The 144,179-nt window shown below is 43.0% G+C and overlaps 3 protein-coding genes across 4 annotated transcripts; 1 reads left to right on the forward strand and 2 right to left on the reverse strand.

Annotated features, from left to right (window-relative positions):
- Positions 1 to 6,721: 6,721 nt before the first annotated feature.
- zanl (zonadhesin, like) lies at positions 6,722 to 41,913 on the forward strand. Its single transcript, XM_024138962.1, has 52 exons — positions 6,722 to 6,823; positions 8,860 to 8,885; positions 9,831 to 9,977; positions 10,557 to 10,822; positions 11,162 to 11,246; positions 11,371 to 11,526; positions 11,785 to 11,949; positions 14,348 to 14,445; positions 14,781 to 14,859; positions 15,003 to 15,863; positions 16,159 to 16,349; positions 16,656 to 16,785; positions 17,355 to 17,599; positions 18,057 to 18,205; positions 18,453 to 18,581; positions 18,747 to 18,885; positions 19,052 to 19,193; positions 19,589 to 19,788; positions 19,985 to 20,123; positions 20,316 to 20,432; positions 20,810 to 20,934; positions 21,539 to 21,684; positions 22,283 to 22,426; positions 22,653 to 22,760; positions 23,385 to 23,554; positions 25,212 to 25,414; positions 25,780 to 25,921; positions 26,207 to 26,454; positions 26,729 to 26,906; positions 27,225 to 27,333; positions 27,600 to 27,694; positions 28,146 to 28,322; positions 28,800 to 29,002; positions 29,302 to 29,446; positions 29,783 to 29,880; positions 30,024 to 30,167; positions 30,727 to 30,891; positions 34,695 to 34,822; positions 35,232 to 35,503; positions 36,012 to 36,220; positions 36,535 to 36,679; positions 36,882 to 37,129; positions 37,322 to 37,451; positions 37,691 to 37,892; positions 38,190 to 38,351; positions 38,551 to 38,681; positions 39,232 to 39,434; positions 39,565 to 39,700; positions 39,838 to 39,984; positions 40,302 to 40,395; positions 40,610 to 40,650; positions 41,469 to 41,913. Exons 1-52 carry the CDS (start codon positions 6,741 to 6,743, stop codon positions 41,564 to 41,566), a joined length of 8,493 nt encoding a protein of 2,830 aa, XP_023994730.1. The 5' UTR covers positions 6,722 to 6,740; the 3' UTR covers positions 41,567 to 41,913.
- A 348-nt stretch (positions 41,914 to 42,261) lies between these two features.
- LOC112071516 (trafficking protein particle complex subunit 14-like) lies at positions 42,262 to 66,080 on the reverse strand. The gene is made up of 11 exons (XM_070439420.1): positions 65,385 to 66,080; positions 63,962 to 64,057; positions 63,356 to 63,485; positions 62,997 to 63,083; positions 60,243 to 60,363; positions 59,671 to 59,818; positions 59,190 to 59,251; positions 51,323 to 51,481; positions 47,139 to 47,289; positions 46,854 to 47,053; positions 42,262 to 45,399 (listed from the first exon to the last, which is right to left on the reverse strand). Exons 1-11 carry the CDS (start codon positions 65,874 to 65,876, stop codon positions 45,243 to 45,245), a joined length of 1,803 nt encoding a protein of 600 aa, XP_070295521.1. The 5' UTR covers positions 65,877 to 66,080; the 3' UTR covers positions 42,262 to 45,242.
- Positions 66,081 to 73,637: 7,557 nt separating this feature from the next.
- Positions 73,638 to 131,482, reverse strand: LOC112071510 (galactose-3-O-sulfotransferase 2-like). 2 transcript variants are annotated; one of them, XM_024138957.2, is made up of 7 exons: positions 131,145 to 131,482; positions 98,575 to 98,694; positions 88,188 to 88,338; positions 87,918 to 88,064; positions 84,765 to 84,885; positions 80,728 to 80,930; positions 73,638 to 78,996 (listed from the first exon to the last, which is right to left on the reverse strand). In XM_024138957.2, exons 2-7 carry the CDS (start codon positions 98,688 to 98,690, stop codon positions 78,265 to 78,267), a joined length of 1,470 nt encoding a protein of 489 aa, XP_023994725.1. In that variant the 5' UTR covers positions 98,691 to 98,694; positions 131,145 to 131,482; the 3' UTR covers positions 73,638 to 78,264. The 2 variants fall into 2 exon arrangements, with proteins under 2 accessions (XP_023994725.1, XP_023994724.1); XM_024138956.2 differs by lacking the exon at positions 131,145 to 131,482 and adding an exon at positions 100,197 to 100,524.
- Between the last annotated feature and the right edge of the window lie 12,697 nt (positions 131,483 to 144,179).

Consider the following 144,179-nt stretch of genomic DNA (forward strand, 5'->3'; position numbering starts at 1 on the left):
ACAACACCTTTTCCTCCTCAGGAGACTGAAAAGAATTTGACACGGGTCCCCAGATCRTCAAAAAGTTATACAGCTGCACCATCGAGCATCCTGACCGGTTGCATCACCGCCTGGTATTTCAACTGATCGGCATCTGACCGTAAGGCGCTACAGAGGAACTACTGTATATACTAGGCGTTGTCAGAGGAAGGCCCAAAAAATGGTTGAAGCCTCCAGTCACCCAAGTTATAGACTATTCTCTCTGCTACCGCACGGCAAGTGGTACCGGAGCTCCAWGTGTAGGATGAAAAGGCTCCTTAACAGCTTCTACCCCCAAGCCATAAGACTTCTGAACAATTAATCGGACAAATTACATTAAKCCCCCCCTTTGTTTACACTATTGTTACTTGCTGTTTATTATCTATGCATAGGCCCTTTACCCCTACCTACATGTACAAACTACCTCAACTAACCTGTACCCCTGCACATTGACTCGGTACCAGTWKRCCCTGTATATAGCCTCGTTATTGTTATTTATTGTTTTACTTTTTATTTTAATTTTGACTTAATTTTATTCAGTAAGTATTTTCTTAACTCTATTTATTGAACTGCGTTGTTGGTTAAGGGCTTGTAATTAAGCATTTCACGGTAAGGTCTACACCTGTTGTGACAAATACAATTTTATTTTAATTTAATGATATAGAATAGGAGGGAATGGAACAGAGATGTGATTTCACGATTGCCCGAAACAAACAGCAATAATTGTTTTCCTTCACTAGACTACTGTGTCTATTTCATAGACCAACTACTTCACTTACACCTCAGCATGTATAGGCCTAGTAGACACAATCCCCATCGTACTGTGGCTGTAAAGCTATAAAGCCCACTGTAAAGCCCACTGTGGCTGTAAAGCTATAGATTTCCCAATCATTCACATCTACCTTAACATGCATTTTGCCAATATCAACACTTTAAGGTAGGAGATTTACATGACTGACTTGACTGCGGCCTTGCCCTGGCCTTCCTAACAATACAACACGATTCTGATTTGTGGTAATGCCCCTGTACATCTTACGAATCATGTCTGTTTTACTTCCTCACATCCACAAAACCAACTCGAACCACTGCATATGTTCACCCCTTTACCCATTCAGACCCATTCAGACAGGTGAGAGTGAGAAACTGTGTCAATATTGTATTAACACTAGAGGGGCCTTCGTCATAACTTCAGGTATTCTTCCAGAGGGTCCTYGTGCTTTTGCAATCGCACCACAGGTTTGTGACTTAAAGATCTTTTTGTTGTCACATGGATATTCAGCATAGGTGTCACAGGGGCGTACGCAGTACTTATCACATTTCAGGTCATCAAGTTATTAATAAATCAACCTTTTGTCCTATCTGCCATCACCTTTACTGTCCCACATGTTTTAAACAACCGAACCACACCCAGTCTGTTTCCAATTATATAGGACTGGAGTTGGAGTATCTACGTGTACAAAGATCACTGCAAAGATCACTGCACCACACCAACAATGACCTTGTGTTGCTAAGATAGTTCCGGTACATAACTGTACCATTCAGGGCCAGACCTGGGTTCAAATACTATTTAAAATAAATTTAAATACACAATCTGTGTTTGCCTGTCTTAATGGAACCGATTGAATGGTTCCAAAACAGCAAACCCAGCCCATTTGGCACTCCAGGCAGACTAAAGCAAATTGTAAAAGTATTTGAWAGTATTTGAACCCAGATTTGGTCAGGACAGGGTACCAATGTAAACATGCAGATATACCAGGTGTTTAAAACTGGCCATAAAGAGTGACATTTGACCTTTTCAGTCCTGACTGACACACAAAAGAAAAAAGGATGAAAAAGGTTATCCTTATTCCCACGGCAGAGGCTTCATGCCCATAGGGGGCACAGGAGCATGTGCCCCCTCAATATTTGTCCTGTTTAAAAAAWATATATAATAATAAAATTAAAATGGGTTAGGGTTAGTAAAGTAAGTACATGTTTTGTTTTTTCTCTGTAATACTACTAGCTACCTAGCAATTTGATGAAGTTGATTTTAGCTAGCCCAGATAGGTTCCCCATCTCCCAACCTCATAACTGGCTACCAAGAAACCATTTCAGGCTATCAATCAAGTTAGAGTAGCTAGATTGTCTAACTATCTTAGCTGGCATGCCTGTAGCAAGATTGGTAGATTTTAGAAAAGCAAGCCGTTACTAAATGTACCGAATAAGACTTACATTCTTTCATTTTTTTTTACCCAGATTTTAGCAGAAATGCAGAGAAGCATATTTATTTAATTTAAAATCATAACCACTAGGATACAGGCAGCTCAAGAGTTATGCAGAAAAGGTAGATAAGCAGAAAAATATACAGATATTTTCTACATAGAATTAAACATAATGATTATGGATCTACATGTAGATTGCAGGAAAAAAGCTGTTTCAGGTGTTTGAAAAATTCTAAATTCTCTAACATCCAAATGGGGGCTTAGCGCCCCTCTGGACAACCCCCCCAGCCATCCTGACGTACTTTGTGCGCCTTCAGATTTTGCGGGTGCATGACACCCCTGTCCCACGGCAATGTAACTGAGGCAATGTAACTGAGCAACAACAACAACATAATATAATGCTACTTTAAAAAATATATATATATATATATATTACATACAGTATTTTATAGTTGTAAGTTTGGCCAAAAGTTTAAAAAGATTATGAAAACAAAACAAAATATATATTCTCTCTCTCTCTCTATATATATATATATATATATATATATATATATATATATATATATATATATATATATAAAGTGCTACTTTTTTTTATTACATAATTTAACTACCGCTTGTGTGAGTGCGGTGTTATAGCCATTCTTGCTTTACAGAGTTCTGTTTATGCGTGTATAACTGCTCAAAGGGTGTGGATGCTCATTGGATTATAGATTAACAGTATTGGCTGGAGATTCCCCATGCTACCATTTGAATAGCTTACATATGAGTTTAGATACTCTCTGTTGTTATCATCTATACATAGTCACTTTAATAACTCTCCCAAACTCAGCGGAAAAAAGAACTGAAAACACACTAACGGGGAAGTACTGCGAGGTAAGAGTGAGTGTGTCACAGTTGCCAGTTGCCATTGTCTGAGTTGGAGGTTTTTCAAACATAAACTCAGCAAAAAAAGAAAACGTCCTCTCACTGTCATCTGCGTTTTATTTCAGCAAACTTAACATGTATAAATATTTGTATGAACATAACAAGATTCAACAACTGAGACATAAACTGAACAAGTTCCACAGACATGTGACTAACAGAAATGGAATAACGTTCCCTGAACAAAGGGGGGTCAAAATCAAAAGTAACAGTCAGTATCTGGTGTGGCCACCAGCTGCATTAAGTACTGAAGTGCATCTCCTCCTCGTGGACTGCACCAGATTTGCAGTTCTTGCTGTGAGATGTTACCCCACTCTTCCACAAGGCACCTGCAATTTCCCAGACATTTCAGGGGGGAATGGCCCTGCCCTCACCCTCCATCCAACAGGTCCCAGACGTGCTCAATGGATTGAGATCCGGGCTCTTCGCTGGCCATGGCAGAACACTGACATTCCTGTCTTGCAGGAAATCACACACAGAACGAGCAGTATGGCTAGTGGCATTGTCATGCTGGAGTGTCATGTCAGGATGAGCCTGCAGGAAGGGAGGAGGATGTCTTCCCTGTAACGCACAGCGTTGAGATTGCCTGCAATGACAACCAGCTCAGTCCAATAATGCTGTGACACACCGCCCCAGACCATGACGGACACTCCACCACTCAAATCGATCCCGCTCCAGAGTACAGGCCTCGGTGTAACGCTCATTCTTTCGACGATGAACGCGAATCGACCATCCACCCCTGTGTGAGACAAAACCACAACTCGTCAGTGAAGAGCACTTTTTGCCAGTCCTGTCTGGTCCAGCGACGGTGGGTTTGTGCCCATAGGCGACGTTGTTGCCGGTGATGTCTGGTGAGGACCTGCCTTACAACAGGCCTACAAGCCCCAGTCCAGCCTCTCTCAGCCTATTGTGGACAGTCTGGAGCACTGATGAAGGGATTGTGCTATTCCTGGTGTAACTCGGGCAGTTGTGTTGTTGCCATCCTTTACCTGTCCCGCAGGTATGATGTTCGGATGTACCGATCCTGTGCAGGTGTTGTTACACGTGGTCTGCCACTGCAAGCGACAATCAGTTGTCCATCCTGTCTTCCCTGTAGCGCTGTCTTAGGCGTTCCACAGTATGGACATTGCAATTTATTGCCCTGGCCACATCTGCAGTCCTCATGCCTCCTTGCAGCATGACTAAGGCACGTTCACGCAGATGAGCAGGGACCCTGGGCATCTTTCTTTTTGGTGTTTTCAGACTCAGTAGAAAGACCTCTTTAGTGTCCTAAGTTTTCATAACTGTGACCTTAAGTGCCGGCCCTTACCGTGTTCTGTTAAGTTGTTAGGGTCTTAACGACCGTTCCACAGGTGCATATTTATTAATTGTTTATGGTTCATTGAGCAAGCATGGGAAACTGTGTTTAAACCCTTAACAATGAAGATCTGTGAAGTTATTTGGATTTTTACAAATTCCCTTGTAAGGACAGGGTCCTGAAAAAGGGACGTTTCATTTTTTGCTGAGTTTACATGAAAATATTACTTCAACTAACCGGTGCCCCCGCACATTGACTCTGTACCGGTACCCCCCTGTATATAGTCTCGCTATTGTTATTTTACTGCTGCTCTTTAATTACTTGTTACTTATATTTCTTATTCTTATCTGTATTTTTTAAACTGCAATTTTGGTTAGGGGCTCGTAAGTAAGCACTTCACTGTAAGGTCTACACCTGTTGTATTCGGCGCATGTGACTAATTTGATTTGATTTGAGTTGTCAGTGTTTTTACGAGTACAGTTATGAATGACTCTGTTTGAGTCTTATGGGATAGTCGGGTCAAGGGCTATTTAAAGGAGCATTCAGCAGTTGCTACGTCCATTTTTTGAATGATATGTACCCACTGATTCTTAAGTAATATAACTTGTGAGCTCAGTTCGACTGTCGTAACCCATCAGAATCCAAACTATAAGCTTGTTTTATTCCAATATTTGTACACAAAGTAATTGTAAACAAACACTTTATAGCCTCAAAACAGGGTTAAAACTATAATGTTGATATCATGGTATCATCAGTCCTTGCATCCATAGCTCTGTATATGAGTTTGAGAGAGGTTTCATATATCCAGCCCCATCCCTCATATTTGTACAGAAACAGGGGCGGGAAGGGTGCTTTGGTCTTATTTCGACTGCTGATTGCCACTTTAAAGGTTTTGATTTCAGTCACAGAGAGTCACAAACGCAAAAAAATGTACTATAACTTCTTTGGCAGAAATTCAGTTAGGGTGACAACAATGTCAATGTTGTTGAATTATTTTAAGATTTATTGGTTCGTATTGTATACTATATAGTATAGGACTGGAGATGTTTGACGTTTGTACGCAATTGTTTTCTAATAACTGTTCATACTCTAGTGTGAGTTTGTTAATCTCACTCCCGTTCCTTACCATTCCTGACTAACCATCATAGTCGAGGGATGAAGAGGGCGACGGTGAAAGGCCAGATGGTGAAATATGGTCAGAGAGAAAAAAGAGAGCAATGGAGGGGGAAATACGAAGGGGGTCAGACAGATGAAAATTAGGGTGTGAGAAAGATAGACTGATACAGGTAGTTTACACGGAGAGCTTGAGCGTTTTGAGGGGATAGCTGTTCAGACAGGATGGACAGCAGATCGATAGCCTGACAGCATTGAGAGAAAGAGGGGAGAAAAGAGAATGAAATATGGAGAAATTAAAGAGAGAATGAATAGGTGACTGACACAGCATGGCGGGGTCCCACAGAGAGAGAGAGAGAGAGAGAGAAAGATGGAGAGAGAGTGAATGTGAGACTCATAGGCGACGGACAATACCATGGGCTTGCACCTCTTTACGACCTCCTATAAAACCTCTTATCCGCGCTCAGGGTGGGACTGCTCTGCAGTGACGGAACAGTGATTCCCAGTCCAAACTCCGAACAGCGTTTCCAAGACTAATGGTTGGGAATGTGTCCAAGTGTGGATGGACTTTTCTAGCTTCTCTGGCAGTCCTCATGAAAACATATTACTGCCAATGGATAAGKTGTTCACAAGATTTATTTGTTTGTAATTGAGCTCCTAGAGTGTGCAGCTCTCCTTTTCTTTTTCAAGCCTGGACTCGAACCAGGGTCTGTAGTGACGCCTCTAGCACTGAGATGCAGTGCCTTAGACCACTGCGCCACTCAGGAGCATCCCCACCCATTCTAACTGTATACTGTCTTCAGACAACACACACGCGTCGAACACACCCATGCCATATCACTCATTGTAACTAATTCACTCATTGGGTTGGTGGTTTTGTAACGTGCAAAGCAAGATAATACACAGCATGAGACATAGGCTTGTGATTTCTAAATCACCCCACTCCCTTACCCTCCGACCTCTCTTTACCTCCCTCTCTCTTTACTTTCCTCCCACCTGTATGCAGGTTATAGAGTCATAGAATTTCCAATACACTCCCTTCTTCACCTCCTGCTTCTCTCTCTCTTCACCTCCCTCCTCCCCTCTTTTTTTAACTACTCCATTCCACCTGTAAATGTATAAAAGTCCCCTGATCCATCAGATTGGCCTCACTCCCTGCTAACTGAATGGTTAGCCTGCTAACTCTAATGTTAGCCATGGGTAAATTAAGAAGAATTTGCGTACTGCTGTTGATATGTGGGTACAGAACAGTGGCTAGCACAGAAGAAGGGTGAGTAACAGATAGACTGAGATTTTAATATTGATCCATAAACAAGTGCTATGGTTGTGGATGTCTAATTATATCATTTGAACGAAGTGGTTCAATATTAAATTGATTTTGGCATTATTATACATTATCCATTTTTTTAGGCATCACTGTTACAGTGTTTGGAACATTTTACCAGCAAAGTTTTTGAAGGATTTTAATTTTGTTGGATGATTTGTACAACTCGATGCTTATTCTGAAGACATCATTGAGGGACGTAATAGTGTATACCCAGAGCCAAGTATTTAGAGAGTTTGGCTATTGAGGTTTTATGATGCATGTACATGACACTACAGCATTCTATGACAGCCATGTTAGGGTCCCATTAACATTACATAGGAAATACACTGAGTGTACTAAACAGTAACTCGATATTAGGAAGGTCGTCTTAATGTTTTGTACACTCAGTGTATTTCAATAACGCTATGTAACCGAATGTCTAGATTTAGAACCATATTCAGAAGTTGTCCCAACTCTCTAAATACATGGCTATGACTGTACTCTACGATGTATTGTAGTCTGTTCTGGTGGAGCCGGTTTAAACAGCGGTGACTTTGGATGGTTGAATAATTGATCGCTAGTGTCTCACAAGTTTCTGTGAATGGCTTGTTTCCTCTCAAGTTTATTCTGAATGATTTTTAAACAGTATGGAACCACTTGTTTTTGATGCGTTAATGCATTGATGCTTTTAAATAATTGTACTCTACTTGTACAGTATAGAAGATCATCTCTGCTGGTATATTTAATACTACGATTTCTTATTCTTTACATAAAATAAGGATAAATCATATTCAGTAACTTTTCTATTCATGATTAATCTAACTGCAGATCAGATTGCACTAATGCACTACTAATGCACTAACTGTAAGTCGCTCTGGATAAAAGTGTCTGCTGAATGACTAAAATGTAAATGTAAAAAATGTCATTTGAAACTCACTATTCACCAGTGTTGGGGAGTAGTGAACTACATTTAGTTCAATAGTAATATAATTGCATTTTGTGGTAGCTTGGTGGTAATCGAACTAAATTAACATTTTGGTAGTGTTTTCAGCAGTGAATTACTTTTTTTTGCCATCTAGTGGTGCAGCTAACTACTGGAACTACACACTACTTTTTTATCCCTCTAAGCCTCTAAGAACGTCACGTGATGGTCCCAAGTGAACGTTCACGGGGGGGCCTTTGTCTAGTTCCCTGTACGTTCCCATCACGTCACCGAGGACCATGTTATAACCGGTTTAGGACGTTCTCAGGACTTTCATTTTACTAGTCCTCAGGATGTTGCATGATGGTCCCAATGGAATGTTCTTTGGGGGACCTTTTTATGAATCTATTTACCACAATACAAACATCCCTATCAAAATCAGTCAGTTTAAGCTAGAAATATGTTTTTTCCATTGATGCATCCGCCGATGTCGCACTCTCGCATTTGCAGTGAAAGGTGGCAGAGCTAGAGCGAAAATCGGTCTTCTRACTAACTCGTCTGTAGCGTCCGAACAGTTTGGCCCACAGACTATTCTGACCCGTCTATGGAAAGATGAGACTCTCATTTACAAGTTGGCGTTTCCTCTCCAACCTCTACAAGCGTCTGAAGTCGGTACAGCTGATCAGCCAACTTCTGTCTGTAGTGTGCCCAGTCATGTGAAATCCATAGATTAGGACCAAGTCAATTTATTTCAATTGACTGATTTCCTTATATGAACTGTAACTCACTTTGCAAAAGAGCGCCATTTGCACTGCTATTTTAGTGACTGTTCTCTCATTGATTTCATTTAGTTATTTCAGCAATTTGAGTTTGTGTTTTCAGGATTGTTGTCTAATGTGGGCACAGCATATTCTTCTGTTTTAACGTTACTCCTGAATCACAATGATAGATGTAATTCCAGTGTGAATTAATTGGTAGCTTGGTAAACTACATTTTCAGAGTACCTTTCCCAACACTGCTATTCACCTATTCATTTTCATTTCCTGTTTTCATTTAGTTTTGTGTTTCTTTTACACAGCTATGAAAGAACAGCGAGAGATGCTGGTAAGTTTGTCATTTAAAAAGTACACATTTGTTTTAATCTTGCTCACATTCTGCCTAACTAATGAGGTGACGGTAGTCGCAGGGACCCACCTGATTCAACCTATCAAGAGCTTGATTATTAAATGATTAGTTGAGTCCAGTGATTTAGTGTCGGGCTAGAACAAAGATGTGCACCCCGCCGCTGTGGGTCTATTCTAGGGCAGATGATAGATTCAAGACAAGAGGCTCAGTCAGTACTATCCAGCCACGTGATCCAGTCTGAGTCCCAAATGGCACCCTATTCCCTATAACGTGGACCATGGGCTCTTGTCAAAAGTAGTGCACTATAATAGGGGAAAGGGTGCCATTTGGTGTCGTTGGGAACGTGATGGACTTTCCTCCTTTTACTCTTATCTTCGTATACCTATACATCCCCTTCCCTATACAATGCAACATGCTTATCACTACACAACCTGCTTACACATCACTAAACATGCGTGCACACACAAGCACACACACACAGATACCCTTCCTATAAGACAGCGCAGGAGGGTGCCATATAGTGATTGGTTTAGGGCCCGAGTGTTCCATAATGTTTTCATAATGCAGATTCCAAATGCATTACTGTTGATACGGTAGTCAGTGTTCTGTTGCCAACTTGTTGSGCAATGTCACCTTGACTTTGTAACCGTGAGGACAACACATGACAGCCAATATGGTATAATGCTATTTAGCTATGACGATTTGCTTTGATCAGCCAACTGATCCATGATATTTTCCTTATTGGTAATATAAACTGACACAAATACTTCACAGTAACTGACATTCCAGTTGAGATCAAGTATTTGCTGTTATTTAATGTTCGGTGATGTCAGAGAGATTTGTGTGCTATAGAGAGTAGAACTTTCAGAGCCTCGCTGACTCTCCCTCTCTCTTCATCTCTCCTCCCATCTCTCTCTGTCACAGCCATCCTGACCTCCTGTGACTTTAACCAGGAAAGTACGCCGTTCTGTCAATTCCAGCAGGGCAGCATGGATAACAGTGATTGGACAAGAAATAAAGGCGCCACCCCTACACCTGGAACAGGACCCCCCGGGGACTACCCTGACGGCAGTGAGTAGTGTTTGACCTTAAAACTCCCATCTGAAACATTAGACCATTCAATGATTGGTTCCCTCTTCTATCCACGTAATGGGGAAAAAAGGAGCTCCTTGGAGATTTACCTACCTGTGGTCATATCTCATATTGCCCACCTAAGATACAAGAGAACGCCACGTTCCACGAGTCATGCTATGAGTCATGGTAGCCTGGATGCCAGTCCGTTTCTGTTGTCACTATCGAGACGTGTGTGTGTCCTGAGAAGACACAGAAGGCTTTGTCCAAAATGGCACCCCTTGGCTCTGGTCCAAAATAGTAGACTATATAGGGAATAGGGTGCCTTTTCAGACGCTGCCAAAGTGTAGTTCAACGCTTCTCCTTCGTCTCCAAACCCATATTCTCCATCACCGTTTCTTTCTATGTTTCTCTGTTGTTCTCTATCTCTCTTTCTACGATTCTCTGTTTTTCTCTCTCTCTCTTTCTCTGTCTATCTCTTTCTCTCTTTTCCCTCTCTCTGGATAATATCGCCATTAGTGAGGGAGCTTGTCCCGGTGCGTACCTCTTTACGATGCATCTCCGTTCTTTCTCTTTTAGATGGTTTCTACATCTACCACGAGTGTGACAACGTGGCCAATGGGCAGAAGGCTCGTCTCCTCAGCCCAGCTCTCACCTCGCCCTCAGCCCAGATCTGTGTCCAGTTCCGCTACTACATGTACGGCTCAGACAACCAGAACCACCTGCGCGTGCTGGCCAAGCGGCCCAGTTCAGAGGACAACGTCTGGGAGAAGACAGGGATCCAGAGCCCCTCCTGGCTTGGAGCTTCCATTACTGTGGCCAAACCAGCAGGACAGAGCCTAAATGTGAGAGAGTGTGTGTGTGTGCGTGCGTGTGTGTCGCTGGCTCAGACCTGTGTTCTACTATTTTAAATAATTTTAAATACTTTATCTGGGCTTGATTGATCTTATGGACCAAGAGCATAGTTCAAAAACTGCAACAGCAATTTTTACATTTTTTATAAGGTTTAGGGAAAGTAGTTGCCTAGACACTAATGTTTATATGTGTCCGCTTTTAACAAGTTTCACCCTAAAGTTGTCGCTTAAACACTGGTATGTGTGTTTTCAGATTAGTCTGGTCACAAGTGTCCATGTTCATATTCTCCATATTAACTCTACATTAACATATTAACTCTCGGTTTACAGATCGTGTTTGAGGCACAGCGAGGGCTCAGCGATTCCTGTGACTCAGCTCTGGATAATATCGTCATTAGCGAGGGAGCATGTCCCGGTACGTACCTCTTTACTATGTATCGCCGTGCTTTCTCTCTTTCCCTCGCTCTCTTCACCTTTATACTTCTCTCTCTCTGTTTGGTCTAGACATCTGTTTTGATCAATCCCATGTATTTCCACAGCCTGTCTTACTGGTTGCGACTTCGACACCTTTGATGAGCTGTGTGGGTGGGATGCCAAATTACCTACAAATCCTGAATTCTTCGGCTGGGAACAATTCACTGGAGGGACTGAGACCCCTGGGACTGGTCCTGATGATGATTTCTCCAAACCAGGCTGTGCGTATCAGTATTATATCATTTTCACACTACTTAGCCTACAGAGAACAGAGACGAGCTGTAGGCTACTGGACTGGCCTGGTTACACATCCACCATAGTCGCTGGAATGGTACTGGAAAAGACCATGCGAAGAGAAAAAATGCGAGCCAGCCCAATACAGTTTGGGTCGATATGACAGTGTGAAAATGCTTGTCAAATCATGCCATCACTATTAGATTTCTGTGTCTAATGTCTGTCCTGGTCTTCTTTCTCCATAGTCGGCAGCTATCTGCTGATGGACTCAGTATATGCTGTCCCTGGAGAGAAAGCAGAGCTGTGGAGTCCCTCTACCGGCTCCTCTGGCTGTCTGGACCTCACCTTCCATTACTACATGTGGGGAACTGCCACCACAATGAAGCTCCATGTGTACGCTGTGACCGCAGGTAAGACCCAACAAGCCTACTGAGGGCAAGATAATAGAAGGCTTGCAGTTGTCACAAATCACCTCGCAACCGCACCAGGCGCCATGTTGGAAGACCAACGTCAGGTGACCTAGCAGTTAAGATTGTTGGGCCAGTAACTGAACCAACGTCAGGTGACCTAGCAGTTAAGATTGTTGGGCCAGTAACTGAAAGGTCACTGGTTTGAATCCCCGAGCTGACTAGGTGAAAAATCTGTCGATGTGCCCTTGAGCAAGGCACTTAACCCTAATTGGTCCTGTAAGTCGCTCTGGAGAAGAGCGTCTGCAAAATGATTCAAATGTAAATGTCAGTCCTTTGGACGTCGTCCACATTGCTTGCTGCGTTTTTGCTTCCACCGGAAACTTCGGGAAAGATGTCCCATTATTTAATTTTTCTAAGGACCCAGAAAACGGAGGCAGTGGGGAAACCCATTCAAGTAAGTAAAGATATTTTGAAAATGATCAATGTATTATTAGCTAGTTAGCTTTCTACAGAAACTCAGCGTGAAGGCTTACTCAAATGAGCATCTAAGATAATGTTTGCTAGCTAGCTAACTTGACATACTGTAACTAGCTAAGTGAATTAAATATCACCAGCTTGCTAACTTCATATTAGATAGTTAGCTAGCCGTCTTGATGCATTTATCATTGTAACTCAAAAGGCATTTGTAGCTAGCTAACAGCCATGGAAGAGGGTGAAAGCATTAGCTAGCAGTTCCAGCTGTCAGAGAAGGGAGAYSAGACTACTCTGGATAGAGCAGGTACCTTTGTGGGAGGGCATTATGAAAACATTCTCCAGTTCCAGTCCCTAGCGTMAAAAACTGAGGACGGAGCAACATCATATTCAGTGCTGTCTAATTTGAGTATAATGCAGCCTGTTTCTTTTGTGATGTTTTCAGTCCTCAGATACAGAGAGCCGTAAAACCATGTCTGCAGATGAAGAAGTCCCAATAAATGTCCCAAGAGACTAAGGGTACATCCTTGTATACCATCGATTATATGTGTACCTATGTTAGCACATTTTGTGAACCAAAGTGCAGTTTAAAAGTCACACACAATGTGTAAACTTATTCCAACTGGAGCAGGCCAACCCTGCTGGGTGTGCAGGTTTCTGTTCCAGCCCAGCACTAACACACCTGATTCAATGTATCAAACTTAATTAGTTACCCGTAGATCAGGGATAAGTGGAGCGAGGTTGGCCACCTCCGGTATTTGCTTTTTTTATTCACCTAAAATTATGCTTTAGTAATAATGGCCTACTTACTAAAATGTCTAACCTTTACAGATGAGTTAGCTTACTTGTACACTTTCATACAAATTGTATTAAATAGTGTTGATTCTTTGATGTTAAGTGTTTAGACTTGTTTTAATTGTTAACTTAACTATTATTCACAATGAACTAGTGTCTATGTTGATTAATCACACATCACAATCCTGCAATAAAGAGGGGAAGGGAATCTCTCTAATTTGTCTATTTGTGTTGTATTCTCAAATGAACAGGACCTTTTTGTTCAGTCATAAGCTCTCCAATTAGCTGTATTTGATTGTTACAATTTTTTCAGGATATCAGCCATGTGAACCCATTTTGCGGCTGATCATGGCATGCAACGTCAATGCAGCCATAGGCCTACAGCAGTGGTTCCCAACTCCAGTACTTGAGTACCCCCAATAGCACACAATTTTGTTGTAGCCTTGGACAAACACACCAGATTCAACTCAGAGGGCCTGGTGATTAGTTGACAAGTTGAATCAGGTGTGTTTGCCTGGGGCTACAATAAACTGTACTGTTGGGGGTACTCGAGGACCGGCGTTGGGAACCACTGGCCTACAGTATGACGGCATTAGCCTTCTGGGCATTTGCAATGCACCCCTTGACATTGTGCATCTGAAGCAGAGAATAGCTTAACTCACACATTGTTTACATATTGTTCAGCTATATGTTCTCAATTTAAAAACGATTCGTTTTAGTTTTAGTCACCGCTATCATGCCGTTTGGGGTAGCCACTCGGCTGTTGTTGTCAGAAGAATTAATGCGGTGGCCTTCCAACATGGCCGCCAGGAGGTGTCGTACATCAACTGCTTGCCCTCTATTGTCTAGACAATGCTAAGATAGAGTATCACCACCACAGGAAGTTGGTGGAACCTTAATTGGGGAGGACGGGCTTGTGGTCATGGCTGGAGCGGATTCAGTGGAACGGTATCAAACACATGGTTTCCACGACGTGCTTGATGCCATTCCATTCACTCCATTCCAACCATTATAATGAGCAGTCCTCCCCTCAGCAGCCTCCACTGATCACCACTACATGTTTCAGTCTCTAGCTCTCTCTACCTATCTCCATAAACTCTGACCACCTCTTCACATAACACCCCCCCCCCAGGAGGAAACCTTGGAGCCCCCATCTTCTCATTGACAGGGAACCAGGGCCAGAGCTGGAAGCCTGCAGACATACGCTATCTTGGCTCAGGTAGCATGCAGGTAAACCTAGTAGGGTTTTATTCTTTATTTGGATCCCCATAAGATGGCATCTTGAAGACCGCTAGTCTTTCTGGGGTCTAAAATAACTTTAGAACTGGGGGTAGAGACCAAAAAGACTTTGCTTTCAAAGGCATGTTGATATCGGTCTTGAATCTGGTTTTCAACCCTTCCTCCTAGACGCACAAATGTGGTTGTATATTGTGAAGAGTAAAGAGCTAATTGAATGAACCAGAACTTTTTTTCCTTTTCTTTGAACGTTCGTTTGTTGAAGAGTGTTTCGGTCACAGCCTATGGTTACGGTTGTGAAAAATGTGTCCCTTGTGTTTGTGTATCAGTTTGTGATTATTGGTGTTTACGGTGAGAACCCTAAGACAGACATCGCTATAGACGCTGTATGCATCACAGCCTGCACAGGTAAGGAATAATCTATGATCTGAGATAATACAGTATATAATCTGTCTCATGTCTTATGATCTTAGAAAACTGCTAGCCTCGAGTTTATTTGGTCTTCTGAAATGATCGTTTTGTGTATCATATGTTTTCCTTGGTTATTTCAGCTCCACCAACTCCCAGCCCAACTACACCAAAACCCTCAACTCCTGGACCAACTACACCTAAACCCTCAACTCCTGGACCAACTACACCCAAACCCTCAACTCCTGGACCAACTACTCCTGGGCCAACTACACCAAAACCTTCAACTCCAGGACCAACTACACCTGGGCCATCAACACCAAAACCCTCAACTCCTGGACCAACTACACCTAAAACCTCAACTCCTGGGCCATCAACACCAAAACCCTCAAATCCTGGACCAACTACACCTAAACCCTCAACTCCTGGACCAACTACACCCAAACCCTCAACTCCTGGACCAACTACTCCTCGGCCAACTACACCAAAACCTTCAACCCAGAACCAACTACACCTGGGCCATCAACACAAAACCTTCAACTCCAGGACCAACTACACCTGGGCCATCAACACCAAAACCTTCAACTCCTGGACCATCAACACCAAAACCTTCAACTCCAGGACCCACTACACCTGGGCCACAACACCAAAACCTTCAACTCCAGGACCAACTACTCATGGGCCATCAACACCAAAACCCTCAACTCCTGGACCAACTACACCTAAACCCTCAACTCCTGTGCCATCAACACCAAAACCTTCAACTCCAGGACCAACTACTCATGGGCCATCAACACCAAAACCCTCAACTCCTGGACCAACTACACCAAAACCCTCAACTCCTGGGCCAACTACACCAAAACCTTCAACTCCAGGACCAACTACTCCTAGGCCATCAACACCAAAACCCTCAACTCCTGGGCCAACTACACCAAAACCTTCAACTCCAGTACCAACTACACCTGGGCCATCAACACCAAAACCTACAACCACCAAACCACCAGGTGAGATTAACAGCCAATCAGATGATTTCATTCTCACAATCAGAATCAAACACCACTTTCTGTATTCACAGTCCTAATGTTAACCACTTGTCTCCCTTCCATCCCACAACACTCTCCCTCTTCTTCCTCTCCCCATCCCTCTCTTCCACCCTTCCCACACTCTCTCACGTATTCCTCCTCTCCATTGACCCTCCTTTTCCTCATCCTCTCCCTATCTCCTTTGCCCCATCCCCCTTTCCTCTCCCTCTCTCTTTTGCCCTCCCCCCAATCGTCCCCTCCCTCTTCTCCCCCATAGTGAAGTGCCCTCCCAATGCTGAGTACATAGAGTGTGGCCCAGCCTGCATCCCCAGCTGTAAGGAACCCTCTACTAACTGCACTGGCTCCTGTATCAGCGCGTGTTTCTGTAAACCAGGCTTCGTGTTCAAAGGCAGTCGCTGCGTCCCCATCAAAACGTGTGGTTGTCTGGAGGGAGGTGACTACTATGAGGTATGAGACCATCTGTAATTGTTAGTATGTGGTCCATGACGTTCAATTTGGGAAACACGGTGTTAAACGACACTATTTACGATACAGTATACGATGCGATGTGCAATGCGATATTTGAAACAATACTTTTATTTGCAGAATGTCCACTGACATGGTGATTGATGTTGCTCAAGTCAGCACATCACAAATATACATTAAAGGGCGCCAACCATGCAAGGAACACACGAAACAATTCACAAGTGAACAATGTTTATTGTCAAACATCATGTTAATAATTCCCCTCTTTCCATGTCTCTGTTGTTGTAGCCAGGAGAGATCATCTTTGGTGACGGCTGCTCCAAGCTGTGTCGTTGTGCCGGGAACTACACTCTGGACTGTGTGGACAACGCCTGCTCTCCCGCGGAGGAGTGTCGCAACGGGGCATGCTATCCTAAAGGTACAGTTAGTTGAGTTGTCACAACTTGTATAAACCTTCAAATGTTCTTAGAATCAATAATAGTGATAAGGAGAAAGAATCCTTGGGAAACCCTTGGGTATTGTGCCTAGTTTGATTCCTAGCTATGCAACAAAAGAGCATATATTATGTGTATTTATGGCTCAGTACAAACCCTATCACCATTATGTCAGGCTTCACCGGCTGACAACTCTAACCCAATGCATCAAGGAAGACATTTGAACACTAGCTATGTTTCCATTAACTTGTCCAGTGATTTTTTTTGGGGGGGTCGACATATAGAAACTTTACATAGAAATGTTGGGCTGCCTGTGTAAACACAACCCGAACTGTCCACCCGCCAATTACTAATTCCACTTACTACTTTATATCACTATTCCCCTTACAAGCACCTCTATCAATCAGTAGTATGATATTACCAATCTTATCCACCTGTTTAATATTCGCCACACAGTCTGGACACATTAGACACACATTTATATTGACTGCTATTGATTCCCAGCTCTCTGATTAATCGATTGATTACGTGATTCATTAATTGTTCCCTCCAGGCACCTCTACCTGTATTGCATCTGGTGACCCTCACTACACCACCTTCGACAAAAAACACTACAACTTCATGGGGAACTGCAGCTACTTGATGTCCGAACCTTGTAACGACACCTCAGTGCCTCACTACGAGGTGCACGCCGACAACGAGAACCGCTATAACCTACCGACCATCTCTTACCTGAAGGCCGTGCACGTGTACGTGCGCGGGGTGAAGATCTCCCTGCTCAAGGGAGGCACCGTGCAGGTGAGAGAGAGATGGATGGAGAGATGAGGGTGGGAAGGGGGCGGTTGGGGCAGAGAAAGAGAGTAGGAGATGAGGGGTATGATGGGACGGAAGGATGACATTTGAAACTTTTTTTTACACATATTATAGCAGTAGAAAAGATGACTTATAAAATGCAAAGCCCTGCATATGCACAGACTAATTAACACCAATATAAAGTGAACACACAGTGTGAAAAGTACATCTTTTTTTTTACCCTTGCCTTTAGCCTTCAATATAAAGTAACAGGCACAGTAAAGAAAAGTTTGTCTTTCAATTCAATAAATCTTAGTCACTGGAGGGCAATTCCTGTGCAGCATTCAATACATAAAAAACATAGACACAGAACAGCACATAAAGAGGAAGCCAAAAATAAGAATAAAAAAAGGAATGTCGATCACTAACCCATGTCTGTGTTTTCCTCCTCTTCTCCATGTAGTTGAATGGTACCAATGTGAACATCCCTCTGACCCCAGCTACAGGAGTGTCTGTGCTGATGTCTGGTAAACACTACACCGTAGCCATGGACTTTGGTGTGACGGTACGATACGACGGAAACCACTACATGGATATCAAAGTCATCAACAAGTGAGTCAAAACTGCTTCACACACCTGCAGAGACCAAACATGGGGTTTATGCATATAGGTTTCCCTCCTACAGATTTGGGGACCCCAATATGATATGCCCTAAAAATAACTATAAAAGTAACATATAATATATATTTTTTAAATAGAAGCCTCTCACATTGTAATATGTTTATGATATAATTCTGCTGTGATTAAAATGCTTGAGAAAATGATTAACTCGTAAACTTGTTTGCTCCTCTGTATTCAGCTATAAGGACAAGCTGTGTGGACTGTGTGGAGACTACAACGGAAACTCCAACGATGACTTCAGGAAACCTGATGGTTCTCTGACCACCAACCCCAATGACTTTGGACACAGCTGGGTCACCGATCCTAAGTGAGTCATGCCACCAGCTACACATGCCGACGCAGGCAGGCACTCACACACAGAAAGACATGCACCTGTGCACATGCACACATGCACACAAGCACACAGGCATACACGCATGCGCACACACACACACACACACACACGACTGAGTCACTCTGTCTCGCCCTCCAGTTGTAACAAGCAGCCCAACACCACCATACCTGGCTGTACTGATGATGAGCAGGACAGGTACGAGAGCCCAGGATACTGCGGCATGCTACTGGACAAGAATGGACCTTTTGCTGTCTGTCACCCCAAGGTCAACCCCAATGTGAGTAATTACCTTACTTGTGTCATTATGAATCTGCCCTCTAGATAAAGATACAGTATGTAATTCAGGGAAACTAAGAAACTGGCTGTGTCGCGAGACTGCAGTACTCTAACTAAAGTCCTCGAACTTTGTCTGCGATGTGTGTGTGTTTTTGTGTGTGTCTCAGAGTTTCTTCAAGGACTGTCTGTTTGACCTGTGTGAGCTGGACGGTGCCAAGCCCATCCTGTGTGAAGCCATTGAGTCGTATGTAAATGAGTGTCAGGACCGAGGAGTCACCATTGGACCTTGGAGGAACAGCACCTTCTGCCGTGAGTAGAGATCAGGGTTGGAGTCAATTCCATTTCAATTCCAGTCAATTTAGAAAGTAAAGCACATTTCAATTCCAGATTGTTCCTCGTTGAAAAGCATTTGAAGGGATTTGGAATTAGATTTTGAGTGTACTTCCGGAATTGACTGAAATTGAAATGGAAGGGACCCCAACCCTACACGATGACAACGAGGAGGAAGAGGAGGATGTTCATGTTTAAGATGATCAATATGATAATAATGATTCGTTCACTCACCGAAGACACTGTTATTAACACGTCAAAGACCAAACAATACTCTCCAACAGCTCTGTCCTTTAAAATCAACAAAGTCGTTACCGAGAGACAGTCATGTTTCAAAGACCGACCTCCTAATGTCCCCTGCCTCCTTCTCTCAGCTCTGAAATGCCCCCCCAACAGTCACTACATACCATGTGCCGCCCCATGCCAGCCCACCTGTGCCGCCAAGCCCCCCACGGGGTGTGACGGACCCTGTTCAGAGGGGTGTGTGTGCGACCCTGGGTACATCCTCAGCGCCGGGAAGTGTGTCAAAGAGAGCTCCTGCGGATGCCAACTCACTAACGGAGAGTACTACGAGGTAAGAGGGTGTGTGTGTCAGTTACCAGTGCCATTGTCTGAGTTGGAGGTTTTTCAAACATATTATACTGAGCGGTGACAGTGCATCGGCCATCGCAGGCCTCGAACCCAGGACTCCCAGAGCATAGTAAACTTGCTCCGATAGGATTAACCCACTTCGGGAAGAACATAACACCCCCACTTCCTCGTCCCTCCAGCCTGGTGATGAGTGGTACATGGAGAACTGTAAGCTGAAGTGTTTCTGTGACGCTACCTCCGTCACCTGCAAGCCCTCTGACTGCCCTGCCATGCACGAGTGTAAGGTGCAGGGAGGAGAGCTGGACTGCTACCCTACAGGTAAGTCCCTTTACATAAACAGTCTGAACACGCACACAAACACACACTCAAAATGGTGTCTTGATGTCTGACGTCTTGGAAGTCAGGGAAGGTGACCAGGCTATGACCATATGAGTTGGCAAGACAACACAAAGAGGTCTGGAAGCAGGCTTTTATATCTCATGATATCTCCCTCTGCTCCATTTACCCCAGGTTCTCAGGACTGTGTGATCTCTGGGGACCCCCACTACAACACATTTGATGATAAGTTCTACAGCTTCATGGGAACCTGCACCTACACCCTGGCTAGGGCCTGCAAGAACAACACTGGTAAACACATGAGGATGATGTTCTGTAGATCTAGCTCTGTCTTATCAGTTCTAGATTATGTAGTTCTAACACTGGGTTCTAGATTCTGTAGTTCTAGCTCTGTCTTATCAGCACTAGATTCTGTAGTTCTAACACTGGGTTCTAGGTTCTGTAGTTCTAGTTCTGTCTTAACAGTTTTAGATTATGTAGATCTAACGCTGGGTTCTATATTCTGTAATTCTAACTCTGGGTTCTAGGTTCTGTAGTTCTAGCTCTGCCATATCAGTTCTAGATTATGTAGTTCTAACCCTGGGTTCTAGATTCTGTAGTTCTAACTCTGGGTTCTAGGTTCCGGGGTTCGAACTCTGGGTTCTACCTATGTTCTGCTGTGTTCTCAGGTCCATGGTTCTCCGTGGAGGGTAAGAACGAGGAGCGTGGTCTGGCTGGAGTGTCGTACCTGAAGAAGCTCTATGTAACTGTCGACGGAATCACCGTCACACTGATGAAGAGCAGGAGGACTCTGGTACTTGTTGATACATCAATCAATCAGTCCAATTTATAAACGCCCGATTTACATCAGAAGTTGTCACAGTGCTTTTGAAGTAACGAGGCCTAGGCCCCAAAGAGCAAGAGCAAAGCAGAAGCACATTGGCTAGGAAAAACTTGTCAGAAGGAAGAAATACATTTGCTATTAAACAGTAATTAACATAGACCTGTGACACTAACACAATTATTAACATGTAATAACACTTTCCCATAAACGTTTTTATCATTCACATTCCACATCACAGATGTGGTGGTATCACTCAATTATCTCTATCTTTCAAACTCCATATCTCCCTTAATCGGAGGATTAGTGAAATTACACAACGGCAATACACCCAAAGCCTGTCTTTCCCTTTTCAATACACATTTTATCTGTCTTTCTCTTTCTCTCTATCTTTGTCTTTTTTTTATATTTGATCTCATTCACCCTCCGTCATCGTCTATTTTACCAGTAATCCTTCAAACCTGTCCACCAATTACGCCTCCTCTTCTCTCTGACTGCTTATTCCTCCTTTTTTGTCTATTTTTCTCCGGATCAGCAGAGACTTTCCTAGAATTAATCTCTCTTTCTGCCTCCACAGGTGAACGGAAAGCGTGTGTCCCTCCCTCACTACCCCTCTCCACTAATCTCTCTATCGCTTGCGGGTCAGTACATCACCCTGCAGACACCTTTCGGCCTCAAGGTGCGCTGGGACGGAAACCACTACGCCCAGATCTCAGTGCCCAGGTGTGTACTACGGACACAGGAAGTAGATCCCTAGCAACTTCCTTTTCCCTCTTAAGGCTCAAATTACACCCTATTCTTAAGTTAGGTGTCTACGTTTGGGCACTGCCTATGTTGTATTTTATCAATATTCATGCAGATAATTGATCAACATTTATACATAATTCAGAACCATTTCTGTTCCAAACATTCCACATCTTTCAACCTTTAGAGGAGTTTGAACTCAGTATCAATCCACTGTAAATAGATCTCTTAAATCAACTAAAGCCTTCAGGATTTTTTCCATGAGTTCTGTAGTAGGATCTCGAGAAATCCATTGCTTGGTATCTTGGTTTCTGTAGTAATCTTTTGGTAATAATCTGGTAATCGTAATAATCTATTGGTTGTTGTCTATATCGGTGTCTAATCTATTGTGTCTTGTAATTTGATATTTTTAGTAGGATCTCTCTATTAATCCACTGGTTGTATATCTTTGTGTCTTGACCTTTGAACTAATCTACTGTGATCAAATCAAATCAAATCACATTTTATTGGTCACCTACACATGGTTAGCAGATTATTGCGAGTGTAGTGAAATGTTGTGTGTCTTGGTGTCCGTCAGCTCCTACTTTGACCAGATGTGTGGTCTGTGCGGCGACTATGATGGTAACCCTAACAACGACTTCACCAAGCCGGATGGATCCCAGGTCACCAGTTCCAAGGACTTTGGAAACAGTTGGAAGACCGAGGACGATGAGGATGCCACGTGAGTGGGAATTTTCTCTTGGGAATAGTGACTAATGAAGTCAGGAATATTTCTGCCCAGTAATGTATGTAGTAGAATGTAGGTACACACTTTAGGAAGTAGCTTAGGAACTGAGTGTGCACTTTATCCTATATGCACTTATTAGGCGTAATAACTGTGTTGTGCACTATATTGGTATTACATTTCCTATTTTAAATTGTTTATTAATAATTGTGTGTTTCCATAGATGCAAACCCGACACCAACCCAGACCCTGTCTGTGATCCGTCACTGGAGGCAGAAGTGTCCAAACCAGAGAACTGTGGGAAATTAACCGATACCAAAGGACCTTTCAGGTGAGCAACGGAGTCACATGGATACTTGACATACAGAACCATCAACATATCCCTACTGTGCGTGATCCATACCATATGTATCATTTAGACATAAACACCCAGTTTAACACACCATACACACACATGAAAACATACACTAATCCATACGTACATGGATACCTCCAAACTCACATGCTATGACCCCTGATGCTTACAAACATGGATCTCTAGTCTATTGTAATAWCTGTTTGTAATAATCCATGACTTTAATCCAGATAGCATGGTTAACACATGTTGGGCTGGCAATCTTACTCCTTTACATTCCACACTGCTAAGAATATCTAAGATTGTCTTATACATACAAGCCTACTATAGTTCACAAGCCCTGACATGATTCAGGTCATAACACTTAACTCCCTCCATGTGTTCAAAACAAACAAAGTGATTTGTGTGTTTGTATTTTACTTTTCTCTCTCTCTCTCTCCCTCTTTTTCCCTTTTACCCTCCCATCTCTTTCTTTCTTAATGTATTTCTTTCTTTCCCTAATTCTTAATCCCCCCTTTTCCTCACACATTTCATTCATCCTCTCTCTCTCTCTCTCTCTCTCTCTCTCTCTCTCTCTCACCCTACTCTCCCCCCCATCAGAGAGTGCATTGCGTTGGTGGACCCCACTCCGTTCCTCCAGAGTTGCGTGTATGACATGTGTCGCTTCGTGGGCCAGCAGCAGATGCTGTGTGACCAGCTCCAGGCCTACACTGATGTCTGCCTGGGTGCAGGGGCCACGGTTCACCCCTGGAGGAAGCCAGACTTCTGCCGTGAGTCTCATATATAAATATATATATATATATATAGACACACTCTGTCAAGCCCTCGAAGATTGGACAAATATTTGGTTTGAAAACATTTGGCAGGTCACAATTATGTGTCAGCTTGAGCAAAAATTGAAAGGAGATGCAAAGGTCAATATCTCAGGCTGCCACTTCAAAGTCATACATTAACACAGTTACAGAGTGTATTGTTGTCCGTCAATAGTAAAGTAATTCCTTAAATGTTGCAGCAAACTTAAAGGGGCAATCTGCAGTTGCTACATTCATTTGTGGACTTATAAATGAGAGATATGTAGCATTGATTCTTGAAGAATATAATTTATCAATGCCTTATGAGATTAATTCAACTGTCGTACTCCATCAGAACCAGAAATATAAGCTTATTTTACTCCAATGTTTGTAAACAAATACATGTAAACAAACACTTTATAGCCCCAAAATATGGTTTAAACTCTACTTTTAATATCATGGATGGTCAGTCCTTTGATCCATAGCTCTTGAGAGTAGTTACATTTCTCCAGCCCCATCCCTCAGCTTTTTATAGAAGCAAGGGCAGGCAATATGAGACAGCCTATAGGGAGGAGGTCAGAGACCTGGCAGTGTGGTGCCAGGACAACAACCCCTCCCTCAATGTGAGCAAGACAAAGGAGATGATCGTGGACTACAGGAAAAGTTGGGCTGAACAGACCCCCATTAACATCGACGGGGCTGTAGTGGAGCGGATCGAGAGTTTCAAGTTCCTTGGTGTCCACATCACCAACAAACTATCATGGTCCAAACATACCAAGACAGCTGTGAAGTGGGCACGATGACACCTTTTCCCCCTCAGGAGACTGAAAAGATTTGGCATGGGTCCCCAGATTCTCAAAAAGTTGCACCATCGAGAGCATCCTGACCGGTTGCATCACCGCCTGGTATGGCAACTGCTCGGCATCTGACCGATAGGCACTACAGAGGGTAGTGCGTACAGCCCAGTACATCACTGGGGCAAAACTTCCTGACATCCAGGAACTATATACTAGGCGGTGTCAGAGGAAGGCCCAAAGAATTGTCAAAGACTCCAGCCACCCAAGTCATAGACTGTTCTCTCAGCTACCGCACAGCAAGCGGTACCGGAGCGCCAAGTCTAGGACCAAAGGCTCCTCAACAGCTTCTACCCCCAAGCACATAAGACTGCTGATCAATTAATCAAATGGCCAACCGGACTATTTACATTATGGTCCTCCCCCATTTGCTTTTACACTGCTGCTACTCGCTGTTTATTATCTATGCATAGTCACTTTACCCCTACCTACATGTACAAATTAGTTCGACTAACCTGTACCCCCGCACATTGACTCGGTAGTGGTACCCCCTGTATATGGCCTGTTATTGTTATTTTATTGTGTTACTTTTTATTATTTTTTACTTTAGTTGATTTGGTCAATATTTTCATAACTCTTTCTTGAACTGCATTTTTGGTTAAGGGCTTTTAAGTATGTGCATGTGACAAATAAAGTTTGATTTGATTTGAAGCATGCTTTGTTATTGTTTCAACTGCTGACTGCCRCTTTAACCCAAAATTTGTTACAATATGTTTGTGATTTATGAAGATTTTCCTGACCCTGTTACTGCCTTCCCCTTTCTTTTTGCTCTCCCTCCGTAGCCCTGCCCTGTCCCCCTAACAGTTCCTACTCCATGTGTGTGAGCTCTTGTCCCGAGACCTGCCTGGGTGTCAGCGGCGCCCCTGGCTGTTCAGAGCTGTGTGTGGAGGGTTGCGAGTGTAACCCCGGCTTCATCCTCGGTGACGACAAGTGTGTTCCTGTTAGAGACTGTGGCTGTGTCGACTCCTCCGGAGACTACCACCCTGTGAGTATGACTCTCTCTTTCACTTTGACAATTGAAAGAGAGTAAAGCATCGAGGTTTGGTAAAGGATACATTAGGATACAGTATAAATACAATACATTGCTAAATCATCCGAACATAAAATAGAATATGCACATCCTAAATGTCAGTACACGTGCACATTCAGAAATACCCAAAACTTGATACTGAACTGTACACAACGTTTATATTTACTCTTTCTTGTATTTTTCATGTTGGACTTTTTTGTAAAAGATACCTGTTGACTTCCCTGTAAAATATAAAGGTTAAATAAAAAATGTAAAAACATTTCCCTGGGCTATTCATGGCAGTCAGGTACTGTAGTCTGAACATGGTGTGTTTTTTTCAGGTGGGTGATGACTGGTACCTGGAGGGCTGTAAGGAGAAGTGTGTGTGTCTGGGCGGGGGGGTGATACAGTGTCAAAACACCACCTGTACCCTGACAGAGAGCTGTGGCCTGCAGGACGGAGAGTTAGGATGTTACCCACTGGGTACGATATACACACACACACACACACACACAAACAGGAGGGAGAGATCGGATGCCAATGTCATTTTTTTTTGTGCGTGTCATTTATTTTACTTGGCCTTCATCTATAGCACTATACAATTGTGGGGTCTCAGTTTCGTGCAGTTGTAGCTTTTGAAATGTGTACGTTTTTATAAGAAATATTGTAAATGGGGCTATCAGTGCTCCCTCAAAACATAAGTTTAAACTTCTATGAAAACAAAACATTATAAACTCAAATCTGAACTCTACCCTCCTCTACTCACAGAAACGGGAATCTGCACGGTCCAGGGTGACCCTCACTACACCTCTTTCGATAAGAGGGTGCACAACTTCATGGGTTCCTGCTCCTACACCCTCACCAAGCCCTGCAATGAAACCTCCGGGATGCCATACTTCACCGTTGACACCCAGAACGAGCACCGAGGCAGCAACAAGAAGGTGTCGTACGTCAAAGCCGTCGTGATTAAGGTGTACGGGATCACCGTCGTCCTGGGGAAAGGACGCAAAATACAGGTGAGGAACATGGGAGGTTAGCCACAGCACGACCTGGTTTATTCAGTTTTGCTGGCAAAGTGTCAAGATAAGGCCTCACGGTGTGGTCAATAAAAATTGACTTTAGACGTTATGGTGGGAACAAGCTGGGAGCAAATGTCTTTAAATGGAATACGAAAACAAGAATGCATACCAATGAAAATACTGTCAACTATCAATAGATAACCACGTACTGTACAATCAGCTAAGTTAACTCCAATTTAAAATGGTCACCCCCTCCTCTCATCTCTTCCAGGTCAACGGAACTCTGGTGACCCCTCCTGTGACTCTGACCAATGGGATGAAGATCTACCTGAGTGGGAAGTTCGTTGTCTTGGAGACGACCTTTGGCCTGAGGGCGAGGTACGATGGTAACCACCACGCTGACGTCACTCTGCCCTCCTCCTACAACGGTCTGCTCTGTGGACTCTGTGGTAAGAGAATCAATCAATGATGATCACCTCTAAACGTGACAGATAATTGATTGTAAATAATGTGATTAAAAGAAACCAGGCACATTTAAAAAATAAAAAAAAAAGCCCTCATAAGTTATTTCACCCACTTTTATCATATCCCCTTTGTAGTGGGTCGTAGATTTATGTAGTCTTGTCTGAACACCTCTTTGAATATCATTTTATGTCTTGAATTGACTTAAAATATAATTTTACCCTAACCCGGCTAACAGTTTGTATGCACGGTCACTGTTGATGTGGGCAGTAGTAACTGGTTCCGTCTATCCTCTATTCTTGTAGGAAACTTCAACGGCCAACCCGGTGATGACAACATCAAGCCAGACGGTAAACCAGCCGGCAACACAAACGAACTGGGAGAGAGCTGGCAGGAGCCCGACGACCGCCCCGAGTGAGTCACACACACCTGAAACACACACGACACACAATCATGTTTCAGTTTCAATGTTTATATTTATCCAGCACTGGAAGAACTGTAGTCTGAACTAAGATACCAGACGGTTACATTTAGCCTAGATTCCATTGTTTTTGTATCAATTATGACCTATAGGTCTGACTCCATCGAGGAGATTTCATTTCCATCCTCGACAGCGACGTCTTTGACGTTCATCCCTTCCTTCCTTTCATCAATCCCTCCATCCCTCTCGCTTCTTTCAGCTGTACCCACGGTGGAGGAGAGGAGGAGTGCGATCCCAAGGTTGAGGCAGAAGCTGAGAAACCCACCAGCTGTGGCATGATCACTGACCCCAACGGTGAGACTCACACACACACACAGAGAAACACACACAGACTCATGGAAACACAAATTACAGCTGTCGGACATTAACACCAGACAGAAAATCATAGGCATGCTCAATCTGCATACACTCGTTCACAAAACGTGTTATTACATACCACTTGTACTGTATCTTTTAGTCTCCATTTACTAAAGCCATTTCTAATTTCTGTAGAACAAGAAATTATGTTTAAACGAAATATCATTGATTCTCGAGATAAGTGAGAGAGTTGTGCCTGAAATGTCAGCTAACTTATTACGACCATTACTCATTGGTCATTTGTCCAATTCTCTCAGTTGTCTTACAGCATTTTCTTTGTCTATTGTGTTACTACATGTCATTTGTACAATGTTAAAACTATTTATTGACAATTCCTCACTGTCTCAGCTATTTAACACCATTCATTTCTCCATCCATTCTCTCTCAGGTATCTTCAAGCCGTGCCATGTGGTGGTTCCCCCCAACATCTACCAGGAGAACTGTGTGTACGACCAGTGTGCTACGGGAGGGGAGACGGTGGCTCTGTGTCAGGCTATAGAGAGCTACGCTGACCTGTGTGCCTTGGCTGGAGTACCCATCGCATGGAGGAATAACACCTTCTGTCGTAAGTCACATACCAACATGCGCGCAGGCACGCACACACATTGAAACACAGGTATGCACGCAAACGCATACACACACACCTTCCCGACTGTGTGCAGTCTAACTAACACGCCTGTGCTCCATGTGCTGTAACAGACCTGTGCTCCATGTGCTATAACACACCTGTGCTCATTCGGTAGCACCACGCTGTGCTCCATGTGCTGTAACACACCTGTGCTCCATGTGCTGTAACACACCTGTGCTCCATGTGCTGTAACACACCTGTGCTCCATGTGCTGTAATACACCTGTGAGTCCTATCTCTATTGGGTAACACCAATATTGTGAAAGTGGTGTGCCACAAGGATTAGTCTTACTACCAATTCAAATCCCATGTTCCCTCTGTTCTCCCCCTTTCTTGGGCAGCAGCAACACAGATTATTTTCATTGCCCATCAGTAACCCATGTTTTCCCCTCTCTCTCATCCCCTCTCCACCCAGCTCTGAAGTGTCTCCCAGGCAGCCACTACGAGCCATGTGGCAACGCCTGTCCTTCCAGCTGTCAGAACCCTACCTTCAACGCCACCTGTACCCAGCCCTGTGTAGAGGGATGTGTGTGTGACCCCGGCCTGCTACTCAGCGGTGACAAGTGTGTTCCACCCAGCCAGTGTGGCTGCACCGACAAAGATAACAACTACAGGCCTGTAAGAATGGAGGAACCAAGTTACGACTTGACTAGTAAAGTTTACATAGTAGTCAATACAATGACCTGAGACTTATAGGAATGATGTAAACAGATTGAAATAATTTTAGTCTGTTTGCAAAAGTTGAAAAGTAGTGTTTGGGAGAATGTTGTTAAAGGCTAGCTCATTTTGCTCATGTGAATGATTGACTCAATTAATGAAGTGGTTTATTGACTAACTAACATGGTTGATTGTTATATGTCTGTGGGACTGTGTCTTATGTCCATATCTCTCCTTGTTTGTGTGTGTGTGTGTCCTAGGTGGGAGACASTTGGTTCACTGAGCTGGACTGTTCGGAGCGTTGTAAGTGTAACCCTGGCAACAACATTGTCTGTGAGCCGTGGCAGTGTAGTCCCGCCCAGGAGTGTAAGGTGTTGGAGGGAGAGCTGGCATGTGTTTCAACAGGTAAATGCCACACTCCCTTTCAGGGTTTTTTCTTAGTCTTTGTTGTGTTGTTTATTTTGCTACTGTTACAGGGACAGAAATGTTTTGGTTTCCCAGATACAGATTCCTAATTATAATGAATTATTAGTCCTGAACTAAAAAGCATTTAGAGAATCTCTATTGAACATGCTTCCAAGGCCTAGGCTTAATCTGTGGCTGGAAAACCAGCTCTAAGTATCTTCACTTGTGATTTGAAATGAATGTGACACTGCCTGTATATGACACACCATGAAGAACTCCCAAGAAGGCATCGCTAACCCAGATATGAATGTCTCTCTTCTCTGTGTCTCTCCCCAGGTTTGGGTGTGTGTCATGTGGCCGGAGATCCTCATTACTACACCTTTGATGGTGTCATGCACACCTTCATGGGCACCTGTACCTACACACTGGTGGAGGTATGTAACCGTCGTCTCTCAACCTCTCTTCCTCTTCCCCTCTGCCTCTCCCGATCCTGTAACACATCTCGCTCCCTCCATCCCTCTCACCTTCCCTCCGACTCCCCCCCCCCCCCCCCCCCTGTTATCCCTCTCTCCCTCAGGTGTGTAACTCCACCAAGGTAACTCCGTTCACCATCGTGGCGAAGAACGAGGAGCGTGGCCAACCGGAGGCGTCGTACGTGCGCTCCGTCACGGTCTATCTTCCCAACGCCAACGTCACGCTTCAAAAGAGCAACAGAGTTCTGGTGAGATGGAGTTCAACTTCCAACCTTTGTCTTCCGTATTTGGTGAAAGTAGAAATGTGCGTATGGCTTACAGGCTTATGCCTCAGTCACATCACAGCAAACACAGACAGAAAACACGAAACAGAGAGAGGGAGAGGGATCCTCTGGGGAGCGTGTCAGAGTAGCGAAAAGTAGAAGTTTGACGCTTTGGTTCAATCCTGAGCCCAGTTTCCTTTGTTTTCTCACCGTTTTAGTCAGATAATAGAGATACAGTTATGGTACGCTCTGATCGTTATTCATCTTCTTAATGCAGCTGGCAGGGTAGCTCGGTCATTGCCTAGGGATCTATGGTGTACTAATAAATTATCTTTGTGGGGGGGGGGGTTAATTGGGGTGTTAGGCCTATTCTTGAGGGGGCTTCAACACCGCCAAGCCACTTTGTGGAACCGCCCATGGAAGCTGTGATAGTGAAGTCTGAGAAACAACAACCCATATGCCTTATTTGTTATTGATTTCCACTAATCACCTCTCCTTTACCCCCCCCCTCTCCCCTCTCTCCATTTCTCTCCCTCCTCTCCAGTTGGATGGGCGCAGGGTACGTACTCCTCTGTCCATCGGTGTGGCCGGGGCCAGGGTCTTGAGTAGTGGTGTCTACAGTCTACTGGACACTGATTTTGGCCTGAAGGTCAAGTTTGATGGAGTCCACCATCTGGAGATCACCATCCCTGGAGAATACTTCAACAAGGTACGACTGAGGCCCAACTATAGTAATGCTGCTGTATAATAATGCGTATTATACAACTTATAATGATGGTAAAATTAAGCCTATCACACAATACATGTCTTGGCCATACTAAAATACTCCGATCTACATTTTAAAGGGACTTCTAATGATTTTCTCTGCCCTTTTCATTCATGGAATTATCCATACTGTTCAAATTGTTTGGGGAGGATTTTAGTTTTTTGAATATGACCTGTTTTCTCCCCAATTTCAATCTTATCTCATTGCTGCAACTTCTCAACGGGCTCGGGAGGCAATGGTCAAAGTCATGCGTCCTCAGAAACATGACCCGCCAAACCACGCTTCTTAACACCCGCCCACTTAACCAGGAAGCCAGTCGCACCAATGTGTCGGAGGAAACACCATTCACCTGACGACCGAGGTCAGCTTGCAGGCGCGCTACAAGCAGTCGATAGAGCGCGATGAGCAAAGTAAAGCACCCCCAGCCAAACACTCCCCAAACCCGGACGACGCTGGGCCAATTGTGCACCACCCTATGGGACTCCCGATCAAATCAAATGTTATTTGTCACAAGCGCCGAATACAATAGGTGTAGACTTTACAGTGAAATGCTTACTTACAAGCCCTTAACCAACAATGCAGTTTCAAGAAAAATAAGTGTTAAGTAAAATCTGTAGTGCCTTGCAGTCGGAGGCCGAGCAGTTGCCATACCAGGCAGTGAAGCAACCAGTCAGGATGCTCTTGATGGTGCAGCTGTAGAACATTTTGAGGATCTGAGGACCCATGCCAAATCTTTTCAGTCTCCTGAGGGGGAATAGGCTTTGGCGTGCCCTCTTCACAACTGTCTTGGTGTGTTTGGACCATGATAGTTTGTTGGTGATGTGGACACCAAGGAACTTGAAGCTCTCAACCTGCTCCACTACAGCCCCGCCGATGAGAATGGGAGTGTGCTTGGTCCTCCTTTTCCTGTAGTCCACAGTCATTTACTTTGTCTTGATCATGTTGAGGAATAGGCTGTTATCCTGGCACCATATGGCCAGGTCTCTGACCTCCTCCCTATAGGCTGTCTCATCGTTGTCAGTGATCAGGCCTACCACTGTTGTGTTGTCGGCAAACTTAATGAGGGTGTTGGAGTCGTTCCTGGCCATGCAGTCATGGGTGAACAGGGAGTACAGGAGGGGAATGAGCACTCACCCCTTAGGGGCCCCCGTGTTGAGGATCAGCGTGGCAGATGTGTTGTTGTTACCCTTACCACCTGGGGGCGGCCCTTTAGGAAGTCTAGGATCCAGTTGCAGAGGAAGTTGTTTAGTCCCAGGGTCCTTATCTTAGTGATTAACTCTGAGGGCACTATGGTGTTGAACGCTGAGCTGTAGTCAATGAATAGCATTCTCACATAGGTTTTCCTTTTGTCCAGGTGGGAAAGGGCAGTGTGGAGTGCACATCTGTGATTGTTGGGGCAGTATTCAAATTGGAGTGGGTCTAGGGTTTCAATCAATCAATCAAGTTTATTTATATAGCCCTTCGTACATCAGCTAATATCTCGAAGTGCTGTACAGAAACCCAGCCTAAAACCCCAAACAGCAAGCAATGCAGGTGTAGAAGCACGGTGGCTAGGAAAAACTCCCTAGAAAGGCCAAAACCTAGGAAGAAACCTAGAGAGGAACCAGGCTATGAGCGGTGGCCAGTCCTCTTCTGGCTGTGCCGGGTGGAGATTATAACAGAACATGTTCAAAATGTTCATAAATGACAAGCATGGTCAAATAATAATCAAGAAAATGTCAGTTGGCTTTTCATAGCCGATAATTAAGAGTTGAAAACAGCAGGTCTGGGACAGGTAGGGGTTCCATAACCGCAGGCAGAACAGTTGAAACTGGGACAGCAGCAAGGCCAGGTGGACTGGGGACAGCAAGGAGTCATCATGCCCGGTAGTCCTGACGTATGGTCCAAGGGCTCAGTTCCTCCGAGAGAGAGAAAGAAAGAGAGAAGGAGAGAATTAGAGAGAGCCAAGATGTTCAAAATGTTCATAAATGACAAGCATGGTCAAATAATAATCAGGAATAAATGTCAGTTGGCTTTTCATAGCCGATCATTAAGAGTTGAAAACAGCAGGTCTGGGACAGGTAGGGGTCCATAACTGCAGGCAGAACAGTTGAAACTGGAACAGCAGCAGGCCAGGTGAACTGGGGACAGCAAGGAGTCATCAGGCCCAAGAGTCCTGACGTATGGTCCTAGGGCTCAGGTCCTCCGAGAGAGAGAAAGAAAGAGAGAAGGAGAGAATTAGAGAGAGCATACTTAAATTCACACAGGACACTGGATAAGACAGGAGAAGTACTCCAGATATAACCAACTGGCCCTAGCCCCCCGACACAAACTACTGCAGCATAAATACTGGAGGCTGAGACAGGAGGGGTCAGGAGACACTGTGGCCCCATCCGATGATACCCCCGGACAGGGCCAAACAGGAAGGATATAACCCCAACTACTTTTCCAAAGCACAGCCCCCGCACCACTAGAGGGATATCTTCAACCACCAACTTACAATCCTGAGACAAGGCCGAGTATAGCCCACAAAGATCTCCACCACAGCACAAACCAAGGGGGGGCGCCAACCCCCCTTGGTTTCTGGGATGATGGTGTTGATGTGAGCCATGACCAGCCTTTCAAAGCACTTCATGGCTACATACATGAGTGCTACAGGTCGGTAGTCATTTCGGCAGGTTTCCTTAGTGTTCTTGGGCACAGGGACTATGGTGGTCTGCTTGAAGCATGTTGGTATTACAGACTCGGTCAGGGACAGGTTGAAAATGTCAGTGAAGACACTTGCCGGTTGGGCAGCACATGCTCGGAGTACATGTCCTGGTAATCCGTCTGGCCCTGAGGCCTTGTGAATGTTGTCCTGTTTAAAGGTCTTACTCACATCAGCTACGGAGAGCATGATCACACAGTCGTCCGGAACAGCTGATGCTCTTATGCATGCATCAATGTTGCTAGCCTCGAAGCGAGCACAGAAGTAATTTAGCTTGTCTGGTAGGCTCGTGTCACTGGGCAGCTCGTGACTGTGCTTCCCTTTGTAGTCTGTAATAGTTTGCAAGCCCTGCCACATCCGAGCCGGTGTAGTACGATTCGATCTTAGTCCTGTATTGACCTTTGCCTGTTTGATGGTTCATCGGACGGGATAGCAGGATTTCTAATAAGCGTCCGGGTTTGAGTCCCGCTCCTTGAAAGCGGCAGCTCTACCCTTTAGCTCAGTGCGGATGTTGCCTGTGATCCATGGCTTCTGGTTGGGGTATGTACGTACGGTCCCTGTGGGGACGARGTCATCAATGWACTTATTGATGAAGCCAGTGTGYTGTMGTGCACTCCTCAATGCCATCGGAAGAATCCCAGAACATATTCCYCTTCTTTACTGACCGAGTCMCTCATGCTTCCTGCTTTAGTTTTTGCTTGTAAGCAGGAATCAGGAGGATAGAATTATGGTCAGATTTMCCGCCTCTGMATGAGAGTTTTCCTGTTTGCTTATGGCCTTACATAGCTCATTGAGTGCCGTCTTAGTGCTATATAATGTCATAGAGCCCGACCGGTTGTGATAGATCCCGGGATCGAACCCGGGTCTGTAGTGACTCCTCTAGAACTGCGATGCAGTGCCTTAGACCGCTGCGCCACTCGGGAGGCCCTACTGTTCAAATTCTATTCACATTTATTTGATTTAGCTCTTTTTAAAGTAATTGACACTGTTTTTTGTACAAACTTCACTCTTATATCATTCCTCAGTTTCAATTCGCACCTCTTTCCTTCCGTTTGTCCAGGTGTGTGGCATGTGTGGTAACTACAACATGAACGCCAAAGACGACAACCTGAAGCCAGATGGAAACCCAGCCAAGGACGTGATAGAACTGGGCAACAGCTGGAAGTCCGAGGGAGACTCCGACCCAGGGTCAGTAACCTCTAACCCCTCACCTTTGACCTTGTACTTTAGGCCAGGAGGCTACCACTAAAGCTTTGTCTTGGTCAGATCATGTGTTACTGTACACCTGAGTGTCCCTGAAACACTGACACCTGTCTATATCATTTATATTTTAGATACCTGGATCTTTAATAATATATAGCCTTAAGGCAAGCCAATGTTCAAATAGACCAGGTACAAATAGGCCAGGAGTAAACCACTCTGTCTGTACAAGGCTTGCAAAAAATATGTATAATGAAACATTCTAGCGACACTTAGTGGTGATTGATCATTAATCCTAATGGTCTGGCAGGAGGTAAAATTTTCGGGTACTCTCTCCCTCTTCTCCCTCCCTCTATCTAACCCATCCCTCCCTCCATCTCTCCCTCCATCCCTCCAGGTGCTCGCCAGATGAGCGTCCCAACATCCACCCTAACTGCACGGCAGAAGAAGAGAAGCAGTACGAGACCCTGTGCTCTTCTATCATCCTCGGCGACAAGTTCAAGCCCTGCCACTCTTTCCTGCCACCGGAGGCCTTCCTGGGGAACTGTGTGTACGACATGTGTGAATACGACGGCATGCAGGCCACGCTGTGTGATAACGTGGAAGCCTACGCACAGGCCTGTCAGTCAGCTGGGGTTACCGTCGACTGGAGAAACAACACATTCTGTCGTAAGTGATGGGGGGAGATGGGGGTAGGGGGAGGGAGATGGAGAGGGTAGGGTGAAATGGAAGGAGAGAGTATTGGAGTTAGGATATAGGATGCTATATAAATGAATGAAAATGGAAGGAAATTAGTTGGCTTTGGAATTGAATTTGTAAAAGTAATACATGTATAGGCCTATACCAAAGGTGTCAAACTCATTCCACGGGGGGCCGAGTGTCTGCGGGTTTTCGCTCCTCCCTTGTACTTGATTGATGAATTAACATCACTAATTAGTTAGGAACTCCCCACACCTGGTTGTCTAGGGCTTTATTGAAAGGAAAAACCAAAAACCTGCAGACACTAGGCCCTCCAAGGAATGAGTTTGACACCCCTGGCCTATACTGTCGACCAATGATGCCGCAATTCAGATGAAACGCATCCAGAGCCAATGTTACTGTAACTGTTACTGTACTGTATAAAAATATAGTATCTTTGATTATCGTCTAACCCCACCATCTCTCTTTCCCCCTCCAGCCCTGCCGTGTCCCCCCAATAGCCACTACTCTGACTGCACGCCCCCCTGCCCTCCCACCTGCTCCGACCTGTTCCCCATGTTCTGCCACCTTCCCCCCACCACCTGTGTCGAGGGGTGCCAGTGTGACGCGGGGTTCGTACTCAGCGACGGGAAGTGTGTCCCTCTGGCCAAGTGTGGATGTGTGGACTCCAATGGAGAGTACCATGATGTGAGTGCTGACTATTTCGTTGACCAATCATTGCCCGCTTACCCGCACTACTTTACCAGTCATACACCCCAACTAAACACCGAAAAGTTCCTTTCAACTTAAGGGGATTGTCAGATGGCAAACATATTTGTACCATAGCCTGCATGATATTCAACTATGAAACAAGTTTGGTTAGACAAGAATCCAAACTCCACCAGCCAGACACAGATTCAACACATTCTCTATAATACCATTCAAACAAGGTTTCTTCAGACATACTGTATAAACAGTCAGCCGTAATCCTAGCGTGTGTTCTGTGTGTGTGTGTGTTGCAGATGGGAGACTCGTGGGTGACTGACCACTGTGCTGACAAGTGTACCTGTAACCTGGGAGGCTCCATCACCTGTTCTGACTTTCAATGTCGGGATGATTCTGTCTGCACTCTGGACAAAAACGGAGACCTCTACTGCAAACCTGAGAGTAAGTCCCAACTCTTCTCTCAAAATAGTCCCTGCAACTCTGCCCCCACTGCTATTTCTACCTAAAATATTAGGAGAAGGTTACTATTTGACAACTATTCTTCCTCAATACAAACTTTTCTGTCTCTCTCTTTCTCTCTCTCCCTACCTTACTTCATCTCCCTTTCTCTGCCACTCCCCCCCCCCCCTCTCCCCCTCTCCAGAATTCGACAGGTGCAATATCCACGGCGACCCCCACTACCGTACGTTTGATGGGTTCACCCACCACTTCCAGGGCCCCTACACCTACACCCTGACCGAGGGCCACTCCCTCCTCAGCTCACTGGCCTCCCTCCAGGTCAGAGGGAAGAACATCCGTCGCGGTGGCAGCAAGAAGATCTCCTACCTGGATGAGGTGTATGTCGATGTCTATGGAGTCAGCATCCGCTTCCTGCAGAAGAAAGTTGTACTGGTGAGTTAAATATAATATAATCCAACAATGCACGTTGCCTTGGCGACAGTAATCTAGCTCTAAAACCATGAGACTCTCCTTCCTCTCTGTTACCTTCCAGGTCAACTATGACAACACTATGAACAGTTATAACCTCTTGTGTCATCTCCCTGTACAGTTATAACTTCTTATGTCCTCTCACTACCCGTGTAGGTGAACGGTGAGCGTGTGGCTCCTCCTCTCAGTCCTAGAGACGGCCTGACCATCACAATGAACTCTAAGAACGTCCAGCTGGTCACCGACTTTGGCATGACGGTCCGCTTCGATGGCAAAATCCACGGAGGTAAGACACACACACAGAGAGAGAGAGAAAGAGAGAGAGAGAGAGAGAGAGAGAGATGACATCACGTCCATAGGGCAGCAACAAAGATTTTTTAGACATCAGATGAGCTAAGAGAAGAACAGAATGGTCTAGAAAGTTAATTTAATTTACTAAATTATTTAATTAATAAAATGATGAAATATCTTATTAAGAAGAGCACTACTTGTACTCATGCAATACTCTTTCTCCCTCCCTAACAGAGGTGATCCTACCCAGTACATACAAGAACAGGGTGAGAGGTCTGTGTGGGAACTACGACGGATCCTCCAAGAACGAGTACATGAAACCAGACGGAACTGTGACGCGGAAACTTGACGAGTTCGGCGAAAGCTGGAGAGTGACTGACAGGCAGGGGGCGGAGCTAGTGACAGCAGACCTCCCCAAGATGGTGCACCTGCACAGGTGGAAAGGAATAACTCGATTATATATAAAAACATTTAATTCATTAATTTATTTGTTGGTTCATTCATGATCTATTTATAAACACAACCGACTGAAAAATAGGTTTGTTGAGATGATCGAGTGTACATAACTAAATATGACTGACTCTCCTTCCTTTGTTATTTTTCTCCTTCGCTCACCCTCTTCTTCAACCTCTTCTTCGCCCTCTTCTTCGCCCTCTTCTTCAACCTCTTCTTCACCCTCTTCTTCGCCCTCTTCTTCGCCCTCTTCTTCAACCTCTTCTCACCCTCTCCCTAGGCGTGATGTGGAGACAGACCCAGAGTCTGGCTTTGAGACAGCAGGTTGTACTGACGCTCAGCTGGCTGAGTTGAATGGTAACAAACAGTGCGGAGCCGTGTCCGACCCTACAGGACCCTTCGCTGGCTGCCACGCCCACCTACTGCCCAACAGCTTCCAGGAGTGAGTAGAGACTGTGTGTGTGTGTGAGAGAGAGAGCGAAAGAGTGTTTCTGTGTGCTACAGGTGGGTACGTTTGATACTTTTCTCTCAACCCATAACTTGAATTTATATTCTACTTTATATGTTCATACAACAGTGTTCGGATCTGTGTGTAGGTCTGCACTATTCCCTCCACTCACTGTCGTGTGTGTGCGTTTTAGGGACTGTGTGTTTGACCTGTGTGCGGATCAGGAAACCGCCTCTCTGCGTTGTGACAGCTTTGAGGTGTACGCCCTGGCATGCCAGGAGGCCGGTGTCAAACTGGGCAAATGGAGACAACAGCTGGGCTGTGGTAAGACGCACACACACACGCACGCGCGCGCGCGCACACACACACACACACACACGCACAGAAACGTGTGCACACACACAAACACTCGCGGACACAAATGAGCACACGCACAAATACACGCACGCACACACACTAGACTACAGAGATCTTATTAAACGCACATAAATGCACACATGCACCTTGTCACACACACATCAATGCACACGCACACTCACAGACACACAAATGCATACGCAAACACACATGCACTAATGCACACACACTCCAGTATTACACACACAAATTATTATATACACACAAGTACACACACAATCTATCCGAAATACAACCAAAATACATTCACTCACTGCTGTGTTCTTAATAAATGACTTTTTTTCCTCACTTGTAATCCCTAGCAAACTGATTCTGCCAAATCATTTTGGCAGTAATACTTATTTTCAACTGCCCTCCTTTCAACACCCCTTATGTGTTTGTTGCTAATCCTGTGTCCTCACTTTCTCCCTCTCTTCCCCCTCCTCTCTCCCTCTCTCCCTCCTCTCCTCCCCCCTAGTCCTGAGCTGTGTAGCCAACAGTACCTACTCTGAGTGTATGTCCCCTTGCCCCGCCTCCTGCGCTGACCTGGCCGCGCCTTCCGATTGTGACTTCACTGCCTGTGTTGAGGGGTGCCAGTGTGCCCCCGGTTTCGCCATGAGCACAGGCAGCTGTGTGCCCTATAGCGAGTGTGGCTGCAACTACCTGGATAGATACTACCCGGTGAGTTAATACAGCTGTTGCAGAACATGGTGTGGTGTGTATAACTCAGTCTCTTTCCTCGTACATGTCTCTCGCTCTACCCCATTTTGATCTCTCTCTCTCCCCATCCCGCCATTCCCTTCCTACCCAGCTCAAGGAGAAGTTTGTGACAGAGGACTGTGCCCTGTCGTGTGAATGTACGGCCTCGGGCGCCGTGTGCCAACCCAAGGGCTGTGCCGACACACAAGTCTGTACCATTTTCGACTACGCACGTGACTGCTACAAAAGTGAGTGTGTGTCTTTGTGTGTGTCTACTGAAACATGCATTTGTGCCCCTAGTAGTTGCAATAAGAACAACTTCAGTGTGCAAAATGGACTGAAATGTCTTTGATAAAAAACGCACCCTCTCGCCCTCTCTTCTCAGTGAGTCCGTGTCTGTCTTACCCCTGTCTAAATGGCGGTACCTGCTCTGAGTCTACCACTACAGTTGACTCAATCACCTGCCAGTGTAAAGAGGGCTTCGAGGGCAGCTTGTGTGAGATCGAGAAGACCGAGACCAGCGGAGGCCTGGGTACGTGATTAACTGGAGCTAATACTATACCGTACTGTATGGGACTGTACTGTACTATACTAGTCTGTATGGGACTCATATGTATTGTACTGTACTGTATGGGACTGTACTGTATTGTACTGTATTATACTATACCGTACTGTATGGGACTGTACTGTACTATACTATTCTGTATGGGACTCATATGTATTGTACTGTACTGTATGGGACTGTACTATACTGTACTGTACCCGGTAATCCTTGTTGGGACATAGCAGTTGTTAGAAATAGCATACAGGCATACCAGTGTTGTAACTGTCTCCTGCTTCGTCCCACAGATAAGAACACGATCATCCTCATCGCAGTCCTCGTGCCTCTGGGAGTCATCATCATAGCGCTGATCTGTGTGTTATGCTACAAATGCTGTCGAACGTAAGTACTGTACAACAACCACTAAAACACAGCCTGTTAATCGCAGAGCAAAATCTACTCTGACAACATGAAATAATCAAAGATCAAGTCGATCATGACAGCTTGCGTTATTATTCAGTGTACAAGACAGAAGAAGCTAACGTCACCTGTCAGTGCAGTATTTGTATTCCTATGTAAACGGATGCTAACTCTCTAAACCATTTTGTGTTCACAGGAACAAAAAAAACAAGTGTGATTCTGACAGCACAGATTCAAGTAAGTGCCTATCTCAATCTCACTTAAAACATATATCAACTTTCACTTACATTATTTTTTACCTACTTAGCTAATATTATACTAATATTATACTACTTAGCTAATATTTTCCCAATAAAACCAGGCCAAGGATTTAGATGGGAAGGATATAGTAAACACCAGTAGAACTTGAATTTGAACCAGTAGAACAAAGTTCCCTGTTCAGGTCAATGATGCCATAATGGGTGGACTCTAGACCATTTTAAATGAGTAAATTATTTTGAAGCAGACTATTGGCAGTCAGCTAAAGAGAAAAGCACAAGAAAAACACCTGTCACCTGTCACCCACCTATTCAGCTGATTTATTACAGAGGCAAGTGGACCTTGCCGTGTCATAATTCTATAACCTCAACCCTTACCTTAACCTCACTGATATAACACTAACCTTAACCTAACCCGTGTTCCTAAACATAAACTTAAACATAACCTTCATTCATTTCGACCCTTATGCCTAAACTTAAGTTTTTTTGTAATTCTATGAAGCCATGATCAGGAGGGAAATTGTGAAATCAATGCTCATACTGTGAAAAAGAAGTGCTTCGGTTCTTCCACTGGATTGCATGACAAGTAGTTCTGCCCTCCATCCTTCCCAACTAAACCCTTGGTGACCTGGCCAGGAGAAACTCCTGGACCTACCTAATAGTACCTGTCATAAAACAACAAATTCATGATAATAATAAACATTACACCTCTCTCTCTCTTTGTCCTTCTTCACTTTCTCTCTCTTTCTCCTTCTTTCCCTCCCTCGCTTATAATTATATGAATTTAATTTCTACTAGGCATCCAATACCGCATGCATCTTAAGGACAGCGACGTCGTGTACGAAAACCTGGACAATCAGCAGAAGAACGCAAGTGACATCATGACTCCCATGTAGATGGAGAGAAAGAAGAGTAGAGAACATAAGAGTTTCATTTACTGGCAGATGAATGTACGGATATCACACTCACTCACTCACTCACTCACTCACTCACTCACTCACAAACAATGCACACCAATTCAGAACAGTCCGTAACGTCAATGTTACATATTTGCCGCATTATTCTTTTTGGAATTTGTTAATATTATTGTCATTATATTATCTACTTTTATTAACTTATTAATGCTTTTGTTGTAATTTGAGAATGTATGAATTATGATCCAGGGAAAAGTGCAATTATAAAATGCCTCAAGTGCCTGAGATGTAATTTATTGAAGTGAATTAAATTGTTGCTGCAAGCTTAACATTACTTGTCATGTCAGTCTTCTCTGCCTTACCTGTCCTACAGTAGCACACCTGTGTCTGTCTTACCTGTCCTACAGTAACACACCTGTGTCTGTCTTACCTGTCCTACAGTAATACACCCGTGTTTGTCTTACCTGTCCTACAGTAACACACCTGTGTCTGTCTTACCTGTCCTACAGTAACACACCTGTGTCTGTCTTACCTGTCCTACAGTAATGCACCTGTGAAAGTGGTGTGCCACAAGGATGTTGTAGTACCCATTCAAATCCCATATTCTCTCCATTTCTCCCCCCTCTTCCGCTTTCCTTTTTCTTGGTCAGCAGACTTACGACGCGTAAAATACAAACTTCCCAATCGCTCCAACTGTATTTATTTCACATTTCAAGAGTGCAACAAACGAGGAGTGACTCAAAACTATTTTTCCCCCAACASTTTTCCCTGACAGACGTTTGTATTCGAGGCATCTAAAATAAGGCCAGTGAGACTGCTAGCAAACAACGTGCCACAGTACATCTGTGACACAATCAACTGCATTTGTTGTTTGTGTGTCCAAAGAACCAAGGACAATACAATTATAATCAATTCAAGTGCTTAACAACAATGACTGTTAAAAATAAGTCACTAATATACATAAACAATCATATTGTGAGCTACTTTGGTCCAAGTAGTAATATAATACATTGTTTTAAAATCACAGAGGAAAGGAATGGAAATGTTTGTGACCAAACTTTTGTTCATCAAGTGTTCGGGAACAATGAAAATTGAGTTGGAATGGTTTTGTTTTTCAGTTCAATTCCAGGCTGAAGGAAATCAAACATCTAAACAAAATGAAACATCAGAAACTAAATCACACACATCCTCTGCACACACAGTCTTGGGTACATCTATTTCTTGACTTCATGTGAAGATATAGAGATAAAAACATCTAAATTAAACAAAGAATACACAAGCAAGTACTTTGTGTCCAGGGAAAACAAGGCATAATAAGCCCCGTTTATACCTGGTGTTAACATGGGTCCTTTGTCCTGATCTTGTCTACATTCTATATGTGCACACATTTCCAGAAATGTGTCTACACATGGTATTAAAATGTGTCTGTTATCCATCCAATGTGTCTGCATTGTGACCACATTTCCTGATCCTATCCTTTCTGCAAATTATTACACTACTCAAAATAAGATGTATTTATTTATTGTAAGACACATATTGATGTAATCAGTCAATGGTGCCACCTGTCAATGATTTTAACGGGTGGAATAATGTACTAAAATGGTTTCTCTGTCCAGATCTGTCTACACTTGTAAGATATAAAGACACAATGCGTGCRTGACTACCTCCGGAGGTGGGCAGGATGATCTGATTACAATCAGATCACAATGTGTCTTTTGATTGTCAACACCTGTCTAAAAATGTGGGCACAATCAAAATGTGGACAGGATCAGGACAAAGGATGCATGTTAGAGCCAGGTATAAACCGGGCTTTTGACACACAGTAAAAAAAAAAAATCTGATCGTTTGAAATGTCCCCAACCTCACATTGTAATTTACATCAGGGATAAAGACCCATTGGTCATTTCCATTGGCAATTGAACCAGGAAATAAAATAATATTTGAGACAAACATACAAAAAAGTTACAACAAATGCTTCAGGGGCACAAACATACACACACACACACTTATGCATGCACACACACCTGCACACACACACACCATTGTTCAATGTTCTCAACACAAATGTAAACAGTTGAAAACGTAGCTACAGTAACGGACGTTACGACTTCTAAATAATCCACTATTCTGGATTGTTACCCAGGACTAAATCCCTAATAATAAGGTAAGGTGGGAATGAATGGCATAACAACAACAATCAACAGGATCAACCAGTGTAATCAAAGTTTTAACAGTGGTGAACAACAGTGTAAGGCCGTATCCCAAATGGCACCCTATTCCCTATTTAGTCCACTACTTTTGACCAGGGTCCATAAGTAGTGCACTTTATAGGGAGTAGGGCGAACAGCAGTATAACAAGGGAAAGGCAAATGATGTGAAAGGATTGTTCCCTATCATGGAATGTGGACTATGAAATGTGTGTTACGGAGTATGTCCTTCTATGTACAATATGTGTACTCTGGAATGTACTAAGGAGTGTGTATACGCAATTTTAAGACTATTAAGCAGTAGCAAATGCTGCTAAAAACATCTCTGGTAGAATACTTATTAACTACTAAATACAGTGTAGAGACTGTGTGGCTCCAAGCCACTAAAATACAACCCATTCTAATAAGAGTGAACCCGATGACACTATCCACGGGTGAAACAGATCTAGCCTGGTCCCAGATCTGTCTGTGCTGTCTTGCCAATTCCTATCGTGACATTGACCATAGGAGTTGTGAAGACAGCGCAAACAGATCTGAGACCAGGCTAGAGTTATTCCACAATGCAACAGACCTCAACCCTTTCCCTGTGGTCTCCTGCTGCTTTTTTTATCACAAGTTTGACATCCATCACATGAGATAAGTTTATCTAACAGTGTGTAAACTAAGAAAATCCAGTTTTTCAGTAACAAAATCCTGTTTTTCAATAATAAAATCCAGTTTTTCACTAACATAATCTAGTTTTTCACTAACATAATCCTGTTTCTCAATAATAAAATCCAGTTTTTCACAACATAATCCAGTTTTTCACTAACATAATCCAGTTTTTCACTAACAAAATGAACATCCAAGTATTACATTACATATACTGTGTTAAATGTATACCAGTGTATAACAATATGTATTAACAAGGTATTGGCTATTACCATAACCCTGTACGGTAAACACAGTAATCTTCAGTGAAAAAGTTCCCAAAATGTTTCTACAAATAGTCTGGTTCTGTCTTCACCCTGTTCAAAACCTTAACAATTATTTACACATTAAATTACAGCATTACACAAGGAATAAAACAAGGAATGAAATGGAATGTTGACATTACAGTGGCATAAAAACTTCAAATGTTGTCGAGATAAAAATGTGAAATGGTGTTGTTGAAAGTAATTTCTCCAGTGTCTTCAAATGACGTGGCTCACGTACAGTCAATCATTCAGTGTCTGACAGATTGTCTATCTGTCTGTCTGGTAAATCATTGTTCATGCCTGCCTTGTAGGATGTAGGAAATGTTCAGCATGAGAGATGTCTCTCTCTCTCTCTCTCCCTTTTTCTATCTATGTCTCCCTTCTTCCTCCCTTCCTTCACTCCCTCCCATCTTCACAGTCTCATTGTTTCTACCTGGCTCAAGCACCAGCACTCCCCTCTCTTCCTCCACCTCTCCCTGTCTCTCGCCTTGTCTCTCAGTCTCTTCCAGGTTCCAGCACCAGTACCTTACACTCTCTCTTGGCGATCTTGTCCAGTGAGAGGACCGGCTGATCGGGGGGGAGGTAGAGGGGTCGACCCACTGGGGATCCCACTGGAGGGGTGATGGCCCTGCGCTCCATCACACTGCCCGTCCTAGGACACACACACATAGAGACGCAAGTACAAAAGAGACATACGCACACACACAAAATGGGGATTAGGAGAGAGGTCAGAGAGTCAGAATGAGGTCAAGGAGTCACTGCCAGAATTTAGGGATTACAGGGAATGACAATTAATCCATTTGAATCCCACTTTATAACACAACAAAATTTGGAAAAGTCAAGGGGTGTGAATACCTTCTGAAGGCACTGTATATACACTACAAAAGTATGTGGACACCTGCTTGTCAAACATCTCATTCTAAAATCATGGGCATTCATATGGAGTTGGTCCCCCCTTTGCTGCTATAACAGCCTCTACTCTTCTGGYAAGGCTTTCCACTAGATGTTGGAACATTGATGTGGGGACTTGCTTCCATTCAGCCACAAGAGCATAAGTGAGGTCGGGTACTGATATTGAGCGACTAGACCTGGCTCGCAGTCTGCGTTCCAATTCATCCCAAAGGTGTTCGATGGGGTTAAGGTCAGGGCTCTGTGCAGGCTAGCCAAGTTCTTCCACACAGATTTCGACAAACCATTTCTGTATGGACCTCAATTGTGCACGTGGGCATTGTCATGCTGAAACAGGAAAGGGCCTTCCCCAAAATGTTGCCACAAAGTTGGAAGCACAGAATCGTCTAGAATGTCATTGTATGCTGTAGTGTTAAGTTTTCCCTTCACTGGAACGAAAGGGCCTAGCCTGAACCATGAAAAACAGCCCCAGACCATTATTCCTCCTCCACCAAACGTCACTGTTGGCACTATGCATTGGGGCAGCTAGTGTTCTCCTAGCATCCACCAAACCCAGATTTGTCCGTCAGACTGCCAGATGGTGAAGCGTGATTCATCACTCCAGAGAACGTGTTTCCACTGCTCCAGAGTCCAATGGCGGCAAGCTTTACACCACTCCAGCTGACGCTTGGCATTGCACATGGTGATCTTAGGCTTGTGCGCGGCTGCTAGGCCATGGAAACCCATTTAATGAAAACTCCTGACGAACAGTTCTTGTGCTGACGTTGTTTCCAGAGGCAGTATGAAACTTGGTAGTCAGTGTTGCAACCGAGGACAGACAACTTTTATGCGCTACACGCTTCAGCACTCCCATTCTGTGAGTTTGTGTGGCCTACCACTTCGCGGCTGAGCCATTGTTGCTCCTAGCACTTACAGTTGACTGGGGCAGCTCTAGCAGGGCAGAAATTTGACGAACTGACTTGTTGGAAAGGTGGCATCCTATGACGGTGCCACGTTGAAAGTCACTGAGCTCTTCAGTACGGACCATTCTACTGCCAATGTTTGTCTATGGAGACTGCATGGCCGTGTGCTCAATTTTATACACCTGTCAGCAACGGGTGTGGCTGAAATAGCCGAATCCACTAATTTGAAGGGGTTTCCACATTCCTTTGGCCATGTTGTGTATGTGTCTGTGCGTTACATGCGTGTATCTCCTACCTCATAAGATGCGACCGTGATGGCTGTTGGTGAGAGAAGGACTGTGATCTTCCCAGACTCTGTCTGTCCAGCAGGTCTCTGACAGCAGGGCTGGAGGGAGAGTTCTTCCTGGACAGGGACAGAGACATGGGCCTGGCCTCAGCAGGTGGGTTGGAACAGGACGCTGTGAACTGAAGCTTCAGCTTCATGTGCTGGCTTAACTGGAGAGGAGGAGAGGGGGGCATGTGGAGTGAGTAATGTTTGGTATGCTAAATCGGAGAAACACGCGCACACTCTCTCTGGTACCTCGAAGAGTCCTGCCTTGAGTATCTGGAAGCCGACAGTAAAGGAGAGGGTGGATCCTTTCCGACACTGGCCCAGGTTGTTAAGGGGGGAATGACATACCACAGAACTGACAGAGGGGTCCTCCTGACGACCACGACCTGGGGGAGGGGGGGTTAGAGGGGAGGAAGGGGGTGACATTGACGGAAAGGGAGAGTGGGAGAGGCTGGTGTTTAGTTTACCCAAGGAGAGAGCATTATAATATAGCCTAAAGTGATTATGTTCCTCTGGTATGTAGTTAGTTAGTTAGTTAGTTAGTTAGTTAGTTAGTTAGTTAGTTAGTTAGTTAGGGGCTTTGTTATAAATCATCACTGGACATTAGACAGAATTCCCACCCCTCATCTACTGCCACTCTCTCTCTCTCTGTCTCAGGTTTGTGGGTGTACTATTTTTTGATTTAGTGGATTATTAAATACTTTTGACAAAATTATTGCAATATCGGTTTCAGGAGGCAACATTCAATTGGGTACAGTCATATCTACCTGACAGGAAACAGTCCACCTATATCAATGGGTCGTTTTCTTCCCCTCATGCTTTAAACTGTGGAATACCGCAGGGCAGTTGCCTTGGACCACTTCTTTACTTAATATATACCAATGACCTTCCTTATGCCTTATCTGAAACTCAAGCTACTATATTTGCAGATGATACTACAATTTATACAGCAAGATAATTGGTTCAACAGGTACAGCAAGCTCTACAAGTAAATCTGGGAAATATCAGGGAGTGGGTTTGCTGGAACAAACTTATTTTGAACGCCAAGAAAACCAGGGTTATGTTGGTCTGTTCCACCAGGAAAAGGCCTGCACAACATGGGATGCAATTAAGTATGGGGGAAGTACAAATTGACGAAGTGGCAGAAACCAAACTACTAGGGGTGCAGCTAGACAACTGTTTATCATGGTTGTCTCCAATAACTCATCTATGTTTAAAAAAAAAATGCATGCATGATCAGAAGGATAGCAAAATATTTACCGGGAAAGATTCTTAAGCAAACAAGCCAAGCATTAATTGGGAGTCAGGTGAACTACTGTTATGTGGTCTGGAGACATGCATCAGCAAGTGAAATTAGGAGGATGCAGGTTGCACAGAACAAAGCAGCAAGGATTGTTTTAAGGTAGAGATATGCTTATTCTGTTGTAGTCATGCACAATGCTCTTAGCTGGTAATTCATCAACAAGATAATTTWAAAAAACATTGCTTATTTTATTTCACAATGTACACCATTTAAAATGGCCAAACTCCATTTACAACAGTATTCAGCTGGTAAGAGACAGGCTTTCAGTAAACACTAGGACTAGATTGACCACCATCTACGTGTTATCCAGAAAGAAAAGAGAAATAGGCAAAATAACATTTCGATTCAGAGTAATAAAGATATCGAATAATTTATCTCAGCAAACCAGAAACCTTTCAATATACAAATTCAAACAATACTTTAGAACCATTTAAATATAAAACATTGGAAGGTTGTGCAGGACTATGGTAGATGAAGGAATCAATCTATCTTTTCAGACTGTATTTATCTGGTCAATATGTCAGTGTAATATGTCTGTTGTTTGTAACAGTGTGTTATATGTGAAAATGTGATTGCATTATGAATTGTGTTTTAATGTTTAAGGACTCTTTGGAAGATTAGTCCAAATGAGGACTAAAAGAGATTCTGATAAAAATCAAATAAATCTCTCTCTCTGTCCCTCTCGCTCTCTGCTCTCTCTATCTCTCTCTGCTCTTTCTATCTCTCTCTAAGGCATTACTACTACTAACCCAGGAGTGATTTWAAAAAAAAAWATCTGTGTTTCCTGGCCCGTCTTTCTTCCATTTAAAGGGGTATCAACCAGATTCCTTTTCCAATTGCTTCCTCAGGCTGTGACCAGGCTTTAGACATAGTTTCAGGCTTTTATTTTTAAAAATGAGCAAGATTTTTCAAAACTAGTCAGGTGTCCTCTGATTAGTTCCTGCGCGCGAGAGGGGTAGCTCTCCATTTTCTTTCTCTCTTTTATTGAATAGGTTACGGTCCGGTTGAAATATTATCGATTATGTTTGTTAAAAACATCCTGAGGATTGATTATAAAAAACATTTGACATGTTTCTACGAACATTACGGATACTTTTTGGAATTTCCTTCGAACGGAACGAGGCTTTGGTTTTCTGAACATAACGCGCAACCCAAATGGCGTTTTTTTGTTATAAAAGTAATATTTATCGAACAAAAAGAACATTTGTTGTGTAACTGGGAGTCTCATGAGTGCAAACATCCGAAGATTATCAAAGGTAAGCGAATAATTTTATTGCTTTTCTGACTTTCGTGACCATGCTAATTTGGGGCTAGCTGTTGTAGCATTGATTGATACTCACAAAAGCTTGGATTGCTTTCGCTGCAAAGCATATTTTCAAAATCTGAGACGATAGGTGGATTAACAACAAGCTAAGCTGTGTTTTGGTATATTTCACTTGTGATTGCATGATTATAAATATTGTTAGTAATATTTTGCGCCCTGCAATTCAGCGGTTGTTTAGGAAAATGATCCCGCTAAAGGGATCCGTAGCGCAGAGAAGTTAAATAAAATCCACCTGTGTGCAATCTAAGTGTCACATGATCTCAGTATATATACACCTGTTCTGAAAGGGACCAGAGTCTGCAACACCACTAAGCAAGGGGCACCACCAAGCAAGTGGCACCATGAAGACCAAGGAGCTCTCCAAACAGATCAGGGACAAAGTTGTGGAGAAGTACAGATCAGGGTTGGGTTATAAAAAATATCTGAAACTTTGAACATCCCAAATAGCACCATTAAATCAATTATTAAAACATTTAAAGAATATGGCACCACAACAAACCTGCCAAGAGAGGGCCGCCCTCCAAAACTCATGGACCAGGCAAGGAGTGCATTAATCAGAGGCAACAAAGAGACCAGCTCCACAGTGGAGATTGGAGTATCTGTCCATAGGACCACTTTAAACCATACACTCCACAGAGCTGGGCTTTACGGAAGAGTGGCCAAAAAAAAAACATTGTTTAAAGAAAAAAATAAGCAAACACGTTTGGTGTTCGCCAAAAAGCATGTGGGAGACTCCCCAAACATATGGAAGAAGCTACTCTGGTCAGATGAGACTGAAATTAAGCTTTTTGACCATCATGTCTGGCGCAAACCCAACACCTCTCATCACCCCGAGAACACCATCTCCACAGTGAAGCATGGTGGTGGCAGCATCATGCTGTGGGGATGTTTTTCATCGGCAGGGACTGGGAAACTGGTCAGAATTGAAGGAATGATGGATGGTGCTAAATACAGGGAAATTCTTGAGGGAAACCTGTTTCAGTCTTCCAGAGATTTGAGACTGGGACGGAGGTTCACCTTCCAGCAGGACAATGACCCTAAGCATACTGCTGAAGCAACACTCGAGTGGTTTAAGGGGAAACATTTAAATGTCTTGGAATGGCCTAGTCAAAGCCCAAACCTCAATCCAATTGAGAATCTGTAGTATGACTTAAAGATTGCTGTACACCAGCGGAACCCATCTAACTTGAAGGACCTGGAGCAGTTTAGCCTTGAAGAATGGGCAAAAATCCCAGTGGCTAGATGTGCCAAGCTTAAAGAGACATACCACAAGAGACTTTGCTGCAAAAGGTGGCTCTACAAAGTATTGACTTAGGGSGGGMTGAAGAGTTATGCACGCTAAAGTTTTTATTTTATTTTGTCTTATTTCTTGTTTGTATCACAATAAAAAATATTTTGCATCTTCAAAGTGGTAAGCATGTTGTGTAAATCAAATGATACAAACCCTCCAAAAATCTATTTTAATTCCAGGTTGTAAAACAAAATAGGAAAAATGCCAAGGTGGTGAAAACTTTTGCAAGCCACTGTATTTATTAGTTCAGTGTGTATGATCCTCTCCATGGACTATCTCTCACTCTCTCCCGGTCTCTTTCTAACGGACCCTTTGTCATTACCCTCTGTCATTCTTTTTCTATCCCTCTCTTCCACTCTTTCTCTTGCTTGATCACACTCTTTTTTGTGTAAAAATTATTAATCTTCTCCGTTTTCTACATCTCCCTCCCTCTTCACCTCATCTCCCTCCATAATCATTCCATCTCCCCCCCCCCCCCCCCCCCTCCTCTCCCATCCCTCACTTCGGGCGTCCAGACCAGTCTTACAGCCAGGAAGTCTTGCAGGTTGTTTAGTAGGGTGTATTTGACCCGGAAGTGCTCCTGGAGCTGCACAGCACTGGGACAGGAAGCTGTCATAACCAGCCGGGGTTGGGCCAGTCTCACGCTGGGCAGCTGGTAGTGGGTGAGATGGTACCTGGAGAAGGGAAGTTAGTAGCAGAGTAATAATGGGTAGGTATATTTGGACAGTTAGTCAACGTAGAGTAGTTATTATGGATAGTTCCACTAGATCCATGTATTAAAGAGTTGACCCCAAGAATTAGGATTAGAATACTATTAACTTTCTTATGATGGGATTAAGGTCAGCCATCTTGGTGAGGGAGTTGGTCAACCATGACAAGCCAGTGCTGTGATAAGATACTGTGTACAATATTGAATTTTAAGAATGTATCTGCATTGTATGTTTGTTAGCTAGCTAGCCAGTCAGTTTTAGAGAAAATTCTATAAATTTTTCTGATTAACTGCCAATAGCCAACATTCCATTCAAACAATGTAGTTAATCCACAGCCATACACTGGCTGAAATCAGTTGATGAAAGTACATAGACAAGTTGTAAATGCAACAAGTACTGATATTGTATCTATAATAGCACTCACAGCTTTCCAAGAACAAAAAAATTTATAACATTTATGGTCTTATTATATTTTAGAGGCTATTTATATAGAAGATGTATGCAAATTCCATATAAACTGGATTTATTATTATATGACAATATTTTAGGTTACAATACTTATATTACACATTTCTTATATCATATGCCTTAATTTTCCTGGATAAGTAAAATCAGGACTATGGCCTTCTACTGTCACGACTTCCGCCGAAGTCGGTCCCTCTCCTTGTTCGGGCGGCGTTCGGCGGTCGACGTCACCGGTCTTCTAGCCATCGCCGCTCCACCTTTCATTTTCCATTTGTTTTGTCTTGTTTTCCCGCACACCTGGTTCACATTCCCTCATCAGACTAAATGTATATTACCCTCTGTTTCCCCTATGTCTGTGTGTGGAATTGTTCTTTGTGTGGGGTGTTACGCTATAGGCTGGCTTGCGCTAGGTTTGTTTGTTTTGTTTAATCCGGTTCATGTTACCGTGGTTGTGCTTTGTGCTGCCTCGCCTGTGCCTTTGGGCCAGGGTGTATATTAAAGTTCTCCTGTTATCACCCATCTCTGTTCTCCTGCGCCTGACTTCCGGGCAACGAGTCACTCACCCCGTTACATCTACTGAAATTAATTTCAATTCGAGTAGGTTTTTGGATTTCTCACTGACCAACATGGCTGCCATTTTCACCCCATTCTGGAACTTTTAGGATTTATGACATGGCCCCTCTATTAATTTAATAGGTCGTTATCAATAAAACGTTACAATACAGCAGTGTTGCCAACTTAGCGACTTTGTTGCTATATTTAGCAAGTATTCAGACCCCTCTAGCAACACATTTTTAAAAAATCGACTAGCGACAAATCTAGCGACTTTTTCTGGTGTTATTGGAGACTTTCGGAGACTCTGACGTGAAAGCACATATCGTTCTTACTCTTCTCAACGAGCAGCGGTTGCTGCCGTGGCCCCCACCCCCGTCCCAAAGCACTCACAGGCGGCCCAGTCCTCGCGCAGCAGTCCCTCCCAGCTGCAGTCAGAGCAGGAGATATTCACCCCTCCGCGTCCATACTGCAAATGAATCGAGCATGCGGGAAGCCGCCGCTGGCTGATGTAAATGGGGCGGGATGTAAATGTAAAATGTTCTTTGTCTAAAATAAATCACTGCATTCCCATGGCATTAGCTATCACTGAACACTGTTCCATGCTGGCATGTGATCACATTGGAGAAGCATGTAGAGCTGCTTTCTCAGACTCCACTGCTGCTACCCACTTCAAAATGCACCGAAATGATTAATGGTGTTCTAGCACCATACTTTCTAAAAAAGTTGGTCGCAGATGTGGGTGACCAGCATTTCAGCCTCCTCCTCAATGAGTCCACGGATGTAAGTGTTTCTAAGTACCTGGGGGTTGTGATAAGGTACTTTAGTTACACCAAGCAGACAATTGTATCAACATTTCTGGGGCTTGTTGAGTTGGAGGGAGGAGATGCCAAATCTATAGCCCGTGCTGTTGTGGAGAAGTGTTGTCTTAAAAAAGAGAAACTCCTGGGGATAGGGACTGACAATGCCTCTGTTATGACGGGGATTAACAATGGGGTCCATAAAGTGCTGAAGGAGGAATATGGCCTCAAATATCTGGTTCTTATTCGCTGTGTGTGCCACTATCTGCAGCTTGCTGTACGTCATGCTTCCAATTACACCCTCCCCCATAGTGTGGAGTACTTGGTACGAGAGACTTATAACTGGTTTTCAGTGTCTCCAAAGCGCAGGGAGGCCTAAAAGGCCATATATGAGACCATCAACTGTGGGGAGAAACCTGCCACACGTTGGCTCTCCATTGAACCCGCGGTTTCACGCATTTTGGACCAGTGGGAGGAGCGTAGGCTGCATTTCGCAGTCACCAAGTCCAGTGAACACTGCTACATGGCTGAGGTTTTATACTCCATGTACAGTGATCCTCAAAACATATTGTATCTGACTTTTTTGACGTCAGTGCTGGGTGAGGTACAGTTGGCCATCAAGGCTTTTGAGGGAGAGCAAGTAGATCCTATTAAGCTACTTGACAGCTTGGTTAGCCTGATCAAGTCTATGAGCAGCAGGGTGCTGAATCCACTGGCAAATGTTGATGTACTCAAAGGGCCAATAGATGGATACATCAGTCCCAAACCGTGCCTTGGTTACCTTTTTGAGTCAAAGGCAGCTGAGCTCCACCTTGCGCCTGAGGATGAAAACAATGTCCGAAAGCAGTGTGTAGCGTTCACCATCTCCCTCACTAATGAGTTGAGGGTGAGACTGCCGGACAACATTGAAGCATTGCAGTACATGTCAGTTTTCAATGTGGAGGAAACTCTAAAGCACAATAAGAGCCCTGGAGAAATAGAAAAAATAGCCAATCTCCTTGGCTGCTCCCCTGCAGAGATAGACAAGATTGTCCAGCAATGGCGTGCCATCCATCTTAGTAAATGGAAAGAGACAAAAAACACACTGGGCTTCTGGAGTGAGATTTGGAAGTTCAGGGATGCAGCTGATATCAACCCGTTTCAAGAACTTGCCATGGCTGCTGTGTCTGTGTTGTCCTTGCCACAATCGAATGATGAAGTCGAGAGAGTTTTCAGCCAGATGAGTGTGGTAAAAAGCAAACTTAGAAATCGGATGTCCATGCAGACCCTTAACTCCATCCCGTACATTCGATATGGACTGAAGCTGTCTGGTGAYGCTTGCTATGAGCACCAGCTGCCTGATAATGTTTTGCAGCTTTTTGGCACATCAGCTGCTTACTCATTTAAGTCAGCTCCCTCAGTTGCTGAACCTGCCATAGAGCCTTGACCAAAATGACAATGACTCACTCTTTCTGTGAGCCAGCACAGCCTGTGTGTGTGTGGAGGGGGGTCTGGGGAACAAAAACAATTAACCTGAATTAGGGCCAGACTAGTTACCATAATTTTCTCACATTGCCATTGACAGTTTTTTCTATTGTCTCTTTTTGGTCCATTTAGATTGTTAATGTTGATTGTATACATTTTTTTTTTTTTTTCATGTTATGGTTAAAAATGTTCATGTTTTACTGTGACTTGTAGGCTCCTAAGTGGACCATAAGGTTAAATACCAAACCAAATTAAGAAAACTAAACAGAAATACATTTTTTATTTATTTTTATAATAAAAAACGAAGTAACTCCGCCAGAGTGTCTCTTTTGGGTCACTTTTGCCGGTCCCAAGCCCGGATAAAGGAGGAGGGTTGGAATTGTGACATAAAAAAAAACAAGAATCGACAGAAGAAAGTTAATTTGTAGTTCTAAACATATTTAGGGTGTTTTTTACTCACTTTTTGTCTCTCCCACAACGTTATTCCTCTCTCCTACAGCGTCCATCACAATTACATGCACATGGCCAATTATGCAAATTAGGCGATGACGTCAATTAGCGACTTCTAGCGACTTTTAGGACAGCCAATAGCTACTTTCCTTATTGAGGAGTTGGCAACACTGCAATACAGTGCAGTGTTCGATTTGGCTGCTGGGGGTTAAGGAAGCCCCCAGCTCCGCTAAAACTATTGACAACTATGTGCCGTTTTACTAAATAAATGACTAAATAAATGGTATAACTATTTGGTTTTAATATAATCAGCACTTGAAATGCATAGTCAGAACTACACATCATCAGAGTTATACAGCAAGTAACTGCACGCTTTTCATGATTAGTAAACATCAATTAACCATTTATTTTCTGACATTTGAGGGTAGCCTATCCATTTGGCATGTAGCTAGCAACGTGTCATTTAGCTTGCTTCGTCAGAGATTTGGCTTTTGGGAAAAACTTGACATCGGCAAGTCCTCGTCCTGGTAAAGTTGTCAGTCGCACTACTGTCATCACCACCGTAGATGGCAAGCAAATCAAACAATATTTGAATATAGTCATCTAGTTTATCCCCGTAAAGTTAGCTTGTTAACTAGCCATATTGACGTTATTTGTTATTAGCTAGCTAGCCAATTTGTGGTCCATCAATCAATGTAGTACCTGCGTACCGGCAGTCTCCACAAGATGGAGTGGACCACGAACTCTGAGGGCCCATGCGCCTGTCATCGATGTCTATTTTTTATTTATTTAATAAATACATTTGTCAGTAACCTCCAAAAAGTAATTCATAAAMCTTTTAAATTGACATATGTACTAAGAAGCTACGTGTTTGTTTTTTGGGCTTCAGGAATGTGACTGAAAAAGTGCCTCAGACCATGAAAAATAACAAATTTAACTGATTGAAAGTATGAGGGGATATCTGTAAACAAATGCCGTGGCTATGAGGCTACGACGGCGCCAGTGCAATGAGTGGCGCTTACTCAGGTGTTCAAAAGCGCATATCAGACCGAGAGCCTAATGCTTCTTAGGTAGTTCTTTGTGAGTTTTTGTTTCGAAAACGATCACTCCGCAGAAGCAAGTTGCAGGGATGGTAAAAACAGCTTGATTGCCATATTATCATCAGGGAAACTGGGCAGAAGGGAGTGGTGCTTCAAATGCAGCAGTTCTGTAACATCTTTAATTGCGCCTCTCATTCTCCTTAATTGCCAGCATCAACACAAAACGGAAAGAGATTAACTGGATAGGAAGCTCTGGGGACAGGTCGTCTGGATACTGGACAGCCAATAAATTGGCAGATGCAAACAGATTATCATCTTTAGCGGACAACAGTTCTTGAGGGCTTGCGATTTCGTCTTCATACTGGTGAACTGATGTTTGAGTTGTGTGGTTGCAATATCAACAGTCCCTTATCTCATCTCTGGAGTATCTTGGCATGTATCATTCAAGACTAAGTTTAAATTGTGTGCAGCACAATGGACATATAATACACAATGTCTCTGGAAATACTGTCTGGGTTGGCAATACTCAGTATGGAAAACAGTCGGATTCGGGGGCCAAACACCGACCTTGCGGGGGGGGGTCCAGAGAAACTGTGTTAAGCTAGTGTGTCGCCTATCACGTCTGTCAGCAGCATTCGTGATTAAACACTCTTAAAAACAATGTTGAAAAGGGATAATGTTAGCTAACTTCGCAAGGTAGGCCTAGTGAAAAAAGTACATTAGGTCTACTTACCACTATGTTTAGCCAGCTGTACAAAGTTTCTACTGGTCCGGTAGCTTGCAAAGTAAACATTATCAGCTAACAGTATATCGGCAAATGCGCCATCGAATGCTCTGCACCTTATTGTGACGTCTTATTGATAACGACCTACAGGATTTCTATGGTTGGGCCATTGAGGTTTCTGCTTTATGATGCATTTACAGTTGAAGTCGGAAGTTTACATACACCTTAGCCAAATACATTTAAACTCAGTTTTTCACAATTCCTGACATTTAATCCTAGTAAAAATTCCCTCTCTTAGGTCAGTTAGGATCACCACTTTATTTTAAGAATGTGAAATGGCAGAATAATAGTAGAGAGAATTATTTATTTCATCTTTTATTTATTTCATCACATTCCCAGTGGGTCAGAAGTTTACAAACACTCAATTAGTATTTGGTAGCACTGCCTTTAAATTGTTTAACTTGGGTCAAACGTTTCGGGTAGCCTTCCACAAGCTTCCCACTGTACGTTGGGTGAATTTTGTCCCATTCCTAAAGACAGAGCTGGTGTAACTGAGTCATGTTTGTAGGCCTCCTTGCTCGCACACGCTTTTTCAGTTCTGCCCAAAAATGTTTTATAGGATTAAAGTCAGGGCTTTGTGATGGCCACTCCAATACCTTGACTCTGTTGTCCTTAAGCCATTTTGCCACAACTTTGGAAGTATGCTTGAGATCATTGTCCATTTGGAAGACCCATTTGCGACCAAGCTTTAACTTCCTGACTGATGTCTTGAGATGTTGCTTCAAATTATCCACATAATTTTCCTACCTCATGATGCCATCTATTTTGTGATGTGCACCAGTCCCTCCTGCAGCAAAGCACCCCCACAACATGATGCTGCCACCCCCGTGCTTCACGGTTGGGATGGTGTTCTTCGGGTTGCAAGCCTCCCCCTTTTTCCTCCAAACATAACGATGGTCATTATGGCCAAACAGTTCTATTTTTGTTTCAGACCAGAGGACATTTCTCCAAAAAGTACAATCTTTGTCCCCATGTGCAGTTGCAAACCGTAGTCTGGCTTTTTTATGCCGGTTTTGGAGCGGTGGCTTCTTCCTTGTTGAGCGGCCTTTCAGGTTATGTCGATATAGGACTCGTTTCACTCTGGATATAGATACTTTTGTACCTGTTTCCGCCAGCATCTTCACAAGGTCCTTTGCTGTAGTTCTGGGATTGCGTCTCCTTCCTGAGCAGTATGACGGCTGCGTGGTCCCATGGTGTTTATACTTGCGTACTATTGTTCATACAGATGAATGTGGTACCTTCAGGCATTTGGAAATTGCTCACAAGAATGAACCAGACTTGTGGAGGTCCACCATTTTTTTCTGAGGTCTTGGCTGATTTATTTTGATTTTCCCATGTCAAGCAAAGAGGCACTGAGTTTGAAGGTAGGCCTTGAAATACATCCACAGGTACACCTCCAATTGACTCAAATGATGTCAATTAGCCTATCAGAAGCTTCTAAAGCCATGACATCATTTTCTGGAATTTTCCAAGCTGTTTAAAGGCACAGTCAACTTAGTGTTTGTAAACTTCTGACCCACTGGAATTGTCATACATTGAATTATAAGTGAAATAATCTGTCTGTAAACAATTGTTGGAAAATTTACTTGTGTCATGCACAAAGTACATGTCCTAACCGACTTGCCAAAACTATAGTTTGTTAACACGAAATTTGTGGAGTGGTTGAAAAATGAGTTTTAATGACTCCATCCTAAGTGTATGTAAACTTCCGACTTCGACTGTACGTGACACTACCACATTCTATGGCAGCCATGTTGGCGACCCATTAACATTACATGGGGAATGGCATGTCACTAGAATGTGCATTATGATGCATTTACATGACAACAACATCCTATGGCAGCCAGGCTAGCTACATTTACATTACATGGGAGATATTTAAGCAAAGCTATGTGGCTGACTGTCTAGAATTAGAACAATATTCAGAATTCTAAAAGTTGGCCCAACTCTCTTAAATATATGGCTCTGGTTTCAACTAATAGTCGGTGGAGATGTACTGTACCTGGGGAAGACTAGTAGTTATAATGGGGTCGTTATAATGGAGTAGGTATAGTGAGTGTTTGGGAAAGTTATAGTGATTATGAGCCAGTTCTATCTATTAGTAGTTGTAGACCTACCTGGTAAAGGGAAGTTTAGGGGTGGACCACTGCAGCACAGCTACCAAAGGAACCTCCAGACCCTTAAGCAGAGAGCAAAACACATTCACATTCCTCAAATGATTTCATGCTCCACAAGGACATTCATGGKAGATTTCTCATGCATATGTTTAATCTAAAACAGATGAAATGATCCCACACTAAGTATGATATCATATTAATATTAGGAACTAGAAGCACAAGCATTTCGCTACACTCGCATTAACATCTGCTAACCATGTGTATGTGACAAATAAAATTTGATTAGATTTTTTTATTTGATTTGATTTGTATTTTTTTTATTACCTGAAATGTATCTCACTGCCTTTTACATCACAAACTAGGACCATTTATTTGATATTACACATTGTCCTTGTTTTTCCCCCTCTCTCTCTCTGTCCCTCTCTCCTCTCTCTATACCCCCCTCTCTCTCCCCATTCCTCCCTCTCTCCTCTCCTCTCACCTCGTTGCTCTCTTCCDCCGGCTGGTCCCTGAGCTGCAGCTGAAACAGGAAGTTCTGCTCCTCCAGGGCAGAGAGCATGCTGGGAAGGTGAGAGGAGCTACTGTTCATCCTGTGGAACGACGCCATTCCAATCTCTGCTGATTGGTGGCTGCAGACAGGAAGTAAATGATGTCATCACCATGGTTACAAAAGTTATGTACTTTTTACATTCTGATCAAGGTTCATAAAAAATAAACAACCGTATGGGACATTCAGACACTCATTATATCTTTATTCAACATTTTAGAACAAAATATACAATATGTTTCAACACTTATAAACAGCGTCCCTGAAAAGCACCTTGTCCGGCAGACACTGATGCTTTTTTACCCTTAACTGCAAAAGTTGGTATTAGTAGTACTGTAATCTGATCCTAGATCTGTGGTTAAGGGAGTGTACTAGACATTGTCCACCAGGAGGACAAAGCCATCAGGCACTGATCTACAGTCAGTTTCTGTTTCTGTTTCACCCCTAATGGTTAAGTTTAGTAATGGGGGTGGTCCCAAAATCCTAGAACCTAGATCTGTACTTACCAGACATTGTCCACCAGAAGCACAGAGCCATCAGGCATCATGGGGAGGTAGGACGCATTGAAGTTAGGAATGATTCTCACATCCCTCACACAGACCTCCTCCTGAGAACTGGAGTTTAATACTGGGGGGGAGAGAGTGTGAGAGGGAAGGGAGTTAGAAAAGGGATAGAGGGGGAGGGGGGAAATGAGGGGAAGGAGAGATAGAGAGAAACGGAGACAGGAAAGCATAAGAGAGGAAGAAGTTTAGGTGATGTCATAATACTATTGTCAAAAACAATAGTCACTTCCACTTCAGAGGAAGGCCCAAAAAATGGCCAAAGACTCCAGTCACCCAAGTCATAGACTGTTCTCTTTGCTACCGCACAGGAAGCGGTACTGGAGCACCAAGTCTAGGTCCAAAAGGCTCCGTAACAGCTTCTACACCCAAGCTATAAGACTGCTGAACAATTAATCAATTGGACACCTGGACTATTTACATTGACCCCCCTTTGTTTTTACATTGCTGCTACTCGCTGTTTATCCTCTTATCATCTATGCATAGTCACTTTACCCCTACCTACATGTACAAATGACCTCGACTAACCTGTACCCCTGCACATTTCCACAGTACCGGGCCCCTGTATATAGCCTTGTTATTGTTACGTAATTCTACTGTTACTTTTTATTTTTACTTTATTTTATTTAGTAAATATTTTCTCAATTCTGTTTCTTGAACTGCACAGTTGGTTAAGGACTTGTAAGTAAGCATTTCACAGTAAGGTCTACAACTGTTGTATTCGGTACATGTGACAAAATTTGATTGGATCTGATTTGATATGGGTACCATTCATATACAGTACATACATGGTATTTAGCTATACACACAATAGGGTTGGGTGGTATCCAGATTTTCATACCGTCATACTGTTTCTGTACCATACTAAGGTATACTGTATTACCGGAAGTGCACACAGGGGGCGCTATAATTATACATTTTTAACGCACAAAACTATTTAGGCAAGAGGGATCTTGATCCAGGAGGGGATTGAATGCAACCAAGAAGTTTGATCTTGACATCTAGCCACTTAGCTAGCAAGTTAGCAAACCAAATGCATAGCTGGATCCCTGAGCTGGATATAATTTATAGTTATACTTAAAGGTGCAATATGCAGAAATCTCTCAGCCATTTCCTGGTTGCTTCAATTCTAATAGTTAAACTTGAGAACGGGAAGCATAGAAATAACGAACATAGAACAGATTTACAGCTTCTTAGACTTGCTTTCAATGAGAATGACATATCCCATTTCGATGTGAATTTGGCCAGGTTGTCCAAAAAGTCACATATTGCAGCTTTAACTTAATAGTTATAAGCAGTGGCGTAGGCCGTCGGTATTTCAAAATAACCCGGTATATGGCATAAACGGTATATTGCCCAAGCTTAATACACAACCCTCACTAATGTAATCCACATCCCATAAAGACAATACACAATACTGTAAACTTCAGGGTAATTTCAAAGGGTGCTCTACTATACATACTGTAAATATAAATCCACATATGTGAGCCAATATCCTGTACAGCATGTACACGTAAGAGCTACTACCTATATAAACTATTGAGCTATTGTGTAACACTGCGATAACACTGTGATAACACTGTTGTCGGTGTAGTTAATTACTTGGGACATGTTTCCTAACCATCTATTAAAGAAGGTCTTGGTTATTTGTAATACTTTTCTCTCCCTTTGCCCTTTGAACATTGGGTGGAGCTCTGCTATTGTCCAGGGCCTGTATTTCACAAAGCGTCTCTGAGTATGAGTGTTTATCAAGGATCAGGTCCTCCCATTTATGGATTTAATATCTAAAAGACGCTTTGTTAACATGGGATCATGATCGCTAGCTGGGGACTTTGCTTTTGAATGGGCCCAACCTAACTATGAACCTGCACTATTACTGGGTCAGACTCGGTACCACCAGAGAGTCAGTGATTATCCTGGTGGTTGATTCATTAAATACAATGAATTAACAGGATTTTACACATGAGAGGGTTGTTATTGATCTTAGCCCTGGGCTGAGGACTAGGATACAGTTCAGTGGCTCTCTGTGGCTAAACCCCTTTCTTCAAAAGCGAAAGCGCTTCCTTAAACCAGCTCAGCCTTGTTTCAAACTTAACTTTGTTCACCAGGAGTCAGGAGCTCTTGGCTCTGCTTCAGAGTAGTTATCGGACTCATATTTTCTTAGCCCCTACCCTCACAGTCACAGGCTACAGCGAGGGCCTAAAGGTTTTTCTTTTCAGGTGGTCAGAAAAAACTCCTGGTCAAAAGCATTTGTGGTTAAGTATAGAATAGGTTATACTCAAACAATAACGCATGTGAAACCTTGGATTATAGTGAACAACACACAGCTAAGGGGAGTTATTTGGCATGATGCAAAGTGGAGTATAAATAAATAAACCACACTATGGCCCAAGTTTAACAGAGTTAGCCCCCCTCTGCTCCCTACCTTTGAGAATGGTCAGGTGCAACAATGTTAGTATTCTCCCATCACAATATAGCAGTGTGTAAAGGTATTACACTTTAATAAAAAAAGGTTCTACCTAGTACCTAAAAGTGTTCTTCGGCTGTCCCCCTAAAATAACCCTTTGAAGAACTCTTTTTGGTTCCAGGTAGAACTCTTTTGGGTTCCATTTAGAACCGTTTACAAAAATGGTTCTACCTGGAACCAAAAAGGGATCTCCTATGGGGACAGCCAAGAACCCTTTTGTAGTCTTCCCCCACCTTTGAGGATGGTCAGGTGCTTCCCGGAGACGGTAATCTGTTGACATTTCACAGTTGGTGGAGGAAGAACACTCAACGTGGTGCTGACTGGACGGGGGATGGGGACGGGGGGAGAAAAAGAGGGAGAAAAATAGAGAGGGTCACTTTTAATAGACTTTACACTGAATGTATATTGCAGTTGTTCATCCTCGTGAATTGCGTTGTTTTACTTAATATTGAAAATGTACTTTAAATGTGTAGGCCTATACTCATTTGGTAGGCCTTACAGTGAATTGAGATAATGTTTTACAATCTAAGATAATCATTATCCTTCTCAGTCACAACCCAGAGGGAGCCACTGGAGAGTGAAGGACCCTGACCCTGGGCTTTGAAGGTATTAAGGTCTTGTCTGAAGGTGTGTGTGGGYCTCCTCAGCTGTAGGATGGTGAGGTAACCATGTTCCCTGATCTCTGCCTTTTCCTCCTCCTGCTTCCACACGGTCACTATGACCTGACATAGACAGGAAACAAGAGGTTACAACAAGGTTATGAACATGCATAGAAGTTATAACAAGGTTATGAACGTGAATAGAGTCACTACAATCTGACATAGATGGGAATAGATAGGTTATGACAAGGTTATAAACATGCATAGAGAGGCTATGACAAGGTTATGGACATGCATAGGGTATAGTCACTACAATCTGAGACAAAACAGAGTGGGGGAGGAAATGGAGATATGATGGGAACACAGATAGAGAGACGAGTAGAGAAAAAGACAATGACACTGTCTGTCCTGTTTTCTGTCTGTCTGTCTGTCTGTCTGTCTGGCTGTCTGTCTCTCTCCTCTCTCTCTCTCCTCTCTCTCTCTCTCTCTCTCTTCTCTCCTCTTCTCTCTCTCTCTCCTCTCTCTTTTCTCTCTCTCCTCTGTCTCTCTGTCTCACTTACTCACTCACATACAGACACACACACTGCATGACTTCTCACCTTGACCTTGAGTGTGTTGACGGGGAGTTTGTCCAATGAGACGGTCAGAGGGAATATGACCTCCTCGTTCAATACCACTGGCTCGTCCATGGGTGACTAGGAGAGAGGAAGAGACAGAAATACTCTATTACAAACAATGAGAAAGCAAGAGGGAGAGAGAGAAGGGGGGGAGAGAAAAAGAGAGTGTGTGTGAGAGAGAGTTAGAGTGAGAGAAAGAGAAAGAAAGAAAGAAAGAAAGAGAGAGAGAGAAAGAGAGAGAGAGAGAGGAGAGAGAGGAGAGAGAGAGGAGAGAGAGAAGAGAGAGAGAGAGGAGAGAGAAGAGAGGAGAGAGAAGAGAGAGAGAGAGAGAAGATTTTATGTAAACAATGGAGGAGGGGGATGTAGGGACAAATAAAGTTTGTATTCTATATTTTCACTATAGATTATCGATACAGATGTCACTCCACCTGCTAGTACACTATTATTATGGTCAAATGTAATAGTAGAAGAGGGATCTGTCTTTCACAGAGGATATGACAAATAGGAATGTGTGCAAAAAATACTCATTCATTCTCTCTATTTGTCCCATGCTTACTATTGACTATCATAGTGGGTGGTTGTTACCCTCGATTGCCAACACCTCAAGGTTAAGTTAATTTGTTTGCCTATGAGGTTGAGTTGGCATGTATGTCTGAATTCTCTGCCAATGTAGTCTGAAAATAATTAGTAGGTTATTGCTGTCCGTCCTGCGAGGCTTGATAACAGGCAAGTGTGAGCAAATACTCCTTACACAAGCTCTCTCTCCCTCTCTCTTAATGTCAAGGTTGGATGAATCGAAAGAAGTGTTGGTTGGTTAAGACTAAAGAAAGTTTGAGGCGTCTATTTGAATGTCATCACAGTGACTGTAGCTAGAACCAACCTGTGCTCCTTGCCACAATAACAAGCTGTCTGTCAGACAGACCTGGGTTCAAATACTACTTGAAATCTTTCATATACTTTGAGTGTTTAAAGCGTTTGGTTTACTCTGCCTGGAGTGCCAGGTGGGCTGGCTTTACATTTTTGGAACTGTTCTTTTGGTTCCATTGCAACAGACATGCTCAATCAAGCACAAAGTAGGTTATTTGAAATTATTCCAAAAATTATTTGAACCCAGTTCTACTGTCAAACAGTATTTTGGCTTGTTCCAACTGTCATAGGTCAGTGCTTACAGGAAGTTTAAAAAAAGGTCTGGTTGACTGTTGTGGTTTACATGTGTACTTCTGCTGCACGAGCGTTTCACTTACATGCTCAGGAAATGTCAGCACTTCCTATTTTACACAGCAGGTGTACACGTAGCCTATTATAACACTCAATACGGTATTAGCTAGTTGTTATGTGTATAGTCCAATCATTGTGCCATTGTTCCGTCCAATTATGACTACAGTCATTCATAATTTCATATTACCCGAACCGGTGCGCGCCGATACTGCCGTCCATCACGCCCCGTATTATTGTGTATGAGAAGCGGCTTGCATTCTCTGAAACGTCGGTTCCTTGACTCCCTTCTGGCTGTGTGGACTGTTCCCGCAGCAAAGTCAACGTCGTCGGGATCCTCGTCTACACAGTCGTCGCTGTAGCTTCTCTGGAACTCGTGGGGGTGAAGTTGGGAGCGATGTCGGCTCTCTCCGGGGCAGACACTTGCTACAGCGGAGAGGGACCCTACCAGCTCCTTCCAAGCCCGGGTACCGCTGTCACCTGACCCGCTTCCCTTTGTCCCGCTCGAGCCCGACGCTCCATCTCTGGACCGCAGGACCAGCAAGAACTGTACCGTTTCGCCGAGGTAGAGGTGACTGCGCCGGGGGAGAGTTCGGTATTTTGACGGGTCGGACAGGTCCGTGATGGGAACCGCAGGGAAATACATAAAATACTCACATTGCGATTCCATCATTAGAACCATGGCTAGCTAGATTATGTATCCTGTTGATAGCTTGCTATACAATCACACAAGCTAATACTATTCAAAACCCACTCGGGGGTTAATATTCTTAGTGTATGACCAGCATCGATAGTTGGCCTATTTTTACAAATATCTCTATAATAATAAACATTTAAAATCCAATTCACTGTGTCCATCATCAGTCGGTGAACCTGCGACTGACGCTTTCACTGTGCAGCATAGCTGTGCAGTGCACTACAGTACAACCAGTCGACCACAGAGAAAAAGAGCTGAATTTTAAAACTAGGCAGGAGTATTCAACTGCTGATAAGTGGAATTAACAGAGGCCCAGATATCAAGCCTTTCTCTCACCATTTAGGTAGACCCAAATAATCTCCCAATACATTTGAAATTGTTTTTCACCCTACATGTTGTAGCTAAATAGTTAATGTATTATTAAAAACTGTGAGCTTGTTTGACAATGAAGGAAATAACACTTGATCTTGTCAATTGAAAATCCCGTTAATCCCATTGTAAAACCCGATAATGTGATCAATTTGCAACAAAGGCTAGAGAGATTTGCTATTTCTATTTCAATCTTAAATAGATAAGCACCTCAAAGCCACACTAGGATCACAGACAAAAGCTTTGGTCAGGAAATATTTGCTTTTATTTCATACAATTGAAGAAAAAAAACGATGAATGAATGCACGCAGATATGTACCAAGGTCTAAAACCAAGTATAAACAACTTCAAGTAAGAAAAAAGATAGTGATACAATAAATATGTCTTTCTGAAATATTACCTTCGATGTCTGCAAAATGTATGCTCTCAAGTATGGTAGAATAGTCCCAATTTAAATGAGAATAGAATTCCTATCAATCCAGTACATTATGTAAAAAAAATTAAAACAAATGTAGGTTTAGAGAAGTACTTCTGTATTCCCTCGGTTTACCCTAGGAAATATTTCCTTAGTTTACCCATACAAATGTATTAAATCATAATGATATCAATTCAATCAATACTACTCAATGGTGGAGGGACAGTGTATTTAAGTTACATTTCAATGTTTCAAGACCATATTCCACTTTCAATAATGATGCCCATTGAATGTTTTTTTGAATGGCAGTGAGAAAAGACTTTGAAAAAAGAGAAAAGAAGATTCCATGATTCCAGGTGAGTATGCTTCAACTCGACATGAGACAAGAACTCTTTATTTCAGTAGTGTACAGTACCATTAATTCTCAAACAGACATACAATATGTAACATGGTTCCCCTCAAGTCAATAGTGGAGAGTATTATAATACAGAAAAGTATTATTATCACAGTACCATAGCAATCCGCACAAGCGAGAAATAAGCCTTCAGACTAGCCTGTGAGGCAGCTCAGCCTCCAAGGATGATGTTTAACCTACTCAATCCAGAGTTGGTTAAACATCAGTCTGGCAGGCAGAGCTGCCTCCAAAGCTACTTGAATGTAGTAATCCCATCACTTCTATTTGTAACATGTTTTGAGCAACAAAATGAAACTTTCTTATAATATTGTCAGTATATAAATTTGTGCACTGGGGCATACCACTGCTTTTTATGTGCATTGTGTGTGTGTGTTTGTGTGCAGTGGTGTAAAGTACTTAAGTAAAAAATACTTTAAAGTACAACTTTTTTTTATACCTTTCTATACTTTTACTTCACTACATTCCTAAAGAAAATAATGTACTTTTGACTCCATACATTTTCCCTGACACCCAAAAGTACTCATTACATTTGGAATGTTTAGCAGGACAGGAAAATGGTCCAATTCACACACTTATCAAGAGAACATCCCTGGTCATCTCTACTGGCTCTGATCTGGGGGACTCACTAAACACAAATTCTTAGTTTGTAAATTATGTCTGAGTGTTGGAGTGTACCCCTGGATATCCACAAATAAAAAAAACAGGAAATGTGCTTAATTTCAAATTGTGTATACTTTTACTTTTGATACTTAAGTATATTACGTACAGTACCCGCCAAAGGTTTGGACACACCTACTCATTCAATACATTGTAGAATAACAGTGAAGACATCAAAACTATGAAATAACACATATGAAATCATGTAGTAACCAAAAAAGTGTTAAACAAATCAAAATATATTTTKTATTCTAGATTCTTCAAAGTAGCCACCCTTTGCCTTGATGACGGCATTGCACATTCTTGGCATTCTCTCAACCAGCTTCACCTGGAATGCTTTTCCAAGAGTCTTGAAGAAGTTCCCACATATGCTGAGCACTATTTGGCTGCATTTCCTTCACTCTGTGGTCCAACTTATCAATTGGGTTGAGGTCGGGTGATTGTGGAGGCCAGGTCATCTGATGCAGCACTCCATCCTTCTTGGTCAAATAGCCCTTACACAGCCTGAAAGTGTGCTTTGGGTCATTGTCCTGTTGAAAAACAAATTATAGTCCCACTAAGCGCAAACCAGATTGGATGGCGTATCGCTGCAGAATGCTGTGGTAGCCATGCTGGTTAAGTGTGCCTTGAATTCTAAATAAATCACAGTGTCATCAGCAAAGCATGCCCACACCATCACACCTCCTCCTCCAGGCTTCACGGTGGGAACCACACATGCAGAGATCATCCGTTCACCTACTCTACGTCTCACAAAGACACGGCGGTTGGAACCAAAAATATCTAATTTTGACTCACCAGACCAAAGGACAGATTTACACGGGTCTAATGTCCATTGCTTGTGTTTCTTGGCCCAAGCAAGTCTCTTCTTATTATTGGTGTCCTTTAGTACTGGTTTCTTTGCAGCAATTCGACCATGAAGGCCTGATTCACGCAGTCTCTTCTGAACAGTTGATGTTGAGATGTGTCTGTTACTTGAACTCTGTGAAGCATTTATTTGGGCTGCAATCTGAGGTGCAGTTAACTCTAATGAACTTACCCTCCGCAGCAGAAGTAACCCTTCATGTCTTAAAGTAATGGTGGACTGTCGTTTCTCTTTGCTTATTTGAGCTGTTCTTGCCATAATATGGACTTGCTCGTTTTATCATGACTCAGGAAAAGGCCCAGATGCAGACAGTTCGAATAATGGATGTTTATTATATAAACAGGGGGCAGGCACAGGACTGGTCAAGGGCAGGCAGGGGTTGGTAGTCCAGGGCAGAGTTCTCAAGGTACAGAGCGGCAGGGTCGGGGGCAGCCAGAGGTCAGTAATCCAGTGGCAAAATGTACATAACTGCAGGCAGGCTCAGGGCAGGCAAAATGATCAAAAACCAGGAAAACTAGAAAACGGGCTCAAGGAAACAGGCGTAAGCCTGCCTGCTGTTCTGAAAAACACGCCGGTAGGCTTGACAAGACAAGACAAACTGGCAACAGACAAACAGAGAACACAAGTATAAATGCACAGGGGATAATGGGGAAGATGTGCGACACCTGGAGMGGGGTGGAGACAAGCCCAAAGACAGGTGAAACAGAGCAGGGTGTGACACTTTTACCAGGTGAAGCTGGTTGAGAGAATGCAGAGAGTGTGCAAAGCTTTCATCAAGGCAAAGGGTGGCTACTTTGAAAAACCTCAAATATAAAATATTTTTTGATTTGTTTAACACTTTTTTGATTACTACATGATTCCATATGTGTTATTTCATAGTTGATGTCTTCACTATTATTCTACAATGTAGAAAATAGTAAAAACAAAGAAAAACCCTTGAATGAGTAGGTGTGTCCAAACTTTTGACTGGTACTGTATATTTTAGCAATTACATTTACTTTTTATACCTAAGTATATTTAAAACCAAATACTTTTAGACTTTTAGTCAAGTAGTATTTTATTGGGTGACTTTCACTTTTACTTGAGTCATTTTCGATTAAGGTATCTTTACTTTTATTCAAGTATGACAACTGGGTACTTTTTCCACCACTGTGTGTGTGTCTGTGTGTGTGGTTGCATTCCTGCCATTCTTTTAATGCATAAATACTTCATAAACTTGTAGTAACTTGGGTCAAGTACTATAAATGTTTTGTGTTTTTGTATTAATGTGTAATATTGTTAATATTATAATAATTGGGATAATCAACATAAGTAAATGGTGTATCAATGTGTGTATGTTTCCGTTAGCTCTTGAATGTTTTGAAAACAAAAAAATGAACAGTGCATTCCAGTCCAAACTTTTTACACTATTTACCTTAAAATAATAAATACAATATATACAACAATATATTTTTTTAAAGTAACGATAAATACAGCAAGCTATCGTTTTTAAAGCCCTTTTCCGAAATGTACTGTTTTCTAAGGCAAGAAATAGCTGTTTTATTAGTGTTTGTTTGTTTGTGAAATGGTTGTAGTTCCTGGATGGTACATTGAATTGAGTTTGTAATGGATTTTGTAACATGTTAAAAATTATTACATGTTCTTGAACAATCAACATCATTCAACATCTTCTTTTTCTGTTAAAACCTCCATCTCTGTGACTCTTGATCAAGACATTCAAAAACTACAAAAAAGAAACAAACATGGAGGCAGCGAAATGGGTCCTAGGTTAATACACCCGCCATAACTGTAGTTCATAAGGATGTAAAACATAGAAAAGGCAGATAGATAGACACAGTGAAAGAGATAGCAGTTGTTTTAACTTCCACATTCTATGCACGTTTTCAATCTAACAGTTCAAATACATTTTAAAACATATTTCAGTTATTCCCTGGGCATGAAAACAGAAAACGTATTGAAACGGAAATTTGTGTTTTCATTGGACAAGTTCTGGTAGTGCCTCCTCCATTTCAAGACAATGCCTATTTTGATCATACATGTTGTTAGCCATATTGTTTAAAAGATTACTTAAAAATTTCCAGACAGTCACAGATTCTCTACAAAAATCACAGCTTGTTCTGCCAAAGACATTTGTACCTTTGTGTACACGTTTTATACTGATTATTACGTGCTAGTAAGATATTTAATCAATATTGACATCCTGGTACTCAGAGGCTTCAGTGGCATTGTTATTGCCTGGTCCCAGATTAATTTGTGCTGTACAGCCAACTGCTATGTTTGTGAGTGACGATCATAGGACTGGCTAGATAGCAGAGACAGATCTGGGCCCGTATTTATCTAGTCTCAGAGTAGGAGTGCTGATCTAGGATCAGGGCCTCCCTGTCCACAATGATCTGATTAAGTATGATCTAAATGATAAAATACTTTGAGACGCTTGATACATATGGCCCGGACTACCATTCATTTCCACACAAGCAGATGACGTAACTTTATATGCGCCCCATGGTCACCTGACACCACTTGCGCTGCCTGGCTGGCTGAGGCACTGAGACCTGTGAGAGGGCCTTTCAATGAGCTTCCATGACTCACACTTAAGCTGTCAAGCATGACGGAGTACAGTGTGTGCGTGCGAGCGCAAGTATCTGTGTGTTAAATGTACTGTATATGTACAGTGCCTTGCAAAAGTATTCATCCCCCTTGGCGTTTTTCCTATTTTGTTGCATTACAACCTGTAATTTAAATCGATTTTTATTTGGATTTCATGTAATGGACATAAACAAAATAGTCCAAATTGGTGAATTGTTTCAAAAAATGTCCGGAAAAGTGGTGCGTGCATATGTATTCACCGCCTGTCACGGCTGTCGTAAGAATGGGACCAAGGCGCAGCGGATGTTGAGTTCCACATATTTAATTCAAAGAGAAACTTAAACAAAACAAAATATATCAAATAAACGAACAACTAAACGTGACTACGTGGTGCACATGCACAAACACAAAACAATATCCCACAAACACAGGTGGGAAAAAGTAGCTACTTAAATATGATCCCCCATTAGAGACAACGATTACCAGCTGCCTCTAATTGGGAATCATACAAAACACCAACATAGAAAATATAAACTAGAACACAACATAAAATTATAAAACTAGAATACCCCTAGTCACGCCCTGACCTACTAAACCATAGAGAACAAGGGTCTCTATGGTCAGTGGCGTGACAGTATCCCCCCAAAGGTGCGGACTCCGGCCGCAAAACCTGAAACAAAATGGGGGGGGTTGGGGGTGACTAGTGTCGGTGGCGGCTCCGGTGCGGGTCGAAGCCTCCCCCCTAGACCGGACCATGGCGCCGGGCTTAACGCCGTGCCTGTACTGGGCAGCGGTGCAGAGGAGGGCTCCGCCCTGGAGCTGGGCTGGTCGCTGTGCCTGTACACCAGCACTGAGGAAGGCTCCGGCCATGGAGCTGGGCTGGCCGCCGTGCCTGGACTGGGCATCGGCGCAGAAGAAGGCTCCGGCCATGGAGCTGGACTGGCTGCCGTGCCTAGACTGGGCACCGGCGCAGAGGAAGGCTCCCGCCTTGGAGCTGGGCTGGTCGCAGTGCCCAGACTGGATACCGGTGCTGAGGAAGGCTCCGGCCATGGAGCTGGACACCGTACCCGGACGGGCACCGGCGCAGAGGAAAGCTCCTGCCCTGGAGCTGGACTGGACACCGTGCCTGGACTGGGCACCGGTGCAGAGGAAGGCTCCTGCCCTGGAGCAGAACTGAACACCATGCCTGGACTGGGCATCGGCACAGAGGAAGGCTCCTGCCATGGAGCGGGACTGGACGCCGTGCCTGGACTAGGCACCGGCGCAGAGGAAGGCTCCTGCCATGGAGCGGGACTGGATGCCGTGCCTGGACTGGGCACCGCGCAGAGGAAGGCTCCTGCCCTGGAGCTGGACTGGACGCCTTTCCTGGAAGCTCCGGACCGTGGACCGTCGCAGGAGGTTCCGGACCGTCGGACCGTAGCAGGAGGTTCCGGACCGTGGACCGTCGCAGGAGGTTCCGGACCGTGGACCGTCGCAGGAGGTTCCGGACCGTCGCAGGAGGTTCCGGACTGTGAACCGTCGCCGGAAGCTCTGGACTGGGACCGTCGCCGGAAAGACCTGGACTGGGGACCGTCGCCGGAAGCTCTGGACTGGGGACCGTCGCCGGAAGCTCTGGACTGTGAAACTGTCACCGGAAGCTCTGGACTAGGAACCGTCGCCGGAAGCTCTGGACTAGGAACCGTCGCCGGAAGCTCTGGACTAGGAACCGTCGCCAGAAGCTCTGGACTGGGAACCGTCGCCGGAAGCTCTGGACTGTGAATGCGCACTGGAGGCCTAGTGCGTGGAGCCAGTACAGGTGGCACCGAACTGATGACACGCACTTCCGGGCGAGTGCTGGGAGAAGGCACAGAACGTACCGACTGGGGAGGCGCACTGGAGTCCAGATGTGTGGAGCCGGTACAGGTTTCACCAGACTGCTAACCGGATCCTCTGGTCGAATGTTGAGCAGAACACACATGCACAACATCTCTCTCCTTTCTCTCTCTCCCAACTTCTCCATCGCCTCCCTGACGGTCTCTGGCTCTTCAGGGAGAGTGCGGGGAGCTGGCATAGGACGTACCGGACTGGGGACACGCACTTCAGGACGAGTGTGCTGCAGCATTCTCATCGCTACCACCTCTCTCCGGAATCTTTCATCGAATTCCTCCTCCTCCCTCCCACACAGTCTCTGGCACTCTCCGCTGCTCGACCGCCAGCTCCATGTGCCCCCCCTCAAAAGAATCTTGGGGTTTCTTTGGCAGCGGACTGACGACACGCTCCTCATGGCGAGTGTGAGGAACCGGCACAGGACATACCGGGCTGAGGAGGCGCACTGGAGATCTGGTGAGTGGAGCCGTCACTTATGGCACTTCTTCCCATGTCCAAAACTCCTTTACCTCGTGGATACGCTGCTTGGCCCTCTTTTGGTGGGATATTCTGTAAGAATGGGACCAAGGCACATCGGATGTTGAGTTCCACATATTTAATTCAAAGAGAAACTTAAACAAAACAAAATATATAAAATAAACGAACAACTAAACGTGACTACGTGGTGCACATGCACAAACACAAAACAATATCCCACAAACACAGGTGGGAAAAATAGCTACTTAAATATGATCCCCAATTAGAGACAACGATTACCAGCTGCCTCTAATTGGGAATCATACAAAACACCAACATAAAATATTAACTAGAACACAACATAGAAATTATTGTAACGGCTGTCGTCTTCCTCCTCCTCAGACGAGGAGAGGAGAGAAGGATCGGAGGACCAATACGCAGCGAGGTATGATGCCATAATGAATTTATATAATTAAAGACAAAACACGAAGAACACTTGAATAACTTACAAAATAACAAAACGACGTCAACAGACCTGAACAAACGAACTTACATATACCCGAAGAACGCATGAACAAGAACAGACTACATAAAACGAACAAACCGAAAACAGTCCCGTGTGGTGCACAGACACAGACACGGAAGACAATCACCCACAAACAAACAGTGAGAACAGCCAACCTATATATGATTCTCAATCAGAGGAAATGAATAACACCTGTCCCTGATTGAGAACCATATAAGGCTAATTAACCAACACACTCCCACATAGAACAAACAACACAGACTGCCCATCCCAACTCACGCCCTGACAAACTAAACACATACAAAACAATAGAAAACAGGTCAGGAACGTGACAATTATAAAATAGAATAACCCCTAGTCACGCCCTGACCTACCCACCAGAGAAACAAGGGCTCTCTATGGTCAGGGCGTGACACCCCCTTTGTTATGAAGCCCCTAAATAAGGTCTGGTGCAACCAATTACTTTCAAAAGTCACATAATTCGTTAAATAAAGTCCACCTGTGTCCAATCTAGGTGTCATATGAGCTCAGTATATATACACCTGTTCTGTCTGCAACACCACTAAGCAAGGGGCACCACCAAGCAAGCGGCACCATGAAGACCAAGGAGCTCTTCAAACAGTTCAGGGACAAAGTTGTGGAGAAGTACAGATCAGGGTTGGGTTATAAAAAAATATCAGAAACTTTGAAGATCCCACGGAGCACCATTAAATCAATTATTAAAAAATTTAAAGAATATGGCACCACAACAAACCTGCCAAGAGAGGGCCGCTCTCCAAAACTCACAGACCAGGCAAGGAGGGCATTAATCAGACAGGCAACAGAGACCAAAGATAACTCTGAAGGAGCTGCAAAGCTCCACAGTGGAGATTGGAGTATCTGTCCATAGGACTACTTTAAGGCATACACTCCAGAGAGCTGGGCTTTACGGAAGAGTGGCCAGAAAAAAGCTATTGCTTAAAGAAAGAAATAAGTAAACACGTTTGGTGTTCGCCAAAAGGCATGTGGGAGACTCCCCAAACATATGGAAGAAGGATCTCTGGTCAGATGAGACTAAAATTGAGCTACTGGGTTGACCATCAAGGAAAACGCTATGTCTGGCGCAAACCCAACACCTCTCATCACCCCGAGAACATCATCCCCACAGTGAAGCATGGTGGTGGTAGCATCATGCTCTGGGGATGTTTTTCATTGGCAGGGACTGGGAAACTGGTCAGAATTAAAGGAATAATGGATGGCGCTAAATACAGGGAAATTCTTGAGGGATACCTGTTTCAGTCTTCCATAGATTTGAGACTGGGACGGAGGTTCACCTACCAGCAGGACAATGACCCTAAGCATACTGCTGAAGCAACACTCAGGTGGTTTAAGGGGAAACATTTAAATGTCTTGGAATGGCCTAGTCAAAGCCCAGACCTCAATCCAATTGAGAATCTGTGATATGACTTAAAGATTGCTGTACACCAGCGGAACCCATCTAACTTGAAGGAGCTGGAGCAGTTTAGCCTTGAAGAATGGGCAAAAATCCCAGTGGCTAGATGTGCGAAGCTTAAGGAGACATACCCCAAGAGACTTGCATCTGTAATTGCTGCAAAAGGTGGCTCTACAAAGTATTGACTTTGGGGGGGGTGAATAGTTATGCACGCTCAACTTTTTAAAAATATGTTTGTCTTATTTCTTGTTTGTTTCACACCAAAAAATATTTTGCATCTTCAAAGTGGTAGGCAGGTTGTGTAAATCAAATGATACAAACCCCCCAAAAATCTATTTTAATTACAGGTTCTAAGGCAACAAAATAGGAAAAATGCCAAGGGGGGTGAATATTTTCACAAGCCACTGTATGTACACACGTGATGTACAGTATATGTATATAGCCAGAACAAACATATTTTCACAATTCCACTAATATCATCAAAATCAATAAATCATAGCATGTTTTTGGGCTAATTTAATTGCTTTTACATGAAAATAATGTTAAAAGTACCATTTATATTCCTAAAACATACATTGAAAATTATACTGTTGTTGCTTCCTGTTGTCATGGCTTTTTGATTCATGGCCGAACTGGTTTTAGAAGTCCAAATTTATAATCAATATGTTGAAATACGTTGTGATATTTTGAAGACCAATACATAAACGTTAATCTCTACATATGTGTCACACTTGTGTTCAGATGACTGCTAAATTAAGTACCTTATGAACTGCACACAGACCAACATTTACCAATCTGTCACTCAAGACTGGAATTGATGAGCTTGTTTTACTGTACTCAATATCAAGCGCAAATTAATCGCTCACATCGATATTGTATTGAAATCAATGGAAGTGGGACAACAACCGCGGCGACATGTACTGTCTGCGCTTTTCTAACAGACAAACCTCAATGAACATGGTTATACTACATATATGTCGATAGATGGCAACTTTTGGCAGCCATTTATCAACTTTATTGATAAAGTTTATTTCGGTAGATGGCCATTGGCCAATAAGGAAAAGGAAACAGCATTATTTGGACTGGACAATTTCAGTGAATCATTTGAATAATAGCTTAACCCTCAAATCCACAAATTAATGTGAGGCCACTGGTCCAGTGTATATACGGGTCCACACTTTTCAGTGTTAAATTAGCACACTGCTTAGTGTACAGCCTTATTTCCATATTTCCCAGAGTGCCTTGCCTTTTGAGTGAATTGTAGTTTTTGCACCTATAACTGTATTTTGTATTTTGTGACAGAGACATGGTTGTTGCATTCATCCATTTAGTGAGATCCTAAGCGAATATGTTAACATTAAAATTGTATTATTTAACACAATACAACAAGTTTTTAATAAGGCCTTATTTTGAGGGCCTTGTTTTACCAATACAGTGGCCTGAAACTCATGGTTTTCAGGCTTGCAAGTCACATTATGATGATGGCTTGCAAAGTGATGAGTAATTTCTATTGGAATCCAGACAGACTGGTATAGGCAACATTTTAAATTCTTATTCACCTGCAACCTGCATTGAGAATGACTGCTGGGTTGGGAAGACTAAGATATCAGAAATATGACAATGATGGACGTCGTTTTAGTTTAACACTGGTTATTAACACCAACACTGGGGTTCATTTACACCAAATAGTGTTAATTTAACACCTGAATCAACACTAGAAATGTTACACTGAAAAATCAACACGAGGTAACACTGGCCCATTTGCTGTGTGGCTCGCATTTAACACCCGCATTGAGTCAGGGAATTACTGTGTATCCAATATTACTATATCTATTCAAAGTCAGACATGCTAGCTATCCATTCAACCACAGTGCTTCAGTTCAGATACAGTACATTAATGCTGTACACTTCGGTCCTTATCAAAGTTTTCGCTCCTAACTCCCATCTTGCAGACATCACAGTTAAGCCTATTCCGAGACTCACTGCTCTCCAGTGCTGGCTTCGTATCAGTGGAGGCCGGTGTCGCTTTAAATTGGAGGACAGGCTCATTGTAATAGCTGGAATGGAATGAATAGAACAGTATTGTGTGTTTGATACTGATGCTTTCGTTGCATTCCAGCCATTATGAGCCGTCCTCCCCTCATCCGCATCCACTGCTTCATGTGGACTACGTTTTCTACACCGGACACACTGCGTTCAAAATTATGAATTCCATTCCTATTCCTATTCTCAGTCAGAACATGCAACTTACATCAGGTGGGAATCATTCCTCTCCCAGTATGTGGCTATGGCTCGCTGCCTGGCTGCTGTCATATCATATATGCCGTCTGTGTTAGCGTTCAAGAAAGGTAATAGCCTAGTTATTTTTCAAAAAACTAAAACTGACTGGCTGAGTTCTTGATCGTGCAGGAGACTATGTTGAACGTAGCAGTTGGACCACCAAATGTGACTTTCTTTCTCGATCAGAGAAGCAGAATCTTTGAACGACATCTGGCCCACTGAATGCAATGCAATTCCATTTCAAGTCCCATTAAAACACATCCACAGCAACCATAAAGTCAGTATGAACACGAAATAGAGTCATAACCAGTCCTAAGTTCAGCCAGAAGAAAGAGAATGTACAGTAAAGTAGAGGTGGGTTGGAGGGAGAATGGGAATGGGTATTTCCAACAAGTCTCTTGAGTACTTTAGTAATAGAAATACTCAACGAGTGCTTGAGTAAGAGTACACAGGCTCAGTCAGCGTTAGTCTTATTCATTCTCTCAAGGCAGTGAATTCAGGATGGAAAACTATTTTATCTTCCCTTTCCCTCCTCCTCCTCGTAGCAATGTCTGGTTATTATTATTATTATTACTACGAGATAGCCGACTCCTGTCCTCCCCCGTCCCCCCTCCTACTCCTCCTCCTTCCCCCACCCCCAGCTCTCGTGTCCTGAGTTGGGAAGAAGGGTCTTTCCTCACGTAGGCTCCCCCAGCAGGGATAGCCGGGGCCTGGGCTTGGGCAGCCTGGGGAGCAGCCCTGGGGAACTGCCTGGCATCCAGCAGGTCCTTATACTGGATCTCTGGCCTGATCATCCTCAGACAGGACTGATGAGTAGCGTTGTCCAGCCCAGGCTGGAGCTCATATCCCAGGATCTTCACCAAGCCGCTCTGGAAGGGCCTGATGGTCTTGTCGCGGATGCGGCTGGCCTCCACAGGTCTCCCGCCATCCCTCAGGCAGGCCCGGGCCAGCACATCCCGGCGGGTACGGAGAAGAGCGACCTCCTGGTCCATCCTGGTTCTCCCGAAGCGATCCACCTCGTTCCAGAAGGAGCGGTTGAAGGCCTGGTAGAGGTGCCAGTCCAGGGCGTTCCACTCGCGGAGCTTTAGACGTTGGTCGTCTGTTAGAGCCAGGGCGGGGGGCTGCGCAACTGCAGCTTTACCCACCCAGGAGCTGCCTCCGCTGGGCTTCTGCTGGCGGGCGTTGAGACTGAAGGAGACGATGGCGTCCAGCGGCCAGCAGAGGGCGTGGCGCAGCAGGACCTGTATTCATAAAGCGTAGGTAAGAGAGTGCTGATCTGGGATCAGGTACACCTTGTCCATTAAATCTTATTCACTGTATCGAAAAGGCAAAACATATCCTAGGTCAGCACATTCATAGAGCTTCCCAGAGTAAGAGTGCTGATCTTGAATCAGGTAATCTTATTCACTAAGGCAAAATGTATCCTAGACCAACAATCCTAGGCTGAAACGCTTGATACATATGGCCCCAGGACCTGTATTCATAAAGCGTAGGAAAAAGAGTGCTGATCTAGGATCAGGTCCACCTTGTCCGTGAATGTAATATTATCTGCTGTATCTAAATGGAAAAACTGAACCCAGGGCCTGTATATATAAAGGGTCTCAGAGCAAGAGCTAGGGTTATAGATGTGTCACTGCAACCATAAAGGTCCTAAATTATGTCACCATTGCCCTTGATTCTAAGCAATGTTGTGCTGCTATTTTTATTGACTTGGCCAAAGCTTTTGATACGGTAGACCATTCCATTCTTGTCGGCGGGCTAAGGAGTATTTGTGTCTTTGAGGGGTCTTTGTACTGGTTTGCTAACTACCTCTCTCAAAGAGTGCAGTGTATAAAGTCAGAACATCTGCTGTCTCAGCCACTGCCTGTCACCAAGGGAATACCCCAAGGCTCGATCCTAGGCCCCACGCTCTTCAACAACATAGCTCAGGCAGTAGGAAGCTCTCTCATCCATTTATATGCAGATGATACAGTCTAATACTCAGCTGGCGCCTCCCTGGATTTTGTGTTAAACCCTCTACAATAAAGCTGTCCTAGTGTCCAACAAGCTTTCTCTGCCTTTAACCTTGTTCTGAACACCGCCAAAACAAAGGTCATGTGGTTTGGTAAGAAGAATGCTCCTCTCCCCACAGGTGTGATTACTACCTCTGAGGGTTTAGAGCTTGAGGTAGTCACCTCATACAAGTACTTGGGAGTATGGCTAGATGGTACACTGTCCTTCTCTCAACACATATCAAAGCTGCAGGCTAAGGTTAAATCTAGACTTGGTTTCCTCTATCGTAATCGCTCCTCTTTCACCCCAGCTGCCAAACTAACCCTGATTCAGATGACCATCCTACCCATGTTAGATTACGGAGATGGAATTTATAGATCAGCAGGTAAGGGTGCTCTCGAGCGGCTAGATGTTCTTTACCATTAGGCCATCCGATTTGCCACCAATGCTCCTGGAACGAGCTGCAAAAACCACTCAAACTGGACAGTTTTATCTCGTCATTCAAACACTCAATCATGCACACTCTTACAGACAGTTGTGGCTGCTTCGCGTGATGTACTCTTGTCTCTACCTTCTTGCCCTTTGTGCTGTTGTCTGTGCCCAATAATGTTTGTGCCATGTTTTGTGCTGCTGCCATGTTGTGTTGCTACCATGCTGTGTTGTCATGTGTTGCTGCCATGCTATGTTGTTGTCTTAGATCTCTCTTTATGTAGTGTTGTGGTGTCTCTCTTGTAGTGATGTGTGATTTGTCCTATATTTTATTTTTTGAATCCCAGCCCCAGTCCCCGCAGGAGGCCTTTTGCGTTTTGGTAGGCCATCATTGTAAATAAGAATTTGTTGTTAACTGACTTACCTAGTTTAATAAAGGTTAAAAAAGGGGGAAAAAGAGTGCTGACCTAGGATAAGGGCCACCTATGGATAAAAGCTAAAAGCGTCTGCAAAATTGCATATATTACTATATATTATAATAGTATATATACCATGGATTGGTCAAAGTGCTCAGAGACCAGGATGAGTTTGAAGGCGCGTCGGACGGCCGCCTCGCCTCGTCGGGCCAGTGTGGTCGAGAAGTTGGCGTTGTGGTCCAGGCCGAAGTCGAACCAGAGCAGGTTGCGGGCGTAGTGGTTGTTACGGAGACGGGGGTCGTAGTACTTCCTGGGGTTGTCGGCGAAGTCTCCCAGGCCTGTCAGATTAGATTAAGGTTCAAATTAGATTAGAGATTACATTAAAATTAGATTAAGAAAACTTTGACCTCAATGAGGCAATTCATTTTGCAGCATACATTTACATTTACATTTAAGTCATTTAGCAGACGCTCTTATCCAGAGCGACTTACAAATTGGTGCATCACCTTATGACATCCAGTGGAACAGCACTTTACAATAGTGCATCTAAATCTTTTAAGGGGGGGGGGGTGAGAGGATTACTTTATCCTATCCTAGGTATTCCTTAAAGAGGTGGGGTTTCAGGTGTCTCCGGAAGGTGGTGATTGACTCCGCTGTCCTGGCGTCGTGAGGAGTTTGTTCCACCATTGGGGCCAGAGCAGCGAACAGTTTTGACTGGCTGAGCGGAACTGTACTTCCTCAGTGGTAGGGAGGCGAGCAGGCCAGAGGTGGATGAACGCAGTGCCCTTGTTTGGGTGTAGGGCCTGATCAGAGCCTGGAGGTACTGAGTGCCGTTCCCCTCACAGCTCCGTAGGCAAAGCCACCTGGCTTGTAGCGATGCGAGCTTCAACTGGAAGCCAGTGGAGAGAGCGGAGGACGCGTGACGTGAGAGAACTTGGAAGGTTGAACACCAGACGGGCTGCGGCGTTCTGGATGAGTTGTAGGGGTTTAATGCACAGGCAGGGAGCCCAGCCAACAGCGAGTTGCAGTAATCCAGACGGGAGATGACAAGTGCCTGGATTAGGACCTGCGCCGCTTCCTGTGTGAGGCAGGGTCGTACTCTGCGGATGTTGTAGAGCATAAACTACAGAACGGGCCACCGCCTTGATGTTAGTTGAGAATGACAGGGTGTTGTCCAGGATCACGCCAAGGTCTTAGCGCTCTGGGAGGAGGACACCATGGAGTTGTCAACCGTGATGGCGAGATCATGAACGGGCAGTCCTTCCCGGAGGAAGAGCAGCTCCGTCTTGCCGAGGTTCAGCTTGAGGTGGTGATCCGTCATCCACACGATATGTCTGCCAGACATGCAGAGATGCGATTCGCCACCTGTCATCAGAAGGGGAAAGGAGAAGATTAGTTGTGTGTCGTCTGCATAGCAATGATAGAGAGGACCATGTGAGGTTATGACAGAGCCAAGTGACTTGGTGTATAGCGAGAATAGGAGAGGCCTAGAACAGAGCCCTGGGGACACCAGTGGTGAGAGCACGTGGTGAGGAGACAGATTCTCGCCACGCCACCTGTAGGAGCGACCTGTCAGGTAGGACGCAATCCAAGCGTGGGCCGCGCCAGAGATGCCCAACTCGGAGAGGGTGAGAGGAGGATCTGATGGTTCACAGTATCGAAGGCAGCCGATAGGTCTAGAAGATGAGAGCAGAGGAGAGAGAGTTAGCTTTAGCAGTGCGGAGCGCCTCCGTGATACAGAGAAGAGCAGTCTCAGTTGAATGACTAGTCTTGAAACCTGACTGATTTGGATCAAGAGTCATTCTGAGAGAGATAGCGAGAGCTGGCCAAGGACGGCACGTTCAAGAGTTTTGGAGAGAAAAGAAAGAAGGGATACTGGTCTGTAGTTGTTGACATCGGAGGGATCGAGTGTAGGTTTTTTCAGAAGGGGTGCAACTCTCGCTCTCTTGAAGACGAAGGGACGTAGCCAGCGGTCAGGATGAGTTGATGAGCGAGGTGAAGGTAAAGGAGAAGGTCTCCGGAAATGGTCTGGAGAAGAGAGGAGGGATAGGGTCAAGCGGGCAGGTTGGTGTCGGCGGCCTCACAAGACGCGAGATTCATCTGGAGAGAGAGGGGAAAAGGAGAGCACAGGGTAGGGCAGTGTGAGCAGAACCAGCGGTTCGTTGACTTAGCAAACGAGGATCGGATGTCGTGCGACCTTCTTTTCAAAATGGTTGACGAAGTCATCTGCAGAGAGGGAGGAGGGGGGGGGGGGGGAGGATTCAGGAGGGAGGAGAAGGTGGCAAAGAGCTTCCTAGGGTTAGAGGCGAGATGCTTGGAATTAGAGTGGTAGAAAGTGGCTTTAGCAGCAGAGACAGAAGAGAAAAATGTAGAGAGGAGGGAGTGAAAGGATGCCAGGTCCGCAGGGAGGCGAGTTTTCCTCCATTTCCGCTCGGCTGCCCGGAGCCCTGTCTGTGAGCTCGCAATGAGTCGTCGAGCCACGGAGCGGAGGGGAGGACCGAGCCGGCTGGAGGATAGGGACAGAGAGAGTCAAAGGATGCAGAAAGGAGGAGGGGGAGGTTGAGGAGGCAGAATCAGGAGATAGTTGGAGAAGTTTGAGCAGAGGGAAGAGATGATAGGATGGAAGAGGAGAGAGTAGCGGGAGAGAGAGCGAAGGTTGGACGGCGCGATACCATCCGAGTAGGGGCAGTGTGGGAAGTGTTGGATGAGAGCGAGAGGAAAAGGATACAAGTGAGTGGTCGGAGATTTGGAGGGATTTGCAATGAGGTTAGTGGAAGAACAGCATCTAGTAAAGATAGGGTCGAGCGTATTGCCTGCCTTGTGAGTAGGGGGGAAGGTGAGAGGGTGAGGTTAAAAGAGAGAAGGAGTGAAAGAAGGAGCAGAGAGGAATGAGTCAAAGGTAGACGTGGGGAGGTTAAAGTCGCCCAGAACTGTGAGAGGTGAGCCGTCCTCAGGAAAGGAGCCTATCAAGGCATCAAGCTCATTGATGAACTCTCCAGAAACTGGAGGGCGATAAATGAAAGGATTTAAGCTTGAAAGGGCTGGTAACTGTGACAGCATGAATTCAAAGGAGGCGATAGACAGATGGGTAAGGGAGAAAGAGAGAATGACCACTTGGAGAGATGAGGATCCCGTGCCACCACCCCGCTGACCAGAAGCTCCGGGGTGTCGAGAACACGTGGCGGACGAAGAGAGAGCAGTAGAGTAGCAGTTTATCTGTGGTGATCCATTTTCCGTCAGTGCCAAGAAGTCGAGGACTGGAGGGAGGCATTGGCTGAGATGAACTCTGCCTTGTTGGCCGCAGATCGGCAGTTCCAGAGGCTACCGGAGACCTGAACTCCACGTGGGTCGTGCGCGCTGGGACCACCAGATTAGGGTGGCCGCCACGCGGTGTGGAGCGTTTGTATGCTGTGCAGAGAGAGAGAGAACAGGGATAGGACAGACACATAGTTGACAGGCTACAGAAGAGGCTACGCTAATGCAAAAGAGATTGGAATGACAAGTGGACTACACGTCTCGAGATGTCAGAAAGTTAAGCTTACGTAGCAAGAATCTTATTGACTAAAATGATTGAAATGATACAGTACTGCTGAAGTAGGCTAGCTGGCAGTGGCTGCGTTGTTGACTTGTAGGCAGCTGGCAGTGGCTGCGTTGTTGACATACACTAATCAAGTCGTTCCGTTGAGTGTTAATGTTTCTACAGTGCTGCTATTCGGGGGCTAGCTGGCTAGCTAGCAGTGTTGATTACGTTACGTTGCGTTAAAAGAACGACAATAGCTGGCTAGCTAACCTAGAAAATCGCTCTAGACTACACAATTATCTTTGATACAAAGACGGCTATGTAGCTAGCTATGTAGCTAGCTATGATCAAACAAATCAAACCGTTGTACTGTAATGAAATGAAATGAAAATGTGATACTACCTGTGGAGCGAAGCGGAATGCGACCGGGTTGTTGAGTGCGGAAGTTCTATTCAACCTCAATGTAGATAAAAAACTGATTCCCCAGACACAGATTAAGCCTACTACTGAATTTAAAAAGCATGCTCAATGGAGAATCTCCAATGAAAGTGCTTTTGAGTCCTGGACTAGGCTTAACCTGTGCCCAAAAAGTAACAGAATAGCAGACATAAACCAGCATTAAACAGTAGGATAGATTGGCTACGTTATGTACCTTTGGCCTTCTTGAAGGCGGGGGCGACAGCTTTGTAATAGGCATAGGACGACTCGGCCAGCGCTACGGGGTCACGCATGATAGAGAAGTAGAAGGTGTCCACTGGCATCACCTTCTCTACCTGGAGGACCACAGAAGAGGTCAGAGGGTCAAAGGTCATGGGGAAAGAAAACGAGTGATGTGGAGGCCATAGTCAAACTGTTTGAATGACTTGAAATGACCCTGTACACAGTATAATTAAAAACATTGAAAACTGTTTGATTGGATGTAAAAAATAAATTWAAAAAATTATAATGAACTAAAGAATGGATATAATAATATGAAGTTAGGTGCCGCACACTCTTCTCTTCATTGCAGTATAATACCTTTACTTCATCAGGGACAGGGTGGCACTTTAGCTAATGTTTTAGAAGGCCTTTATTACAACCTCTCACCTGCGGTTATTTGAAAATGAAATCATCTCCAAAATATTGCTATTTTTAAAACAAGCCATAAGAAATTGGTTGCAATTTCACCCAGAAAAGACAGAACACATATTACAACAATATGGTTAAACTCAAATATACAAATTGATTAAAAAAACATTATTTTGGGAATAAAAAAAACCAAAGGTATAATCTTTGTGAATGATATCAAAATTAGGACTGGTGAAGTTGTCACACATGCAGCTAACAAAAATATATGGAAATGTCTGCTCTACCCAAAATTACAACCAACTAATTGTGGCATTACCGCAAAAATGAAAAGGCAAGTGGAAGGCGGAAAATGTAAGGAATTTGTCTGTCAGCCCTGCATTAAAGACCAAAATTGTTTAAAGGAAATTGTGATTAAAAAAAGTATACCCGTTTCATTTAAGGACCCAAAGACATGACAGCTGTGCAATACAGATTGCAAAATTGTTGTGAAGAGATTGTCGATGTACCGCTTCCATGGCACATGGTTTATGAACTGATACAAAATGTTCAATTTAAATTACTTACAAAATTCTTGCAACCAATAGAATGTTATATATATGGGGGATACAACCATCCCAGCTCTGCACATTTTGCTGCAAAGAAACAGAATCATTAAATAATTTGTTTTGGTACTGTCCATATATATATATATACAGTATGTATCTTAATTTTTGGTCGCTGCCAGTTGAGGACTTGTGAGGCGTCTGTTTCTCAAACTAGACACTCTAATGTACTTGTCTTCTTGCTCAGTTGTGCACCGGGGCCTCCCACTCCTCTTTCTATTCTGGTTAGAGCCAGTTTGTGCTGTTCTGTGAAGGGAGAAGTACACAGCATTGTACGAGATCTTCAGTTTCTTGGCAATTTCTCGCATTGAATAGCCATAATTTCTCAGAACAAGAATAGACTGACGAGTTTCAGAAGAAAGTTCTTTATTTCTGGCCATTTTGAGCCTGTAATCGAGCCCACAAATGCTGATGCTCCAGATACTCAATTAGTCTAAATAAGGCCAGTTTTCTTGCTTCTTTAATCAGAACAACAGTTTTCAGCTGTGCTAACATAATTGCAAAAGGTTTTCTAATGATCAATTTGTCTTTTAAAATTATAAACTTGGATTAGCTAACACAACGTMCCATTGGAACACAGGAGTGATGGTTGCTGATAATGGGCCTCTGTACGCCCATGTAGATATTGTATAATTAATCTGCCGTTTCCAGCTATAATAGTAATTTACAACATTAACAACGTCTACACTCTATTTCTGATAAATTTTATGTTGTTTTAATGGACAAAATTTTTGCTTTTCTTTCAAAAACAAGGACATTTCCAAGTGACCCCAAACTTTTGAACGGTAATGTATATGGGGGATTGGAAATGATGCAGCCAATTACATTGATAGAAGCCACAATGTATCTGCAATATTAAAGCCCCTAAAGAAAATGTAAAAAATATTTTAGAGGGTGTCACGCCCTGGCCTTAGTTATCTTTGTTTTCTTTATTATTTTAGTTAGGTCAGGGTGTGACATGGGGGATGTTTGTGTGTTTTTTGTCTAGTCTAGGGTGTTTGTATTGTATAGGGGGTTTTGTAGTTCATGGGGTTGTGTTCAGTGTAGGTGTTTATGTAAGTCTATGGTTGCCTGGATTGGTTCTCAATCAGAGACAGCTGTCTATCGTTGTCTCTGATTGGGAGCCATATTTAAGGCAGCCATAGGCATTAGGTAGGTTGTGGGTAATTGTCTATGGTTGACGTTAGTAGCTTGTGTCTGCACTTTCGTTTGTTAGCGTCACGTTTTGTCTAGTTTGTATTAGTGTTGATGTTTGTTTCATCTTCAATAAATAGAAGATGTATTTATATCACGCTGCGCCTTGGTCCTCTCTTTCACCTAAAGACGATCGTGACAGAGGGATTAGTGTGTGTGTGTGTGTGCGTCATGCAATGAGTCTAATGTTTGTGAAGTTGAATCCCAGTCTTTGATGTTTTCTAACAAGTATCCACTAACAAACCTGTTTTAATAAGCTCTGGTCGCTCCTGTTCCCAAAAGTAATCCATTCTCACACACACACACACACACACAGTACCCGACCTCACAAATGCACTAATGCTCTTGTGGCTGAATGGAACTCCTTTCCAACATCTAGTGGAAAGCCTTCCCAGAAGAGTGGAGGCTGTGATAGCAGCAAAGAGGGGACCAACTATATATTAATGCCCATGATTTTGGAATGAGAGGTACGACGAGCAGGTGTCCACATACTTTTGGTAGCTAAATTGCTCCATCCTGTTGAAACGTTCACATACAACTGTCACTGTCCTTTTCTTTGCCAACAACAGAAGCAGTTAACAAATCACAAGGGAACCTGCCAAACCTACAAAAGATATCATCAGTTCCATGCAAATAATAATCTGTGTTTAACTAACGCACACATTTTTTTTAAATAATATTCTGTTTTGTATTAGTTTTTTTCTCCCTTCTGTCCTATGATTTTGTTTGTTTCCTCAATAAATAATAGGCCAACGTGTAAATATAGAATAAAACATGTCCTCACATGCACATGAATATAGGAAGAATTACAATACAATTGACCTTGTGTCTTGCCCTGTTAATGGGTTTGTTTGTTGTTTTTTTTTGCTGTTCAAAAACCTCAATAAATACACATTGGAAGAAAATAAATAAATACACAATTAATAATCTAAAGCACGTACCTCTGGTTTGTTGAAGCGCATGTGGTTTCCCATAATGCTGAACTCGGCCACGTGGGGCCCTCTATAACCTTTGACCCTGTGTGCGTTGAAGGGGAGAGGGTAGCCAAACTGGTACCCCAGAGGCAGGGCGAAGCACAGATCCCTCTCCTAGAAGAACAAGAACAAGACTATGGATTTCAAGCTGCTTTCAAAGAGCCAAAAGAAATTGTACAATATAACATAAAAATAAGTTTGCTGAAGGAAAGCCAAACTGAAGATGAAGTAGTCTACCTCTCCGTATCGGTAAAGCATGTTGAGAACAGTGCTGCTGGCTGTCTTGTGGGTCTTCAGGAACATGACGTGGCTGTGGGGCCGACAGGAGCCCAGAGACGGGCCCTGGCCGTCGGATGAGAACAGCGACCGCGACCTGTCCTGCTGGAGGCTACATGAGGGGAGGGGGAAAAGATGATCATTTCAAAATGGTTTGAAACAAAAATAAATTTTAAAAATTACGCAGTTCCACATGTGCACTGAGAGGAATAAATGTAAATGTATGCAAATTGGCCCATAACTCCACCTATCCAACAACATAGGCATATGACTATACATTCTTTAAGCAGGGTTCATACAGACATTGATAAGTCAAATTCAAGGACTGTTTCAATAACTTAATTGTAATTTTCAAGAACCTCAATGTTATACAATTGTATAATTTACAGTTGAAGTCGGAAGTTTACATACACCTTAGCCAAATACATTTAAACTCTGTTTTTCACAATTCCTGACATTTAATCCAAGTAAAAATTCCCTGTCTTAGGTCAGTTAGAATCACCACTTTATTTTAAGAATGTGAAATGTCAGAATAATATTAGAGAAAATGATTTATTTCAGCTTTTATTTCTTTCATCACATTCCCAGTGGGTCAGAAGTTTACATACACTCAATTAGTATTTGGTAGCGTTGCCTTTGAATTGTTTAACTTGGGTCAAACGTTTCGGGTAGCCTTCCACAAGCTTCCCACAATAAGTTGGGTGAATTTTGACCCATTCCTCCTGACAGAGCTGGTGTAACTGAGTCAGGTTTGTAGGCCTCCTAGCTCGCACACGCCTTTTCAGTTCTGCCCACACATTGTCAATAGGATTGAGGTCAGGGCTTTGTGATGGCCACTCCAATACCTTGACTTTGTTGTCCTTATGCCATTTTGCCACAACTTTGGAAGTATGCTTCGGGTCATTGTCCAGTTGGAAGACCCATTTGCGACCAAGCTTTAACTTCCTGACTGATGTCTTGAGATGTTGCTTCAATATATCCACATAATTTTCCTACCTCATGATGCCATCTATTTTGTGAAGTGCACCAGTCCCTCCTGCAGCAAAGCATCCCCACAACATGATGCTCCAACCCCGTGCTTCACGGTTGGGATGGTGTTCTTCGGCTTGCAAGCCTCCCCCTTTTTCCTCCAAACATAACGATGGTCATTATGTCTAAACAGTTCTATTTTTGTTTCATCACACCAGAGGACATTTCTCAGAAAAGTACAATCTTTGTCCCTATGTGCAGTTGCAAACCGTAGTCTGGCTTTCTTATGCCGGTTTTGGAGCAGTGGCTTCTTCCTTGCTGAGCGGCCTTTCAGTTTATGTCGATATAGGACTCGTTTTACTGTGGATAGAGATGCTTTTGTACCTGTTTCCTCCAGCATCTTCACAAGGTCCTTTTCTGTTGTTCTGGGATTGATTTGCACTTTTCGCACCAAAGTACGTTCATCTCTAGGAGACAGAATGCGTGTCCTTCCTGAGCGGTATGACGGCTGCGTGGTGCCATGGTGTTTATATTTGTGTACTATTGTTTGTACAGATGAATGTGGTACCTTCAGGCGTTTGGAAATTGCTCCCAACCAGACTTGTGGAGGTCTACAATTGTTTTTCTGAGGTCTTGGCTGATTTCTTTTGATTTTCCCATGATGTCAAGCAAAGAGGCACTGAGTTTGAAGGTAGGCCTTGAAATACATCCACAGGTACACCTCCAATTGACTCAAATTATGTCAATTAGCCTCTTCTAAATCCATGACATAATTTTCTCGAATTTTCCACGCTGTTTAAAGGCACAGTCAACTTAGTGTATGTAAACTTCTGACCCACTGGAATTGTGATACAGTGAATTATAAGTGAAATAATCTGTCTGTAAACAATTGTTGGATGACTTGTGTCATTGACTTGTGTCATTGTCACGCCCTGACCTTAAGAGAGCCTTTTTTATTCTCTATTTGGTTAGGTCAGGGTGTGACTTGGGTGGGCAAATCTATGTGTTCTATTTCTTTGTTGGCCGGGTATGGTTCCCAATCAGAGGCAGCTGTCTATCGTTGTCTCTGATTGGGGATCATACTTAGGCAGCCTGTTTTCCACCTGAGTTTGTGGGATCTTGTTTTTGTACTGTTACTGTGTAGCCTGCTGAACGTTACGTTCGTTTATCCATTTAAAAAAAAAAAAAATTCCTCCCTCAAATAAAGAAAGATGTACGCTTACCACGCTGCGCCTTGGTCTCATTCCAACAACGAATGTAACAGTCATGCACAAAGTAGATGTCCTAACCGACTTGCCAAAACTATAGTTTGTTAACAAGAAATTTGTGGAGTGGTTGAAAAACGAGTTTTAATGACTTCAACCTAAGTGTATCTAAACTTCCGACTTCAACTGTATATAATTGTACATTTAGGGCCTAATATAGAACCCCTACCCCCAAAAAGCATGCAAAAGTGTAAAAGAAAAAGTAGGCCATTACCACTTTAAGAATAAAGAATTTGTTATTCAAATTATTAGATTCTAAAATACAGTTGAAGTCGGAAGTTTACATACACTTAGGTTGGAGTCATTAAAACTCGTTTTTCAACCACTCCACAAATTTCTTGTTAACAAACTATAGTTTTGGCAAGTCGGTTAGGACATCTACTTTGTGCATGACACAAGTAATTTTTCCAACAAAACATTTCTGAGCTACAAATTCAAGCCCCTTGCATTGTTTAACATTGCAGGTGTAACATGTTAAACAAACTTTATTTGTCATGTTATTTCATTACCAGATCATATTGTCAATAAGTCCACTAGGCTATGTAATTTGTTGTCATTATATCCAGAATAATTAACAGGAAGAGAGTTGGGTGTTGCGCACTAGTCTATCCTACACAGTGTCCAATCCGAGGCACAAAAACATACGAAAACATGAACTCATTACCTTGATGCTTTCTCTGTTAAATCGAACGAGACACTGCTGTAAATCAAACATACAACAACAGATGATCAACCTCAATTCGCTAGGGATATTAGATCCAACGTGAATCCAGGCACAACTCTCTTCACCGGCGTAACAAATGAGACACCAAAATATTCTGGACATTCCCCGCGAACACCTTTTCCCCAGCACTTGGGCTGTTGTAGCATCGCATGCACTATCACAACAGCTAACGGTCACTTGGTTGTCATTCTGAAAATTCCTTGCTGGATCAGATGATGATGTGTGAAAATATCAGGGCGTAATTAAACAGCTTGACACCTAATGTGAATCCAACAAGTAACCTATTATGCATAATTATTGAAGAGCCACTTTAATGATAGTATTGATTTAGGTTTGAAGTAAAAAGTGACTCTTTCAGTTAGAATTATTCTATTTTTCAATTACATTTATTATTTTGGATTTGTGTGCCCATTAAACTGTTTTCACCACATAACATAAGACACAAAATGTCAGTTACACTGCATTTCTGAGATCGCTATACAAAAGAACTGTACAACAGCTAGATCCAGGATTCTTACAGGGTTCAAGTTCAATGTCTAATTTAACTGATTAATGCTTAATATATGATATAACGACAACTTAAACTGCCATAAATGCAAGGACAGAAAGTCCTTGCATTTTGGACATTTTGGACTTTCTGTTAAAACATCGACCATGATAAAGGGTTAAACATAGGTTTAAATCAACTCGTAAATTTTATTGAATATAGCTATGATCCCTCTTATATCTTAACTTCACTTGGGTAGGGGGCAGCATTCGGAATTTTGGATGAAAAGTGTGCCCAAATTAAACTGCCTGCTACTCAGGCCCAGAAGATAGGAGATGTATATAATTAGTAGATTTGGATAGAAAACACTCTAAAGTTTCCGAAACTGTTAAAATAATGTCTGTGAGTAAAACAGAACTGATATGGCAGGCGAAAACCCGAGGAAAATCCAACCAGGAAGTACTATTATTTTGAAAGGCTGTTTTTCCATTGAAAGCCTATCCACCATACAAAGACTTAGGACCCAGTTCACGGTCTCTATGGCTTCCTCTACATGTGGCCAGTCTTTAGGCATTGTTGCAGGCTTTTACTCTGAAAAATGAGGGAGATACAGCACTTTCAATCAGTGGCCAGTGGAAATTTCCATTCATCAGCCATGCGCCTGATCGGGAATGCGCCTTTCTTGTTTCTCCTTTCCTATTGACGAAGCTTTTGTCCGGTTGAAATATTATTGATTATTTATGACAGAAACAACCAGAGGATTGATTTTAAATATCGTTTGGCATGTTTCTACTAACTTTTATTGTACTTTTTAAAAACTTTCGCCTGGACCTAAGCATTTGGATTACTGGACAAAACGCGCGAACAAAAAGGAGGTATTTGGTCATAAAGAGGGACATTATCGAACAAAATGAACATTTATTGTCTAACATGGAGACCTGGGAGTGCCACCAGATGAAGATCATCAAAGGTAAGTGATTGATTTTAATGCTATTTCTGACTTTTGTGGCACTCTCCTTGGCTGGAAAATGGCTGTATGGGTTTCTATGGCTAGGTGCAGACTTAACATAATCGCAAAGTGTGCTTTCTCCGTAAAGCCTTTTTGAAATCTGACACAGCGTTAAGGAGAAGTTTATCTTTATTCGTATGTTTAACACTTGTATCGTTTATCAATGTTTATGATGAGTATTTCTGTAAGTATTTCTGCAACTCTCTGCACTTTCACCGGATGTTTGTTTGAGACAATGCATTTCTGACCGTAACGCGCCAATGTAAACTGAGATTTTTGGATATAAATATGAACTTTATCGAACAAAACACACATGAAGATCATCAAAGGTTAGTGATTCATTTTATCTCTATTTCTGCTTTTTGTGACTCGTCTCTTTGGCTGGAAAAATGGCTGTATGGTTTTCTGTGACTAGGTGCTGACCTAACATAATCGCATGGTGTGCTTTCGCAGTAAAGCCGTTTTGAAATCGGACACTGTGGTTGGATTTACAAGAAGTTTATCTTTAAAATGGTGGATAATACTTGTATGTTTGAGGAATTTTAATTATGGGATTTCTGTTGTTTTGAATTTGGCGCCCTGCAATTTCACTGGCTGTTGTCGAGGTGGGACGCTCCACTTGTACCAGAGAGGTTAATGTAATGACATGAAATAAATTGGCAGATTATTATCAATGACTTATCAACAGCTGTAACAAGTTGTCCAGTGTAGGAAATCCTCACTGGTACCCTAGTTTATAGAAAGACCCATATAGATACTGTAGTTATTTACTGGACACACTTCTATCCACACAGTTGGGTCACTCTAGAAGACAACACGGACCAGGTCACTTAGCATGCTTTTTTCTAAATACAGTTACATAAAAAAAAATGTGCATGGGCTGCGTCATAATCCACCGCATCTACCTATTTCAGCCTTCGCATCTATGATGGAAGGTGGCCGAGCTACAGCAGTTTTTGTCAGACCATGAGACATCCAAAAAAATCTGTCTTCTCACGAAAACGCCTGTAGCGTCCAAACGGTTTGACCTACAAACTTTATGTAAAGATGAGACTCTCACGAACATGATGGTGTTCTCCGTTTTGCTCTTACAACCCCCATAATGCTAAGTTAAGGCTACCAAGCTTGCTAGGACAGAACAGATACAACTTCAATTAGCACTGAGGTGTGAAGTGAGAGGTGTCAAAGCCTTTGAGCCCAACAATGGCAGGAGAGTCTCACAGCCTACCCACCCAAATCCAGAGGCCTTTGAAGCCCCCTCCCGCTGTTCAGAGACCATTCCCTGGCATTTTCTACACGGAATCTGTCTCCAGAAAAAAGCTTATCCCATGTGGGTGTGACACTGCTGCTTGGATTCCACCTGGCGATCTGTTCACTGTCTGCCCTGGCCTGTCTCCCCCTGTCTGGTACAGGTACCCATGCCACACTCCCCCCTCTCTCCCGAGTTTTCGCTCACCTCCAGCACACACACACTGTTGGGGCGAGTGACTCTGAACTTACAATGGCTAGCCCCAAGTCGTTATATTTTTTTCTTGTGCTTTATGCTATTTGCCTCATGACTCATGCATGCTTTGATGACTATGAACTTGCTTATTTGCCCAACCGTGGGACAGACTATGTTTGTTCCCACACTCGGGACTCTGGCTCTCTATTGGTTACACGGACTCTTGGCCTCCCATCCTATTCTTACCACCTCTCACCGGCTTTATATTAATTTTACCTGATGAGATTGCTGTACAATATGATCTTGTTGCCATCTAATGCACATTCAAATGTCATAAATCAACACTGCAAAGCTATCCCTGTCCTCTGCCGTGCCTTGATCGTATTACTGCTGATGATATCTGGAAATGTGCATGTACACCCTGGCCCATCTACAGTTGCTAGCCCCAATTCTGACTTGTGCTCTGATATCTGCTTCACTGATTTCTGCTCTCGTAAAGCCTGGGTTTTCTGCACGTTAACACTAGAAGCATATTACCTAAAATGGATCGATTGAAAGTGTGGGTTCACAGCTCCAATCCAGATGTGTTGGTCATTACTGAGACGTGGTTAAGGAAAAGTGTTTTGAATACTTATGTTAACCTTTCTGGTTATAACCTTTTTCGCCAAGACAGATCTTCCAAAGGTGGGGGAGTGGCAATCTTTACCAACGATCCCCTTCAGTGCTCGGTTGTCTACACCAAGTCTGTCCCCAAACAATTTGATTTGCTAGTTTCAAGCATTAAACTTTCAAATAGCTCTTTGTTGACTGTTGCTGGTCCTCCATCAGCACCGGCCTGTACCCTACCTGCCCTAAGCTCTCTCCTGGCCCCTTACACTACGTCTGAATTTTTCCTGCTAGGTGACCTAAACTGGGACATACTTAAACCACCTGACCAAGTCCTAAAGCAATGGGACTCCTTAAATCTTTCTCAGATTACTACCAATCCCACAAGGTAAGACTCCAAATACACAGAAAAGGCTACTCTCCTTGACGTTTTCCTCACAAATAATCCTGATAGGTATCAGTCTGGTGTTTTCTGTAATGACGTTAGTGATGACTGTTTTACAGCCTGTCTTCGTAATGGCTGCTCAGTGAAACGACCAGTCCGGATTTGTCATAGATGCTTGCTAAAACACTTTAATGAGCAAGCCTTCCTTCATGACCTGGTCTCTGTAAATTGGAATAGAATCAGCTTGATCCCCACTGTCGAAGACGCTTGGACCTTATTTTTTCATATTTTCAGTGGTATTGTTAACAAACAAACATGCCACCATAGAAGATGAGAAATAAGTGCACTCAGGCTATCCGGAAGGCCAAAGTTAGTTACTTTAAGGGGCAGGTCTCTCTCTGTGGGTCTAACCCCAAGAAGTTCTGTAAAACGGTTAAAGACATGGAGAATAAACCCTCCTCCTCACATCTGCCCATGTCCCTTAATGTTGATGATGTGGTTGTTACTGACAAGGAGCACATGGCTGAGCTCTTTAATCACCACTTCATTAAGTCAGGATTCCTATTTGACTCAGCCATGCCTCCTTGCCCGTCCAACATTTCCTAATCTCCCACCCCTTCGAATGCAACTACCCCGATGCGTCTCCCTCTTTTCCCCTGCCCCGCTACAAAGTTTCTCCCTGCAGGCGGTCACTGAGTCCGAGGTGCTAAAGGAGCTCCTTAAACTTGACCCCAAGTTGTTAGTGTTGCTGCCCCTACCATCGCCAAGCCTATCTCTGACCTTTTTAACCTCTCTACTCTCTGGGGAGGTTCCGATTGCTTGGAAGGCAGCCACGGTGCGTTTTTTATTTAAAGGGGGAGATAAAGCTGATCGTAACTGTTATAGGCCAATTTCTATTTTGCCCTGTTTATCAAAAGTGTTGGAAAAACTTGTCGATAATCAACTGACTGGCTTTCTTGATGTCTATAGAATTCTTCTAGTATGCAATCTGGTTTGCGCTCAGGTTATGGATGTGTCACTGCAACCTTAAAGGTTCTCAATGATGTCACCATTGCCCTTGATTCTAAGCAATGTTGTGCTGCTATTTTTATTGACTTGACCAAAGCTTTTGATACGGTAGACCATTCCATTCTTGTGGGCCGGCTAAGGAGTATTGGTGTCTCTGAGGGGTCTTTGGCCTGGTTTGCAAACTACCTCTCGCAAAGAGTGCAGTGTATAAAGTCAAAAAATCTGCTGTCTCAGCCACTGCCTGTCACCAAGGGAGTACCCCAAGGCTCGATCCTAGGCCCCACGCTCTTCTCAATTTACATCAACAACATAGCTCAGCCAGTAGGAAGCTCTCTCATCCATTTATATGCAGATGATACAGTTTTATACTCAGCTGGTCCCTGCCCGGATTTTGTGTTAAACGCTCTACAACAAAGCTTTCTTAGTGTCCAACTGTCACGTTCCTGACCTGTTTTCCTTTGTCTTGTATTTATTTTAGTTGGTCAGGGCGTGAGTTGGGTGGGTTGGTCTATGGTTGATTTTCTATGTTGGGATTTGGTGTTCGGCCTGGTATGATTCTCAATCAGAGACAGCTGTCAATCGTTGTCCCTGATTGAGAATCATACTTAGGCAGCCTGGGTTTCACTTGTGTTTTGTGGGTGTTTGTTCCTGTGACTGTGTTTGGGCCACACAGGACTGTTTCGGGTTTGTCACGTTTGTTGGTTTTGTATTTTGAAGTGTTTTGTTGATTTTTCATTAAAATATGAACACTAACTACTCTGCATCTTGGTCCGATCCATGCTCCTCCTCGTCTGAGGAGGAGAACGACTACGACAGCCGTTACACCYACAAGCTTTCTCTGCCTTTAACCTTGTTCTGAACACCGCCAAAACAAAGGTCATGTGGTTTGGTAAGAAGAATGCCCCTCTCCCCACATGTGTGATTACTACCTCTGAGGGTTTAGAGCTTGAGGTAGTCACTGCATACAAGTACTTGGGAGTATGGCACTGTCCTTCTCTCAGCACATATCAAAGCTGCAGGCTAAGGTTAAATCTAGACTTGGTTTCCTCTATCGTAATCGCTCCTCTTTCACCCCAGCTGCCAAACTAACCCTGATTCAGATGACGATCCTACCCATTCTAGATTACGGAGACACACATCCCTGGGTTGCTCCTCTTTTCAGTTCGCTGCAGCTGGCGACTGGAACGAGCTGCAACAAACACTCAAACCGGACAGTTTTATCTCCATCTCTTCATTCAGAGACTCGATCATGGACACTCTTACTGACAGTTGTGACTGCTTCGTGTGATGTATTGTTGTCTCTACCTCTTGCCCTTTGTGCTGTTGTCTGTGCCCAATAATGTTTGTACCATGTTTTGTGCTGCTACCATGTTGTGTTTCTACCATGCTGTGTTGTCATGCGTTGCTGCCATGCTATATTGTTGTCTTAGGTCTCTCTTTATGTAGTGTTGTGGTGTCTCTCTCGTTGTTTTATTTTACATTTTTAATCCCAGGCCCCCGTCCAACGCAGGAGGCCTTTTGTGTTTTGGTAGGTCGTCATTGTAAATAAGAATTTGTTCTTAACTGACTTGGCTAGTTAAATAAAGGCTAAATATAATTTAAAAAATATTAAAAAGTGTCAAGGGACTTGTCCGAAAGGAAACCATACAAATGAATCGAAGTTTGGAGGTAGTTTTATGCCAACCAAAATAAGGGGTTAAATATGTGTAAAAAAAACGTACTTAAATATTTCTTGAGCTTTCTTATATGTCCTAGATATCGGCCAGACACTTCAAAACCTTATACCTTATTATTGATTTTTTTACTGTCTTTTTTGCCATTTATGAATGTGTTATTCAATGCGTTTCCATGGGATATAGTAGTTAAGGCCAAATTCAATATTTTATTAAATATTTTATAAATATATAGGGGTCCTAAAATTAAAAATCATATAGCTAAATGACCCATGGTATGATCATCTTAAAACAATTCCATATGTTAGCTAAGTAGAACCCCCCCAACAGCTTAGACTTTTAGAGGTTATTAATGAACCAAGACGTAACATACAGTACAAGGTAAGTCTCTATGATGTAGGTGCTACTACAATGTATTTTTCTTCATTGTTTTGCTGATGAAAGCAATATGGAAAAAAAGAGGAAGGTGCAAATAGCAAATTGCTAAAGGTGCAGGTGAAAGTTGACTGAACACAACATATTGCTGTATTGGTTGTTCCTATACTGGTTATATACTGGTTATGGACTGGGATAGGGAAGTTGATTCTATTCTCTATTGAAGAACGATAGAATAGAAAAAGAAGAAGACGTTGTTTTTACAAAGAGCTGCAGAGTAGCTATAGCCTGATCCCACAACTGTTTGCGCTTTCTTGCCAACTCCAACGCTCATTGTCAAACAGGAGTTTGCAAAGACAGCAGGAACTGATCTGGGACCATGCTGGGGTGGAGGACCTCTGACCTTTTGTTGAAGATGACCCCCAGTAACTGTCCTGCGAAGGCGATGGCCACGAACACCAGCAGGGCCTTCCAGAGCCACATGGGCCCCACCCGATAGCGCCCCAGCCCTAGCCGCATCCTCCTGTGGAGAGGGAGAGAATTATAAATATTATTGTTATTTATTTAAGGGTCCAGAGCCACATGTGCCCCAGCCGCAAACCCTTTGTGTGTGTGTGTGTGCGTGCGAGAGAAAGACAGAGAGAGAGACAGTGAGAGAGAGAATTGCATGGGTCACCAAACAAATATGATATAACACACCAAACTAATATAAGGGTTAGGCTCAGAGCCACGTAGGCCCCAGCCGCATCCTCCTGGAGTGGGGCAGGAGAGGAAGGAGAAGGGGAGAGGGTATAAAGAGCAAGGGAGGAGCGATAGAGGGGAGTGGAAGTGGGACAGAGAAATAAGGAGAGAGGGAGGAAGGGAAATAGAGGGAGGGAGAAAGATAAAGAAAGGTAGTGTGAGAGCGGCGGCGTTGCATGGGTCGCCAAACAATTATGACTTGAGGGTTGTGATGACCAGTGAGAAGCACCAGTATCAGCAAGCACATTCTCTGAGTATGATGTCAGCGAACACAGTATGTAAACAGAACAAGGAATAATTGACCTAAACAACAAGTCTATAGAGGGTAGAGGAATTTCATGAATTCATATGTGTGTGCACACTATTTACTCACTCTTCATTGATGCGTTTGTTTACTTTCCTCTATTTCGCAAGGGTAGTGCTTGAAAAATAGTGGAAGTAGGCCTATAGAGTACTTCTAAATAGGGGTATCTGGTTCAATGCAGTATCACATGTCATCATAAAAGGAATTGGTTTAGCGGTACTGTAATGATATCCCTGTGCTGTGCAAACCTGTCACTGACTCTTTCAGCCACAACAGTAACAGGCATTGTACTGCTAGATAGCTTGCTACAGCTCTAGCCTACTGTCCCGCTGTAATGTTTATGTCACAGTAATAACCTCTTCTGCTGTGTGCTATAATGCATTGATTTATTGTTATAATAAAATGATGATAAACACGAAGATAGTGGGTGGAAATATACTTCAATGTTCCCAGGTGTTCAATCAAGCACAAAGGTTTTTCGGACTGAGAGGAGGCGAGGCATTAAGCATTAACCACAGACAAGAACACTGCTGATTGAACATTAATCTTTCTAGCTAACACCACAGAATCGTAACAGACAGAGCGAAATCACGGATTTCAGTTTGTCACACAAGCGAGCATGGTGATGATGAGTCGACCTGCTAGTAAGCAAGCAAGGCAAGCAAACGCTTAACATAAGTAACATTGTGAGACGCCCTAATACAAATTATATAAACGGAATGCTCAATGAAGGGTATCGCTTAAGGAAGAGACATTATCGCACGAACGTGGGGGCCTTAGTTTGGTGGGATTCTCCTTTCAGTAGACCGACCGTAATAAAACAACCACCGCTGTCTGTCTGTATCAATCTCAGCTTCGGTTTCAATGAGAAATTCAGACCCTTGCATCTATCAACCTCCCTTGTCCGATTCCGCTGCTGGCTCGGATTGCAATGCAAGCCCCGTCCCGGTCTCGACTGAACACAAACTCGGTGTTCTTACCTCGCTCTCCGTTTGAAAGCCATGATAGAACCGGGCCGGTGGCGGTTTCCGTGGCGTGTTGCAGCGGTTGGCGGCAGCAGGAGCCACGGTGCATCTCGAAGGCACGAGCCCTGGCCGTGCCTTTACCGAAAACCCACCGATCAAATCAAGCCATCGCTATAGATTAACGACTATTATTGTCTTCTGTATAAAATCCCGGAGGTTTTGCGTTACGATTTTAGGCTACCGTAGGATGCTACGTGACGCCCTCGCAGTGCTGTTTGTCAAGCTGCATTCCCTTTTATTATTGCGCCTTTCTCCTTGCTGGCTAGCTGCTCCTTCAGGGCTCTGGGATAAAACAGGTTTGGACGGAGAGAAAGGGGTTGGCTTTGTAAGCGTAAATGTTTATGTGCAGGGGTGAGGGTCATGAGAGGCGGGGGAGTTACACACAAACATACACAGGGACACAGACACAGCACACACACACACAAACAAGCGCGCGCACACAGTGTTCGATGCTGCGACCAAAAAAGTCACATTTGCGACCGTTTGACTTGGCAGTGCAACACATTTTTAATTGGTTGCCAGGGTTCCAGTGAAATAAATGTACATGGTCACGTTTTTTTATCATCATGATTTATTCAAACAGTAARGTGCAATTGACCCAAACTTTCTGAAGAAGCAACAACAGCACGGGAATGACCCTGTCTGTCAGATCTCGACATACAGGTGATGTTTTGGAAACCCGGATGATCATCCCGTCAATGGGCAGTTTATAAATCTAGGCTTTATAATGGATTTTTTTTTTAAGGATGGATACCGGAAGCTGTTCGTTCATTATGTGTATTTATTACATGCGGCCTGCACACATACAGAGCACGGGCTGAGCTCTCAAACAGCATGGGGTAGGGAAGTAGGAAATGTTTCAAGTTATGATAAATGTTAAGGCAAGAATGGGTATGCAAACCAGGAATTTATGAACATGAAATACAGAAATATCTCATTTACATATGTAACCTTTGGCTGCAAGTATGGCTGAGTCTTTCTGGGTAAGGCTCTAAGAGCATTCCACACCCCGATTGTGCAACATTTGCCCATTATTCTTTTCGAAATTCTTCAAGCTCTGTCAAATTGGTTGTTCATCATTGCTAGACAACTATTTTCAGGTCTTGACATAGATATTCAAGTAGATTTAAGTCAAAACTGGAACTCGGCCACTCAGGAACATTCACTGTTTTCTTGGTAAGCAACTCAGGTGTAGATTTGGCCTTGTGTTATAGGTTTTTGTCCTGTTGAAAGGTAAATTAATCTCTCAACATAACACTTTGCATTCAGGACAAAAGGTGAATTGCTTTGCCACATTTTTGGCAGTATTACTTTATTACCTTGTTGCTAAACAGGGTGCATGTTTTGGAAAATGTTTATTCTGTACATGCTTCCATCTTTTCACTCTGTCAATTATGTTAGTATTGTGGAGTAACTACAATGTTGTTGATTCATCCTCAGTTTTCTCCTATCACAGCCATTCAACTCTGTAACTGTTTTGGCCTCATGGTGAAATCCCTGAGCGGTTTCCTTCCTCTCCGGCAACTGAGTTAGGAAGGACGCCTGTATTGTTTTAGTGACTTGGTGTATTGATACACCACCCAAAGTGTAATTAATATCTTAACCTTGCTCAAAGGGATATTCAATGTCTGCTTTTTTACATTTTTACCCATCTACCAATAGGTTCCCTTCTTTGCGAGGCATTGGAAAACCTCTCTGGTCTTTGTGGTTGAATCTGTGTTTGGAATTCAGTGCTCAACTGAGGGATCTTACAAATAATTGTATATGTTGGGTACAGAGATGAGGTAGTCATTAAAAATGATGTTAAACACTATAATTGCACAGAGTGAATCCATGCAACGTATTATGTGACTTGTTAAGCACATTTTTACTCCTGAAATGATTTTGGCTTGCCACAACAAAGGGGTTGAAAACCTATTGATTCAAGACATTTCAGCTTTTCATTTTTAATTAATTTGTAAAAATGTCGGAAAAACATCATATTCTACTTTCATATTATGGGGTGGCCAACAATCTAAATGTAATCCATTTTAAATTCAGGCTGTAACACAACAAAATTTGGAAAAAGTCAGGGGGTGTGAATACTTTCTGAAGGCACTGTATGCCTACCTGGCAGAATCATGATTATTTGCATCAATCCAGTGTTACAGAAACCCCAGGGCGGAGCTGAATTAATGGGAAGGGAAAGGGGATACCAAGTCAGTTGCACAACTGAATGCATTCAAACGAAATATGTCTTCCACATTTAACCCAACCCCTCTGAATCAGAGAGGTGCGGGGAGCTACCTTAATCGGCGCCCGGGAAGCAGTTGTTGGGGGTTAACTGCCTTGCTCAAACATAGAATGGCAGATTTTTCCACCTTACCGGCTCGGGGATTCAAACCAGCTTTGTACAGCGCCTTCGGAAAGAATTCAGCCCCCTTGACTTTATCCACATTTTGTTACTTGACAGCCTTATTCTAAAATGTATTAAATATAATAAAAATCCTCAGCAATCTACACACAATACCCCATAATGAAAAAGGAAAAACAGGTTTTTTGAAATTTTCGCAGATTTATTACAAATAAAAAACAGAAATACCTTATTTACTTAAGTATTCAGACCCTATGCTATGAGACTCGAAATTGAGCTCAGGTGCATCCTGTTTCCATTGATCACCCTTGAGATGTTTCTACAACTTGATTGGAGTCCACCTGTGGTAAATTCAATTGATTGGACATGATTTGGAAAGGCACACACCTGTCTATATAAGGTTCCATAGTTGACAGTGCATGGTCAGAGCAAAAACCAAGCCATGAGGTCGAAGGAATTATCCATAGAGCAACGTAACAGGATTGTGTCGAGGCACAGATCTGGGGAAGGGTACCAAACAATTTCTGTAGCATTGAAGGTCCCCAAGAACACAGTGGCCTCCATCATTCTAAAATGGAAGATGTTTGGAACCACCAAGACTCTTCCTAGAGCTGGCTGCCTGGCCAAACTGAGAAATCGGGGAGAAGGGCCTTGGTCAGGGAGGTGACCAAAAACCTGATGGTCACTCTGACAGAGCTCTAGAGTTCCTCTGTGGAGAGGGGAGAACCTTCCAGAAGGACAACCATCTCTGCAGCACTCCACCAATCAGGCCTTTATGTTAGAGTGGCCAGACGGAAGCCACTCCTCAGTAAAAGGCACATGACAACCCGCTTTGAGTTTGCCAAAAGGCACTTAAAGACTCTCAAACCATGAGAAACAAGATTCTCTGGTCTGATGAAACCAATATTGAACTCTTTGGCCTGAATGCCAAGCGTCACGTCCCACATTATTAGAAATGCCTTTATTAATGTCTACATTCGTAATGTAGACATTTTGCCACATTTATTCTATTACAGATGCATACTTAATGCATACTTTTAAATTATATTATGAATCTAAACATAAAAACATACATATATACACTACTGTTCAAAAGTTTATCACTTAGAAATGTCCTTGTTTTTGAAAGAAAAGCAAAAAAAATTATCCATTAAAATAACATCAAATAGATCAGAAATACAGTGTAGACATTGTTAATGTTGTAAATGACTATTGTAGCTGGAAACGGCAGATTTGTAATGGAATATCTACATACAGTGGGGCAAAAAAGTATTTAGTCAGCCACCAATTGTGCAAGTTCTCCCACTTAAAAAGATGAGAGAGGCCTGTAATTTTCATCATATGTACACTTCAACTATGACAGACAAAATGAGAAAAAGAATCCAGAAAATCACCTTGTAGGATTTTATTGAATTTATTTGCAAATTATGGTGGAAAATAAGTATTTGGTCACCTACAAAAGCAAGATTTCTGGCTCTCACAGACCTGTAACTTCTTCTCTTTAAGATGCTCCTCTGTCCTTCCACTCGTTACTTGTATTAATGGCACCTGTTTGAACTTGTTATCAGTATAAAAGACACCTGGCCACAACCTCAAACAGTCACACTCCAAACTCCACTATGGCCAAGACCAAAGAGCTGTCAAAGGACACCAGAAACAAAATTGTAGACCTGCACCAGGCTGGGAAGACTGAATCTGCAATAGGTAAGCAGCTTGGTTTGAAGAAATACTGTGGGAGCAATTATTAGGAAATGGAAGCATACAAGACCACTGATAATCTCCCTCGATCTGGGGCTCCACGCAAGATCTCACCCCGTGGGGTCAAAATGATCACAAGAACGGTGAGCAAAATCCCAGAACCACACGGGGACCTAGTGAATGACCTGCAGAGAGCTGGACCAAAGTAACAAAGCCTACCATCAGTAACACACTACGCCTGCTGGACTCAAATCCTGCAGTGACAGACGTGTCCCCCTGCTTAAGCCAGTACATGTCCAGGCCCGTCTGAGTTTGCTAGAGAGCATTTGGATGATCCAGAAGAAGATTGGGAGAATGTCATATGGTCAGATGAACCAAAATAGAACTTTTTTGGTAAAAACTCAAACTCGTCGTGTTTGGAGGACAAAGAATGCTGAGTTGCATCCAAAGAAAACCATACCTACTGTGAAGCATGGGGGTGGAAACATCATGCTTTGGGGCTGTTTTTCTGCAAAGGGACCAGGACGACTGATCCGTGTAAAGGAAAGAATGAATGGGGCCATGTATCGTGAGATTTTGAGGAAAACCTCCTTCCATCAGCAAGGGCATTGAAGATGAAACGTGGCTGGGTCTTTCAGCATAACAATGATCCCAAACACACCGCCCGGGCAACGAAGGAGTGGCTTCGTAAGAAGCATTTCAAGGTCCTGGAGTGGCCTAGCCAGTCTCCAGATCTCAACCCCATAGAAAATCTTTGGAGGGAGTTGAAAGTCCGTGTTGCCCAGCAACAGCCCCAAAACATCACTGCTCTAGAGGAGATCTGCATGGGGAATGGGCCAAAATACCAGCAACAGTGTGTGAAAACCTTGTGAAGACTTACAGAAAATGTTTGACCTCTGTCCATTGGCAACAAAGGGTATATAACAAAGTATTGAGATAAACTTTTGTTATTGACCAAATACTTATTTTCCACCATAATTTGCAAATAAATTCATAAAAAATCCTACAATGTGATTTTCTGGATTTTCTTTTCTCATTTTGTCTGTCATAGTTGAAGTGTACCTATGATGAAAATTACAGGCCTCTCTCATCTTTTTAAGTGGGAGAACTTGCACAATTGGTGGCTGACTAAATACTTTTTTGCCCCACTGTAGGCGTAGAGTTTGTGGAGGTTGAGTTTCTCCATCAGAGCAGTCCATCCCGACACACCACCCTGAAAGACATAAGACACAGTCAACATGAGTAGTTGTTATCAAATGTAACATATACATTTCTTTTTTCTTTCAGTTTAGTACATCTGCTTCAAACTGCTGAACATACAATATTTTGGGTTATGGAAAATATATTCAACAGAGGTTTAGATGGTACAATCATTCTTTACACAATGAATGCTTGTTTTGACACAAACTGAAATTAGGCAAACTATTAGAATTTTTTCAATCAGGAAATGGCGGAACAATTTCTGCATATTTCACCTTTAATATAACCTAGATTGGGTTACCTCGCTCTCGCGCTCTCTCTCTCTCTGTGTGTGTGAAAGTCTTAAGGGAGGAGGATGGAAGGAGTGGTGAGAGTGTATTATGGGTTTAAATGAGGATGAACATTTTGCAATATTGAATCTAGCTAGCTAAAGTTAGCTAACATTACAGTAACTTTAACTAGCAAGCTAACGTTAGCTAAAATGTACCAACAATTATACAACAATTAGCAGCTAACATTACAGGCTAGCTGATGAAAAACGAAGACTACATTACATGATGAACTTTGCTATCGAATAGCTAACATTTACTCACCTTTCTCATCGATCCTTTGCAGTTGTCTTTCACCTGTAGGGGTCTACAACCATCCACACGCTTCCCGCTTCCAGTGCATCTTTTGACCGACCGTCTCAATTCGAATAGTACGCACGAGCGCCCTTTACTCACGAGCACAATGCTGGTTCCAAAACGCACCGCTCTTTTGAAAAGGGTTCCTCAAAGCACCCCTTAAGTATACAAAGGTTAAAAAACGAACTGATGGAAAAGTAACCGTAAGTTTCATTGTTTTATCTTAAATTATCATGAAGGATCCTCCAGAGCAGAGACCGGGCAGAGCGTGTGACTGAACCCAGCTGAACTTACCTAGAGGCAATAGGATCAACACTACCACCACCTAATACTGAATCATAATACCGGTGATAATAATACTGGTGTAATAATACCTAAATACTGTAATGTCTGATTGCTGGGGAAATGTTTTGGGGTGATATCCCTTGTTATAGATTTTAAAATCTCAATGGGACCACCATAAAATAAAGGATAAATTATAATAGCCCAAACTGTAGTGTTTGATTGCTGGGCATGGGGACATTTTGTTTGGACAGGTGTCCCTTTGAAAAAATAGATTTCCTTTTATAATCTCAATGGGATGAGATCACCTATATTAAAATAAAATATAAATAAAAAATATAAATAAATCAAAGGATAACCTAAAAATGTATCATCGCTGCAGTGTAGAGATTAATCTGTGGCAACCAATAAAAAAAAGAAGACTAGATTATTTTTGACAAATTTAAAGGGATCGTTCACCAAAATTAAATATTGGTTTCCTTACTCTATAAGCAGTCATAGGACAAGGGGAGACAGTATCAGCAATCAATGCTTTGGGTTTGATAACCTGGCTGCTATGTGCAATTTTGTAATTTGGGTGAACTATCCCTTTAATATCGACATATAATAAATACTACATCACATAATAATGTTAAGGAACTAATGTACAGTACAGTATCTATTACACTACTGAACAAAAATATAAATGTAACATGCAACAATTTCAAAGATTTTATTGAGTTACAGTTCACATGAGGAAATCAGTCAATTGAAATAAATAAATTAGGCCCTAATCTATGGATTTCACATGACTGGGCAGGGACACAGCCATGGGTGGACCTGGGACGTCATAGGACCACCCACTTGGGAGCCAGGCCCACCCACTGGGGAGCTAGACCCAGCCAATCAGAATGACTTTTTCCCAACAAAAGGGCTTTATTACAGACAGAAATACTCCTCTATTTCATCAGCTGTCCGGGTGGCTGCGGTTGTGAGGACGGTTGGACTTACTGACAAATTCTCTAAAACGACGTTGGAGGCGGCTTATGGAGAAATGTACATTCAATTCTCTGACAACAGCTCTGGTGGACATTCCTGCAGTCAGCAGGCCAATTGCATGCTCCCTCAAAACTTGAGACATCTGTGGCATTGTGTTGTGTGACAAAATTGCACATTTTAGAATGGCCTTTTATTGTCCCCAGCACAAGGTGCACCTGTGTAATGATCATGCGGTTTAATCAGCTTCATGATTTGCCACACCTGTCAGGTGAATGGATTTTCTTGGCAAAGGAGAAATGCTCACTGACAGGGATGTAAACAAATGTGTGCACAAAATCTGAGAGAAATAAGCTGTTGTGTGTATGGAACATTTCTGGGATCTTTTACTTCAATTCATGAATCATGAGACCAACACTTTACATGTTGCATTTATATTTTTGTTCAGTATAAATGTATGATGACCATCAGGCCACATCCAGATCCCTTTAGTCTTACTCAAAGGGTTCCTATGCACATAATATGCATTTGTATTGTAGCTATCTATTACTGAATGCATGAAGAGCATTAGGCTCCATTCAGTCCTTCAGTCCATTCAGTCTAAGACCAAGAAATATCACGTGTAAAGGTAAAGAATAAATTGGACCTAATGTACAGTATTATAATTACAGTACTCAAATGCAGAATGACCATTACATTCGGTCCATTCAGCATTATATAAGACAAACTGGTCTTTTAATATGCACAGGGCCCTCGGAGTGTGGTGTCAGGAAAATAACCTCTCACTCAATGTCAGCAAAACAACAGAGATGATTGTGGACTTCAGGAAACAGCAAAGGGAGCACCCCCCTATCCACATCGACGGGACAGCAGTGGAGAAGGTGGAAAGTTCCTCGGTGTACATATCACCGACAAACTGAAATTGGTCCACGCACACAGACAGTGTGGTGAAGAAGGCGCAACAGCACCTCTTCAACCCCAGGAGGCTMAAAAAATGTGGCTTGTCACCGAAAACCCTCACTAACTTTTACAGGCTGTATCACCGCCTGGTACTGCAACTGCACCGCTCACAACCACAGGGCTCTCCAGAGGGTGGTGCAGGACACCTACAACACCCGATGTCACAGGAAGGCAAAAAAGATCATCAAGGACAATAACCACCCGAGCCACTACCTGTTCACCCCGCTTCCATCCAGAAGGCGAGGTCAGTACAAGGTGTATCAGACCTGGGAAAGAGAGATTGAAAAACACCTTCTATCTCAAGAACATCAGATTGTTAAACAGCACAGAGAGGCGGCTGCCTACCTACAGACTTGATATCATTGGCCAATTTAATAAATGGAACACTAGTCACTTTAATAATGCCACTTTAAGAATGTTTACATATCTCGCATTAGTCATTACTCATCTCATATGTATATACTGTATATTGTATCCTTCACTATCTATTCTTTACTATCTATTGCATCTTAGCCACTCTGTCACTGATCATCCATATATTTTATACTTATATATTCTCATCCCATTCCTTTACAGGATTGTGTGTATTAGGTTTTGTTGTGAAATGTTAGATATTACCTGTTAGATACTGCTGCACCGTCGGATCTACAAGCATAAGCATTTCGCTACACTCGTAATGACATCTGCTTACCATGTATGTACAGTCGTGGTCAAAAGTTTTGAGAATGACACAAATATTAATTTCCACAAAGTTTGCTACTTCAGTGTCTTTAGATATTTTTGTCAGATGTTACTATGGAATACTGAAGTATAATTACAAGCATTTCATAAGTGTCAAAGGCTTTTATTGACAATTACATTAAGTTGATGCAAAGAGTCAATATTTGCAGTGTTGACCCTTCTTTTTCAAGACCTCTGCAATCCGCTGTCATGCTGGCAATTAACTTCTGGGCCACATCTTGACTGATGGCTGCCCATTCTTGCATAATCAATTCTTGGAGTTCAGAATTTGTGGGGTTTTGTTTGTCTACCTGCCTCTTGAGGATTGACCACAAGTTCTCAATGGGATTAAGGTCTGGGGAGTTTCCTGGCCATGGACCCAAAATATCGATGTTTTCTTCCCCGAGCCACTTAGTTATCACTTTTGCCTGGATGGTTGGGAGAAGTTGCTCTCGGAGGATGTGTTGGAACCATTCTTTATTCATGGCTGTGTTCTTAGGCAAAATTGTGAGTGAGCCCACTCCCTTGGCTGAGAAGCAACCCCACACATGAATGGTGTCAGGATGCTTTACTGTTGGCATGAGACAGGACTGATGGTAGCACTCACCTTGTCTTCTCCGGACAAGCTTTTTTCCGGATGCCCCAAACAATTGGAAAGGGGATTCATCAGAGAAAATGACTTTACCCCAGTCCTCAGCAGTCCAATCCCTGTACCTTCTGGCAGATATCAGTCTGTCCTGATGTTTTTCCTGGAGAGAAGTGGCTTCTTTGCTGCCCTTCTTGACACCAGGCCATCCTCCAAAAGTCTTCGCCTCACTGTGGTGCAGATGCATCACACCTGCCTGCTGCCATTCCTGAGCAAGCTCTGTACTGCTGGTGCCCCGGTCCGGCAGCTGAATCAACTTTAGGAGACGGTTCTGGCGCTTGCTGGACTTTCTTCGGCGCCCTGAAGCCTTCTTCACAACAATTGAACCGCTCTCCTTGAAGTTCTTGATGATCCGATATATGGTTGATTTAGGTGCAATCTTACTGGCAGAAATATCCTTGCCTGTGAAGCCCTTTTTTGTGCAAAGCAATGATGACTGCACGTGTTTCCTTGCAGGTAACCATGACTGACAGAGGAAGAACAATGATTCCAAGCACCACCCTCCTTTTGAAGCTTCCAGACTGTTATTCGAACTCAATCAGCATGGCAGAGTGATCTCCAGCCCTGTCCTCGTCAACACACTCACACCTGTGTTAACGAGAGAATCACTGACATGATGTCAGCTGGTCCTTTTGTGGCAGGGCTGAAATGCAGTGGAAATGTTTTTGGGGGATTCAGTTAATTTGCATGGCAAAGAGGGACTTGGAAATTAATTGCAATTCATCTGATCACTCTTCGTAACATTCTGGAGTATATGCAAATTGCCATCATACAACCTGAGGCAGCAGACTTTGTGAAAATTAATAATTGTGTCATTCTCAAAACTTTTGGCACGACTGTACAGTTGAAGTCAGAAGTTTACATACACTTAGGTTGGAGTCATTAAAACTCGTTTGTCAACCACTCCACAAATTTTTGTTAACAAAATATAGTTTTGGCAAGTCGGTTAGGACATCTACTTTGTGCATGACACAAGTAATTATCCAACAATTGTTTACAGACAGATTATTTCACTTATAATTCACTGTATCACAATTCCAGTGGGTCAGAAGTTTACATACACTAACATGACTGTGCCTTTTAAACAGCTGGAAATTTCCAGAAAATTATATCATGGTTTAGAAGCTTCTGATAGGCTAACTGACATCATTTGAGTCAATTGGAGGTGTACCTGTAGATGTATTTCAAGGCCTACCTTCAAACTCAGTGCCTCTTTGCTTGACATCATGGGAAAATCAAAGAAATCAGCCAAGACCTCAGAAAAACAATTGTAGACCTCCACAAGTCTGTTTCATCCTTGGGAGAAATTTCCAAACGCCTGAAGGTACCACGTTCATCTGTACAAACAACAGTACGCAAGTTATAAACATGGCCCACGCAGCCGTCATACCGCTCAGGAAAGAGACGCGTTCTGTCTCCTAGAGATGAACGTACTTTGGTGCGAAAAGTGCAAATCAATCCCAGAACAACAGAAAAGGACTTGTGAAAATGCTGGAGGAAACAGGTACAAAAGTATCTATATCCACAGTAAAACGAGTCCTATATCAACATAAACCTGAAAGGCCGCTCAGCAAGGAAGAGCCACTGCTCCAAAACCGGCATAAAAAAGCCAGACTACGGTTTGCAACTGCACATGGGACAAAGATCGTACTTTTTGGAGAAATGTCCTCTGGTCTGATGAACAAAAATAGAACTGTTTGGCCATAATGACCATGTTATGTTTGGAGGAAAAAGGGGGAGGCTTGCAACCCGAAGGACAACCATCCCAACCGTGAAGCACGGGGGTGGCAGCATCATGTTGTGGGGGTGTTTTGCTGCAGGAGGGGCTGGTGCACATCACAAAATAGATGGCATCATGAGGGAGGAAAATTATGTGTATATATTGAAGCAACATCTCAAGACATCAGTCAGGAAGTTAAAGCTTGGTCGCAAATGGGTCTTCCAAATGGACAATGACCCCAAGCATACTTCCAAAGTTGTGGCATAATGGCTTAAGGACAACAAAGTCAAGGTATTAGAGTGGCAATCACAAAGCCCTTACCTCAGTCCAATAGAACATTTGTGATCAGAACTGAAAAAGCGTGTGCGAGCAAGGAGGCCTACAAACCTTACAAACCTGACTCAGTTACACCAGCTCTGTCAGGAGGAATGGGCCATAATTCACCCAACTTACTGTGGGAAGCTTGTGGAAGGCTACCCGAAACATTTGACCCAAGTTAAACAATTTAAAGGCAATGCTACCAAATACTAATTGAGTGTATGTAAACTTCTGACCCACTGGGAATGTGATGAAAGAGATAAAATCTGAAATAAATCATTCTCTCTACTATTATTCTGACATTTAACATTCTTAAAATAAAGTGGTGATCCTAACTGACCTAAGACAGGGAATTTTTACTCGGATTAAATGTCAGGAATTGGGAAAAACTGAGTTTAAATGTATCTGGCTAAGGTGTATGTAAACTTACGACTTCAACTGTATGTGACCAATAAAATCAGATTTGATTTGAAGTCAAACGGTCTCTGTCACTCACTTCGAATGCTGAACATCCAAGAGAACTTTGTCTAACTACTTTTTACAAGTTCACTACTTCTACATGTGCCCTATGGCCCTGGTCAAAAGTAGTGCACAACCTCCAGTTCAAGCAGTAGCAGTAAAGAGTGGACTTGGCGCTAATTCGCCGCTGCAGAGTTCAACGGGAAGCAATGGAATGTGATAATGGAGGGGAAGCAGGCCGTTATCACTTCTATTGAAGTGTGTCTCCGTGCCATGGCAAGCTGTGCAGGCTGTGCAGGGCCTGGGGTGAAACGTTCAGAGCACTGCACAGAGAAATATAATGAATAGAGTTAGGACTTCTAACACTTGAATACTGTCTCCGACAGAGGTCTCAGCAGAGCCTGGGGTGTACTTGGGGAACTGAAATGTTCAGAACGTTGCAGAAGAATACAGATAGAAATATAATGAATAGAACAGACAGTTATCACTTCAAGTGAAGGGTGTCTTCTCTCTGTGGCTGGCCATATAGGGCCTGGAGTGAAACGTCTTACTGCACATAGAAAAATATAGAGATTGCATATAGAAATGTAACACATAGAGCAGCAGACTCAAACACATTTATATCTGAACAGCCTGTAATGTTGCACCCTTGAACTTTCCAAGCCAGGGCCTGGGGTGAAACATTCAGAATGTTGCAGATAGAAATATAATGACCAGACCAGAAGATATCATTCCCTATAATTGTAGGCATACATGACAGACAAGACGGTGAGACTCATATACAGTGAGTATTCAGACCCCTTGACTTTTTCCACATTTTGTTACATTACAGCCTTATTTTTAAATTAATTATATAAAAACATTTCCTCAGCAATCTACACACAATACCCCATAATGATGAAGCGAAAACAGGTTTTTAGAAATGTTTACCAATATATAAAAATATTTCTAAAACAGATATACCTTATTTACATATAGTACCAGTCAAAAGTTTGGACACACCTACTCATTCCAGGGTTTTTCTTTATTTTTACTAATTTCCACATTGTAGAATACTATTGAAGGCATCAAAAATATGAAATAACACATATGGAACCATGTATTAACCCCCACAAAAAATTACAAATCAAAATATATTTTATATTTGAGATTCTTTAAAGTAGCCACCCTTTTACTTGATAACAGCTCCGCACACGCATGGCATTCTCACAACCAGTTTCATGAGGTAGTAACCTGGAATGCATTTCGACTAACAGCTGTGCCTTGTTAAATGTTCATTTGTGGAATTTCTTTCCTTCTTAATGCATTTGAGCCAATCAGATGTATTGTGACATGGTAGGGGTGGTATACAGAAGATAGCCCTATTTGGTAAAATACCAAGTCCGTATTATGTTTTTATTTTTTTAACTGCTCAAAGAAGCAAAGAGAAATGACAGTCAATCATTACTTTAAGACATGAAGGTCAATCAATCAGGACAATGTCAAAAACTTTGAGTTTCTTCAAGTGCAGTCAGAAAAACCATTAAGCGCTATGATGAAACTGTCTCTCATGCGAGATGAAAGGAAGACCCAGCGTTACCTCTGCTGCAGATGATAAGTTCATTAGAGTTACCAACCTCAGAAATTGCAGCCCAAATAAATGCTTCACAGAGTTCAAGTAACAGACACATCTCAACATCAACTGTTCAGAGGAGACTGCGTGAATCAGGCCTTCATGGTCGAAGGACACCAATAAGAAGAAGAGAGTTGCTTCTGCCAAGAAACACGAGCAATGGACATTTGACCGGTGGAAATCTGTCCTTAAGTCTGAGTCCAAATTTGAGAATTTTTATTCCAACTGCCGTGTCTTTGTGAGACGCAGAGTAGGTGAACGGATGATCTCTGCATGTGTTGTTCCCTCTGTGAAGCATGGAGGAGGAGGTGTGATGGTGTGGGGGTGCTTTGCTGGTGACACTGTCTGTGATTTATTTAGAATTCAAGGCACACTTAACCAGCATGGCTACCACAGCATTCTACAGCGATACGCCATCCCATCTGGTTTGTGCTTAGTGGAACTATCATTTGTTTTTCAACAGGACAATGACCCAACACACCTCCAGGTTGTGTAAGGGCTATTTGACCAAGAAGGAGAGTGATGCATCAGATGACCTGGCCTCCACAATCACCCAACCAACCCAATTGAGATGGTTTGGGATGATTTGGACCGCAGAGTGAAAGAAAAGCAGCCAACAGGTGCTCAGCATATGTGGGAACTCCTTCAAGACTGTTGGAAAAGCATTCCAAGTGAAGCTGGTTGAGAGAATGCCATGAATGTGCAAAGCTGTCATCAAAGCAAAGGGTGGCTACTTTGAAGAATCTCAAAACTAAAATATATTTTGATTTGTTTAACACTTTTTTGGTTACTACATGATTCCATATGTGTTATTTCATAGTTTTGATGCCTTACAATGTAGAACATAGTAAAAATAAAGAAAAACACTTGAATGAGTACGTGTGTCCAAACTTTTGACTGGTACTGCAAGTATTTGTAACCCTTTTCTATGCGACTCGAAATTGAGCTCAGGTGCATCCTGTTTCCATTGATCATCCTTGAGCTGTTTCCACAACTTGATTGGAGTCCACCTGTGGTAAATTCAATTGATTGGACATGATTTGGAAAGGCTCACACACCTGTCTATATAAGGTCCCACAGTTGACAATGCATGTCAAAGCAAAAACCAAGCTATTAGGTCGAAGGAATAGTCCTTTGAGCGACAGGATTGTGTCGAGGCACAGATCCGGGGAAGGGTACCATAACAATTCTGCAGCATTGAAGGTCCCCAAGACCACAGTGGCCTCCACCATTCTTAAATGGAAATAGTTTGGAACCACCAAGACTCTTCCTAGAGCTGGCCGCCCGGCCAAACTGAACAATCAGGGGAGAAGGGCCTTGGTCAAGGAGGTAACCAAGAACTTGACGGTCACTCTGATCGAGCTCTAGAGTTCCTCTGTGGAGATGGGAGAACCTTCCAGAAGGACAACCATCTCTGCAGCACTCCACCAATCAGACCTTTATGGTAGAGGCTAGATGGAAGCCACTCCTCAGTAAAAGGAAAATGATAGCCCGCTTGGAGCTTGCCCAAAGGCACCAAAAGACTCTCAGACCATGGGAAACAAGATTCTCTGGTCTGATGAAACCCAGATTGAACTCATTGGCCTGAATGACAAGCGTCACGTCTGGAGGAAACCTGGCACCATCCCTAAGGTTAAGCATGGTGGTGGCAGCATTATGCTGTGGGGACATTTTTCAGCGCAATGGACTGGGATACTCGTCAGGATCAAGGGAAAGATGAACGAAGCAAAATACAGAGAGATCCTTGATAAAAACCTGCTCCAGAACTCTCAGGACCTCAGAATGGGGTGAAGGTTCACCTTCCAACAGAACTATTTGAGAATATTCCCAATGTCAAACCACCTAGAGAACGTTCCTAGAACATTACCAAAATGTTAATGAAATGTAACCATTTTTGAACTTTTGGTAACATTCTGTTGAACTAATGAAATACCAAGAAAATATAGTTTCTGTCAAATTCCTTAAATGTGCTGAGAATGTTCCAAAGCCAAGCAACTATCCTGCACCATTCCCAGAAAGTTGTGGGAAGGATGCATGAAGAATAACCATAGGACAACCACAATCTCACCAAGCACTAAGAAACATATGGTTCTTAGAACATTATGTGCTAACTGGGCAATTTTCTACACTGAGGCTCCTGTTCTATTCAATATATTTCTATCTGGATATTCAGCAACGTTTGCACCATGATGAACAGGCCCTTGTTGTACTGAGAGTATTGCAGAGTTGAGGATGCATTTTAGTGCGAATGAGATGGACAGCAAGGCTATCCCTGTTCTATACAATACATTTCTAACTGGATATTCTGCAACGTTTGCACCATGATGAACAGGCCCTTGTTGTACTGAGAGTATTGCAGAGTTGAGGATGCATTTCAGTGCGAATGAGATGGACAGCAAGGCTATCCAAAAGGTTATCTTCAATAGGATGCATTTCAATCATTGGGGGAACTGACCACGGCTCTTATTTCCTACTGCTGCTGTTCAGTAATTGTATACTGCTGCTGTCAGCAATGTGTACCCAGCCACATGCAAGTATGCACTCACTGCTGCACACATGAACAAGAAGGATTCACTCTACTAAAACAAACAACTGGAACACGAGACTGTCTTACGTTGCACCAACTAAACTGTGAAAAACTAAGAAACCCGCACACTGCTCTTGATAGTATCACTGCTCTTTATTAAGCTTCATGTATCGGCCTCAAGACCATCCACAGAGCTTTTGTGAGTGTTTTATAATATGCACCCTTACACGTAGACATTGCACCACCCACATCCGTTCAATGCGACGAAAGGGATTGGAGTCGAGGGAAAATAAGCAAGTGTTACCAAATATAACAATGTGCATTTCATAAGTATTCTAATAAAGTGTGTACATAAAATGCATTAAAAATGTCTATAAAACCACAATGAGGACGTCCGACCTATCAAGTAAGTTTTCATAATCATTGGGTATAGTGCAAGAAAAAACGTCTGAAAAAAACGTCTGATTAATCTGAAGTGGTGGTTTTAACTCATGTTCACATTTACAACACAACATGCATGCACCTGCAACAAAGTTAGCTCAGTGCCTTTGGAATTTTGAACCAACTAAACTGTCCCTTAGTGGTAGAGCGTGCTCACCCCCTGGACGTTGTGTGTTGAAGTTTGTATGGTTCTCATACGTTTCTTAAACACAAACAATTAGTTATTCTTCAGATTGCTTGGCCTGGCTATAGCAATAAGTAAGATTGTCTAACTAGACCGAAATGACAAAGGCTAACAAGTCTGGTTGGGGTTTGCGACCATGTCCCAATGAATTAAAAGAAGCTAAKGTTTTTTGTCCAGTATGTCTCGGCTCTGTGCATGATCAGGCTGCTCTCGCTCATATCAGTTAATGTGCGAGGCTCGGGGACCGTGGGCACTGTTCCCCTGCTAGTCCGTGGCGCAGGTTCTATTGACTATCGGGTAGCATTATCTAGGGAGCTTGGTGTTTCCGATAGTAACTTCCTCTCCCAGTTGCCCGTACCTCGGCGAGTTTGAGTAGGACGCGGAGATGCATTTGGACTTTGGTTGGGTTGAATGTCTCCCGGCTCCTGTGCTCTCTGTCGCTGGTTACGGGAGGCTACTCAAAGAGCGAGAGCGACCAGGTTCTGTGGGTATCCCCCCACCGCCTGTGCTTGCCTCTTCCCAGAAGGGTCCGGGTCCCACCTCAGTGATCTGGTCCTACATAGACTTTTGAGACCAAGCGCTGCATAGCATGCTAGCCAGTTTGGCTAACTCTCAGAGTTGAGCTAGCAACTGCTAGCTATTCTGGCTTCCTAACGGTGGAATTGCTGGGGTAGCTCTCTTGTTTAGTATACGTATCTAGCGTTACGTTGCTTGGGGGCCCCCCAGATAGCATATGAACACAATGGCAAAATTGCAGGAAATTGTATTTTATTTTATTTATTTCACCTTTATTTAACCAGGTAGGCTAGTTGAGAACAATTTCTCATTTACAACTGCGACCTGGCCAAGAATAAAGCAAAGCAGATCGACACATACAACAACACACAGTTACACATGGAATAAACAAACATACAGTCAATAATACAGTAAAAAAAAATCTATATACAGTGTGTGCAAATGAGGGAAGATAAGGGAGATAAGGCAATAAATAGGCCATGGTAGCAAAGTAATTACAATATACCAATTAAACACTGGAGTGATTGATGTGCAGAAGATGAATTTGCAAGTAGAGATACTGGGGTGCAAAGGAGCAAGATAAATAAATAAATACAGTATGGGGTAGTTGGATGGGCTATATTATAGATGGGCTATGTACAGGTGCAGTGATCTGTGAGCTGCTCTGACAGCTGGTGCTTAAAGCTAGTGAGGGAGATATGAGTCTCCAGCTTCAGTGATTTTTGCAGTTCGTTCCAGTCATTGGCAGCAGAGAACTGGAAGGAAAAGCGGCCAAAAGAGGAATTGGCTTTGGGGGTGACTAGTGAGATATACCTGCTGGAGCGTGTGCTACAGGTGGGTGCTGCTATGGTGACCAGTGAGCTGAGATAAGGCGGGGCTTTACCTAGCAGAGAATTGCAGATGACCCGGAGCCAGTGGGTTAGGCGACGAGTATGAAGCGAGGGCCAGCCAACGAGAGCATACAGGTCGCAATGGTGGGTAGTATATGGGGCTTTGGTGACAAAACGGATGGCACTGTGATAGACTGTATCCAATTTGTTGAGTAGAGTGTTGGAGGCTATTTTGTAAATGACATCGCCGAAGTCGAGGATCGGTAGGATGGTTAGTTTTACGAGGGTATGTTTGGCAGCATGAGTGAAGGATGCTTTGTTGCGAAATAGGAAGACGATTCCAGATTTAATTTTGGATTGGAGATGCTTAATGTGAGACTGGAAGGAGAGTTTACAGTCTAACCAGACACCTAGGTATTTGTAGTTGTTCACATATTCTAAGTCAGAACCGTCCAGAGTAGTGATGCTGGACGGGCGGGCAGGTGCGGGCAGCAATCGGTTGAAGAGCATGCATTTAGTTTTACTTGCATTTAAGAGCAGTTGGAGGCAACGGAAAAATAGTTGTATGGCATCGAAGCACGTCTGGAGGTTAGTTAATACAGTGTCCAAAGAAGGGCCAGAAGTATACAGAATGGTGTCGTCTGCGTAGAGGTGGATCAGAGAGTCACCAGCAGCAAGAGCGACATCATTGATGTATACATAGAAGAGAGTCAGCCCGAGAATTGAAACCTGTGGCACCCCCATAGAGACTGGCAGAGGTCCGGACAACATGCCCTCCGATTTGAAACACTGAACTCTGTCTGAGAAGTAGTTGGTGAACCAGGCGAGGCAGTTATTTGAGAAACCAAGGCTGTTTAGTCTGCCGATAAGAATGTGGTGATTGACAGAGTCGAAAGCCTTAGCCAGGTCGATGAATACGGCTGCACAGTAATGTCTCTTATTGATGGCGATTATGATATCGTTTAGGACCTTGAGCGTGGCTGAGGTGCACCCATGACCAGAAATTAGCTTTAACTGTCAACTTTTGGAACAAAAAACGGTCCAACTCCTCCTCTTTCTCCATTTTCAAACAGAAATGCGGTGTGCCTTTGGTGGTTCATTGATGTGTCATTCTAGTCATACGCCCGGACCGCCTTGGCTAGGTTGTTAGCTAAGCTAGCCACTTGTAGCTAGCCAGTAACTCCTCCAGTATGTGTTGACGTCATTTCACAGGATTTGTTTTTGAATGGAAGCTGTAGAGATCAGTAACGAATATCTTGTTCATCCATTTTTGGGGTTAAGCATTAAATGACCTATGATGGTGCATTGATCAGTTATACCGTTTAAAGCCATTCATTTAGCATTTTTTCCCAAAGTCGACCTTTGAAGAAACTGTCCAGTGTTTCCAGATTTCTATTAAATAGATTTCTATGAATATTTCCTTTCAAATGTTTTTAATTAATTATGTTAAAAAGCAGCTTTTCCGTGTTGGAATGGTGTGGATGTTCCCCAACAACAGAATGGTGTGGGCGTATACCGGGTCATTAAAAAAATTAATGCGAGTAGACTGATTGGCCATCCTCTATGAGGAAAAAGGCAGGATTTTTTAAATGGTCTGTTTGAGATAGTTTGAGGGGTTTTTTACATGTTTTTTCTCCAATTTATTCTTTAGTCACAAATACAAGCATAGGATGAGTCAGAGTTAATAGAATATGAGATTTTCACTGGACAGTTACAACGGCAACATTTTCTCTCAGCCTCGTGGCAAAATGTGTAGAGTAGCAGAAAATTTGCTTCAAAACTGAGGGGAAAAAATCCTCCTCATGAAAAATGTGAAGAATAGCATGAGATGAGCTATAAAACAACAACAAAAATTATCTCAGCCCCATGGTACAATGTGTAGAATTGCAGGAAATTGGTCTTAAAACTGCAAAAAAAATCTCAAACTCATGAGAAAATGTGTAGCATAGCATCATAAAACTGCAAATGTTTCTCTCTGCCCCATGGCAAAATGTGTTGAAATGTTTTCCCTAAAAAAAAAAATATTTACATATATTGTGGGGGGGGGGGGGCTTCCACATATCCTTCCACTTACCTTACACTGTGTTTTCAAAATACCCCCCAGAGAGTCATAATTCATTTTAAACTGTGTATAAATGCAGGAAGTGCGTTTTAAAATGTAGGGAAAAAAGGGGGGGACTCATCTACTGTTCGTCCGACCCCAATATCTACACCATAATTTCTCTCTTGATCTAAACGGACCGTACTACTTTCAAGAGGCTAGCTAGCCTAGATTAGACTAGAAGCCTCAACATGGCTAACGTCGGCTAGCATACACAACTTCCGTCAAATTAAGCTTACTAGCTTTCCCCTGGCATTATGGCAATCCCATTCCTATTTCCAATTCCTAGAGTTGAAGGGAGAAAGCATCCTGCGGGCACCTCCGATGAGGAAGCAGCCTCCGAGCACTTGGCTCGGGTAACCCCCAGAGCGAGGGGCCTTAGTGCGGGTCTGAGCGACCGGTGCGCCACCCGCCACAAAAGCATTACTGTGACGTCAGTGCCCCCACGTTTGGTCAGCCATTGCCAGACCCCCCTGTGTCCATAAGGGCCCGGGGTTCATCCAGGCTATACAGTCTCATGGAAGCTAGGGCTGTGACGGTAATTGAATAACCGTGTAACTGACGGTTATGGATGAAGACCGTCATGAAATTAAAATAACCGTCAAAACCGTTTAAATAGGGCTACATTAATTGTAGGATTTAAAAAATGTTTTATTACCTTTATTTTCATATAGATAAACTTGACCTAATAGCAGGATTGTTTACTAATGATTATAAGCCATTGTTTTGCTAACTTTGTCTGTATATTAAAGTACTTTCTACTTTCCAACTGTCCTTTGTTGCTATAGCAACTAATCCGCTCATAGCCGCGGGAAGTAGTTTGAGGGTGGAGTTGCTGCAACAACAAAAAAATTATTCCTGATTTTTCAGGGGGTGCTACAGCACCCTCAGCACCCCTACTTCCCACAACTATGAATCCGCTAGATGTCCGGGAGTGTAGAGAGCTATAGGCCATGGCACTTCAGTAAAACAAATCTTTGATGTGTGGACTTTCTTTTATACAATGCGGGTTTTCATTGCTTGCTAGTAAATCAATAAATTGGTCTTCTTTTAAAAAAGGTTGGATATGTCATTAATTATTCAACAGCAGTCGACAAGGTTGTTTTGGCTCTGAGGCCTATAATGTACTAATGTTGTATCAATGGACAATGTGCCAATCTTCTCCAACCTGGCATGTATCATTTTATATGGAATCTTTTCTTAATTCATAGACTCGCCCTCCTATACCCGCAAAATAGAATAGTAGCCTAGGCTATACAGTGTCGGCTTTGCACTTTTATGAATACCCATGTGGTAGCCTACCGTTTGTAAATACAGTAATTTACCATTCTCATTCGGAGTGGAAACATTGTTTGCAGAGTTCACAACCTGCTACGCTTGTGAGAAACAAGTTTTGGTTTATCTCATGCCATGTGTCTGATTTCTCTGTCCTGTTAATGTTTACGGAGCACTCGTGCCTGAGAACGCATAGAAGTACCTGGCCTGTTTCTCGCAAATGTCAAATGTAAGAAAGTGCCCAGCTCTCAGTCATTTTTTCTTCACCTCACACAGTAAGTCAATTCAATTCAAAAGATAATACACTGGGAAAAAATATAAATGCAACATGCAACAATTTCTACGATTGTACTGAGTTACAATTCATATAAGGATATCAGTCAACTGAAATGAATTCATTAGGCTCTAATCTATAGATTTCACATGGGAAGTTAATTTTGGGAACTTTGCTTAAATTCATCAAAAAAGTTAGCTTATAAGAGTGGACCTTTTTTGTGGGATACACATCAGGCAATTCTAGGTCTTGTGGTATATTTCAGTTAAACTATCCCAAATTCAATGGAATTGCAACCCTCTGCATGCACAGTACATTCTTCCATCACATGTGCAGTGCACTCTTCCATCACATGTACAGCTGATTCTCAAGATCTTGCACACTAATGAGATGCTATTGAGCCAACACTACTACAGTGTGGTAAGTTTTAATTACAATACTGGGTTGGGTGAAGATATTTTATATGACATACATTATTTTTTGTTCACTAGTAAATACACTGCTCAAAAAAATAAAGGGAACACTTAAACAACACAATGTAACTCCAAGTCAATCACACTTCTGTGAAATCAAACTGTCCACTTAGGAAGCAACACTGATTGACAATAAATTTCACATGCTGTTGTGCAAATGGAATAGACAACAGGTGGAAATTATAGGCAATTAGCAAGACACCCCCAATAAAGGAGTGGTTCTGCAGGTGGTGACCACAGACCACTTCTCAGTTCCTATGCTTCCTGGCTGATGTTTTGGTCACTTTTGAATGCTGGCGGTGCTTTCACTCTAGTGGTAGCATGAGACGGAGTCTACAACCCACACAAGTGGCTCAGGTAATGCAGCTCATCCAGGATGGCACATCAATGCGAGCTGTGGCAAGAAGGTTTGCTGTGTCTGTCAGCGTAGTGTCCAGAGCATGGAGGCGCTACCAGGAGACAGGCCAGTACATCAGGAGACGTGGAGGAGGCCGTAGGAGGTCAACAACCCAGCAGCAGGACCGCTACCTCCGCCTTTGTGCAAGGAGGAGCACTGCCAGAGCCCTGCAAAATGACCTCCAGCAGGCCACAAATGTGCATGTGTCAGCATATGGTCTCACAAGGGGTCTGAGGATCTCATCTCGGTACCTAATGGCAGTCAGGCTACCTCTGGCGAGCACATGGAGGTATAAAATACATAAAAAAGCGTGAAGACTTCTGCCTGAAGCCCAGCGTACATGTTGGACCCCAAGAATGCTGGCATTACTACCGTGTCTCGCCACCTAGGCCTGGATGAGGGCAAGGTTCTTGGCAGTCTGGCAAAGTACACTTCCAAGCAAGGGCTTTGGGATGGAGATGCAATATGGCAATCGTGCCAACATATCTCATTAGCCACCTGGTGGATCTGAGGCTCTTTCCCCTGTTGCCTCCATCATCCTCCAAATCGCACCAACATCAGCTCCCTCAGAGTGTAACTGGACCTTGTTTGGGAATACACACACACCAAAGCACGCAACAGGCTGACCTGGGTTGAAAAAGTGGTCGCCATCGGGGCAAATTTGAGGCTTTTTGAGCCTGACAACGAGCCATCCTCGACGAACCGGCGGAGGCGTGGGAGCCCGACGAGCCGCATGAGGCGTGGGAGCCCGACGAGCCGGCTAAAGTGTGGGAGCGTCGACGAGTCGGATGAGGCATGACATGGGATGAGAGCCTGATGAGCCGGCTGAGGTGTGGGAGCCCGACAAGCCGGSTGAGGCATGAAGTGGGATGGGAGCCAGCCGAGCCAACCGAGGCAAGAAAACCTCTCGAGCAAGCTAAGGCATGGAAGCCCTGACGAGCCAGCTGAGGCACCCCTGAGGGTGGGTGTAACGTACGATGACAGCTCAATTCGGGAGGGAATGGACAGTGGCTGCATATCAATTACCTGGAGCTCCTAACCGTGTAGCTGGCGCTGGGGCGCTTCCTCCCGCCTTTGTCAGGCCGGCTTGTGCTGGTCAGAACTAGCAATACTTATGGCGGTGGTGGCAAATATCAACAGACGGTGAGGGACTCAGTCTCTCTCCCTCCTAAGGATATTCTATCCAGGTGGGGCCCTAGAGCATTGGGCCAGTAACCGGAATTTTGCTGGTTTGAATATCCGAGCCGACTATGTGAACATCTGTCGATGTGCCCTTGAGCAAGGCACTTAACTCTAATTTGATCCAGGGGCACCGTACTACTATGGCTGAACCCTGGGTGGTCTCACAGATATGGGAAATGTTAGGTAGGGCCGAAGTAGATCATTACGGATCGCAAGGAAGCGTGCTTTGTCATCTGTTTCTCTCGATGAGGGACTTGAGTACTTKAATGGGAAATGACACACTGAGCACCCACGTGAAGAGGGTACGCCTGGAGGGATTGTTGTTAATTCTTGTGGCTCCCCATTGGCCAAAGCAACCTCGTTTCACAGAGATCATTCACCTTTTAAGAGGACACCAGTGGCAACTCCAGTTGCGCAGGGATTTGTTGTCCCAGGCGCAAGGGCAGGTTTGGCAGGCAATGGGATTTGGTTCCTATGGGCCTGGCCCCTGAGAGGGCCAATCTGATGGCTAGAGGGTTACCTCCGTATAGAATAACTATCTTCAAAGTAAAGACTCGGGACGTTGGGTTGTGAAATGAAAGCTTATTTTAGTAATAATACTTGTTCATGTTACATTTAACAACTTTAGATTCTACAAAACAATAAAACAAAGTTGCTAGCGAAAGTCAGGATAATCACTTGTCACCTTTTTTTTCTACTACCTGTTGCAAGGCATTCTGGTACCTGCAGTCAATAGTGTAATCCAATACCAACCAATACAACAGAAATATGTATGTAGTTCTCTCAATCTCCATCACACAAATTCTAATACAATTACATATGTAATTAACTGTAAAGAAAATATCTTTAGACACAGCTCAATTAATTAACTGTAAACATTAACTCTGTAACCCATTACAAGTTAAAACACTCCGAACGTTATTGCTACTATTCAGTCTGCAAGGGCGGGGGGCTGTAGGCGTATAAAGTGGCAAGCGTTTGAGCTCTGGTGCCAAGATAAAGGGCTGGTTCCTTGTCAGTGCTTATGTTCCTACAGGAACATGGGGCATTTCATTTGCGAGAGTGCGACAGCCCATAGTATGTTGTACCTCGTTTCCCTCCTTCAGAGAACTGTAGTTATAGTCATAACGTTACGGTCTGAGTTACTAGAAGGAAAGCATCTTAGTATACAGGTTTTCGCTAAGAGCGAGACTATTTAAAACTTCTTATGGCTGAGATCCCGTTAACGGGATCGACTTGACAACAGCCAGTGAAAGTGCAGGGCGCCAAATTCAAAACAACAGAAATCTCATAATTAAAATTCCTCAAACATACAAGTATTTTACACCATTTTAAAGATAAACTTGTTGTTAATCCCACCACAATGTCCGATTTCAAAAAGGCTTTACGACGAAAGCACACCAAACGATTATGTAAGGTCAGTACCTAGTCACAGAAAAACACAGCCATTTTTCCAGCCAAAGAGAGGAGTCACAAAAAGCAGAAATAGAGATAAAATTAATCACTAACCTTTGATGGTCTTCATCAGATGACACTCATAGGACTTCATGTTACACAATACATGTATGTTTTATTCGATAAAGTTCATATTTATATCCAAAAATATAGAGAGCCACATCAATTTACAGAAATACTCATAATAAACATTGATAAAAGATACAAGTATTACACATGGAACTTTAGATGAACTTCTCCTTAATGCAACCGCTGTGTCAGATTTCAAAAAAACTTTACGGAAAAAGCACACCATGCTATAATCTGAGTACAACGCTCAGAGACCAAAACAAGCCATACAGATATCCGCCATGTTGTGGAGTCAACAGAAGTCAGAAATAGCATTATAAATATTCACTTACCTTTGATGATCTTCATCAGAATGCACTCCCAGGAATCCCAGTTCCACAATAAATGTTTGTTTTGTTCGATAACGTCCATAATTTATGTCCATATACCTCCTTTTTGTTCGCGCGTTTAGTTCCAAAATCCAAATTGATGACGCGCAGGCCAGACAAAAAGTCAAAAAATTCCATTACAGTTCGTAGAAACATGTCAAACGATGTATAGAATCAATCTTTAGGATGTTTTTAACATAAATCTTCAATAATGTTTCAACCGGAGAATTCCTTTGTCTGTAGAAATGCGATGGAACGCAGCTAACTCTCACCGGGGCGCGCCTGAGTGAGCTCGTGGCACTCTGCCAGAGCCCTGACTCAAACAGCTCCCATTCCCCCCTCCCTCACAGTAGAAGCATCAAACAAGGTTCTAAAGACTGTTGGCATCTAGTGGAAGCCTGATGAAGTGCAATATGACCCCATAGACACTGTATATTGGATAGGCAAACCTACAAACCTCAGATTTCCCACTTCCTGGTTGGATTTTTTCTCAGGTTTTTGCCTGCCATATGAGTTCTGTTATACTCACAGACATCATTCAAACAGTTTTAGAAACTTCAGAGTGTTTTCTATCCAAATCTACTGATAATATGCATATCTTAGCTTCTGGGACTGAGTAGCAGGCAGTTTACTCTTGGCACCTTATTCATCCAAGCTACTCAATACTGCCCCCAGCCATAGGAAGTTTTAAGTAAAGTAATCGAGCTATCAGAATCAAATTCATTGTTTTTTCTTGGGTAAGGCCTATTCTCAGATTTTACAGAAATCCTGGTTGGACAATTCCTGGAATCAGGAGGTTCCCGGAATCAGGAGGGAATAAGAAGACATTCCAGAAATCCTCCAATCCTCCAATTTCCAGAAAAGGTGGGAATTTTGTGAAAACTAGCATAATCTTTTCAACCCTAGAATGGATGGTAAACATGAATACATTACCTCCATTCAAAAGCATACATAGCATTAACCTATTTCCTCAAGTGACCCATTGGCATGCCAATCAGACAGGGTAGTGTAGGTAGGATTAATTTGGAGACAGTATAGTACTATAGGGTTCATTTGGAGGCATTATAGTACTATTGGGTTAATTTGGAGACGTTTGTCCTTATGATTCCTTAGGCCTATAGTGTGGATCAGAAAAGCCCTTGTTCATAACGGAGATAACAATAGAATAGAATAGACGTAGCTAAATGGAGCTAAATTAAATTGTAGGATAACAACGCATCAAGAGCCCAAAGCACATGACCAACCAATCTGATTGCGGTCCCTTAACATTGACCCTGAACTTCTCGTAGAGACAGAGCGAGTGATAGATTTAAACATGACTCGGCAGAGTTGACATTCTTGCGTGTGTGTCTATGCGTGTGTCGTCAACTCAAAATTATGAACTAGTTCACACAATCGTGTCAGCCGGAGGTGTCACTCACAGTGACTTCCTAGTTATCGTCGCTACAGTTACTGTCTTAGCCATCCTCCATTGTGTGCACTAGTGGAAGCTTAGGGGTTCAAACGGTATTTAAAATCTTTCCTGGAATGGCAACTCTGCCAGGGTTGGAGTGTCACGTTCTGACCATAGTTCTTGTGTGTTTTGCTTGTTTTGGTGTTGGTCAGGACGTGAGCTGGGTGGGCATTCTATGTTGTGTGTCTAGTTTGTCTGTTTCTATGTTTGGCCTAATATGGTTCTCAATCAGAGGCAGGTGTTTTGTGTTGTCTCTGATTGGGAATCATATATAGGTGGCTTGTTGTGTGTTGGGATTTTGTGGGTGGTTGTTTCCTGTCTCTGTGTTTTCTCTGCACCAGATAGGGCTGTTTCGGTTTGCCACGTTTGTTATTTTGTTATTTGTAAGTGTTCACAGTTTCGTCTCGTTTATTAAAAACATGTTGAACACGAGCTACGCTGCGTCTTGGTTCCTCCTCTTCAGACGAAGAGGAGGAAGGCTGCCGTTACATGGAGTTTGCACTTCGGGATTTTTGTGGACTATTCCATTGGTTCCATTTGTGTCATCAAGCTCAATCGAGCACAGATAAAGTTATTTTATCTTTCTAATACTATTCGAACCCAGATCTGGCTTAGGGAAGGAAGACCTTAGGTCCTGAGGCTGAAGATATATTTAGCTTTAAAGCCACTAATCGTTTAACTGTAGCTGGTCCTTGGCAGAGAATGGCCCCTAGGCTCTAAGCCCCAACACACCAGCTGCCCAGTGCTCTATCCCAAATGGCACCCTATTCCCTATATAGTGCACTACTTTTGACCAGGCCCCATTGAGCTCTGGTCAAAAGTAGTGCAATATATAGGGAATAGGGTSCCATTTGGGATGCACCCCAGACCTTCCACCCTTCTCCTTTCCTCCTTCCCTCCCTCACAATAAGCATCTGTGGAGGAGGAAAAGGTGCCATGTGGGTGGAGATAATGATCACTCAGATCTGTAAGGCTAATCTGAATGCCTCAAGTGTTTATTTCTTTACCCTGGTCCCCACCAGTGAACTAGTAAACTATCTGTGATTGATTGTATTTATGAGAGTCATGAGAGCTGTTGTTTGACAGGTTGTAAGACTTCAGATAGGCCCATAGGCAACCGATATGTTGGTATCTACTGAACCTTCATTACACAATTATGAATATAGAGTGCATAAGCTCGCTATAGGTTGCAAGTGTTGTCCCAGCAAATTGCCCTCCATCTGTTAGGGATGGCCAAAAGGTAACTAGAAACACTGAGATAGTGTGCAAACAAGTAGGGGTTTCATTCTCCAAATTTGCAAAAATACAAATTACTACTAGAGAAAATAAACCAAAAAGTGCTTTAAAATAGACTAAATGGATAATTGAATTTCAATAAAAAATGTCAATAATGACTGTCATATAAAGTTTCAACTTTTTAAAAAGATTTATGCCTGCCTGTTTCTGCCTGTTTCTGTCCGTCTGTCCGTCTGTCTGTCTGTGTGTGTGTGTGTGTGTGTGTGTGTGTGTGTGTGTGTGGTGTGTGTCGTGTGTGTGTGTGTGTGTGTGTGTGTGTGTGTGTGTGTGTGTGTGTGTGTGTGTGTGTGTGTGTGTGTGTGTGTGTGTGTGTGTGTGTGTGTGTGTGTGTGTACTGTAGTGTGGCTCACAGGCTGAGGAGAGTACAAGAGACAGTACAGGACAGGGTGGAAGGTTAACAGATTGTGACATTTTCAGTAGGGCAGAGAGATCGACCGAGAGAAAGAGAAAAACTGTGAGAGAGAGCTAGGGAGAGAGAGAGAGAGAGAGAGAGAGAGGGATCTAATTCATCTAATTATATTCCAAACCAGTGTTCTAGAGTTCCATCTCGAGCTGTAAACACACTTAATCACCTAATCATAAAGCCTTTGATGAGTTCAATGAGGTGTGTTAGTCTTGTCCTGGGGCAGCAGGGGTGATTTACACTAATCTAAACCATGTCTCAGCACTGAAGGGTCAGTCAGTATCCTTACTACTACAGACCAGATGTAGGCTACACTCTATTGGAAGCAGGGGAGTGGTTGTAGAGACTCTTTGACAGAGAAATGAATGTGTATCGATCTATTCAATGTCTATAAGGTGGCCAGAGAGAGTATCATGTGATAGATTAACAGCCTAGCTAGCGACTGAAGTGGTATCCCAAAGGGGACCACTACTTTTGACTATATGTTCATGTATCATCACTCAACGTTCACCCCTCCATATACCATGTCAGACAGTCTCTAGGAGTTATATTTCTATAGCTAGAGATATTTATCACTATTAGCTATAAAAAATATTTCTATGTCTATGACCATAACTAGTATCTCTATAATCCAGGCTGTATCACAACCGGCCGTGATTGGGAGTCCCATAGGGCGGCGCACAATTGGCCCAGCGTCATCCGGGTTTGGCCGGTGTAGGGAATTTGTTCTGAACTGACTTGACTAGTTAAGTAAGGTTACTTTTTTTATTTTTTTTTATTATGAAAAAGCACTGTTGAGAGCCACTGGTGGAGGCGGAGCCAGGGCCAGTCTATTGATTTGACTGTTTAGGGCGCCTCGGCTCCAAGCCCCCACCCAGTATGAACATTATATAATGTAAACCACATGATACAATGCCTCATTGAACACATCAAATGGCTGTCAGATACTTCACAAAAATATTGATGTTTTTTCTGCTGGCAAATGTCAACCAATGTCATTGCCTAAATGCATTAAATATATATATATATATATATATATATATTGCTGAAAGAGCCTACTTCAGTGTGTTTATAACTGTTTAATAAACTAGTAATAACATTAGTACTAAAATGGAGACTATTTGACGTGGTTGATAGAGTGAAATTGAATTAGGGTTATGTTCAACATAAAGAAAGTTTATCAATTGCAATAAAAATGGTTGACATTCCAATTTAGTTACACATAGGCCTACTTTACAGTGTAAAACAGCTGCTTTGTTTAAAATGGCCTAAATCAAATCAGTACTCAAGGAGGAAGGAACAAAACAATATTGTGTGCATTCTTGTCCAACGAAAATGACACGGGTGAAGACCTGAGTTGTATCGTAACCATCCTATGCTATCACGAGAAGGCTAAATGTAAACATGTCAAAATGCTTACTTAAGCAGTTTACTGAGAACCTTCACCAGGGACCACAACAACACGTATACCTAGATATACTGAGCCATAGGATCAGCCTAAACTAGATTAGCCCAACTGATTGGTCAAAACCCTGGCCATAAGCTGTCTACTGCCCAGAACGAGTTCGAAAACGGGGGATAACCCCATATAGTCCCCCGTTGTCTTGTAGCCTAGTCAGTGACCGATCGATTCACCAATGTTTATCGACTACCTGATGTGATGCGTCTGAGCCTCAAATACTATAGTTATCATTGTTAAAAACCCAATTATACAAGACTTAGTGATGTTTATATAGTTAACTAATACAACTGTATGACTTAGTTGGTATGGCAAGGGGCTTGCAACGCCAGGGTTTTGGGTTCGATTCCCACGGGGGACCAGTACGAAAATGAATCCAACAAAATACGACTGTTTAGTGCAAAGTAGCTAGCTAGCCCGCTTATGGAGAGTTAGCTGAATAATTTCTCGTGTGAACGTGATGTGTTTTCTAAAAAAAAATCTCCCAAAAATTATTATTAGCGACGTGAATTACCAGTCTGTCCATTGTGGATCCACATGGCTAGCAAGATCTGTGCAAAAGTTCATATCAATATTTTTCCAACCATAATTCATAAAGTATGCACCATTGTTATGCAGACACTTTACTCACCCGATAGGTCGTTAAGTGGAATTTTCTTGCCAATGTCTGGACGAGGATTTTCCTCGATATTGCCAACCCTTTCTATGAAATAATCTTTACTTCTTAAACTAGCTAACGGCCAGTATACCGCTAACTCATCTCAAGTCTAGCGAGTTCGTACCTAGTACTCACACTTCCAAGAACTACAAGGAACAACCGCGAATGTGTTCATAAAGTTCGCTAAACGTGTATCCTAACGTTAACATCTGAAAATCCAATAGATTTCAACCAGACAGCATATTTTCTTGTAGAGTGCACTGCTTCTGAAGTCCTCTCTCCTCAGCAGCCTACTTGCTCTAACAATCAACCCTTCCCCCACTCTCCTCCTCTTATCCCTCCCTCTCTCCCTCTATACCAGACCAGTCTGTCACTGCTGCCTGCTTCCCTTCTCTCTACTTCACAAGTAGGCTGTGACCATAGAGTGTGTTTGAGTGAGAGTGCGTGTGTGTGTGCGTGTGAAGTCATCAGTCATGCAAGCTCGCGTGCTGTATCTTTATTTGTGAGATATTTAACATTATGAAAGAGCTGGCCGAGGTCAAAAAGCTACCTTTCTCTCCTATAAAATCAAACTTTTAAAATATTTATTTAGTAGGGGCCTAAGTCAATGGAGTGATATAGTCCTTAAAGTAAAGGCTATCTGTTTAATTCAAACAATAATGGCAACTCTGGTGCTTGGCCAAAAATATTTAGGCTTAACAATTCAAAGCCTTGTAAAAACGTTTTTAAATGGATGTAGGCTAGACTAGAGAGACTCCATGCAGTCAGTCAAGAGAAGTTGGGCACAAGTCAGCATCCAAGCTCTTGTGTCATGGTCTATCTGTCCCTGTTCCTCTTCCTCCAACCCCCATCTGTTCGCCAAGCATTATATTCCGCAGAAAACAAACGCTCCATTCATACATGCTCCTCTCGCGCTGGCGCAGGAGAATGAAACCATGAGCCCCACATGAGAACAAACTTTCTGGGCCCGAATGAATGAGCAACCTGGACTCATGGGTAGACGTAACATAGTAAATGTAAACCCAAAAACACTCTAATTATGAATGTTACGTTACGTTTCGTATGTTATGTATTCATTTGTGGATGTCCATCATCGATTTCAAATAATATATTACGAATTTGCAAAATGTATGATACGTTACAAGTTACAATTTGTTGTGGGTAACATTAACTGGGTGGCTAAGGGTAACGTTAGCTAGGTGGCTAATGTTAGCTAGGCTAGGGGGTAGGGGTTAAAGCAACCTGGTTTCAGAACATCTCATATTATTCTGTATGTAAATCCGAGACACTCCATTTAGTATGATATGTTACGGCCGTATCGGCACTTCTAATTTTTTGTTAATGTAATTCATGAAAGCACCCTTTTAAATATGATCAATCAATTAAAAAACAACATGTCAGCCATTATCGGAATGATCCTTCAGTGCATGTCTGTGGTGCTGCTTGTGTGCCAGTGAGAGTGGGCCATTGCCCAAGGAGAGAGAGAGCAACATTTCAGCAGCAAGTATAAAATAATGACAGACTAACTAACTAGATCACCAATTCAAAACATAACTTGTAGCAGTTATCGCGCTAGTTAACTATAGTTAACCAATAATTAATTTTGTTGTTGCCTTTCCACTGTAGAGTCTAAATAAATTTGCACTGTTGGGAAGCTGGGATTCCCCTCTATTAAACAGTGGCCATGTAATTGCGACAACGTAAAAAAATATTCTAAGAATAGCCTAATTGACATAAGTATCAGACCCTTTGCAATGAGACTCAAAATTGAACTCAGGTGCATCCTGTTTCCATTGATCATCCTTGGGATGTTTCTACAACTTGATTGGAGGCCACCGCTGGTAGATTCAATTGATTGGACATGATTTGGTGTCACGCCCTGATCTGTTTCACCTGTCCTTGTGATTGTCTCCACCCTCTCCAGGTGTCGCTTATTTTCCCTGGTGTATTTATCCCTGTGTTTCCTGTCTCTCTGTGCCAGTTCGTCTTGTATGTTCAAGTCAAACAGCGTGTTTTTCCTGTGCGCCTGCTTTCCTATTCTCTTTTACTAGTCCTCCCGGTTTTGACCGTTGCTTGTTTTTCTGGACTCCATTCCTGCCTGCCACGACCATTTTCTTGACTACCGCTTTTGGATTGTTAATAAACATCTTGGACTCTAACCATCTGCCTCCTGTGTCTGCATCTGGGTCTCGCCTTGTGCCCTTATAATTTGGGAAGGCACACACCTGTCTATATGAGGTCCCACAGTTGACAGTAGAGGTTTACCGATTAATCGGCATGGCCGATTTTTAAATTAGGGCCGATTTCAAGTTTTCATAACAATCGGTAATCGGCCTTTTTGTATTCCGATTATGGCTGATTACATTGCAATCCATGAGGAAACTGCGTGGCAGGCTGACCACCTGTTACGCGAGTGCAGCGTCAAAAGGATCTTGTGGCTGCAATGAGCCAAGGTAAGTTGCTAGTTAGCATTAAACTTAAAACAATCAATCTTCACAATCACTAGTTAACTACACATGGTTGATATTACTAGGTTAACTAGCTTGTCCTGTGTTGCATATAATCAATGCGGTGCCTGTTAATTTATCATCGAATCACAGCCTGCTTCAACCTTGCCAAACGGGTGATTTAACAAAAGCGCAATCGTGAAAAGCACATTCGTTGCACTAATGTACCTAACCATAATCATCAATGCCTTTCTTAAAATCAATACACAGAAGTATATTTTTTAAAACCTGCATATTTAGTTAAAATAAATGCATGTTAGCAGGCAATATTAGCTAGAGAAATTTTGTCACTTCTCTAGTGTTCAGTGCAAGCAGAGTCAGGGTATATGCAACAGTTTGGGCCACCTGACTCGGTGCAAACTGTTTCTTCCTAACAAAGACCATGATTAATTTACCAGAATTGTACATAATTATGACATAACATTGACGGTTGTGCAATGTAAGAGCAATATTTAGACTTAGACTTAGGGTTGCCACCCATTCGACAAAATACGGAATGGTTCTGTATTTCACTGACAGAATAAACGTTTTGTTTTTAAATGATAGTTTCCGGATTTGACCATATTACTGACAAAATATGTGTGTTTATTATAATAAAGTCTATGATTTGATAGAGCAGTCTGACTGAGCGGTGGTAGGCAGCAGCAGGCTCGTAAGCATTCATTCAAACAGCACTTTACTGCGTTTGCAAGCAGCTTTTAGCAATGCAACTCCTGAGATTAGGCTGGCAATACTAAAGTGCCTATAACAACATCCAATAGTCAAAGGTATATAAAATACAAATGGTATAGAGAGAAATAGTCAACGCGTCATAATTCCTATAATAACTACAACCTAAAACTTCTTAACTGGGAATATTGAAGAATTGGGAATGTTGAAGAACAAGCTTTCATATGTTCTCATGTTCTGAGCAAGGAACTTAAACGTTAGCTTTTTTACATGGCACATATTGCACTTTTACTTTTTTCTCCAACACTGTGTTTTTGCATTATTTAAACCAAATTGAACATGTTTCATTATTTATTTGAGACTAAATAGAATGTATTTATATATTATATTAAGTTAAAATAAAAGGGTTCATTGTTCATTCAGTATTGTTGTAATTGTCATTATTACAAATATATATAAAAATCGGTATCGGCTTTTTTTGGTCCTCCAAAAATCGGTATAGGCGTTGAAAAATCATAATCGGTCAACCTCTCGCTAACAGTGCATGTTAGAGCAAAAACCAAGCCATGAGGATGAAGGAATTATCCGTAGAGCTCCAAGACATGATTGTGTCGAGGCATAGATCTGGGGAAGGGAAGCAAGACATTTCTGCAGCATTGAAGGTTCCCAAGAACACTGTGGCCTCCAGTGGCGTAAAGTCAAGTAGAAATAAGTAGAAATATTTTATTAAGTAGTTTTTTGGGAATCTGTACTTTACAATTTATATTTGACAACTTTTACTTAACTACGTTCCTAAAGAAAATAATGTACTTTTTACTCCCTACATTTTCCTTGACACCATAAAGTACTTGTTACATTTTGAATGCTTAAGTCACACACTTATTTTTTATTTATTTTTTATTTCACCTTTATTTAACCAGGTAGGCTAGTTGAGAACAAGTTCTCATTTGCAACTGCGACCTGGCCAAGATAAAGCATAGCAGTGTGAACAGACAACACAGAGTTACACATGGAGTAAACAATAAACAAGTCAATAACATGGTAGAAAAAAAGAGAATCTATATACAATGTGTGCAAAAGGCATGAGGAGATAGGCAATAAATCGAATAATTACAATTTAGCAGATTAACACGAGTGATAAATCATCAGATGATCATGTGCAAGTAGAGATACTGGTGTGCAAAAGAGCAGAAAAGTAAATAAATAAAAGCAGTATGGGGGGTGAGGTAGGTCAATTGGGTGGGCTATATACCGATGGACTATGTACAGCTGCAGCGATCGGTTAGCTGCTCGGATAGCAGATMTTTAAAGTTGTTGAGGGAGATAAAAGTCTCCAACTTCAGAGATTTTTGCAATTCGTTCCAGTCGCAGGCAGTCGCACGCTTTTTGAGTTATCAAGAGAATATGTGGTCATTCCTGCCTCTGATCTGGTGGACTCACAAAACACAAATGCATAATTTGAAAATTATGTCTGAGTGTTGGAGTGTGCCCCTGAATATCCTTACATTTTAAAAACAAGAAAATGGTGCTGTCTGCTTTGCTTAATATAAGGAATTTGAAATTATTTTAACTTTAACTTTTGATACCGAAGTATATTTTATCAATGACATTTACTTTTCATACTTAGGTATATTTAGAACCAAATACTTTTAGACTTCTACTCAAGTAGTATTTTAATGGGAAACTTTCACTTTTACATGATTAACTTTCTATTAAGGTATCTACAGTTCAAGTCAGAAGTTTACCTACACAGCCAAATACATTAAACTCCGTTTTAAACAATTCCTGACATTTAATCCTACTCTCTTAGGTCAGTTAGGATCACCACTTTATTTTAAGAATGTGAAATGGCAGAATAATAGTAGAGAAAATGATTTATTTCAGCTTTTCTTTCATCACATTCCCAGTGGGTCAGAAGTTTACATATACTCAATTAGTATTTGGTAGTATTGCCTTTAAATTGTTTAACTTGGGTCAAACGTTTCAGGTAGCCTTCCACAAGCTTCCCACAATAAGTTGGGTGGATTATGGCCCATTACTCCTGACAGAGCTGGTGTAACTGAATCAGGTTTGTAGCCCTCCATGCTCGCACACGCTTTCTGAGTTCGGCCCAAAAATGTTCTATAGGATGGGGGTCAGGGCTTTGTGATGGCCACTCCCATACCTTGACTTTGGTATCCTTAAGCCATTTTACCACAACTTTGAAAGTATGCTTGTGGTCATTGTCCATTTGGAAGACCCATTTGCGACCAAGCTTTAACTTCCTGACTGATGTCTTGAGATGTTGCTTCAATATATCCACATAATTTTCTTACCTCATGATGCCATCTATTTTGTGAAGTGCACCAGTCCCTCCTGCAGCAAAGCACCCCCACAACATGATGCTGCCACCCRCGTGCTTCACAGTTGGGATGGTGTTCTTCGGCTTGCAAGCCTCCCCCTTTTTCCTCCAAACATAACAATGGTCATTCTGGCCAAACAGTTCTATTTTTGTTTCATCAGACCAGAGGACATTTCTCCAAAAGGTACGATCTTTGTCCCCATGTGCAGTTGCAAACCGTAGTCTGGCTTTTTTATGCCGGTTTTGGAGCAGTGGCTTCTTCCTTGCTGAGCGGCCTTTCAGGTTATGTCGATATAGGACTCGTTTTACTGTGGATATAGATACTTTTGTACCTGTTTCCTCCAGCATCTTCACAAGGTCCTTTGATGTTGTTAAGGGATTGATTTGCACTTTTCGCACCAAAGTACGTTAATCTCTTGGAGACAGAATGCGTCTCCTTCCTGAGCGGTATGACGGCTGCGTGATGCCATGGTGTTTATACTTGCGTACTATTGTTTGTACAGATGGACATGGTACCTTCAGGAGTTTGGAAATTGCTCCCAAGGATGAACCAGACTTGTGGAGGTCTACAATTGTTTTTCTGAGGTCTTGGCTGATTTCTTTTGATTTTCCCATGATGTCAAGCAAAGAGGCACTGAGTTTGAAGGTAGGCCTTGAAATACATCCACAGATACACCTCCAATTTACTCAATGTCAATTAGCCTATCAGAAGCTTCTAAAGCCATGACATAATTTTCATGAATTTTCCAAGCTGTTTAAAGGCACAGTCAACTTAGTATATGTAAACTTCTGACACACTGGAATTGTGATACAGTGAATTATAAGTAAAATAATCTGTCTGTAAACAATTGTTGGAAAAATGACTTGTGTCATGCACAAAGTAGATGACCCAACCAACTTGCCAAAACTTTAGTTTGTTATCAAGAAATTTGTGGAGTGGTTGAGAAACGGGTTTAATGACTCCAACCTAAGTGTATGTAAACTTCCGACTTCAACTGTATACTTTTACTCAAGTATGACATTTGGGTACTTTTTCCACCACTGGTGGACATCATTATTAAATGGAAGAAGTTTGGAACCGCCAAGACTAGAGCTGTCCGCCCGGCCAAACTGAGTAATCGGGGGAGAAGGGTCTTGGTCAGGGAGGTGACCAAGAACCTGATGGTCACTCTAACAGAGCTCCAGAGTTTCTCTGTGGCGATGGGAGAACCTTCCAGAAAGACAGCCATCGCTACAGCACTCCACCGATCAGGCCTTTATGGTAGAGTGGCCAGATGGAAGCCACTCCTCTGTAAAAGGCACATGACAGCCCGCTTGGAGTTTGCCAAAAGTCACCTAAAGTACTCTGAGACCATGAGAAACAAGATTCTCTGGTCTGAAGAAACCGAGATTGAACTCTTTGCCCTGAATGCCAAGCGTCACGTCCAGAGAAAACATGGCACCATCCCACATCATCATGCAGGGACTGGGAGACTAGTCAGGATCAAGGGAAAGACGAATGGAACAAGTACAGAGAGATCCTTCATGAAAACCTGCTCCAGAGCGCTCAGGACCTCAGACTGGGGCAAAGGTTCACCTTCCAATAGGACAATGACCCTAAGCACACAGTCAAGACAATGCAGGAGTGGCTTCGGGACAAGGTTTTGATTGTCCTTGAGTGGCTCAGCCAATCAAACATCTCAGGACCCTGAAAATACATAATGGCGCCGGAGGAGATGGCTGCCGCTTTATGGTCTCCTAACCAATTGTGCTATTGTGTGGGTTTTGTTCGCGTTATTTGTAACTTATTTTGTACATAATGTTTCTGCCACTCTCTCTTATGACCGAAAAGAGCGTCTAGATATCAGGACAGCAATTACTCACCTCGCAAGGGAAGAAGATTTTTTTCTGTAACGAGTCGGACGAGAAGGATTTACTTCAGACAGCCGACAAGGCCCAAATCCCTGTGATTCGCATGAGAAAGAAATTGAGATATCGGGGATGTAAGTCAGGGTGACTTGTACGGATCCAATGGTGAGTAGGTAATCTGCCTCTACCATCTGTCATATTAGCCAATGTACAATCATTGGATAACAAAATAGAAGAACTACGATCACGAATATCCTACCAACGGGACATTAAACTGTAATATCTTATGTTTCACCGAGTCGTGGCTGAACGACGACATGAATAGCATACAGCTGGCGGGTTTTACGCTGCATCGGCAAATTGAACAGCCACCTCCGGTAAGACAAGGGGTGGCGGTCTGTGTATATTTGTTAACAATAGCTGGTGCACAAAATCTAATAGTAAGGAAGTCCAAGGTTTTGCTCGCCTGAGGTAGAGTATCTCATGATAAGCTGTAGAACACACTATTCACCAGGAGAATGTATCTATATTTTTCATAGCTGTCTATTTACCACCACAAACCGATGCTAGCACTAAGTGAGCTGTATACGCACTCAATGAGCTGTACACAGCCATAAGCAAACAGGAAAACGCTCATCCAGAGGCGGCGCTCCTAGTGGCTGGGGACTTTAATGCAGGGAACCTTAAATCCATTTTACCTCATTTCTACCAGCATATTAAATGTGCAACCAGAGGGAAAAAACTCTAGACTACCTTTACTCCACACACAGAGACGTGTACAAAGCTCTCCCTCTGTCACGATCGTCTTGAGGATAATGAGTGGACCAAGGCGCAGCGTGTGAAAAATACATTCTCTTTATTAGAGATGAGTGAAACACGAAACGAACACTTAACACAAAACTAAACAAAACAACAAACGACCGTGAAGCTACAAACGTAAGTGCAATACAAAAGCTACAAACGTTCTACATAGACAATTACCCACAAACGCATAATGCCTATGGCTGCCTTAAATATGGCTCCCAATCAGAGACAAATGAAAGACAGCTGTCTCTGATTGAGAACCACTCAGGCAACCATAGACATACCTAGACACATTCACTAAACACAACCCCATACACTAAACCCAACACCCCCTTTACCATATAACCACCCAAGACGAGACAAAACACAAACATTCCCCATGTCACACCCTGACCTAACTAAAATAATAAAGAAAACAAAGAATACTAAGGCCAGGGCGTGACACCCTCGCCCTCCATTTGGCAAATCTGACCATAATTCTATCCTCCTGATTCCTGCTTCCAAGCTAAAACTAAAGCAGGAAGCACCAGTGACTCGGTCAATAAAGAAGTGGTCAGATGATGCAGATGATAAGCTATAGAACTGTTTTGCTAGCACAGACTGGAATATGTTCCGGGATTCTTCCGAGGAGTACACCACATCAGTCACTGGCTTCATCAATAAGTGCATAGATGATGTTGTCCCCACAGTGACTGTACGTACATACCCCAACCAGAAGCCATGGATTACAGGCAACATCCGCACTGAGCTAAAGGGTGGAGCTACTGATTTCAAGGAGAGGGACTCTAACCCGGAAGCTAATAATAAATCCCACCATGCCCTCCACCAACCATCAAACAGGCAAAGCATCAATACAGGACCAAGATTGAATCGTACTACACCAGCTCCGATGCTCGTCGGATGTGGCAGGGCTTGCAAACTATTACAAACAACAAAGGGAAGCCAAGCCGCGAGCTTCCCAGTGACACGAGCCTACCAGACGAGCTAATTTACTTCTATGCTCACTTCGAGGCAAGTAGCACTGAAGCATGCATGAGGTCAGCAGCTGTTCTGGACTGTGTGATCACGCTCTCCGTAGCCAATGTGAGTAAGACCTTTAAACAGGTCAACATTCACAAGTCCGCAGGGCCAGACGGATTACAAGGACATGTACTCCGAGCATGCGCTGACCAACTGGCAAGTGTCTTCACTGACATTTTAATCTGTCTCTGACTGAGTCTGTAATACCAACATGTTTCAATCGGACCACCATAGTCCCTGTCYCCAAGAACACTAAGGTAACCTGCCTAAATGACTACCGACCCGTAGCACTCACATCTGTAGCCATGAAGTGCTTTGTAAGGCTGGTCATGGCTCACATCAACACCATTATCCCAGAAACCCTAGACCCACTCCAATTTGCTTACCGCCCCAACAGATCCACAGATGACGCAATCTCTATTACACTCCACACTGCCCTTTCCCACCTGGACAAAAGGAACAACTATGTGAGAATGCTATTCATTGACTACAGCTCAGCGTTCAACACCATAGTGCCCTCAAAGCTTATCACAAAGCTAAGGACCCTGGGACTAAACATCTCCCTCTGCAACTGGATCCTGGACTTCCTGACGGGCCGCCCCCAGGTGGTAAGGGTAAGTAACAACACATCCGCCACGCTGATCCTCAACACGGGGGCCCCTCAGGGGTGTGTGCTCATTCCCCTCCTGTACTCCCTGTTCACTCATGACTGCATAGCCAGGCACGACTCCAACACCATCATTAAGTTTGCCGACGAAACAACAGTGGTAGGCCTGATCACCGACAACGATGAGACAGCCTATAGGGAGGAGGTCAGAGACCTGTCCATGTGGTGCCAGGATAACAACCTCTCCCTCAATGTGATCAAGACAAAGGAGATGATTGTGGACTACAGGAAAAGGAGGATCGAGCACACCCCCATTCTCATCGATGGGGCTGTAGTGGAGCAGGTTGAGAGCTTCAAGTTCCTTGGTGTCCACATCACCAACAAACTATCATGGTCCGAACACACCAAGACAGTTAGTGAATAGGACAAGGCTTGAGAGGATCTGCAGAGAAGAATGGCAGAAACTCCCCAAATACGGTGTGCCAAGCTTGTAGCGTCATACCCAAGAAGACTCGAGGCTATAATTTCTGCCAAAGGTGCTTCAACAAGTAAAGGTGTCTGAATACTTATGTAAATGTGATATTTCAGTATTTTATGTCTAATAAATTTGCTTAAATTTCTAAACCTGTTTTTGCTTTTTCATTATGGGGTATTATGTGTAGATTGATGAGGATAAAACAGTGGTAGAAAAATAACCAAATTGTCATACTTGAGTTAAAGTATAGATACCTTAATGGAAAGTTACTCAAGTAAAAGTGAAAGTCACCCAGTAAAATATTACTTGAGTAAAAGTCTAATAGTATTTGGTTTAAAATATACTTCAGTATCAAAAGTAAATATAATTGTTAAAATATACTTAAGTATAAAAAGTAAATGTATAAACAATTTTAAATTCCTTATATTAAGCAAAGCAGATGGCACCATTTTCTTGTTTTTCAAATTTATGGACAGCCCAGAGCATCCAACACTCAACACTCACACATTATTTACAAAAGATGCATTTGTGTTTAGTGAGTCCGCCAGACCATATGCAGTAGGGGTGACCATGTGTTATCCTGATAAGTGCGTTAATTTTTTTATTTTCCTGTTCTGCTAAGTATTCCAAATGTAATGAGTACTTTAAGTGCCTTAATCAAGGGCACAACTGCAGGAGGGGGAAGGTCTACATGGGATCAGACACAGTAGCTTCCCAGTATCAATAATGCTTACTTTTTCATGTAGGCTATAATAATAGCAATGAAACATGTGTTAAAAGTCATGGAGAAGTCATGGAACTTGGACAAAGACGGCTCCTGCACTTCTTCCATCCCAAGTCTAGCACTGACGGTATGTATTCATTTCTGGATGTCCATCACAGGGTATCAGGGTTTCCGGACATTTGACCGGCAACATCTTAATTTCCTGGACATTTGAGAAATTTAACGGACCCATAAGCATTGTGTGCCTGATTAGTGCGTCCACCCACCCTGCTCGGAATGAAAGAAATCACATTTAGAATATGGTAATTCATATTAACAGAACATGCAAGTCGTCTTGTTGGCTGAGCAAAAGTAAATGTGGACATTTAATCTTACATGTTCAAAGTGCACATCAGAAATCACTTTGAACATGTAAGATTAACTGTCCACATTTACTTTTGCTCAGCCAACAAGACGACTAATGAACAGCTAAAATCACTATCCTATGTCAATCTACTTGAAAGTAAGGTAAGACATGCCACATAATATGTATCCTGAACAAAAATATAAATGCAACATGTAAAGTGTTGGTCCCATGATGATTCATGAGCTAAAATAAAAGATCCCAGAAATGTTCCATACGCACAAAAAGCATATTTCTCTCAAATTTTGTGCACAAATTTGTTTACATCCCTGTTAGTGCGAATTTCTCCATTGGCAAGATAATCCATCCACCTGACAGGTGTGGCATATCAATAAGATGATTAAACAGCATGATCAATAAACACATGCACCTTGTGCTGGGGATAATAAAAGGCAACTCTAAAATGTGCAGTTTTGTCACACAACAAAATTCCACAGATATCTCAAGTTTTGAGGGAGCAAGAAATTGGCATGCTGACTGCAGGAATGTCCACCAGAGCTGTTTCCAGATAATGTAATCTCCATTGCTCTACCATAACCCGCCTCCAACATAATTTTAGAGAATTTGTCAGTAAGTCCAACCGGCCTCACAACCGCAGACCACGTGTAACCATGCCAGCCCAGGACCTCCACATCTGGATTCTTCAGCTGCAGGATCGTCTGAGACCAGCCACCTGGACAGCTGATGAAACTGAGAAGTATTTCTGTCTGTAATAAAGCCATTTTGTGGGGAAAAACAAATTTTGATTGGCTGGGCCCGGCATCCAGTCATGTGAAATCCATAGATTAGGGCCTAATGAATTTATTTAAATTGACTGATTTCCTTATATGAACTGTAACTCAGTAAAATTGTAGAAATTGTTGCATATTGCATTAATATTTTTGTTCAGTATATTAAAACTTTCAGGTTTCAAACAATTAAGTATATGTTTTCAAAATGCATACTGCTCATTGCAAAGTGGTGTGTGACCCGTTGATGAAGCCTGCCTTCTGTTGCCGTTTGATGCCACGGATATCTCATACTTCCGACCTCAGTGCATTCAAGACAACTGGGAAAATAACGAGCTCCGACTGGGAAAAATCTTTTGAGCGGTCATCTAACTCGGAATTCCAACTCGGGAAGCTCCGACTTTCCGACTTTCCGACCTGAAGATCCCTGACATCATGATTTGACCTTGTATTTTTCAGAGTTCTCAGTTGTCTTGGTAGCATCACAAAATGCTGCAGGAGCAACTCTTGCACTGTCTGACAGATATTTCACTCAAAGGCTCTGTATCTGTATGCTGTACACGTGTGATAAATAAGAATATACATAACGAACATACTGTACACATGCAGAATTTTGCAAATTACCCTATAGACCAATAAGCATGACTAGTCAAATGTATTTATATTGACTGGTATTTCCATCAATGAATAGGCTAAAAAGCATTTTTTCAAAATGGGATTTTTACTTCTTCTTCCGGAGAACTGGCCGATGCCAATATTATTTATCGGCTTTTCTATCATTTTTTGGGGGACAAAAGACGGCTATTACCGGCTAATGGGAACCCTGGTCCATCATCCATTTCTTTTGTTATGAATTGCAATGTGTACATTATGTTAGGAATT

Source organism: Salvelinus sp. IW2-2015, unplaced genomic scaffold (genome assembly GCF_002910315.2).
Source record: "Salvelinus sp. IW2-2015 unplaced genomic scaffold, ASM291031v2 Un_scaffold1627, whole genome shotgun sequence".
In the NCBI taxonomy this organism is placed as follows: Eukaryota; Metazoa; Chordata; class Actinopteri; order Salmoniformes; family Salmonidae; genus Salvelinus; species Salvelinus sp. IW2-2015.

Coding starts and splice junctions, on each gene's coding strand:
- LOC112071510 (XM_024138956.2), bottom strand. CDS start 100,219: ATGGCTTTCAAACGGAGAGCGAG. Junction 80,931..84,764: donor CGCCTTCAAGAAGGCCAAAG/GTACATAACGTA, acceptor CTAATCTGACAG/GCCTGGGAGACTTCGCCGAC. Junction 78,997..80,727: donor AGCACTTTGACCAATCCATG/GTATATATACTA, acceptor TTATGAATACAG/GTCCTGCTGCGCCACGCCCT.